The sequence below is a fragment of the Drosophila tropicalis genome, unplaced genomic scaffold (assembly GCF_018151085.1).
Source record: "Drosophila tropicalis isolate 14030-0801.00 unplaced genomic scaffold, ASM1815108v1 contig_715, whole genome shotgun sequence".
NCBI classification, from domain to species: domain Eukaryota; kingdom Metazoa; phylum Arthropoda; class Insecta; order Diptera; family Drosophilidae; genus Drosophila; species Drosophila tropicalis.
In genome coordinates, this window is record NW_027173199.1 from 187790 (window position 1) to 331968 (window position 144179).

General features: G+C 37.3%; 2 protein-coding genes across 2 annotated transcripts; both read right to left on the minus strand.

Annotated features, from left to right (window-relative positions):
- Positions 1 to 6777: 6777 nt before the first annotated feature.
- LOC137579584 (putative uncharacterized protein DDB_G0285119) lies at positions 6778 to 117783 on the minus strand. The gene is made up of 10 exons (XM_068293364.1): positions 117655 to 117783; positions 116726 to 117592; positions 115460 to 115621; positions 106363 to 106398; positions 72058 to 72270; positions 59160 to 59509; positions 7874 to 7949; positions 7407 to 7817; positions 7078 to 7236; positions 6778 to 7028 (listed from the first exon to the last, which is right to left on the minus strand). The coding sequence occupies exons 2-10, from the start codon at positions 117579 to 117581 to the stop codon at positions 6898 to 6900; spliced, it is 2394 nt and encodes a 797-aa protein (XP_068149465.1). The 5' UTR covers positions 117582 to 117592; positions 117655 to 117783; the 3' UTR covers positions 6778 to 6897.
- On the minus strand, positions 98808 to 99278 carry LOC137579585 (large ribosomal subunit protein uL30-like). Its single transcript, XM_068293365.1, has one exon. It carries the CDS (start codon positions 99237 to 99239, stop codon positions 98808 to 98810), a length of 432 nt encoding a protein of 143 aa, XP_068149466.1. The 5' UTR covers positions 99240 to 99278.
- Positions 117784 to 144179: the final 26396 nt, after the last annotated feature.

Consider the following 144179-nt stretch of genomic DNA (forward strand, 5'->3'; position numbering starts at 1 on the left):
CAGTATTGGTGTGTCCAGATTTCACAAAAATGTTCGTGCTAGAGACGGATGCAAGTAACATGGGATTGGGGGCCATACTGGTACAAAACACAGAAGATGGAGAGAGAGAGCTATCATATCTGTCAAGGGAATTAAATCCAGCAGAAAAAAACTATTCGGCAACAGAAAAGGAATGTCTAGCGATAGTATGGGCAATACGCAGGATCCAGGACATAATGGGAAAAATTAAACAACAACTTCAGAAATACCCGGATTACATAGTGGAAAATAGTCAAGTATACAGGAACATTCCACACAGAGCGGGCCAAGAAGAGGTGATATCATGGAAATTTTGTGTGCCAAAAGCACTTCGTAATCAAGTAATGGATGAAAACCATACTTCTACAACAGCAGGGCATACGGGCAACAGGAGAACTATTGCCAGAACTGCAGCGAGATATTACATGGGCCACAATATGTGCCGACTTCGTCGGGCCATTATAGAAGTTACGAGTCTTAAGTACGAGCCTGAGTCATGAATGCGGGTCTGGTCCCTACTCGGGGTGTGGCATTGCCATGATCCTTCGGATACACATGCGAGAAAAATGCAATCTTCTATTAGATACTTTTGTAGCGAAACATAGTCTTACGTCCTCATTTTCTAATCAGAGAACAATCGATGAAATAAAATTTTTTACAACAATTTCATGTGGCTTTTCAGTTACATCTCGTTTATTTGATCCGTTAGGTCTTCTGAGTCCCCTAATTATTAGAGGAAAAATCTTAATGCATATGCTGTGGCTCTATGTGTCTTTTCAGTTACCATTTGATAAGTGTGAAATTCAAGTCCAATATTGTCCATATGGCTGACAATGGCTCTGTAAGTTTCGCTGTCTTTGGGAAAAGTTCGCATCGTTTTCCCTTGGTTGCTTTGAACAATGACTTTGTTCACATCTGCTACTTCCTTAATTACTTCAAATAGGTCATTTATATTGCTGGCCGTGACAACAATTTGCGGTGGTTTTTGAAAGGCCCTTAAGCGGATTACTAGGGCTTGCTGCCTCATTTTGCGACTTCTGGCCACTATTAGTTGCTTCGTCCATGGGGCTGTTTTCAGCGTCGTCTTCTGTATACATCGGGCTCGCACTGTCTTTCTCAGCGCTGTCAATATCTGTGTCAAGAATGGCATATCTGTTAGCGAAGTTTGCTCGTTAACTTGTAGTAGCGGTGGAGACCATAACACGTCCACTCGCCCTCCTCGATTTGGATATTGGAGAAAAAGTTGTATCATAATTTCTTTTAGCCATCGAGCAATTTTCCAACAGCTTTGCTGAGAGTTTCAGCTTTATTACCATTGGGTAAACAATCTTGTCGATCAGTGCTAGTCTCAGTTGTTGTGTTTGTACAGATGGTTTTCGTCTTGATTTGTCTAGCTTCTTGCAACTGTGAGCGGCACTCAGCCCGAATATCAGCTGGAGTTTTTCCTGATATTGATAACATTTTGTTATAATCAATTAGCTTATTTCTAAGTGGAGGGTCATAATCATAGTTGTCTGACATAGTATAATTATATACATTTTGCTCTGTCCGGTAAAACAAACAAAAAAATATATATAAAGAGAAAAAAGAAAAACAAACATACAGAGCAAAAAGAGTTTTATTGCCCTTCTTGTGCGCCCTGTTTAGATTATATAAAATAAGATAACAATAAGACATCATAATATAGAACAAATGAAAATGTAAGTCAAGATTAGTATGTAACCCGATTATAGATATCGTTGGCTCATAAGTAGATCTGATATGGTCAGCAGTTAACAAAGAACTAGTTAATTAAGCTGTTATCAATAAAGACGTTAGCTTTTATCAATAAAGACGTATTTTGCTGACCTAACACTATGTCGACAGCTTTAAGTTACTAGTTTATGTTCCAGCGCCTATTTACGCCTATATACAGATTAAATTAATTCAAGATATACTAAAGTCTTTCATTGAAAATTTTATAGATGCACTCAATACTTAGCAACATATTATCTTAACGACACTGCCTTAGAGCGGTTAGATATTATCAATGACTTAGGTGCTCTTATGCTCATAAATTAACTTTTAATCCTCATATTTCTGCTACAGTTAGTAAAGCTAAGAGTGTTCGTGGGTTTGCAAAACGGTGGTCAATAGAATTTGACGATCCGTACATAAACAAAAGTCTGTTTACTTCGTTAGTCAGTCCTATCGTAAAGTTCGAAATGGCATATGGTCGCCTCAATATGAGACGCACCAAAGCGCTTCGCGGTCTAAATTCAAATGGCAATGTCAATTTTTCATTGTACTCCAGTAGGCTCTTTTTATTCAATCTTCCTCCTTTAATTAATCGTAGAGTAATGCTTGGTGCTACCGTCATACACAAACTTATAATATGTGAAATAGACTGTTCGAATCTATTGAAACAGTTAAACCTATCTGTACTTCGTGTACCAAAAATTGTATTCCTCTATCGTTAAAACACTGTATTTCTAAGTATGCTTTACATGAACTTTTTCGGGTCCTATGCTCTAATAAGAAACTTCTTTATCCCGTAATCAGATCAGAAGCCTCTCTTCCTCGGGTGGGAGGTGGGTAGCTCTCTGCTTGGGCTTGCGCGAAACAGACAATGTCCTGGTGTCGTATGGGCCACTTGTACGTACTTCGCCATGTACGCGTCAACGTCCAGACAATATATCAATCTATCGCATCAATAGTTCATATTCGCAGATTAGTACAGATGCAAAAAAAAAATGCTTCCGCAAAAGCTACAACCAACTCGGAAAAGCATAAACTAAGTACCAACAGGGTGAATGTTTCCACTTGGATTTTTGTCATATCCTAAACGTTTACAACATAATCTTATAGCTAAAGACAGAATTTTTAGATCCGACCAACCCTTGCCCAAACGCACGTTAAGACTAAGGAAATATTACGATCAAGTAAGACAAACAAGGAAACTTGTTGACGAAACAATTTTTAGAAACGACAATTATAATAGGAGCTATGCAGAAGTTTCATTTCAGCATAAGTTGTATAGGGTTGGACTTAAAACAAACAGTAAAAACTAAAGGTCAAGGTATGTTAGAGGTGATACGTTACCTTAGATTGGAAAGAAAAGATATTCTCTCAATCACTCATAAGTAAGACAGCTTGAAGCCGTCAAACAAATCTTTCCCAATGCAAGTTATCATCTCGGACGTACGTCTTTAACAAAACATCATATTGAAATTGACGAAGACAGATCTGATGAACAACGTTTTTACGCGGCGCTTGAAAAATTAGTATACACCGAAATCGATCGTATGATTCAACTAGAAGTTATTAAAATATCTGTAAGCGCCTGGAGTTCTCCTATACAAACGGTGATAAAGCCTATTAAAGTGCGACTGTGCTTAGACGACTCGTGCTTAGTTAAATGCAGTCACAATTAAGGATACTTATCCTTTGCCCAGCATTAATAATAATTTTTCAAGCCAAACTTGATTTCCAAAATCGATTTAAAGGATGCATACTGCCAAATCGAATTAACAGAAGCATATAAACCTCTCGCTGCATTTAAAGTGCCAGAGAGACCGTTATATCAATTCAAAGTCATGCAATTCGGCCATTGCAATGCCACATCTACCGTGAGTCGTCTAATGGATGAGGTCATAGGAATTTGAAACAAACCGGAGGATTCCTTGGAGTTTGCGGTTGGTATTAGTTACGGATCACTCTAGTTTATTGTCTCTAGTTTGTGTCTGGAAGATTAGCTCTATTTATTTATTTTTCGATTGCATCAATTTAAGTCTGTGATGTCGTATAGGAAAGGAAAAGAACATTTCATTTCTGACGCGTTATCAAGATTGCCTATATACAGTAAACTATTGACAAAATACGTAAAACTCTTCATTGGGCTGGCATGGTAAGGGATGTGCGTGACTATATTCGTCAGTGCGACACTTGTAATGAGTCTAAAACTGAACTGGGCATAAAACTTCAGTATACCGCTACATATTCCCCGCGAAGCAACGCAACCGAACACTTAAATTAAATACTTATATCCAGAAAAATACCAAATTTGATCAAAATCGGACAAAAAATAGCCGAGGTTACATATAAACGTTTTTCCATAAGGCCTGAGTTGGCCGTTGGCTGGTGGGGGCGCTAGGGTGCTCGCATGCTTGAGTAAGCGAGATACTAAGATATGCTTGTAAAAAGCTTGTGAAAATGCATTTGTTTAATAAAATCAAAATATTTGCTTTACTGGTGTATGGTATACCTAAGTCGTCGAGACGACTTACCTACTTCATTGTTTTATGTTTTGTATATTTCGTTGGTCCATCTGGTTTCGTGAAGCCATTTCAGATGAACACAATGAGGGCGCGAAATGCTACGCTTTGGAATTTTCGTTTACTTTTAAGTTGTCTTATACAAACTATTATAAATATTAAAATTAGTAAGATAATAAGGAAGCATGACCGGAAGTTTAAACATATCAATTCAATATGATGTTCCTTTAATCGTTACAATGATTCCTATTTTCTCCAATGTTATGATGGGCCCTCAATTTTCTCTCCTAGCTATGCAGCCTGATCTGAGGCTCAAAATTCCTTGTTCTGGTATAGCCCCTATCTCTTGCTGTTCGTTACCGCATTGGACTCTGGCGTTAGTTTTAGGTGGAACCTTGAATAGCCAACTACTGCTGCTTTCTAATTCTACCCAGTAATATCTTGTCTAAACAATAGTTGTGTATATGCAGTTAGCTTTGGTATTTTGTTTAAGAGATGTCAGCTCACAGACATTGACATTTGCACTACTCCATGGCAATTCTCGCAAGGCTGAATCGGACATTAAATGAGACGAGTCTACTTCAAAATAATATATTAAGTACTGGCCATCTATATGGACAATTACCATTTGATTATTGTTTAATCGTACAGGCACTGAAATAACTTTATAGAGAAACGACCGATGTTTACCAAAAAGTGTTTTGGTATTTTTGAATCTATAATTCGTTTTCTGTCAATAAAAATACCCCTTGCCGTGAACTGAGTAAATATATCTTTTGACTCAGTACCTGTCCCTTTACGAATCAAGAGGAAAGGGAGTTGAAACAAACGCCACGTGACACATTAATTCAACACAATTTTTTTGTCCTACACTAATGATGAAAAAAATAGATTTACCCTATTAAGTTTGTTGTTTTCTATTACCTTAATCGCCGAAATTTAAATGCACGTTTATTCATTGAACATTTATTTTTGATAAAGAACTATACTTGGAAAAGAAAAATTATGTTATTCAAATTTATAACAAAAACAAATTTGATTGCAGATTGATTAAAAAATAGATGAACATCAATTGGCTAAGTTATATTTCATTTTTTGGTTTTGATATCACTGAAAAAGTTTTTTGTTTTATTATTTCACTAATTTCCAGTATATCCACCATTATTTCACTATTACCTTTCGCATTCGATTGGGAATACTATTAATGAAAGCTTTAACATTTAACATTTTTAAACTATGTACATTCTTAATAAAAAGTTAGAACTTAATTTTTCAATTATTGAAACAAAATAACTCTGTTAAGAATGAATAATAAAATTTTTCACCCATAGGGTGAAATGGTATATTAAAGTCGCCAAAACGTATGTAACAGGCAGAAAGAAGATTCTCCGACCCTATAAAGTATATGTATATATTCTTGATCAGGATCAACAGCCGAGTCGATCTAGCCATGTCCGTCTGTCCGTCTGTCCGTCCGTCCGTCCGTCCGTCTGTACGAACACGCAGATCTCGGAGGCTATAAGAGCTAGAGCCATCAAATTTGGTATGTATACTCGTGTATTATGTAAATATATAGAGTTAATTGGAATTTTGGCCACGCCCCTTTACGCCCCCAGGAATCACATAAAACTGTTTTTCTTAAAAAGTACAACAGCTACCGACATTAAGTTTGGTATGCAGACTAGCTTAATAGACGCGCAGATATTGGCCATTTAAACAATTTGCCATGCCCACTTCCTCCCACGCAAATTAAACAAAACTAATTTGTTCGAAAACTAACAAAGCTAAAGTCACTAAATTTTGTATGTATACTGGCTTAGTATGCGCGCAGAGTATAGATATTTTTATATTTTGCCACGCCCACTTCCGCCTCCAAAATTTGACCATCGCATTCATTCGCATTCATATCCGTATGAACGTATTTTACTAAGCGGTCCACAAGGCTAGAATTGGCCGTTGGCTAGTGGCGGCGCTAGAGTGATCATGTAAAAAGAACATGCATTTGGTTTTCGAAATTTAAAAAAATTTGTTTCACCTGGTGTATGGTATACCCAAGTCGACAAGTCGACTTACTTACTTCATTCTTTTCTAAAAACCTCTATTCTATCACATTTAGCTTATAATTAGCTGTATTTAATTATATTTTAATTGTTTAATTCATAAAATTAACAACACCATTCAATTATGTTAAAAAAGGTATGGTGGTTATTGTGCCCTGTATTCATAATAAAATGGCAATCCGAAATCATCAAAAGACTATCTGTATATAATATTACCGAATATTTTCCCCAATAAATCAGTACTACGGAAACTTGTGTATTCAACTACTCTTCTGCAATCACTATACCGCTCTTTGCAACGCTCTTAGCGTTGGTAATGTTTCATACATTTAAAAAGGATTTTCAAAATGCATTATAAATAAAATAAAAGATGTTAATTTACTTGTTTACAATTTATAATAGACAATAGTAGACAATATGCCAAAAATGAACCTTCCACAATAAAATTAGCATGTTCGTGAATTTCAATTTATTTTTTATCTGTTTTTTTGTTTTTTTTATAGGTAATCAGTAAAGAGTACATGTAAACAAATCAATAATGTCTAAATATTTATATCTTTCAACAACTAAACAAATTGACGGTTTTTCAAAAACTCAAGCATTCCTTGAACATTAGCGTTAACCACTTGTGGGGATGCCTGTTGTCCATTAAGCATAGTAATACCAGAAACCAACTGTTGTGGTTGATTATTGAACCCTACAAAAAAATTTTTAATTAATAATAAATAATAAATATAGAATTTTACCTTGAGAATTCGGTTGTTGTTGTTGAGCTAAATGTTGCAGAAACATATCTTGTTGGTTTTGTGGGTATGTTTGACCGGATTGTGGAAAAGATGAAAATTGCCTTAAGGAAAGTATGGCTGGATCCATTGCAGTCCAGTCGTTACTGTTATTATTAAAACCTGCTAGTAAATATAAATGTGAATAAAATCAATATTACTAATTTTATTGATCTTAACTAACAAAAGAATGTTTTTTATTTTCATTTTTTGCAGGTTAAAGTTTCTCTTTGAAACGAATGATTTGGAATGAATATGGGAAAACTTATTTTTGGTAGCTTGGCAGCTCTTACCTTTACTGTGAGTCCCTTGGTTCTGCAATTGGTTTTCGCTCATTGTCTGCACTGGATTTTGGTGCATTTGTGTTAAATTTGTATTCCAATTTGATAATAGTGGTATTTGAACCTGTCCAGCTGGAGTCCCGTTATTTCCTACAACAGTGGCAGGCATATTCACGAATGACATTACTTTACTTGTATGTGCTTTTGGACTCCCGTTAAAACCTATTACGTTGGCATTCATGTGATTAAAACCTGGAGGCGGCATTCGAGCACGATGAACATTGTCAATCAACTGTTGATGCGAAATATGTTGATGTTGAGACGTTAAATTAAAATTCCCAACACTTAAGTTCTGCTGTTGTACAACTTCATTCTCCATTAGTTCAGCAAGCCCTTTTTGGGTTTCAATAAATGGATCGAACCCTGAAATATGTTTTGTTTCCTCAATCTTTACTTAATAGGTTAGTTTTAAGACATACCTAAGTCATCGTCAACGGTGGAGTTTTGGGGTAACCGATTTACTTGCGACTGGCTTCTTTGAAATTGCGTTTGAGACTAAAAATGTATTTTAAAAATTATATCAAATTGAGTGAGTGAGGCTCATAGTGAGTAAATATGTATGAGTATTGTATTGTTTCGGTACTCATACGAACTGAGTAAAAATGTATACTGTTAAAAACTAAACTGAGGCAAAAAAAAACTAAATAAGGTGTTTAAGAATAAACATCGTGTTCATCTTTTCATCGTGTTCATTACTTTTGTCACAAACAAAAGCCAATCAGCCACACACGTTGTGGAAAAAACACTTGTAATTCTAAACTAACCCAAAATATCACAACGGCAGGAGGTCATGTGGCCGAAGCCGTGCCGAAGATAATAATAATTTTCAACTCCCGATAACGTGGGATTTGAGTCTCATTAGAATAAGATATTTTAAGAACAATTGTTATCTCCTAGAGCCTAAGACTCCCTTTATAAACTCCATACTTTTGTTAATAAAATCAGTTCATATTTTGAATTCAACGAATGAAGATTGGGTTATTCTTCTCCTCCGGAATCCCTATTCATTTTGGTCCTTCGAGAAAAAGGAACTCTGTAGTTTTCCCCACCAGTGGTAAGAGACTCAGAGGTTCAATCAGCTCCTTAAGAGTTTGAGATCTAATGCAAGTGTAAATGCTTAGACCAGCTAAAGGTAGCAAAATAAATAACTCTTGTTTTCCCCACCAGTGGTAAGAGACAGAGTATAAAATTAAAGCAAAATATTATTGCTTAATAAATAAAAAGTGCGTGCGACCGAGTATATAAAGGCAGTTTGGCTAGTCGAGCAACTGCAATAATTTCGGCGGCGGTAAAAAAAAAAGAACAATATAAAGTTCGCGTGTGGCGTATTCGAAGCCCTAATATCGAAAAAAAAGTTAACTAGTGTATAGGTATATACATATGTACACTATATGTAGTTGCAAGTCGGCAACTACCAACAGCAGCAGAGCAACAAGATAGTTGCAAAGAAGAGGCTGAAAAGGTTCCAGTATAAGAAAATCTGGTGCGATATCCGGCACCGGTACCGCCTGAGCCCATAGGCCCTGGACAACAGCAGCTGAGCAACGACACAGTAAAAAAAAAACAGCGAACTCTACACATTGGCGGACAAGCAGCAGCGAACAGGATCATCAGATAAGAGATAAATTAAAATAAGTAGTCATAAGTACATACATCAAACTACATATATTATTATTATTATTTCGATATCCTAATATACACCATAAAAAATGTTCCCTACCAAAACTGAAAAATTGTTAGCGAAGCAGTACGAGCTGCATAAAAGGGTGAAGAAGATAGAAGAAATAGACGCTAGTAAGTTCACTAGCAAAATTCTTAATGAATGAGTTACAATAACCAAATGATACAGAATGGAGTAACCGAACACCTCTATTTTGTAGATGGAAAATTGAGGAAGGCTTAGATATGATTAATAGATTAATAGCCAAAGGAGAAGCAATCAGGTTGGGCACTGTTGATTCGGAAAACATTAAAGCAGATGCAACGCGACCACCAGTAATGAGAATGCTAAGGTTAGCCAGGAGAAATCGCAAGAAAAGGTTCGTCAGCTGCAGCAATATTTGGACATGGTGAGCAAAGATTTACGTACGATGGACAATAGAACAGGCGAAATGTATGTTAAAAAAATAAAATTCTTGTTCAGGAAGGTACAGATGTGCCAAGCTTATACAGTTGAGTTTATAGGTAATGATACGTTTAAAGAGGTCATAGAAGAATTAGAGTTCGACCTTCGGAATACCTTGGTAGCGTTAGAAGAAAAAATAAAGCATCAGAAAAATTTGTAAGTTGAGAATGTTACCGTGAGAGGCGAACTACCGGTGTTGCCAAAAATACAGGTACCCACATTTTCTGGAGAACCTAGAGAATGGGACCTGTTTGTAGAATTATTTACGGAGTTAATTGAAAAAAGTGAAGATTTAAGTCTTGCTCTTTAGTTCAATTATTTGAAATCCGCGTTAAAGGGCGAAGCAAGGAGCATGGTAGCTCATCTATTGTCAGGTTCAGCTGACAATTATAGTGCCGCTTGGGATCGTTGATTTACCGATGATCAACAATGAATCCGCAAAGAGTGTAAAAGGAGTGATTGACATAATTAATGAGTCAATACACTTAATTAAAATTAAAACAAATTTATCCGATGAAGTTGACATAATATTTGCTCAACTTATACTTCGGAAATTTGATAGAGACGCTCTGCAATTATTCGAGAGCCAGATTAGAAAAACAAGGCAGATACAATTGCTATCTGATGTCATGGAATACTTGGAGCAAAGATATTGCTCGCTAAGTGCCATGAGCAAAGAAGAGAAAAAACCATTAGAAAAAACGTCGGCTGTGGGGTTTAAAGATAGTTGTTCGATCTGCAAAGGCCCCTGGCATAACGCACTTCCGTGCTATAAGTTTAAAGAGCTTACACCTATAGAAAGGCTAGAAATACAATACACTTAATTAAAATTAAAACAAATTTATCCGATGAAGTTGACATAATATTTGCTCAACTTATACTTCGGAAATTTGATAGAGACGCTCTGCAATTATTCGAGAGCCAGATTAGAAAAACAAGGCAGATACAATTGCTATCTGATGTCATGGAATACTTGGAGCAAAGATATTGCTCGCTAAGTGCCATGAGCAAAGAAGAGAAAAAACCATTAGAAAAAACGTCGGCTGTGGGGTTTAAAGATAGTTGTTCGATCTGCAAAGGCCCCTGGCATAACGCACTTCCGTGCTATAAGTTTAAAGAGCTTACACCTATAGAAAGGCTAGAAATAGCCAAAAAAGTACAATTGTGTGCACGATGCTTGAAGCATTCAAGCAACAAGAGATGCAATAATGAAATGGTCTGCTCATTTTGCAGCAGAGGACACCATACGTTACTCCATTATGAAGAAAATCAGGAGAGCGTTAATACCTGTGTAACGGCACAACAAAAATTGTTGGCCACAGCCCTAATACAACTTAAGAAAATAAATGGAGGGTTTCAAATCTGAAGAAGCCGCTCAAATATTGAAATTACGTAAAATTAAACAATATACAGAGATAAGTGGCGTGTCCTTAATAAAAGCCAGAATGGATATGTCAAAATGGCAATCCTACGTACTTGCTGATCCTACCTTTAATAAACCTGGTAGGGTTGACATGATAATAGGGGTAGACTTATATACCCAAATCTTAAAAGGGGGAGTTACAAAGATAAATGGCCTACTAGGTCAAAATACTAAATTTGGTTGGATCGTCTCGGGATGCACCAAATCAAAAATGAATAAATCTGTAGTGGCACCAACAATAGATGTTACAGGTTTTAAAAAGCGTTGGGAGAAGAAAAAAGGTAAATGTGAAAATAAATACAACACAAGTCAAAACAAACTCAACAACGAAACAAAACAAGAAATTACCTTTCGGGCCCCGGCTGGACCTCACCTTAGAGGTAAGATAAAAGCTGAGGTAAAAGAAATAAGTTTATGGCCCCCGGCAGGACCTCAGTTCGGAGGTAAAGTAAAATTTGGGGAAGAAAAAGTATATATCCCAGAGCCAGTACAAAATGAGAATACTCAGATGGCAATGGTTAAATTAAATAATGATTATCTAAGAAATAGTGTCAAAATAAATTCAGGTAACAAATTGTCCGAGGCTGTGTTAAAAAAAGGGACAACACTTAATCCGAATAACCACTCAAAATTCAAATACCAGCAAAAGCCACATTGGTTGAAGCCGAGAGGTAAAAGTAGTTGGTCTTTAAAGTATCCACCATATAAAAAGGCTAGAACTCAGCACAGTAATACACATCAAGAGTGGGTAGATATCCCGAAACAAAAATTGTTAGGCATCGGACATTATTAGTAAACCAATTTGGTAAATCATACAAAATAATAGGAAGTTAGTTTATAAGAAGGATAACATTGATTTGCTCGGGTTAACTTCTCTCATGTAGCTCGTCATGCTTCTTTAACAACAGTTAACTTACTAATAATAATATTAATAATAATAATTTGTTTAAGATAACTTAATAGAAATAAAATCCAAAACGTCACATTTGGCGGCTCTTTGCAGAATGTTTAAGAATAAACATCGTGTTCATCTGAAGCGGCTTCACCAAATCAGATGTACTAAAGAAAACATAATACAACTGTACTTTTGTCACAAACAAGTAATCTAGCATATGACTAGAATTACAATCAGCCACATACGTTGTGGAAAAAACACTTGTAATTCTAAACTAACCCAAAAGATCACAACGGCAGGTCATCTGGCCCAAGATAATAATAATTTTCAACCCCCGATAACGTGGGATTTGAGTCTCATTAGAATAAGATGTTTTAAGAACAATTGTTATCTCCTAGAGCCTAAGATTCCCTATATAAACTCCATACTTTTGTTAATAAAATCAGTTCATATTTTGAATTCAACGAATGAAGATTGGGTTATTCTTCTCCTCCGGAATCCCTATTCATAAGGCAAAAGTGAAAGTGTTATTAAACATATGTACATACATATATGTACATATATAGCTAAGAAATAGTAATATTAGAAATCAATATTATGTCAGTTAGGATTTTCCCTTTTTTTTTTTTTTTTTTTTTTTTTGACGGGCAACGAAAAAAGAAACAAAAACGACTGTATATGTACATATACATATGTATATGTTTCTGTAAAAAATAAGAACTAACGCTTTGTCATTCGAATACATTCGACACCTGGCAAAAAATGAAATAAACTTGATCATTTTATACGCTATACAAGTCTATATACCAAATTTTGGTGGATCTAGCTTTTATTGTCTCTCAAATTTAGTTTTTCATACGGACAGACAGACGGACGGACAAGCATCGATCGACTTGGCAGTTGATGCTGATCAAGAATATATGTATATGCCCCATCCACTATTAATTCGTACGGCAAGCTTTTTTTACCCAAATGCAATGTTTAACTGATGATATTTTCAATACTATAGAAGATAACACATGCAAACCACAACAACGACAACAATAATTTCATTAAATGCTCTGCTGAACTGATAAAAAATTTGACCAGTATTAATTCGTACGATGCTTGAAATATGTGTATGTAATATAATTTTTTAAGAATTAATATTGGGTAACATCGCTTTTTGCCTTTACAACACATTTACAACGCTTTGGCATAGATTTTAATAAATTCTGGCGTTGTTCGGTTGAGATAGAGTCCCACATCTCCTGCAATTTTAAATCAGAGAGGTTGTTTGCGGCTCATTATTTAGATTTCTTTTCATTGTTCCCCATATATTTTCGATTGGGCTTAGGTCCGGACTATTTGATGGCCAATCTAAAACCCCAATTTCCTTATTCTGCAACCATGCTTTAGTTCTTTTGGCAGTATGAGATGATGCTCCATCCTGTTGAAAGGTATATTCATCACAGTCACCCAGTTTTGTTTTTGGTGGCAGCAGACTTTCTTCTAAAATGGTGTTGTTTTTTTCTGCGTTGACCATCCCATCAATAAATTGCAATTGGCATACGCCTTTGGCAGACATACAACCCTAGACCATTACGCTCGCTGGGAACTTAACTGTCCTTTTAAGGCAGTCTTAATGGTATGCTTCACTTTTGTTTCGAATGACTCTCCTTCGCGAATTTCGTTGCCTTTGAGTCCAACTCATCCTTTCCCGACACCATCTTCTTTTGGCGAAGCGTAAGCAATGATTTTTCCTTGGCCTAAGAGTAATTTAAGATATTAAGTTTGTAGCATAGAAAATCCCCATACATGCTTTATAGAACTTGTCTCCAATATTACGCAACTGCTGGCGCGTCCACTCACGCTTAACGCTTTTTCCGATTTTCTCAGACCTTTCTGATGCCAAATTTCTTAAATTTTGGAGACGATCAGCTTTTACAATTGTAGCTAGGGCTCTTTTATCACGATCTGATATTGCTTATTTTCGGCCTCTATTTGCGACTTTATAGTCAATATTGTCATTTTTCTTAAAAAAATTTTTTTTCCTTGAACGGACGATTTAGCCAGATTTAATTGTTTGGCTATTTCACCAAAAGACTTCCCAGATTTATGTACGAATTAATAGTGGTCGGGGCTCGTATATACTTTATGGGGTCGGAAAAGCTGTCTTCTGCCTGATATTTACATTTTGACGTCTTAAATATACCATTTTACCATATGGGTGCATGATATATAAAATATAATAAATATACACCTCGATGCCATAAAACGCATCCGCATTTGCTTTATATTACCATGCAAACGTATGGAGAAGTATGAAAAGTATAACATCCACCAGGTGAAACAAATATTTTTAATTTCGAAGAACAAATGTAAGTTTATAAATCATTTTACTTGTCTCATTATAGCATTTCCTATCTCGCTAAATCTTACAGACACACGTGCACAATAGCGCCGCCACTAGACTACGGCTAACTCCGGCCTTTTGGAGCTCCTAGTAACACACATTTATACGTATATTTCGCGTGTTTCTAGTTGGATTTTTAATAAAATATATTAGATGGTAGATCGGTAGAAATAAATATTACTAACTAGTTTGCCGGACTAGATTTCGTTAGTCAAAAAATTGCGGGCGGCAATCTGTGTTTTTTAAATTATGGAGGCGGAAGTGGGCCCGGCAAAAATTTTAAATAATCATTAGCTGCGCGAATACTAAAAAAAATCTAAGTACCGTATTTGGGGACTTTAGCTTTGTTAGTTTTCGAGAAAATTAATTTTGATTAATTTGCGGCGGCGGAAGTGGGCGTGTCAAAATTGTGTGTCTCTAGCTAGTATAGTCATTGAGAAAATCGGTATTATTTAATTTGAGGGGGCGGAAAGAGACGTGGCAAAAATCTGTATAACAATCAGAAGGCTCCAAAGTGCAATGGTTTGGAAACTTGTTTCTTTGTGTTATATTTAGGAGGCGCTGATAGTGTTAAAATAGGCCACACGGCTGGCAGAATTTAAAGTAATACAACTGAACTTGAACTGTACATTGTACGATAGCAATTTAACTGCCGCCGTGTACAGACGTGTTTTTTAATGCACTCCGCAAAAATTGAGTGTAAAAAAAAGACCGTGTTTGCAAAAATTTGTGTAGGGCTCTCAGACGCCCCAGAGACGCCTATTTACAATCATATTGCTATTAGATTGCTCTAATAGCAATAAATACTAAGTTGCAACAACAAAGTGCGTAATTTTTACAAAAGCCATGTCCACCAATTCGGGCCCAAGCTCTCTCGATCCCCAACAGCAACAGCTACAAGAACTAATTGTACAACAACAACGTGAGCGTCGACTCTCGGTCCAACGCAACAACGCGTACTTTTCGGTGGTGTCGCCGACCCCACTGAATGCTAACGTAAGCAATAACACCGAAAGTGCCAGCCACTCAGCAATCAAAAGCAACTTACCGTGGAGAGAGCAGTGTGCTTCTCCATCAATAACGATAACTGGGTCACCGATTGCACCGACCAGCACCGTCAGCTCGTTGACAGCAACTACTGCAGCGTCTGCCGAAGTATTGACCTGCCTCAAGCCGTCAACGACAAGTCGCCCTGAGTCAGCCACAATAGTAAACCCAACGACTTCTGTCCAAACTGGAATGGATAGATATATTAAAATAACTAAACGGAAGCTAAGCCCGCAAAAGAAAAAAAGTGGCAACACGCCGAAAATAACCAAACCAAATGAACGAGTAGCACCCCTTAGCGGGAATCGTTTTAAAATTCTTGCCGATCAGCAAGATGATCAAGCCGGCGCTGTAGATAAAGTTAAATCGGCTAGACCACCCCCCTTATACATCCGTGGAGCCAACTGCAGCGCCCTGATTTCGAAGCTAGTAGAAACAGTAGGGGCAAATAACTTTGTTGTAACCCCTCTCAATAGGGGTAACATTAAAGAAATTAAATGTCAAACCCAAACTGAGGACAATTTCCGCATCATTGAAAAGTACCTCCGTAATGCTAACATCAACTTCTATACCTACCAACTAAATAGCAGTAAAGGGCTCCAGGTTGTGTTGAAGGGGATTGAGCCATCGGTCCCTACTCAAGAAATAGCAGACGCGTTGGTCGAAAAAGGGTTTGCGGTCAAATCCGTTGTCAACATCATCAACAGGAACAAAGTCGCACAGCCGCTCTTTAAAATCGAGCTCCAACCAGATGCAAAGCGGTCGAAGCCAAATGAAGTGCACCCAATCTACAACCTACAGCTCCTATTGCACAGAAGAATCACCGTAGAGGAGCCCCATAAAAGACACCAACCACCGCAGTGTAAAAACTGCCAGGAATACAACCACACCTCTAACAACTGCAATCTCAGGTCAGTGTGTGTTGGCTGTGGCGAACATCATAAAGATGGCATTTGCACCAAGGACAGAAACAATGTCGCTTTAAGATTATGCAGGAACTGTGGAGGGAACCACACGGCCAACTACAGAGGATGTCCTGTCTTCAAGGATCTTAAATCTCACCTAAACGGGCGCAAACCCCCAGCTGGACCAAAAATCACCGTCAACGCCTCTAAAACTACACCCGAGGTATTCTTCGCCAAGGCTGTTAGATCATCTAACATGCCTGCTACATACAGTCCTAGTGTATCCTTCGCTAGTGTGCTCCGAACTGGACAGACGGAGCCCGCAAAAGAGACCCCGTCACTTCACCATCTACAGAATCCGCAACCTAGCGCACCAGAGCTTGGCCAGCAAACTCCAAGTGGCTTAGAAGCCCTATTGATCTCACTCAATCAAAACATGACCACTTTTATGACGTTCATGCAAAACTGTATGCAAGAACTGATGCGGAATCAAAACCTGCTTATCCAGAAGCTTATCGAGAATAAATAATGGCTTCCCTACGTCTATGTCTTTGGAATGCTAACGGCATCTCCAAGCACAAAAATGAACTGCAACTATTCCTAGACTCAAGTGAAATCGACGTTTTGCTGATTTCGGAAACACATTTAACATCAATAAATAATTTTCAAATACCAAAATATACCTTCTATGCAACAAACCATCCAGACGGAAAAGCTCATGGCGGGACTGGTATCCTAATCAAGAACCGTATAAAACACTCGTTCCTCAACAGATTTGAAACACAGCACCTACAAGCAACTGCTATAACCGTTCAAACCAGCTGCGGCAACACTACATTGGTTGCCCTGTACTGCCCACCACGCTTCTCAATCTCTGAAAAGGAATTTACCGATTTCTTTAACACACTCGGAGATCGCTTCATTGCAGCAGGGGACTATAACGCCAAACATACGCACTGGGGATCTCGCCTGGTAAATCCTAAAGGCAAGCAGTTGTACAACACAATAGTCAACCCTCTCAATAAGATGGATTGCGTCTCACCGGGTAGGCCTACTTATTGGCCCACAGATCCACAGAAAGTGCCTGACTTGATTGATTTCGCAGTAACCAAGAGGATTCCACGTAATCGGATCACTGCGGATACACTGCTAGATTTAAATTCCGATCACTCTCCAGTACTATTCACACTATTAACAAGACCTCAAGTACTTGATCGCCCATATAGGCTTACAAACAACAAAACAAATTGGCTTAAATTTAAAATGTACATGAGTGCCCACATTGACTGTTCGCCGAAACTGGATGCTGTAGAGGACATTGATATGTGCGTCTCTGCACTTGAGTCTATGATGGCAGCTGCAGCAAAAGTATCTACTCCACCTGCCTCTTCTTACACTAAACCTGTTGACAGGCCTACGAACCGGCGGATAGAACAATTAGTAACGGAAAAACGACGTCTAAGAAGAGAATGGCAGATTACTCGCTCACCAGCAGCAAAACTTCGCCTAAGGCATGCTAATCGCAACCTCTCCAAGGCGTTAAGACAAGAGGAAAGCTGGGCTCAAAGAAAATACATAGAAAAGCTCAGCCCAACCAGCACCAGCACTCTGTGGAAAGCCCACCCAACTTTAAGCGCTCCTGCAGAGACAATTTCACCGATAAGGAGTCCAACCGGTGGATGGGCCCGCAGTGACGAAGAGAGGGCATCCGTATTTGCCACACATCTTAAAATGGTTTTCCAGCCAAATCCAACATCAAACTCATCTGTACTTCCCCCTTCGAGCACACTAACGGATAGTGAGTACTCGAAACTCCAATCGGACGAGATCACTGCAGTTATTAAAAACCACATAAAGCCAAAAAAAGCCCCTGGCCATGACCTAATCACACCGAAAATGATCCTGGAACTCCCTATCATTGCCATACAATACATCTGCAAACTGTTCAACGCTATAATAAGAATTGGCTACTTCCCAAGAACATGGAAAAGGTCCACTATCATCATGATTCCTAAAGTGGGAAAGGACAAAACCCAGCCTCTTTCGAAGCTTTTTGAAAAGGTCCTGCAGATCCGACTAAACTCATTTCTGGCATCGGAGAACACAATCCCTTCACACCAGTTCGGCTTCCGCGAAAAAACATGGTACAATTGAACAAGTCAATCGCATAACATCGAAATACGAACAGCATTCGAACTAAAAGAATACTGTGCGGCTGTCTTTCTCGACGTTGCCCAGGCTTTCGATAGAGTTTGGCTGGAGGGTCTGATGTTCAAAATCCGGCAAAAACTGCCACAGTACACCCACAAACTCATGGAATCTTACCTTTACAATAGGCAATTCGCTGTAAGATGTAATGGCTCCGTCTCTGCTGATTTTGAAATCAAAGCTGGTGTACCGCAAGGCAGTGTACTCGGCCCATTGCTCTACCTACTGTACACTGCAGACTTACCAACGAGTTTAGGACTTACAACGTCCACTTTTGCCGATGACACGGCAATCCTCAGCAGATCCAAATGCCCAATACAAGCCTCTGCAAAATTAGAGGAACACCTCAAGGTGGTAGAGGAATGGCTAGCAACCTGGCGTATCCGGGTCAACGAGCAGAAATGCAAACATGTTACATTTACGCGTAACAGAAGAAACTGTCCAGCTCTAATGCTAAACAACGTACCAGTTCCTCAAGCCGAGGATGTCACTTACCTTGGCATCCACCTAGACAGAAGACTAACTTGGCGCAAGCACATCGAGGCAAAAAAGTCACAGCTTAAACTGAAAGCAAGTAGCCTACATTGGATCATCAACCCTCTACGTCTGGAATATAAAGTCCTCCTATACAACTCCGTACTGAAACCCATCTGGACTTACGGAGCCGTACTATGGGGGAAGGCAAGTACCAGCAATGTCGATATTATACAAAGAGCGCAGTCAAAAATTTTAAGATCAATCACGGGGGCCCCGTGGTACATACGGAACGACAACATTCAAAATGATTTAAATATACCTAGCGTAAAATCTGAAATAGGTAGTCAACAACTAAAGTATTCTGCGAAACTGGGTGCACACCCAAATATTCTTGCCAATTCCCTTACGCGAACTAATAATAGAACTCGTCTTAAAAGAAATGACAGACCAACCCAATAACAAGTGATTCGGGCCGCCTGCAATATCCCCAGGATTTATATTAAGTACTAGATTAAGAAAAATATCTCAAACTTGTTGTTAGGCTCTAATTTAAGAGTAGATTCAACAAATATATATTAAACGTTAAAAAAAAAAAAAAAAAAAACTGTACATTGCTGGTGCGACAATATAGCGACTCTATCAGCTCTCGAGATAAACATAAAATTTTGACTCTTTAAGTCTGGAATAGCATAAAAAACGGCTGGAGCAATTAGAAGCAGCAAAAGAGAATGCTTCCTGCGTCCTTGCGACTCTTCCGAGCACGAAAAGGCATACCAGAACGTAATCAAAAGCGTTGATTCCGGTATAACATCAATACCATCAGAAAAGGTGAATCAAATCGTCAGCTCACTTTTCCCGCAAAAACTGGTTGGAAATCGTTACCAAGCTAATGAATAGGAAAGCCCCTGGCCCCGACGGCATTCCAAACAAAGTTACCGGAAGAAACTTTCATCAAAATGGAAAAGGGCAGAATCTGGTTCTACTACCAAAACGTGGCAAGCATCCGGGAAAAGCCTTTTCATACAGGCCTATTTGTCTTCTGGACACAGTAGGGAAAATATTGAAGTCGTTTATAGCAAATAGGCTTAACAAGGCTATTGAGCAAGGAGAAGGACTCTCTTTTAACCAATATGGTTTTAGGAAGGCAAGATCGACGATAGAAGACATACAAAGTCAAAGTATTATGGACAGCTTGGCATATTTTGGCGTTCAGGGAAATCTGCTGCGAATATTGAAAAACTACTTTACGGATAAAGTAAATTGAATTACCCGCCGAATGAAATAATTTTCATTAAAAAAATTAAAATAAACTTTTATTTAAGCAGGTCGATGGATTGGATAATAAGGAATACTCACAACTATGGACATATCAGTGTTCAAAAAACAAAACATCCTATTCAAAAAATTGTATTCCTTATTTGGACAAAAGAAAAAGGAAGACACGGAGCCAAACAAGGATTCCTTCACCATCTATTCCTCTTTCTTCCTCATCTATTCCCACTCCTTCCTTATCTATTCCTTCTTCTACTCTATCAAAAAACTAACAACTTCCTTCTCTGTCGGCTATCAGAACGTCAGAGGCCTTAATACTAAACTTCCTAAACTCTTTGTAGATAGTCTGGCTTTTGATTTTGACCTAATTGCCTTAACTGAGACTTGGTTAAAACCTGACGTTTTTGACGCCACAGTTCTACCCTCTAAATTCAATATTTTTAGATGTGATCGTACTGATCGTAGGGGTGGTGGAGTTCTTATTGCTGTAGATTCCGCCCTATCATCGGGTCTGATAACAATACCTGTCTCAAGTACTATCGAATTTATATGCGTTAAGGTATCTTTTACTCGTTTTTCCATTTTTGTTACCTGTTCTTATTGGTCAGTTTACCACGTACTGCGTGCAGTGCATACACAACAGAAAGGCAAGCAGGAGGATTTTTGCATTTCGTCGATAAATAAGAAGTGCCATTGGAAACGTAACACGTTGATCATTTAGGGTCATTGGATCCAACATCGAAGTCGACATATGTTCTAAGTTGTTAAACATTTAACTGGTTACAATTTTCGGAAATCCCCGTCGTATCATCAGCGATAGAGGTGCAGCATTTATTTCTGAACATTTTAAGGAATTTTGTACAAACCATAAGATTTAACACGTCGTAACAACTCTGTAGTTGCAAGAGGAAACGACACTTGTAATAAGTGAGGACGAGAGAAGGAACGATTGAGACCATGACCATCGAACATCGAACATCGAACATCGAACATTGCGTTATTAATTTTTATTTTATTTAACGAAATTATATTAACAACGCGTCGACTTCGGTATACCATGCACCAGGTGAACAAATATTTAAAATTTCGAACACCAAAGGTGTGTATGTCTATTAAATTCGTTTTACATGCCTTATAGCTTATGCTATCTTGCTCACTCTCGCAGAAACACACGAGCACTCTAGCGCCGCCACTAGCCTACGGCCAGCTCCGCCCTTAAGGACTGCATAGAAAAACTCCTTTGAAACGTGTTTGTTCCATGTTTCTAGTCCGACTTTAATCAAATTTGGTAGGTTTGTAGATATTATTAGGGCTAATTAATGTGCTAAATTTGATTAATTCAGTTTTATTCAAGTCAAAATACCAAATTTGGTGACTCTTGCTTTTATAGTCTTCGAGTTCTAGGCGTTCATACGGACAGACGGACGGGCGGAAAAAGCTAGATCGACTCCGCTGTTGATTCTGATGAAGTATATACTTTTAGGATGGAAATGCTACCTTCTGCCTGTTATATACAATTTGGCGACTTTAATTCACCATTTACCATACGGCTGCATGGTATAACAACTATGGTGCAAACCAAAAAGATCTACTTGGTATTTCTGATTAATTGAATCTGACGATTTAAAAATAAAACTTATTTCAATTAGAATGACATTGTTAATAAAAATTAATACATGCAAATGATATTGTAAAGTTTTATTCAATTATTTGTGATAGAAACTCTTGCACAATATGATCAGCACAATTACCAAAGAAGATTTGTCGATTTGTTCTCATTAATTTTAATATGAACTTATTTTTTTTACAAAAGTACGGAGTTTGCATAGAGAAACGTAGGCTCTAGGGGGGACAAATGTTTAAAGATGATAATCTGAAACTCAAACGCACTTTTTCGGGGGTTGAAAAAATATTATTATTTTAGGTACAGTGTCGGCCGCTTGACATTCTGGTGTTGTCATCTTTTGGGTTAGTTTAAATTATAAATTAATGTTTTTCAACAACAAGTGTAGCTGATTGTAATTCTAGCCATATGTTAGGTAAGTTGTTTGTAACAAAAGAACAGTTGTACTGTATTTTCTTAAGTGCCTTTGGCTCGGTGAAGCCTTTTCAGATGAACGCCATGTTTAATCTTAAACATTCTGCAAAAGACGCCAAATGCGACGTTCTGGACTTTATTTTTATAGTTAGTTGTCTTTGACAAATAATTATTAATGGGATCATTAGTAAGATAACTCTTGTTAAAGAAGCATGACCAGATATACATCTATATTGAAATTATTTTTTAGATATTAATTATCTACAATTTAGATTCTAAATTATCTCCTGACATTTGGGCACGACCGCCCGACAAAAGCTACTCAACACCGTGGGACAAATATACCAACACGGAACCGAAATTTGTTGTAATAAGAAGAATAGATACATAACAACAGCTTCGAAAAAGTGTCACCCTTCATTATTAAAAAAGTCATTGATAACGCGTGCAATGGAGAAGTAGAATCATGTACCAAAACCCGGGATGGAAACCTTTTGGTCAAGACAAAAGGCACAACTCAAGCGCAGCGACTAATTAAAATAACACAGTTTCACGACTTCCCAGTGTGCGCAAGCGAACATAAGTCGTTAAACTCTTCAAGAGGCGTCATCTACTCCAACGACCTGCGGAACGTTGACGAAAATGAAATATTAGAAGAACTGAGTACACAGAAAATAACCTACATATGTACAAAAAATAAAAAAGATAAAAAACGGTGAACTGGTTGAAACCGGACTTGTCATTTTAACATTTGAGACGACAAAACTTCCAACTACAATGATGATTGGATACGAAAGGGTTAAGGTTCGACCTTACATTCCACTACCTCTTAAATGCATGAAATGCTTTAGATTAGGATATACAACAAAAAACTGCCCAGGGAAAAACAACATTGCCAAATCTGCTCCACAGACATGCACAAAGAAGGTGAAGTATGTACCAAGCCTAAATTTATCATCAACTGCAAATATGATATACATAAATGACGAGTTCAACCATAGCCCGTTAGACAGATCTTGTCCAGCGTTCGTAAAACAAAAAGAAATATTGGCAATCAAAATAATAGAAAGAGTCGATCACAAAACGGCTACACGAATTTATGTCACACGCCACCTACATCAACCTACGCCTTACGCAAAGATTGCATCAATGCAGTCAAACATCTCCAATGACAAATCAGCAAACATCAGCCCAACACCACAGAATCAAAATAAAGCCCAACCTCGCCAAGTCAAAAGATACGATGACATAATGGATAGCGACCCAACACCCATTACCGGAACAACACAAGGTACCGAAGAAGACATGGAAGTAGACCCAACATTGAGAAATGACCATCCAAAAAAATCGATTCCGGAATCAGATCGTAAGCTGAGAAGTCACTCAAAACCTAATCCTCTTACCAAACCCCTAAAATCTAAAGACAAATCTGACAAACTAGAAAGTCAACTTTAAAATAAAACTAACCAACTAATAAATTCGTAAAATTTTTATAATTATAAATAACATAATTAGATTTAGAAGTAATGATAATAATAATTCAATGGACTTGCAATGGTTACGTAAATAATTACGACCAACTACAAATAATCATAAAAGCAGTCAGCCCAAAAATTATCTGCCTTCAAGAAACCCACATCCACTCCCAACCTACTATCCCTATCCCACTTAACTTCACAATAATTCATAAAAACTCATCAATGAATTCACATGGAGGAGTAGCTATGCTAATCCACAAATCTCTCCAATACGACTCACTCAGAACAAATAATGATTTCGATGCAGTTGGAATAATCCTTCATTCCAAATATAAAATCCAAATTATAAACACATACATCACACCAAATAAACAACTCAACAAACATGATTTAGAAAATATGCTTGGTAGCCCGAGCATTAGCACCAAAGCTGGGGATCACGAAAAAACAATGTTAAAGGGAATATTGTATTCAAATTTATTTCCCAGTCAAACTTCATTACCCTAAACGACGGCACACCAACTCACTACTCTACACACGGTACGATGACACATGTAGATTTCACTCTGACGACCCCGAATCTGCTACCACATCTTAAGTGGAAAGCAGACACAGACCTCCATGAGAGCGACCACTTCCCCATCTACATAACTATTTTTGACAGTACAAGCTATGAACACCAAGATAGAATTTAGACTTGATCTGGCGGATTGGCTAAAGTTTGCTACGCAAACTGAACTCTTTCACTTAAAGAGGCCAAATAGCAATGAGGTAAACAAAGAAACAGCGAATTTAGTCAAAATAATTAGACAAAGTGCAAATATAAGTATACCACAAATATGTCAAAAATTCAATAAAAGGTTCTCAGTCCCGTGGTGGAGCAAGAAGCTAGAAGAGTTAAAAATTAGCAAAAACAAGGCATGGTGCAAACTTAGGAAAAATATAAACACTGAAAATATAGTAGAGTTCAAAAAGGCTAAAGCACTTTTTAAAAGAGAGTTAAAACAATTAACCCAACATCAAATTAACCCAACATCAACCCCTTTAAAAATTTGGTCAAATATCAACACTTTCTTTTTTTTTTTTTTTTTTTTTTAGCGGACGTTGACGATACTATGCGCAGTACGTTCAAGTGGCCCCTACGACACCAGGACATAGCCTGTTACGCGCAAGCCCAAGCAGATAACTGCCCACCTCCCACCCGACCGACCGAGGGGTGCAGCCGTATAACGCACGGCACGAATCGCGTGGACAAATACACAATAGAAAAAACAGACAAACAAATAATACTATAGCTATCTATTAACTAAATGGGATAGGATAGATGTTTTAAGCATATTAATAGAAAACTCTGAGCTGATTACAGGGAATAGAAGGTTGTAATCAGAGCAGAGGACCCTAAAAGGTTCATGCATAGCATAGTTAGAAGAACAACGACTAAGGGATAAAGGTATCAAAGGATGTCTACTCCGTCTACATGGTACCGACAGATTCACCTGAGCTAATAACTCAGGCGAGTCGATATCACCAATTAGGAGCTTGTGCATAAAAATGACACCAAGCCTAATTCTACGGTTAGTTAGGGACGGAAGGTTAATCAAGAGAAGTCTACTAGAATACGAAGGCAAATTGACATTGCGATCCCAGCTTAAGCCACGAAGAGCAAATAGCAAAAACTGCTTTTGAACGGATTCAAGTCTAATTGTTAATGAATAGTGTGAAAAGCAGAGGGCCAATATGGCTATCTTAAGGTACACCAGAAGTCACAAGAATGGAATTGGAAAACGAAGACTTAAAAAGTACCTTCTGTTTTCTATTTGTTAAATATTCACGAACCCAAGAAAGGAAAAGGGGTGGAAACCCAATGTCGCTCAGCTTAGAAAGTAATAGGGTATGATTAACGGAATCAAAGGCTTTGCTAAAGTCAGTATATATTATATCAGTTTGTTTACCATTTTTGAACCCCTTGATAATTACTGATGTAAATTCTAAAAGGTTAGTGGTTGTAGATCTACGTTTCACAAACCCATGTTGGGATGGCGAAATAATAGAGCTGCAAAAATGTTGCAATTGCGAAGTTATAATTTTCTCAAAAGCTTTCGGAATAGCGGACAATTTTGAGATACCCCTATAGTTAGTGGCTTCGGACTTTTTGCCATTTTTATGCAGAGGAATGATATACGACTTCTTCCAAATAGATGGAAAAGAGGAAGATTCGACAGACAATAGAAACAATTTTAAAATGGGTTTACATAATGCGTTTGCACAGAACCTGAGTACGCATCCAGGAAGACCATCTGGCCCCGGAGAATAAACAGGTTTAACTAATTTAAGTTCGCTAAGAATAGAACTTTCATCAATCACTGGATTGAAAATGCAATTAGCCTTTTTTAAATGATAAGGATACGGACTTGCTCGATATTCCGTTGAGGAATAAGTTGTATTGAAAAAACTCGCAAACATATCGGCAATTGCCTGATCAGTGCTCGCTTTTTTTATTTTGAAAAGACAAAAAAGATGGGTGCACAGAGGTCTTACGTTTAGAATTAACAAAGTTATAAAATTGTTTAGGGTCGGAAGAAAACTGAAGCTTACACCGCTGAAGATAATTCTTATAGCATTGAGTATTAAGCATCATGAATTTTGAACGAGCGACTGTATACAGAGCATAATCTGATGAACGACGTGTTTTTTGAAACTTCTTATAATATCGTGTCTTCACATTTTTCAAATTGGATAACTCACGAGAGAACCAGGGAGGTTTGTTAAGCCGCTCCAGCCTACCAAGAGGCACACAAATATCAAAGAGTGAATTCAGAGTATCATAGAAAAAACGAACAGCTTAGTTCATATCTCTACAATTGTACAGATAAGACCAATCGGTAGTAGCAATGTTTTCATTAAGGCTGGCAAAGTCAGTCTTACGAAAGCACCTAGTTAGAGGTAACTCATTTGAACCAAGTAATGGTGAAAGCAAGGGCAAATCAATTTTTAAATTTAATGTAGGATGAAATTTGTCTTCTGGAAGAACAAATGGTTCGATCCTAGAAACCTCACAATAAGAAGAATCCAATACAAAAATAAGATCTAACGATTTTCTATTAGAATTTAAGACGGGATTGACTTGGGATAAAGAAAAGCCTAGAAGGCCATCAATAAAGTCATGTGACAAAGAGGGCAGCAACGTGGTAGATTCATCTGTTAGTGACCATGCTAAAGCGGGTAAATTAAAATCACCTACAACTATGAGCAAGTCTTGACTGGAAACTAAAGAGGAGACAAACTGAATTGCCTCTAAATGATTTAAATATACCACCATGTCTGACAATGGTGGAATATAGGAACAAGTAATGAAAGCATTAAAAGATTTAAAATTTACTTTAACACCGACAAACTCAATCTCCTGGTTACTAGAAAATTGAATCATTTCAGATGATAAAGCAACATCAACAGCTATCAGAACGCCACCACCTATACGAGAAATCCGGTCACGTCTGAATATAGAAAAGTTTGTGGAAAAAACCGATGCATCAGCAATATCAGGTTTTAGCCACGTCTCTGCAAAAGATAGAATGTTATGTTCAAAAGAAAGACTATCTACATAGAGATTAGAAAGTTTAGATTTCAGCCCTCTAACGTTCTGGTAACCCAGGTTAAGGGACGAAGCTAGTTTTTTGACACACCAGCAGATGCTGATGTGGCAGGAATGGTATTAGTTGTTGTTGTTGGCAAGCGAATCGGTTTCCGATTTTTCTTTTCACAGTATATTCCTTAACTAGTATATGTTTTGGCCAAAAATCTTCTCGACATATAGTGTCGAAGATATTGGCAGAAACACTAATTTTAAAGGACGAAATGTCCCGAGAGTAAGTAAGGTCTAGCCTAGAAACAAATATATGTTTCTTTGGTGGAATGCCAACGAGAGGCCGCGGTCCCGAAGCGTCAGCCGCAGCAGTAACGTTGGACAAGTCACCCACTGCAGCAGTCAACTTGTTTACGGGGCCCTCGATACTTTTAGAACTATCGGCAATTTCCATTGGAATGGGTAATTGCCGGACACATCGGACACTACAATAGGCATCGTTTTTAAGAGATCATTCCCAGGTGATACCGGTAATTCCTTACTAATAGCATTCACAACCGGGCTCTTAAACGAAATCAATTGCTGTACATTAGGAGTGGACGGTGGATGAGACTGGTCGGGGACGATAAGAGACGCTGGCGGGTCTACAGATGCAGAAACACCCCAAGGACTGGTCCTTTTACGTTTCGGAGACTCATTCATAAGCGATAAACTTCTGAACTGAGTCTCCACCGCAGTAAACTCCGCTTGGAGTTTATTAAAACCTGCCCTTAAAGTGTCAAAACTATCTCTAGTCCGCCTCATGAAAAAGCGCATCTCATTCTCAACCTCTCGGCAAGCATCACATCCATATTTTAAGCCACCACCTTTAGCAATAGACTCCTTGATTCCGCCTGTGTAACCTGCACACTTAACGTGAACCGCATTGTCACACAACCAACACAGAATATAATCATGGGAGTCAACCGCATTAGTGGCAACTATGCAATTATTTTTTGAGCAGACAACCATTTCATCAAAAAGTTTAATTTAATTAAAAAAGGAAATACAAAAAATAAAAAATAAAAATTCGAAGGGTTAAAATTCTGTGTATAAGAATATACTGACCAGTTCTGACACAAGGGTTAATGTGCAGAGTAAGCCTTCACAACTAGAGAATAAAAAGAGATGAAAGCACAAAAACAAAAACACGTATCACAGAGTCGCGGGTAGGCAAAAGACGAGAGCGCAAATCAATCAAGAATAGGAAAGAGCGGGAGAGCGCGTCAAATTGAACACATGCAACAACAATTTGTACGCAAGAGCGCGAGAGTTAGTTAAAACGGTAAAAACACAAACGCAAAAGAGATAAGCAAAACAACAACACCGCTAATGCAATTATTGTTGTAAGTTTTGATTTTATTTAAATTTAAACAAAAGCGACAGCAAGAATTCGCGAAATGAAAATAAAATTCGGATGTTGAAATTATTATTAATTAAACCGATAATGAATTCAAGAAATTTGTAAAAGTATTTAATCGCGAGAAAAAAATAAAAATTAATAAGCGCAAAAAAACACGTCCGTCCTCTGCAACGAGTGAAAGTTTTTTTCTGTGGCAGAAAATTGAGAAACGGAATTCACTGTATAACCTCACCAAATGACTCAACAATAAATGTCATAAATAAGACGGACATAGCACAGTTGTTAGAGAATCCTCCGACCACAGTTTCAGCGCCTCGTTTAGGAGCCACAAAACCACAAAAATCGATCATAAACAATTACTCCCTCCTACGAACCTCCCTAAGAAGCGCTCAGCATTGAATCTGAGATTAAACACGTCGAATTCAGGTCAGCATTAAATAGGTTTAAAGGTTTAATAGGTTTAAAGGGTCCAGGGCTCGACCCAATCTCTTACCCTACTCTAAAAAACTTGTCCAGCGAGGTCTCAGACCGGGTAATAAAACTGTATACACAAGATTTTTAATTCTCATATCCCACAAAACTTTAAGAATAGCGTAGTAGTCCCTATCCATAAACCAAATATTCCAAAAACTACAATAAACTCATACCGCCCCATTTCACTAAACCCTTGCATGGCTAAAGTTTTGGACAAAATTGTAGCAAACCGACTATGGTGGCTTGCTACCCATATTAAGCTTCTGGATAGTCGGCAATTAGGCTTTCGATAGGGCATGTCAGTGTCGGAATGTCCAACCCTCTTAGACTACCAGACTACTTCCGCCCTATCCACAAGAAACCATCTCTCAGTCATGAGCCTCGATTTCGAAAAGGCCTATGACAAAATAGGAATCCATACAATCATTGATGAGTTAATTAATTGGGAAATAGGACCTAAAATATTAAACTACGTCAAAATTTTCTGACAAATAGATACATCAAAATTCAAGTAAACAATCAATTTTTGGAAAGTAAACCGTTGAAAATGGTATACCGCGAGATCCCCTTTATCCGTAATTCTCTTTCTCATAGCTTACAACAAACTGTGTCGCACCATCTCAGTACACAAAGGCTTTGACTTCGTTGCATACGCCGACGACTTCACAATAATAAAAAAAATTTAAAATGGCACAATGATGGTAACCATAAACCCCCTTTTCACAGATATTCTAAACTGGTGTGAATATTTGGGAGCAAAACTATCTGTAAATAAATGCAAACACATGCACAGTTGCAGGAAAAAGATATGCAATTTTCAATTAAACTTCCAAACTTACAACCTCAACGCAAGTAATGCCATAAAAATTCTTGGTCTGGTTATAACAAAAAGATACAGATGGTTAGCTAACCAAAAATATAGTTGTGACATTAGATCACTAATAAATACAATTAAAGCTTTGATCATGTCAAAAATAGACTTTTGTTTGTACGGCAATTGCCCCCCTTCCTACAAAATAAAAATTAAATCCATATATCATGAGGCATTGAGGAAAACTTTCGGAGCCTTTCGGTCTACTCCAACTAACAATCTTCTTTATGAAGCCGACCTTATGCCAATCGAGTCGAGATTTTCGCTAGCAACAGCAAAACTGTACAAAACTTTAATGCTCGCATCAAACACATAAACAAAATAAAAAAATCTAAAAAAACACACAGAACACCATCGATTCTGCATAACAATAAGAAGTAGAAAATTATTAAAACCCCCATGATCTCTCAGTAAAGAGTCAGTTAATCTCTCTCTTCACTATACGACTAAGTCATTTACATCCCCCATAATATATCGCAAAATGCTCCTTAGCCTCAAAGAGAGATAAGATAGGTATAAATTTATTTACACGGATGAATAAAAATCAATACAAGGAGTCTCATATAGCATCACAACTGAGTCAGACATAGTTAAAATGGCTTTGCTCCCACCTTACACCTCGATTTACACAGCGGAGGCAGAAGCTATACTGGCTGCCTGTAAATATGCACTAAGAGAAAAACAGCATTTTGCAATTTGTTCAGACTCACTGTCAGCAATACAGGCAGTAACCCAGGTGAACAACCAAAATCCGTACATCTCTCATATACGAGACATTGTAACTCACCAATACCCCAAAATAATTTTAATATGGATACCAGGTCACATTGGCATTCAGGGCAATGAAACAGGGGACAGAGCCACAAAGATAGCTTACAGTGTCCCATATAAAGTTGAGCAAAACATTAACCACAAAGACACAACAAAGTACATAAAGGACATCATCCTTAAAAAATACAAAAGCAAAGTTTGGAGGAATACATCAGACCACTACAAGACGATTAATATGAATCAAACCTCGATAAGAGACTCTAAAATAAAAATAGACAACAACGTTAAACGAACAGACATCACCAAATTCCAAAGAATACTATTCGGACACACAAAACTTACCCACGAATTCATATTCAAACCAGAGGGCCGGGGCTAACTTCGACCGCGTCAAAGTTTGTATACCCTTGCAACTTTTTTGGTAACTCTTTCCTTACCTATTAGCCATCAATGTGGAAGAACGTTTTATCTAAAAAGGCTTATGTTTGCGAAAGAATGGCCTACAATCATAGGAAATAACGAAGATATTGATCAAAGTCACTGTTTTCCACCGATCGTTCCTATGGGAGCTATATGATATAGTCACCCGATCTTTTTCAAATTCGACACAGTCATTAACATATATATTAAATTAAGAAATGTTTAATTTATAAGCAATCGCGTCAAAAGTAACGAAGTAATTTACAAAAGTCACTGTTTTCGACCGATCGTTCCTATGGGAGCTATATGATATAGTCGCCCGATCTTGATCAAATTTGGCACAGTAGTTTATAGGCGTAATAAACTCTCTAATATTAAGTTTCACGGCAATAGCACAAAAAATAACGAAGTTATTGAGAAAAGTCACTGTTCGTCACCGATCCGGCTGAATTATATGGTCGGAGATGCTTTCTTTTATGCGTTGCACACTTCTGACCAAAATTAATATACCCTTTTTGCAAGGGTATAAAAACAACCCTTCCCACAATGTATACATTGCAACAAAAAATTTACAATTCTGCACATACTCACAGAATGCAAGGCATGTTAAATTGGTTAATCACTTGAGCATCAAAGTGCATGGTAAGCATTTCCACTCAATAAGACCGGTCCGTCTGTGCATAAGCAGCGGATCGGATATAAATTGAGTGGAATATAAATTATGACAAAGTGTCACAAAGAGAGTTTAGTTTACACTCTATATATTTATTGGGTATATTTACTACACATCCTTTTTTTGAGTAATAACGTAATATATATACTGGAGACATCTTTAGATAGTTTATAGTTTTGGAATTTTAATTTTCAATTAAAAAAATTTTTTTAAACCAAGTTTCATATCGCGCGTTATGAACAGGGATTAGCCCCCGGATAGTAATGAAATTTAACGACGTGAGACTGTGATTGTGTGAAAAAGTCAGAGGCCGGAAAAAAGAGAGCGCTAGATAAATGTAGTTGTATGTGTGCACTTGATTATGTGCGTATGTTGCTTTATGAAAATGAAATGAAAATTCATCAAATTCTGCATCAAATCAAGCCGATAATGATTCAAGAAAAAGATAGAGAAAATAAAGCAGCGACCAATTTTTTCATGTGTATTCTCTCAACAAAGCGACATATGTAGATCTGCTTGCGTCGAAATGCTGAAAGAAACTAAATCAGGGGTAGGCATCTTTAGGGCACTTTTCTTCAGCGTTTGATCGTACTGTGTCCATGCCGAAGTCAACACGACGAGGACTTGATGGAGTAAAAACAGAAATATTTTGTTGCAGCAGTTCAACGCGAGCGCGTCTATGTTGGATACATGAACAAATTAATTTAGGTGTCGTTTTCTCATTTATTGCTGCAGATCATCGATTGTGCTGGTTTGAACGATTGAGCCATATTTTATTCATTTCTCATTTTTCGAAGTGTAAAGCACACACAAATGTGAATTATTTTCGTACAACGGTTAATCTCTGCAAATAACGGAAGTTTATCTTAATTTTTTCAAAAATGTGAGCTAGTGAGCGAGATCCGATAAGCTGTCGCAACGCTGCCGATTTGTTATGTATGTACATATAATAATTGAATATCCATTATTTATTATTTCTAATTGTCAGCGTTGATGAATATCATGGATCTCATTTGCAATAAAAAATGTGTCTTGTATTTACTTTCAACGTACAAAGTGTAAAAATACATTGCATCGTTCAATTCAATCTTTATACTGTTCGTGCAGGAGGTGTAGCAATACATATATCAAAACCTGAATAATACACAAAGCATTGTAACGCCAAATATTGATGTGTTGAACAATATTTATGACTCCTTCTCCTACGTACAACAGTTGCGGATCTTTGTGCAGCTGAGTGTGTAATGCAAAACAGCATCACAGTAGTCGTTGCAGTCATCTACGTTTCACAAAATAAAAATATTTTAGATATTCAACTATTCATTCACAGAGTTCTAGTAAAATATACTAAAGCAGGCTTTTGAGTTCAAACCCATAAGAAAAAGATGCATGAACTTCCTCTGATATTATCAGGTGATTTGTATATCAAGTTTTGTGATAAAAAATCAGAGCCAATGAAACAGTTTCTTTTTGAAGAATTGAATACCACTATTGATGCAGTTTTTAGATACTTGGACAAAATAGAATCTGAGACACTCATATCTTAGTTTAGTTACCATAAGCCTATTTTTACAATGATTGAAATAAATGATTCGGTTTATATACCAAAAAAAAAAAAATCAGCAATTCTCTATATATCATCATCTTCTCATTACTGACCTCTGTCTGACATAAACAGTACATTTGCGAAAGGAACTTCGTTCCTAACGAGTGTCCGTAGACACACTCTCTTTTTCTTTACCTTTTTTGATCTACTACTATAATTTTTTTCCATGTTTGAGAAAACAAAAAATATTTATTCAATTTCAATTTATTTTACAAGAATGATATACAGAGATTTTAGTTCTAATGTGCAAATCAGATGTCGAGTAATGCCACGATGCATGTATTAGCTCACTTTGCCACATCCGCCCACACAGGAGCACCCTTCCCATTTTCTTAAACTTCATAAGCGGGTGCACAGTACAGTGTAACTTTCAACTTAAAAAGCACTTTTTTCTGAGGCATTAAATATATAGAAGTCTTTATTTCGGTTTATTAAAGTATTTCCGAGAATTTTTATTGTACTGTCTGCAGCAACTTCTGTCGCAGCTATATCAGCTCTCTCCTTAAGAAAACCCAAGTAAAAACCAAAACTGTGCCGAGGGAGTGGATGCTGCTTCAGAGCGTACCTCAAGCGTTTTGGTCACAAGGCATCCGACGAATGCACGTGATGAGGAGCCGGCATTATCGAGGACGCGAGGCACATAGCCTTTCACTGTCCCACTGCTATGATGTACAGAGAAGCCAGATAGAGTCCCGGATCGGCACGCGCATCACTACGGAGAACCTGGTGCCACAGCACCTGGTACCTAAATAAATATCTCCTCGTCTGCAGAATAACGATGTGAATTGGTGACTAATGTCGGAAATTCCCTTTTTTTTCTTCTTCTTCTTTTTGTTAGGTTCCAAAATGGAAAAAAATCAAAAATCATACTGGCAGCCAGAAAACTAAACCATTTAAAAAATGTACGATCGGCTGGGCGTCTTTATCTTTTGCCAATTAAGACGATGACATTTCTACATTTCTACGGTTTGGGGGACAATTTTTTTTTTTTTTTTTTTTTTGGAATGCTTACGTCTTGTGCATTCACGATTACATAGTTCGATCTCTGGAATACCTGAATCTACTACGCGGCGGTACTTTGGCCAGTTTGCGCGTTTGGTATCATTAATAAAGGCGACAGTAGTTGTTGCACTGGCAAATGGTCCGAACCTAGATTGTTTAGAACCACTGAATTAGATAGCAGTCTGGGGCGATTTGTAAGAGAGACGTCCAGTGTTCAAGGACGCTCAGTGGCTGTTGCAGGTATATGTATATGTAACAAAATTATGTGTATCCAACATACCTGTTGACCCAAGTGTTTGCCCTATTATACCCCCAAGATTGATGTCGACAATTAAAATCTCCACCTAGGATGAATGAATCATTTAAGCAAGTTAGAATACGAACGATGCACTGCTCGATTAAGCGAGCTTATCCATGAAGCGTCTGCGCCTACTCCTCCAAACCGTCATGGGTCCACCTCAGCACTTTCACCCACTGACACAGATGTTTTTACGGGAGAATACTTTAAATGGCCTACGTTTCGTAATTTGTTCACGGCCATTTACATCAGCGATTCTCAAATTTCCCACATTGAAAATCTGTACCATCTCCTAGCGAACGTCCCGGATACAAATGATTGTTTTTAAACCGCATGAAACGCATTCAAATAGCGTTTCAAAAATAAGCGCCTTAAGCATTTCAGGATCACCACAATGCCCTTCTGGCATCCATTCGTGCTTTTGACCACTGTGATCTGCCAGCCATTACGGGAGTGGCATGTTTGTATTCTTCTGTTCTATTAAATTGCCGAAAATCATTGTTTTACTGGGGGAACAATCTTTTGGGGATAAGACTGCCATTCCAGATTGGCAAACTATGGAGCATTTAATCACCGAGCGGTTTCGTACGCTATTTTAAATCCCACATCCAAACCTATTTCTATTACCTCAAATGGTCCTAAATATATATCGCCTAGTTTATGGCCTGTTCCATTCTTTAAAAAAACTTGGTCTCCTATGTTTATATTTAAGGAATATGTTTTTTGCCTTGTTTTATTCTTTTATAAAAATATACCAGTTCTTTTATAAGTTGTTTCTAATCTAAACTTTACATCCGTAATCATGGAGTGGATTTATTCTATCTATTCTTTTAAAATGTTTTGGCAAATTGGATTGCTTGCCATACATTAATTCGTATGGACAATAATTATGTGCCATAGATGGTGTAGTGTTGAAAGAAAAAACGAAATTTGTGAGCCATACATCCCAATCTGTCTTGCCAATTGATATGTAAGAAAGAATGTATTTATTGAAAGTTTTAAGACTTCTTTCTATTGTTCCTACGGTCTGGTGATGATGTGCTGTAGACGTTATGTTGTCTATTTTTGAATATTTGCAGAAGTTAATGATTATTGAATTTTTTTATTCCGTTACCATGTTCGAATTAAACGTCTTCATTGGACCGTACTTTAGAATAAAAAATTCGAATTTTGCCGCTCTCCGTACAGAGTTGAAATTAAACATGTAGACTTCATCTCGGATTTACCCGGATCGGACTACCATACCATTTAGCTTCCACACAAATACCAAAGTCACGAACAGTGATTTCAAAAGATCCCTTGCCTTTTGAACCAAATTGGGGTAAAAGGGGGTTGGGGATGGTCAAGAAAAACTGCAACGATTGATCTTGACTACCAAGCGAAGTCCCACATGGACAAGATCCGTAGCCACGAATATGTCCGTGTACTGTGTTCAGAGCTCCTTATGTTTGGTTTTAAATTGTGATGGACAATTTATTAGTTAGTTTTAACACTATGTCGAAATATGCACTGGTGAGCTCTCTATTTGTACTATAAAAGAAATGCATTATTCTTAGTAAGATCAGATACCAATTGTAGCTACATAAGGTGTGCATCGCTGTGTCTTTGGCCCCCATCTCTACCTTTGTAATCTCACTCCGAGGTCCACCCAATTTATGTGTTGGTTGCGACAACCTTTAGTCACTGGTTTATGTGCTAGTGCCTATTTATATATAAATAAATAAACATTTAATAAATTCAAGAAATACTAACGTCTTTCATTGAACATTTTGGGACCCCGACGTGATTTTTTAATAGAAGACTCTGAGCCGATTACAGAGAATAAAAGGTTGTAATCAGAGCAGAAGACCCTAAAAGGTTAATACATGGCATAGTTAGAAGAACAACGGCTAAGTGTTAAAGGTAAAATGGGATGTCTACTCCGTCTACATGGTATCGACAGATTTACCTAAGCTAATCAATAATCAGCCGAGTCAATATCACCAACTAGAAGCTTGTGCAAACAAATAACACCAAGCATAATTCTACGGTTAATTAAGAAAGGAAGCTTAATCAAAAGAAGTCTACTAGAATAGGAAGGCAAATTGACATTGCGATCTCAGCTTAAGCCACGAAGAGCAAAAAGCAAAAACTGCTTTTAAACGGATTCAAGTCTAATCTGGTGCGACTCATATTGAGGTGACCAAATGCAATAGCCATACTCTAAGATAGGACGAACAAGCGAAGTAAAAAGAACTTTAGTTGTGTAGGGGTCGTCAAATTCTTTTGACCATCTTTTAATGAAACCCAGAACACTCATGGCACACACGCGAATGAACAATGACTGATGGAAGATCGTTAATGATAATTCACGAACCCAAGAAAGTAAAAAGAGGTGGAAACCCAATGTCGTTCCGTTAAGAAAGTAATAGAGTATGATTAACAGAATCAAAGGCTTTACTGATGTTAGTGTAAATGACATTAGTTTGTTTAGCATTTTTTAACCCCTTGATAATTAAAGAGGTAAATTCTATTAGGTTAGTGGTAGTAGATCTACGTTTCACAAACCCATGTTGGGGTGGCGAAATAATATAGCTGCAACAATGTTGAAATTGCGAAGTTATAATTTTCTCAAAAACTTTCGGAATAGCGGACAATTTCGAAATACCCCTATAGTTAGAGGCTTCGGACTTTTTGCCATTTTTATGCAGAGGAATGATATACGACTTCGTCCAAATAGATGGAAAAGAGGACGATTCGACAGACAATGAAAACAATTTTAAAATGGGTTCACAAAATGCGTTTGCACAGAACCTGAGTACACTTCCAGGTAGACCATCAGGACCGGGAGAATAAACAGGTTTAACTAGTTTAAGTTCACTTAGAAGAAAACTTTCTTCAATCACTGGATGAAATTAGACTTTTTTAAATGATAAGGATGCGGACTTAGTCGATATTCCATTGAGGAATAAGTTGTTTTGAAAAAACTCGCAAACATATCGGCAATTGCCTGATCAGTGCTCGCTTATTTATTTTGAAAAGACAAAAAAGATGGGTGCACAGATGTCTTACGTTTAGAATTAACAAAATTATAAAATTGTTTAGGGTCAGAAGAAAACTGAAGCTTACACCGCTAAAGATAATTCTTATAGCAGCGACTGTATACAGAGCGTAATCTGATGAACGACGTGTTTTTTGAAACTTCTTATAATATCGAGTCTTCACATTTTTCAAATTGGATAACTCTCGAGAGAACCAGGGAGGTTTCTTAAGCCGCTTCAGCCTACCCAGAGGCACGCAAATATCAAAGAGTGAATTCAGAGTATCATAAAAGAAGGGAACAGCTGAGTTCATATATCTAAAATTGTACAGATAAGACCAATCGGTTGTAGTAATGTCTTCATTAAGGAGTTAATTCATTTGAACCAAGTAATGGTGATAGCGACGGCAGATCAATTTTCAAATTTAATGTAGGATGAAATTTGTCTTCGGGGAGAACAAACGGTTCGATCCTCGAAACATTGCAATAAGAAGAACACAATACAAAAATAAAATCTAACGATTTTCCATTAGAATTTAAGACAGGATTGACTTGGGATAAGGATAAGCCTAGAAGGCCATCAATAAAGTCATGTGACAAAGAGGGCAGCAACGTGGTAGATTCATCTCTTAGTGACCATGCTAAGGTAGGTATAGTAAAATCACCTAAAACTATGAGCATGTCTTGACTGAAAACTAAAGGAGAGACAAACTGAATTGCCTCTAAATGATTTAAATAGGCCACAATGTCTGACGATGGAATATAGGAATATAGGAACAAGTGATAAAAACATAAAAAGATTTAAAATTTACTTTAACACCGACAAACTCAATCTCCTGGGTACTAGAAAATTGAATCATTTCAGATGATAAAGCAGCATCAACAGCTATCAGAACGCCACCACCTATACGAGAAATCCGGTCACGTCTGAATATAGAAAAGTTTGTGGAAAAAACCGATGCATTAGCAATATCAGGTTTTAGCCACGTCTCTGTAAAAGCTATAATGTTATGTTCAAAAGAAAGACTATCTCCATATAGATTAGGAAGTATGGACGGTGCATGAGACCGGGAACGATAAGCGACGCTGGCGGATCAAAAGATAAAGAATCACCCCAAGGACTGGTTCTTTTACGTTTTGGAGACTCATTAAAAAGCGATAAGCTTCTAAACTGAGTCTCTACCACAGTAAACTCCGCTTGGAGTTTGTTAAAACCTGCAATTAATTTGTCAAAACTATCTCTAGTCCGCCTCATGAAATAGCGCATCTTATTCTCGACCTCCCGGCAAGCAACACACTTTTGTTTAATTCGGTGTTAAAGTAAATTTTAAATCTTTTAATGCTTTCATTACTTGTTCCTATATTCCACCATTGTCAGACATGGTGGTATATTTAAATCATTTAGAGGCAATTCAGTTTGTCTCCTCTTTAGTTTCCAGTCAAGACTTGCTCATAGTTGTAGGTGATTTTAATTTACCCGCTTTAGCATGGTCATTAACAGATGAATCTACCACGTTGCTGCCCTCTTTGTCACATGACTTTATTGATGGCCTTCTAGGCTTATCTTTATCCCAAGTCAATCCCGTCTTAAATTCTAATAGAAAATCGTTAGATCTTATTTTTGTATTGGATTCTTCTTATTGTGAGGTTTCTAGGATCGAACCATTTGTTCTTCCAGAAGACAAATTTCATCCATTTAACCATTTAAAAAAGGATAATTGCATTTTCAATCCAGTGATTGATGAAAGTTCTATTCTTAGCGAACTTAAATTAGTTAAACCTGTTTATTCTCCGGGGCCAGATGGTCTTCCTGGATGCGTACTCAGGTTCTGTGCAAACGCATTATGTAAACCCATTTTAAAATTGTTTCTATTGTCTGTCGAATCTTCCTCTTTTCCATCTATTTGGAAGGAGTCGTATATCATTCCTCTGCATAAAAATGGCAAAAAGTCCGAAGCCTCTAACTATAGGGGTATCTCAAAATTGTCCGCTATTCCGAAAGCTTTTGAGAAAATTATAACTTCTCAATTGCAACATTTTTGCAGCTCTATTATTTCGCCATCCCAACATGGGTTTGTGAAACGTAGATCTACAACCACTAACCTTTTAGAATTTACATCAGTAATTATCAAGGGGTTTAAAAATGGTAAACAAACTGATGTAATATATACTGACTTTAGCAAAGCCTTTGATTCCGTTAATCATACCCTATTACTTTCTAAGCTGAGCGACATTGGGTTTCCACCCCTTTTCCTTTCTTGGGTTCGTGAATATTTAACAAATAGAAAACAGAAGGTACTTTTTAAGTCTTCTTTTTCCGCTTCCATTCCTGTGACTTCTGGTGTACCTCAAGGTATTCATCTTGGCCCTCTGCTCTTCACACTATTCATTAACGATCTTCCATCAGTCATTGTTCATTCGCGTGTGCTTATGTATGCTGACGATGTCAAGATTTGTCTTACTCATAATGATACAGATTCATTTAGTCGGCTACAAGCTGATCTTAAAAACTTTCAATCCTGGTGCCAGTTTAATCTACTAAATCTTAACACTACCAAATGTAAGGTAATGACTTTTTTTCCGTAACTCTCCCCAACTGGTCACTTATTTTCTAAACAATAGCCCTTTAGAACGTTTAAATAATATAAATGATTTGGGCGTACTTATGGACCATAAGTTAAATTTTAACACCCACATTTCCACCACGGTCGCAAAGGCCATGAGTGTCCTGGGTTTCATTAAAAGATGGTCAAAAGAATTTGATGACCCCTATACAACTAAAGTTCTTTTTACTTCGCTTGTCCGTCCTATTTTAGAGTATGGATCTTGCATTTGGTCACCTCATTATGAGTCGTACCAGATTAGACTTGAATCCGTTCAAAAGCAGTTTTTGCTATTTGCTCTTCGTGGCTTAAGCTGGGATCGCAATGTCAATTTGCCTTCGTATTCTAGTAGACTTCTCTTGATTAACCTTCCGTCCCTAACTAACCGTAGAATTATGCTTGGTGTCATTTTTATGCACAAGCTCCTAATTGGTGATATCGACTCGCCTGAGTTATTAGCTCAGGTGAATCTGTCGGTACCATGTAGACGGAGTAGACATCCTTTGATACCTTTATCCCTTAGTCGTTGTTCTTCTAACTATGCTTTGCATGAACCTTTTAGGGTCCTCTGCTCTGATTACAACCTTCTATTCCCTGTAATCAGCTCAGAGTTTTCTATTAATATGCTTAAAACATCTATCCTATCCCATTTAGTTAATAGATAGCTATAGTATTATTTGTTTGTCTGTTTTTTCTATTGTGTATTTGTCCACGCGATTCGTGCCGTGCGTTATACGGCTGCACCCCTCGGTCGGTCGGGTGGGAGGTGGACAGTTATCTGCTTGGGCTCGCGCGTAACAGGCTATGTCCTGGTGTCGTAGGGGCCACTTGAACGTACTGCGCATAGTATCGTCAACGTCCGCTAAAGCACAAAAATGTAAAAAATTACCCAAAAATTTATAAAATTAACGTTACTTTTTCAAGATATAAGTCAGAAAATTGAATCTTTAAAAAGGAATATGTAAAAAATGTTGGAGTCTTTGTTAGCGTCGACTGCACTTCTATTTAAGCGAACACAGCTGTATGTGTATAATCTAATATGCAATTAAAATTTTTAATGAAATCTTTACCTGTAATGTCATCACTATGGATTGGAATGCTAGATTAGATGTTAGTTGACTAGATGTTAGTTGTGTGGGATTATATAGTTTTCTGTAGATTATTTTTTGGAAATCTAAAAATATGGAACCTTTCCCAATTTTAGTCAATATGTTAGGTCAATAAGCTTTCTGCTCTCTGACGTGACGGTCGTGTTTTTGCATAGCTCCTGAGTTTTTATTAATATTTATTGTTTTTTCTCAATTTTTAATTGTGCTTAGTTTGTTTACACTTCCGCTGGTGTTGTTCGCTTGACTCCCTTGTGTTTTATTTCCATAATTCGCCAAATTAATCAGTTAAAACAGTTTTTTTCTTTTTCGTGATTAGTGTTTGGTGCATTTACATATTTTTTTTTTCTTTTTCTTTCGTCATTGCTTCTGCAGTTGCTCCCCTCATCGCCCCCATCATACCATCAGTGCTAGTGGCTTTGTTGTTCTCTCTGCTTTGTGCTTGTGCTTAGCTTCTCTCCCGCGTAATCACTTTTGTAAGGCCGCCTCTCAAAGCTCGGCTTATAACTGTTCTTGCACTCTCTGTTGTGCTGTGCACTCTAGCTGTCTCTTTGTTTTATTTGTAATTATTGATTATTTTATCAATAATTATCTTTGTGCTGTGAATTTAATTTTTCTATATATTCTTATATATATATAATTTTTTGCCTTTCTTTCGGCTTTTCAATGGCTTGTTGTCTACCTAATTGCAAACATTCTGATCGTTTTGATGATCAGTACAGAGCAATATCTTGTTGGCTCTGCGATAATCTTATTCACTTAAAATGTGCTGGCCTCAATGGCCGCGACTACGACAAATTTTCTGGTTTGTCTGTTTCTAAGCCTGAGCTTGGCTTAATGCGCTGGACTTGCCCATCTTGTGCTAGCCAGCAGCTTGATTTTAGCCGTATGTATAGGGATCTTCGTTTAAGGTTTCTTTCTTTAAACAAACTGGCCAAACAGCTGTCAAACGAGTGTGACTCTAGCGTTCAATTATTGTCGCAATTCAAATTTGTTCCACCTTCTGAGAAATTGCACAAGAAATGTACCCTTGAGTTGCCTCGTAAGCAGTCGCCAGCTCTCTCTATTACTTCCTCTCCGATTTTACTTTCGCCTACACCATCTTCTTGTCCCTCTTTATGCTCTTCTTTTCAGATTGAAGTACCCATTACAAGCCCTGGTGTACCTCAATCTATCCCTCACGGGAACTCTGATCAATCACAGGATCATGCCGGCTCTCAATCACTTGCGGATCCCAATGCTCCTCCGCCTCCACTAACTGTAGTGCCTCATCGCAAACAATTATTTATTTCTAGGCTTGCTCCAGATACTTCTGAGTCGTCTGTGGCAGCTTACATTGGTAATATTTGCCCTGCTAAGGTTTTAATTCAAAAGTTTAAGTTTTCTAGGCCTCGCGAAATCTCCTCTTTTAAAATTACAGTACCAAATGAGTACTTCTCAGCTATGGTTGACCCTAATTTTTGGCCAGAGGGCCTAGTTGTACACGAGTTTGCGCCCAATAAGCGCTCTCGTCCGTTGCCTGTCCACCTTCCTACTTTATCTTCTGCTTCAAAAAACTAATAACGTCTAGTCTTTGCATTCATTATCAAAATGTAAGAGGACTTCTTACCAAGCTGTCGAACCTTTTCTGTGATAGCCAAACCTTTTCGGCTGACATATTAGCTTTCTCTGAAACTTGGCTTAACTCCTCTGTTTTAGATAATGAAATTCTTTCTAATAATTTTATTTCTTATAGGCTTGATCGTGTTGGTCGTCGTGGCGGTGGAGTACTCATTGCTGTAAACTCGAATCTGTCTTCAAGTGTGGTGCCGATTGATCTCCCCTTAGGTGTTGAGTTTATTTGCGTCGAAGTTACATGTTCTAACTTTAGCCTATATATCTCTTGTTCATATATTCCTCCAGCTTCTGATATCATGATCTACGTGCACCATGCTGATGCTTTACGAACTATTTTTGGTCGTCTTAAAGATCGTGATGTTCTTATAGTTTTAGGTGATTTTAACTTGCCTAATATTTCTTGGCTTGTTGATGATAATCTATCTTTCTTAATTCCTTCATCTCAACATGTTTTTCTTGATAGCCTACTTGAATGTCCACTATATCAGTTGAATTCTTTCCTTAACTGTTCTAAAAGAATCCTTGATCTTGTTTTTGTCTCTGATCCCACTGTTAGTGCTGTATCGCAAACACAGCCACTAGTGAAACCTGAAGATCCTTATCATCCTACCATTGAAGTTACTATTTCTTACAATTCCGTTACTAATTTATTTAAAAACATTTCAAATTCTCGTCGTAGATGTTTTCGTAAAACAAATTTCAATCTTCTTAACAGCCTTATTTTCTCTTTTGATTGGTCGTTTCTATTTGAGTGCTGCGATATAGATTGTGCAGTGAAGTTTTTCTATTCTGCTCTTAATTCTCTAATTGATAAATGCGTTCCTTATGTGAATGTCTCTACCGTCTCCAGCTCGCCAGTCTGGTTCACACGTAGGCTCTCTAATCTTCGCAACATTAAATCGAGATATTTTAAAAGATTTAAAAAAACTGGTTCGCGACTTGACTATGCAAATTATTGTATAGCTAAATCTCAATTTTGTCTTTTAAATACTCAATGCTACAACAATTATCTCGTTCGCTGTAAGGCTGAATTTTATAATAACCCCAAAAGATTTTACAACTTTGTCAATTCCAAAAGACGCTCTAATGTCCTACCTTCCACCTTCAGACTTAACGATCAGTCTGCTAATAATGATTTAGATATTGCAGATCTGTTTGCTAAATTTTTTCAGTCGACATATTCTACTACTGCTTCGGATCCCACACCCTATCCCTTTTCAATCCCACATTTAAATTGTATGTTTTTTCCCAGTATTACTGAAGACTGTATTCTCTCTAGCTTGTCATCTATGAAGTCTTCCTTCGTTCCCGGGCCTGATGATATACCTAGTTGCATCCTTAAAATGTGTTCGATTTCCCTATCTAAGCCTTTAGCTCGGTTATTCTTTATATCGAGTGAGACTTGTAGATTTCCTGATATTTGGAAGGAGTCATTTATTATTCCGCTTTTTAAAAAGGGTTGCAAATCGGATGTTTCCAACTACCGTGGCATTGCCAAACTTTCGGCAATACCTAAACTGTTTGAGAAAATTATTACGTCTTCCCTTCAACATCTATCCAGATCCACTATTTCTCCTTGCCAGCATGGTTTCATGAAAGGTCGTTCGTCGCTTACCAACCTTTTAGAATTGACTACCCTAGTACACCATGGCTTCCGTAAAAAGTGTCAAACTGATGTTATTTATACTGACTTCAGTAAGGCTTTTGATACGGTTGATCATTCTTTGCTTCTCGCGAAACTTAACATCATGGGTTTTTCACCAAAATTATTGGGTTGGTTAAAGTCGTATCTTATTGGCAGAACCCAAAAGGTGTCTTTTCGTTCCTCGATATCTAAAACTGTTCGAGTTACGTCAGGTGTACCCCAAGGCAGTCATCTGGGCCCACTATTATTTACATTGTTTATAAATGATTTGCCTTTGGCCTTGGCTCATTCACGCGTGCTCATGTTTGCGGATGACGTCAAGATTTGTTATTCCTATAATGATCCTTCTTTCCAACAGTACTTGCAATCAGATCTCGATGCGTTCTGTGATTGGTGCCACGTTAATAAATTACACCTTAATGCCTCTAAATGTTCTTTTATGACTTTCAGTCGTTTGTCTCCGCTCCTAGCTCATTACTCTATTAAGTCTGTTCTGTTAGATTGTGTTCCATCATTCAAAGACTTAGGCGTTATGTTTGACCCTAAACTTTCATTTAATGTTCATATTTCTTCAATTGTCAACAGAGCTAGCAGCCTTCTCGGCTTCATTAAACGTTGGGCCAAAGAATTTGATGATCCCTATGTAACAAAGGTTTTATACACTTCGTTAGTTCGCCCTACTCTAGAATATTGCTCGCCAGTGTGGAACCCGCAATATGATGTTCACCAGCGTAGTATTGAATCGGTACAGAAGCAATTCCTTAAGTTTGCGCTACGCGGTCTAAATTGGGACCCGGGTCTTCGCCTACCTTCTTATTCTGACAGACTTCTTCTTATTAATCTTCCTTCACTTTATAACCGTAGGCTTGTTTTTGGCATTCTCTTTCTCCATAAACTAGTCAACGGAGAAGTCATTTCTACGAATTTACTAGATACGCTGTATTTTTGTGTTCCCTCACGTCGGACCAGAAACTTTTTTCCTATTCACCTTAGTAGATGTCTGACTAACTACTCTCTTCACGAACCTCTTCGTGTTCTTTGCCAATCTTTTAACAACCTTTCTCACCTTATCTCTCCTCATCTTTCTGTCGCTTCTCTTCGCGCTATACTTTTTAATCATCTACAGCGAAACCAATGAAAATATTCTGGACTTGGATTGGCTGCAACTCATCCCTGGCCACATTGGCTGTGAATCGGGGCATAGCTGGCACCTTGTGCAAATAAAACACCTCCACCGGGCTGGGGATGTTTAGTTGTATATAAAGCTAAGCTACCTTCTTCATTTAATTACTATCTGTCTTTAGCTTAAGCTTTTTCGTCGACTGCTGTGTTAGTTGACGTAAATAAATAAATAAATAAATAAATAAATAAATAAATAAATAAACACTATCAAAAATATATACATTTTCTTTTAGAATTGAAATGTCTGCACCAGTATCGATTAATTACCGTTTTGATGTTTTTTAAATTTAGAAATATTCCTGAACTAAGTTTGATAAGGAATATTGTTGAATATCTTAAGGTAGTTACCACGGTTACCTCTGTTATCTTTGTTTTCTCTGTTTTCTTTAAAGCACCATGCTTGAATGGCCAGTTGCCGCAGGGGGGCAACTGACAAATTTGTCATTGCATCATTCACGTTGTTAAATGTGACGGCCTAATAATATTTATTTATTTATGTCAACTAACAACAGCAGTCGACAAGCTCTAAGCTCCTTTGCTTAAAGATTAAAAGTAAGCTTAGCCTTTTACGCAACTAAACGTCCCCGACCCGGTGGAGGTGTTTTATTTGCACAAGGTGCCAGCTATGCCACGATTCACAGCCAATGCGGTCAGGGATAATTTGAAAGCAATGCGATGTCCAAAATGTATTCAGGGGTTTCGCTGTAGATTATCAAAAAGGATGGCGCAAAGAGAAGTGGCAGTAAGATGAGCGGAGAAAGGTTGTAAGTAGATTAATGAAAAGAGTAGTTAATCAAACATCTAACAATTTTTTTTTTTTTAACGTTTAATATATATTTGTTGAATCTACTCTTAAATTAGAGCCTAACAACAAGTTTGAGATATTTTTCTTAGTCTAGTACTTAAGGTAAATCCTGGGGATATTGCAGGCGGCCCGAATCACTTGTTATTGGGTTGGTCTGTCATTTCTTTTAAAACGAGTTCTATTATTAGTTCGCGTAAGGGAATTGGCAAGAACATTTGAGTGTACATCCAGTTTTGGTTTTCAGTACGAAGTTGTATAGAAGGACTTTATACTCCAGACGTAGAGGGAACCGAGCATTGATGATCCAATGTAGGCTACTCGCTTTCAGTTTAAGCTGTGACTTTTTTGCTTCGATGTGCTTGCGTCAAGTTAGTCTTTTGTCTAGGTGGATGCCAAGGTAAGTGACATCCACAGCTTGACGAACTGGTACGTTGTTTAGCATTAGAGCTGGACAGTTTCTTCTGTTAAGCGTAAATGTAACATGTTTTCATTTCTGCTCGTTGACCCGGATACGCCAGGTTGCTAGCCATTCCTCTACCACCTTGAGGTGTTCCTCTAATTTTGCAGAGGCTTGTATTGGGCATTTGGATCTGCTGAGGATTGTCGTGTCATCGGCAAAAGTGGACGTTGTAAGTCCTAAACTCTTTGGTAAGTCTGCAGTGTACAGTAGGTAGAGCAATGGGCCGAGTACACTGCCTTGCGGTACACCAGCTTTGATTTCAAAATCAGCCGAGACGGAGCCGTTACATCTTACAGCGAATTTCCTATTGTAAAGATAATTTTCCATGAGTTTGTGGGTGTACTGAGGCAGTTTTTGCCGGATTTTGAACATCAGACCCTCCAGCCAAACTCTATCGAAAGCCTGGGCAACGTCGAGAAAGACAGCCGCACAGTATTCTTTTAGTTCGAATGCTGTTCGTATTTCGGATGTTATGCGATTGACTTGTTCAATTGTACCATGTTTTTTCGCGGAAGCCGAACTGGCCTGAAGGGATTGTGTTCTCCGATGCCAGAAATGAGTTTAGCCGGATCTGCAGGGCCTTTTCAAAAAGCTTCAAAAGACATGGCAGCAAACTAATTGGCCTATAGGATGATGGCTGGGTTTTGTCCTTTCCCACTTTAGGAATCATGATGATAGTGGATCTTTTCCATGTTCCACATTATAGCATTGAACAGTTTGCAGATGTATTGTATGGCAATTATAGGGAGTTCTAGGATCATTTTCGGTGTGATTAGGTCATGGCCAGGGGCTTTTTTTCGGCTTTAAGTGGTTTTTAATAACTGCAGTCATCTCATCCGATTAGAGCTCCGAGTACTCACTATCCGTTAGTGTGCTCGAAAGGGGAAGTACAAATGAGTTTGTTATTGGATTTGGATGGAAAACCATTTTTAAAATGTGTGGCAAATACGGATGCCCTCTCTTCGTCACTGCGGGCCCATCCACCGGTTGGACTCCTTATCTGTGAAATTGTCTCTGTAGGAGCGCTTAAAGTTGGGTGGGTTTTCCACAGATGATGTTTAGTGTTGGTTGGACTGAGCTTTTCTATGTATTTCCTTTGAGCCTAGCTTTTCTCTTGTGTTAACTCCTTGGAGAGGTTGCGATTGGCATGCCTTAGGCAAAGTTTCGGCGAACAGTCAATGTGGGCACTCATGTACATTTTAAGTTTAAGCCAATTTGTTTTGTTGTTTGTAAGCCTATATGGGCGTTCAAGTTCTTGAGGTCTTGTTAATAGTGTGAATAGCACTGGAGAGTGATCGGAGGATAAATCTAGCAGTGTATCCGCAGTGATCCGATTACGCGGAATCCGCTTGCTTATTGCGAAATCAATCAAGTCAGGCACTTTCTGTGGATCTGAGGGCCAATAAGTAGGCCTACCCGGTGAGACGCAATCCATCTTATTGAGAGGGTTGACTATAGTGTTGTACAACTGCTTGCCTTTAGAATTAACCAAGCGAGATCCCCAGTGCGTATGTTTGGCGTTATAGTCCCCTGCTACAATGAAGCGATCTCCGAGTGTTTTAAAGAAATCGGTAAATTCCTTTTCAGAGATTGAAAAGCGTGGTGGGCAATACAGGGCAGCCAATGTAGTGTTGCCGCAGCTGGTTTGGACGGTTATAGCAGTTGCTTGTGTTTCAAATCCGTTGAGAAGCGAGTGTTTTATACAGTTTTTGATTAGGATACCAGTCCCGCCATGAGCATTTCCATCTGGATGGTTTGTTGCGTAGAAGGTATATTTTGGTATTTGAAAACTATTTTTCGATGTTAAATGTGTTTCCGATATCAGCAAAACTTCGATTTTACTTGAGTCTAGGAATAGTTGCAGTTCATTTTTGTGCTTGGAGATGCCGTTAGCATTCCAAAGGCATAGACGTAGGGAAGCCATTATTTATTCTCGATAAGCTTTTGGATAAGCAGGTTTTGATTCCGCATCAGTTCGTGCATACAGTTTTGCATGAACGTCATAAAAATGGTCATGTTTTGATTGAGTGAGATCAATAGGGCCTCTAAACCACTTGGAGTTTGCTGGTCAAGCTCTGGTGCGCTAGGTTGCGGATTCTGTAGATGGTGGAGTGATGGGGTCTCTTTTGCGGGCTCCGTCTGTCCAGTTCGGAGCACACTAGCGAAGGATACACTAGGACTGTATGTAGCAGGCATGTAAGATGATCTAACAGCCTTGGCGAAGAATACCTCCGGTGTAGTTTTAGAGGCGTTGACGGTGACTTTTGGTCCAGCTGGGGGTTTGCGCCCGTTTAGGTGAGATTTAAGATCCTTAAAGACAGGACATCCTCTATAGTTGGCCGTGTGGTTCCCTCCACAGTTACTGCATAGTCTTAGTGCGACATTGTTTCTGTCCTTGGTGCAAATGCCATCTTTATGATGTTCGCCACAGCCAACACACACTGACCTGAGATTGCAGTTGTTAGAGGTGTGGTTTTATTCCTGGCAGTTTTTACACTGCGGTGGTTGGTGTGTCTTATGGGGCTCCTCTATGGTGATTCTTCTGTGCAGTAGGAGCTGTAGGTTGTAGATTGGGTGCACTTCATTTGGCTTCGACCGCTTTGCATCTGGTTGGAACTCGATTTTAAAGAGCGGCTGTGCGACTTTGTTCTTGTTGATGATGTTGACAACGGATTTGACCGCAAACCCTTTTTCGACCAATGCTATTTCTTGACACTTAATTTCTTTAATGTTACCCCTATTGAGAGGGGTTACAACAAAGTTATTTGCCCCTACTGTTTCTACTAGCTTCGAAATCAGGGCGCTGCAGTTGGCTCCACGGATGTATAAAGGGCCGATTTAACTTTATCTACAGCGCCGGCTTGATCATCTTGCAGATCGGCAAGAATTTTAAAACGAATCCCGCTAAGGGGTGCTACTCGTTCATTTGGTTTGGTTATTTTAGGCGTATTGCCACTTTTTTTCTTTAGCGGGCTTAGCTTCCGCTTAGTTATTTTAATATACATATCTATCCATTCCAGTTTGGACAGAAGTCGTTGGGTTTATTCTTGTGGCTGACTCTGGGCGACTTGTCGTTGACGGCTTGAGGCAGGTCAATACTTCGGCAGACGTTGCAGTAGTTGCTGTCAACGAGCTGACGGTGCTGGTCGGGGCAATCGGTGACCCAGTTATCGATATTGATGGAGAAGCACACTGCTCTCTCCACGGTAAGTTGCTGTTGATTGCTGAGTGGCTGGCACTTTCGGTGTTATTGCTTACGTTAGCATTCAGTGGGGTCGGCGACACCACCGAAAAGTACGCGTTGTTGCGTTGGACCGAGAATCGACGCTCACGTTGTTGTTGTACAATTAGTTCTAGTAGCTGTTGCTGGCGGGAATAGAGAGAGCTTGGGATCGAATTGGTGGACATGGCTTTTGTAAAAATTACGCACTTTGTTGTTGCAACTTAGTATTTATTGCTATTAGAGCAATCTAATAGCAATATGATTGTAAATAGGGGTCTCTGAGGCGACTGAGAGCCCTACACAAATTTTTGCAAACGCGGTCTTTTTTTTTTACACTCAATTTTTGCGGAGTGCATTAAAAAACACGTCTGTACACGGCAGCAGTTAATAATTAATTGACATCTATCAAGTTGAATAGGAAAAAAACTTCTGGTCCGACGTGAGGAACACAAACTAGTGACTAGTTTATAGAGAAAGAGAATGCCAAATACTAGCCTACGGTTTTGAAGTGAAGGACGATTAATAAGAAGTCTGTCAGAATAAAAAGGTAGGCGAAGACACTGGTCCTAAATAACTGCGTAACGCGAACTTGAAAAATTGCTTCCAAATCGATTCAGGGTGATATGGTGAACACCATATTGAAAGTTTCACACCGGCGAACAATATTCTAGAGTAGGGCGAATGAATAACAAAGTGTATAAAACTTTTGTTCCGTAGGGGTCATCGAATTCTTTCTTTCGTTTTATGAAGCGAAGAAGACGCTCTATTAAGATTATTAAAGTTATATAAAAATTAAATGAAAGTTTTGTGCCAAAAGTAACGCCTAAGTCTGTGAATGATGGTACACAGTCCAACAGATAAGATTTAATAAAGTAATGAGCTAGGAACGGAAACAAACAACTGAATGTCATAAAAGAGCACATTGAGGCACTAAGTTGTAATTTATTCACAATCAGAGAATGCATCGAGATATGATTGCAAGTACTGTTAGAAAGAAGGATCATTATAGGAACAACAAATTTTGACGTCATCCGCAAACAGGAGCACGAGTGAATGAGCCAATGCCAAGGGCAAATCATTTATAAACTGATGATGATGACTGCCTTGGGGGACACCTGAGGGAACTCGAACAGTTTTAGATATTGAGGAACGAAAAGACACCTTTTGGGTTCTGCCAATAAGATACGATTTTAACCAAGCCAACAATTTAGGGGGAAAACCCATAATGTTAAGTTTCGTAAGAAGCATAGCATAATAAAAGACTCCTTTCAAATATCAGGAAAGCTTTGTAGCTTGATATAAAGAATATCCGAGATAAAGGCTCAGATATGGAAATCGAACATATTTTAAGGATGCAACTAGGTATATTATCAGGCCCTGGTACGAAGGAAGACTTCATAGATGATAAGCTAGAGATAATACAGTCTTCAGTAGTACTAGGAAAAAACATACAATTTAAATGTGAGAAAGGATAGGATGTGGGATCCGAAGCAATAGTAGAATAAGTCGACTGAAAGAATTTAGCAGATCTGCAATATCTGAATCATTATTAGCAGTCTGGTCATTAAGTCTAAAAGTGGAAGGTAGTAAATTAGAGCGTCGTACAGTTGGTCCTCTGCTCAGATAAGTTAAATTAAGAAATGTTTAATTTGAAAGCAATTGCGTTAAAAGTAACGAAGTCACTGTTTTCGACCGATTGTTCCTATGGGAGCTATATGATATAGTCATCCGATCGTGATCAAATTTGGCACAGTAGTTTATAAGCGTAATAATCTCTCTAATATTAAGTTTCACGATAATAGCACAGAAAATAACGAAGTTATTGAGAAAAGTCACTGTTCGTGACTTTGCGGTTTGTATGGGAGCTATATGATATAGTGGTCCGCTGAATCCGAGATATACAACCCCTGCAGTATATACAAGCCTACGTGCAAAATTTCAGCTCTGTAGCTCATACGGTCTAGGAGGAGTTTGCGTTGATCCAGACGGGCGGACGGACGGACGGACGGAAGGACGGACTATTTGAACTCGTCTCCTCGTGCTGATCAAGAGTATTTGTATATACTTTGTATGGTCGGAGATGCTTCGTTCTATGCGTTGCACACTTCTGACCAAAATTAATATACACTTTTTGCAAGGGTATAAAAATCGCAACTTTAAAACTGACTTAATTACTTAAATCGTTATTGAACTAGAAGCGTTTAAAAAATGTACCAAATATTGACATTTTTTGAACTTTGGTGAAATACAACTAACATGTATGTATCACCTAGTATCACTACCGGATTACATGCACTAGGTAGGTGAAATATTTACCTATCAGATGCATATGGTCCCAATATGCGGAGACCTGTGACACCGATGCGTAAGGCATAAAACTAAGGCAATCACACCTAAAAATGCGCTGCAGGTATAAGGAAGAAGAAGAGCGCATGTGTATTGGCCTGTAGCTTCTTTGTATTTAAATGATAACATTGCGTAATGCTGTTTTGCAAATACTACCTGTTTATATATATGCCTTTCTACAATGTTAGATTGCTAATTACCTGCTTTGGAAATACTGACAAGGCAGATAAATGTTATTTAAGTTGATGAATAAGTGGTCCTGGTTGCAGGTTGGTCCTTTAAAGGAACAAGAGAGGTGATGAAATGACATCTTTTATAACAGGTGTTAGTCAAGAGATCATTAAAAGGTTGGCTGTTATCTTGAATGTTATAAATTGCAAGGAAATTGTGAATGGTGAAAAATTTTCCGAATATACTTTAAAGACTGCTCAACTTTTGACTGAATTGTACCCGCAAAAAAAACTTACCCCAACGGTATGTAATCTATGTAATGTAAAAACCAGAGGGCCGGGGCTAACTTCGACCGCGTCAAAGTTTGTATACCCTTGCAACCTTTTGGTAACTCTTTCCTTACCTATTAGCCATCAATGTGGAAGAACGTTTTATCTAAAAAGGCTTATGTTTGCGAAAGAATGTCCTACAATCATAGGAAATAACGTAGATATTGATCATAGTCACTGTTTTCCACCGATCGTTCCTATGGGAGCTATATGATATAGTCACCCGATCTTTATCAAATTCGACACAGTCATTAACAGATATATTAAATTAAGAAACGTTTAATTTAAAAACAATCACGTTAAAAGTAACGAAGTTATTTACAAAAGTCACTGTTTTCGACCGATCGTTCCTATGGGAGCTATATGATATAGTCACCCGATCTTGATCAAATTTGGCACAGTAGTTTATAGGCGTAATAATCTCTCTAATATAAAGTTTCACGATAATAACATAGAAAATAACGAAGTTATTGAGAAAAGTCACTGTTCGTGACTTTGGGATTTGTATGGGAGCTATATGATATAGTGGTCCGATCCGGCTGAATCCGAGATATACAACGCCTGCAGTATATACAAGCCTACGTGGAAAATTTTGAGCTCTGTAGCTCTTACGGTCTAGGAGGAGTTTGCGTTGATCCAGACGGACGGACGGACGGACGGACGGACATGGCTAGTTGAACTCGTCTCGTCGTGCTGATCAAGAATATATATACTTTGTATGGTCGGAGATGCTTCGTTCTATGCGTTGCACACTTCTGACCAAAATTAATATACCCTTTTTGCAAGGGTATAACAAGGACTACAAAAGGTTCAAATATACTAATACATTAAAAACTTCTCGTGTTAGACAAAATGAAGACATTTTTAAAATGCAAGCAGCCTCTTCGGACCCACTATTGCATCATTGAGACACGTGCGATCACGAAGGGATTTGGAAAATAGCAAGTATAGTCCCGAAATGTTGAGTTTATTATATTGATGTAAATATTAAAAATTATTTGAAGAAAATCAGCCAATAATAGCAAATTGTCAAAATAAACCTAAAAATTTTAATTTTTTTCTTTTTGTAATAATTGTAAAAAATCAAATTTAAACATTAAAAAATGTTACATAGTCGATTAAAACAATGACAAATTATATTTGTGATTGAAAAAACCGGGTTTCGCTTCATTTTTAAAGGAAAAACATACTTGGAAATGTTTTCTGACTTGAATATTACAGCACCACGAACACCCAGCACTTTTGACAAACATTTTAAAGCATAAGATATTCTTTATCATATGCTTTTTAAATTTTTAAAATCGCTTTATTGGTTTAGAAGCTATGATTTTTGCAATGTAAAATGCCAAAAGGCCCCATTGTGCGTCGTTTAGAATTAACAAAGTTGTAAAATCTTTTGGGATTCATGATCTAGTTATTATAGCATTGAGTATTTAAGAGACAAAATTGAGATTTCGCAACACAATATTTTGCATAGTTAATTTTCTCGATTTAATGTTACGGAGATTAGAAAGCTTTCGTGTGACCCAGACCGGCGTACTGGAGACGGTAGATACATTCACATAAGTAACGCATTTATCAATTAGAAAATTAGGAGCAGAGTAGAAAAAATTCACTGCAGAATCTATATCACGACACTCAAATAGAAATGACCAATCAAAAGAGGAAATAAGGTTGTTAACCCTCTCATGCCCGATGTTGCATATACGCAACATTGTATTTATAAGCCTATAACTACCGTTATTTTAAATTTTTTGTTTTGAATCTTTCGCTGAAATATAGCTGCATGTGTTGAGTGAGCTTACAGCTGATTGTGCGGCTGTCAGCTGCACACGCGTTCAGTTTGTAGCTATTCTCCCGAGAGCGTAGTGAAAAAATGAGATCTTTAAAAACACGTGGTTTTAAATTAGTGTTTAAAATCATTAAAACAATTACTGCATCGTAAATATAAGTTCAACAACTTGATAAAGAAAGGTAAGTGAGTATTTAAAAAAAAAAAAAACAATGAAAAAACTATTTAGTTTGTTTGTAATAATTTTGTAAATGTAGTGTTGCGTATATGCAACATTGGACTACTGTGGAAATTTTCGAATAATAAAATTTTTTCTGTGAACAGATTCTAAAATGCGCCCAAAAGGTCTAACTCAAGCTGAGATTGTAAAATTTGCCAACTTTGATTGGGATGATTCGGCTGATGAGGAAAATGAAGAAGAAGAAGATCGAAATATGGAGGAAATTATAGAAGTAACTTTGCAAAATTTGGATAACAGAGCTGAAAATGTGGAAGTTAGATTGAGTGACCAACTTATTAGATCCGAAAATGATAGAGAATTGAATGAAAATGAATACGTTGTACAGGAGGTGATGGAACAAATTGATTTGAGGAGTTTGAATTGGAGGAGTACAAAGTTTATGGAAAACAGTTGGTTGTTGTACCGTAGAGACATAACAAATACAGACGGCGAATTGAAGCATATGCCGCTCTTAAATTTCCAATTAAATGTTGCTTCCGAGCTTTTCAACGCAAGTCAAACTATATTTGTCGCCAAAAAGAGAGGTCGTCCATCATCACTCCTTTTGACAAAGAATTCACCCTCATCATCACCAACTCCATTATCACCAGCTCCTTCATCACCAGCTCCGTTATCACCAGCCCCATTATCACCAGCCCCATTATCACCAGCTCCAATATCACCAGCTCATTCTACGGGCTCTGAGTCAAACCCCCCTAAAAGAGCTTATGTTGCAGACCCAGCAAAGTCACTACGACTTGATGGTTATAATCATTGGCTGGAATGGGGAACAAGAGGAAGATGTAGAGTATGCAGATCGGGATTTCCAAGCTGTAAGTGTAGCAAATGTAATGTGCACTTGTGCTCCAATCCCCAAAAAAATTGTTTCGTGTCATATCATACATAAATATTAATAAACGGCATTTGGAAAAAAAAAAACAATTTGACTTTAAATATATAACACAATTGCCCAATGTTGCATATACGCAACATCCTGTAGCTCTTGAACCAGGACACCAAGGACATTCAAATTTTTTTCAGTTGATATTGAGGTCAAGTCTAGCTTATCTGTCAACTCAAAAAAATTTTAGCCACGCCCAATTTAATTCGGGCATGAGAGGGTTAACTGAAATTTGTTTTACAAAAACATCTATGATGAGAAAATGAGATCGAGAAATACAGAACTAATAGTGGGATCCGAGAGAAAAACAAGATCAAGAATTTTTTTAGAAGAGTTAAGTTAAGAATTTAACTGATATGGCAGACATTCAAGTATTGCAATTCTAGAGTTCTTTAGCAAAGTCTGCTGATGATAGAACTTGGTGGTTCTTGAAATAGCTATACAGACAACCTGCTCACTTTTTTGTGTGTTGCCTTTGAAATAATCTTCTGTTGGAAAGTGCGAAGTTTGATTTCTTTTTTTAATGATTTTTTTTTTTTTTTTTTTTTGCAGCTGAGAGTGGTACTAAGCCTTCGACATGGACAAATTATTAGCGAGGAACGAGGTGGCGTACCTATGGATTAATGGTGTAATTTCTTCCTTCTGGCTCATTGATGCATTTTCTAAGCTATTTTCGTTTAAATTCATATCGTTGAATTTATTACATCTATACATGACTGTGCTAAATTTGATATATGGGCAATTCCGAAATCACTCACACGACTTTCGGAAGCAGAATAAAACTTTATTAGTGAAAGAAATCAAAGAAAATCAAATATTTTACAATTAATCACTAATAATTTTTTAAAGTACTTTTAGGGTACTATCAAACGTAATAAAAATTTTGGGCCTCCTGTTTTTATCTGTTGAAAAAAAGCTCCAAAAGAGCGGTAACTCACACGACATCAAATATACATGAGATTATACATCATTGCTAACAACCGCCAAACTCTGCGAACTGTCTGAGAATTTTAAACTTTGTATATTTTTTGCATATATTAGAAATGTTAAGCTTTATTTGTAGACTTAAGATTTTTCCATATTGGCCTCGACCTTTTTTTAAAAATTATTTTTCTGAGTCACTCACACGACATCACTCACACGACATTTTTTCCAGTACAGTTTTCAATGCATTTTCATAGAAAATTTTAGTTAATTTATTAGTATTTTAGCTATTAATACAAACCAAAATAAAAAAGGGATTATTTATGAGTTGATACAGACTAATAAATACTCTATACTCCAAGAAATATATATGTATTAATTTATGTAGGATTTTTGGGAATGGGAAGTTCGGCCCCTTTTTATTTTCCTTTCGGTGTTTTATTCCCTTAGGTTGAAAAAAACCTACTTTCGACTTCAATTGGGTTCTCTCCTTTTTTTCCTGGAATTTCGGGTTAATTGTCTTTGTTTTTCTTTGATTTCGTAAGTTTTAATGGGTCTCTTTTTATTTGTGCACTATACCGCCTTATATTTTCACTTTATTTTATTTATATTTTTTTTTTTTCCATCTAAATTTCAATTAAAAAAACGATAACAATACTTTTACAAATAAATATATATATAAGGGTTTGCACTTATGGTCACTCACAGGACAAACTTTCGTAGTTAATAAAACAAAAAATGATTTGACCAAAATTTTTTTTTTTTTTTTTTAAGATTGTTTAACTAATTTGACGCAAAAAATATCTTTTCATCTATTCTTCTGGAAAAATGTAAATGCTAAGAAAACTTTTACTGTTTTTCGGTCACTCACACGACAAAAAAAGATGACTTGACAAATAAGCGAAATTACGGTAAACTCGTACTCTTACGGCTCTCTTTATATTTTTTACGGTTAGTTCACGTATCTAAGTTTCATTTAAGAGTATAACATTTACGGTAACAGAACCTCTAATGCCGTAAATAATTTAAAGAGTAATCTCTTAAAAATGTAGCAAGTTTACTAAAAACGTAAACTCAACTTTTTTTTACAAATATTTTGTACATTTGAACTTTTTTTTCACTATTACTATTCAAACATGTACATTTGGAACATTTCTTAATAAAATATAATGAAAAAAAAACGTATATTTGGTACTTTATGTTTGGGTCCTGTGGTTGACCTTTTTCCGGAAATGCCCATATATCATAAAGCATGGGAATGATTGGTGGAAAACAGTGACTTTAAAATTAAAAATTTATATAATTGAGTTTAACATAGATATTAATGACTGTGCTAGATTTGATCAAGATCAAGTGACTATATTATATAGCTTCCATTGGAACGATCGGAATAGCTTTTTAAGTATCTGCGCAATACGCATTTGCAGTGCGTTCCGGATATATCGGATATATCGGACTACGCAGCGCATGCCATCGCTGGTCTGACACCAATCGTAGATCTTGCTAACGAGGGCCGTTGGACTGAATGCCTTATCCCGGACCTCCAACAGTGGATAAGCAGAAGTCACGGGCGAGTGACGTTCTACCTGACTCAAATCCTGATCGGCTGGCTATGGCTGCTTCAAATCAAACCTAAGGCGCTTTGGGCATGAGTCTTTCGACGAATGCACGACGAGTTTTCGGAAGTCGTCATCATCGAGCAACGGCGACTAGAGATGCTGAAAAATGCGGTGTAGTTTAAGCCGGCCGCTGCGAAGCAATACCTCGCGGTAGTCCCACAGCATTAGATATTATGCTATATGTATTGTAAAGCGTCTTGTCTGTGCATTAGCATTAGCCATTTGAGTTACAGAAAAAGAGTTTGGAACATGTAAAAATATTGTGACCAAGCACAGCCGAAATAATTTCTTTGATATTTTTTTTTTTTTTTAATTTTAAATTTACTTAATTTGGGAACTAATCGCTTAAGTAAATAATTAAAAATTAAATATTTACTTACCATGGGTTCAAACAGTCCAACCCTCTGTTTTTGCACCTGGAATAAGTTGTTATCACTAAATGAAGAATTCGGTCGACTATTTTCCAAGAATGTAGCATGTCGGTGTGGCTCAGTTACAGTTACATTGCTTGTGTTATGTAACGTTGTATGTCCACTCAGATATTGATGGTGTAACTGCTGTTGGCCTTTATGAAAGTCAAAAAATTTGGTCATATTTCCTCCATATAGGCCCTGTGTCAAACCGCTTTCACCGGCCTGCAAATGTTGATTCAATATTTGTTGCTGCTGCTGCAAAAGCGCATGAGTGTGGGCTCTACCAACATTATTTTCATTAAAATTAGCGACCATATCTGGAAAAAATACCATGTATTTGTAATAAAAATAATTTTTAAATAAAAGAGTAGGAAAACAGAAGATTAGAGAGAATTTGTATATTAAAAAATTGGTTTGCATTAAAAAAAAAGTCATTATACCCGTGCAGAGGGTATTATAAGATTGGGCAGATGTTTGTAACGCACAGAAGGAGACGTTTCCGATCCCATAAAGTACATATATATATTCTTGATCAGCATGAGAATGTTATTTGAGCTACTTATAGCCCGGAGAAAATTAAGTATTGTATCGTGTCTTGCTTTTGGCGGACAAAATAACGCCACCCGTGGCCGAGCGGTTGGTTTACGGTCTGGCGTCCGATCATCAGGCCGCAATTTAATTAGCAGAATCGCAAAGAAAACAGAGATGGTTATTTTCTTTCGTTTATTCAATTCAATTTTCAGTGGTGGCGGAAACTTTTTTTAGTCCTGCTTTTTTCTCTCTCTTTTTCTTTTCTCTTCTTCTCGCTTTTCTTAACTTGGCCGCGCTGGCACAAAAAAAAAACACTATCCCTTTCTGCGGCGCCGTTTTTAGTGTGCCGAGCCGTAGCAAATGGGACCGCTATTTGATGGGTACCGTTTGCCTACTGTCTGAGTTACCCCTCAGGCCGTCTGAGTTACGGTATGAAAATTGTCAGGATCAGACCACTATATCATATAGTTCTAGAAAAAAAATAGATGAAGAAATTGGAGTATCTCTATGAAATTTACTTATATAATAGTTTTGGATATAAAACACCAGACACCGAAATTTCAATCAGATCGGATAAATAAAACACAAGTTACAGTCAATATAGATCGACAGTGCTGCAGCCAGCCTACGACGTTATTGCTTGAAATCCACAGAGCAGCTGAGCACACACAGACGCAACGCTACATTAAGTGTATGTGTATGCAATGTGTGTACAAATACAATTGGTTTCCAAGGGGAAAGGAAAATAAATGAAAATTATATTTTGAAGTGTTTGTCTGGAACAATTTGGAACAAGTAAAAATATTATGGCCAAGAACTGCAATGGTACAACCGAAAGTAGAGTCTTTGATATTTATTCCCTTGCAAAAAGGGTATATTAATTTTGGTCAGAAGTGTGCAACGCATAGAACGAAGTATCTCCGACCATACAAAGTATATATATTCTTGATCAGCACGACGAGACGATTTCAAATAGCCATGTCCGTCCGTCTGGATCAACGCAAACTCCTCCTAGACCGTAAAAGCTGAAATTTTGCACGTAGGCTTGTATATACTGCAGGGGTTGTATATCTCGGATTCAGCCGGATCGGACCACTATATCATATAGCTCCCACACAAACCCCAAAGTCACGAACAGTGACTTTTCTCAATAACTTCGTTAATTTCTGTGCTATTATCGTGAAACTATATAATATTTGAGAGTTTATTACGCATGTAAATGACTGTGCCAAATTTGATCAAGATCGGATGACTATATCATATAGCTCCCATAGGAACGATCGGTCGCAAACAGTGACTTTTGTAAATAACTTCGTTACTTTTAACGCGATTGCTTTCAAATTAAACAATTGTTAGTTTAATATATATGTTAATAACTGTGCCAAATTTGATTAAGATCGGGCGACTATATCATATAGCTTCTATAGGAACGATAGGTCGAAAACAGTGACTTTTGTAAATAACTTCGTTACTTTTAACGCGATTGCTTTCAAATTAAACAGTTGTTAGTTTAATATATCTGTTAATGATTGTGCCAAATTTGATCAAGATCGGATGACTATATCATATAGCTTCCATAGGAACGATCGGTCGCAAACAGTGACTTTTCTAAATAACTTCGTTACTTTTAACGCGATTGCTTTTTTTATTTATTTAGCGGACGTTGACGATACTATGCGCAGTACGTTCAAGTGGCCCCTACGACACCAGGACATAGCCTGTTACGCGCGAGCCCAAGCAGATAACTGCCCACCTCCCACAGACAGATTCACCTGAGCTAATAACTCAGGCGAGTCGATATCACCAATTAGGAGCTTGTGCATAAAAATGACACCAAGCATAATTCTACGGTTAGTTAGGGACGGAAGGTTAATCAAGAGGAGTCTACTAGAATACGAAGGCAAATTGACATTGCGATCCCAGCTTAAGCCACGAAGAGCAAATAGCAAGAACTGCTTTTGAACGGATTCAAGTCTAATCTGGTGCGACTCATATTGAGGTGACCAAATGCAAGATCCATACTCTAAAATAGGACGGACAAGCGAAGTAAAAAGAACTTTAGTTGTATAGGGGTCATCAAATTCTTTTGACCATCTTTTAATGAAACCCAGGACACTCATGGCCTTTGCGACCGTGGTGGAAATGTGGGTGTTAAAATTTAACTTATGGTCCATAAGTACGCCCAAATAATTTATATTATTCAAACGTTCTAAAGGGCTATTGTTTAGAAAATAAGTGACCAGTTGAGGAGAGTTACGGAAAAAAGTCATTACCTTACATTTGGTAGTGTGAAGATTTAGTAGATTAAACTGGCAGCAGGATTGAAACTTTTTAAGATCAGTTTGTAGCCGACTATATGAATCTGTATCTTTATGAGTAAGACAAAGCTTGACATCGTCAGCATACATAAGCACACGCGAATGAACAATGACTGATGGAAGATCGTTAATGAATAGTGTGAAAAGCAGAGGGCCAAGATGACTACCTTGAGGTACACCAGAAGTCACAGGAATGGAAGCGGAAAAAGAAGACTTAAAAAGTACCTTCTGTTTTCTATTTGTTAAATATTCACGAACCCAAGAAAGGAAAAGGGGTGGAAACCCAATGTCGCTCAGCTTAGAAAGTAATAGGGTATGATTAACGGAATCAAAGGCTTTGCTAAAGTCAGTATATATTACATCAGTTTGTTTAGCATTTTTGAACCCCTTGATAATTACTGATGTAAATTCTAAAAGGTTAGTGGTTGTAGATCTACGTTTCACAAACCCATGTTGGGATGGCGAAATAATAGAGCTGCAAAAATGTTGCACTTGCGAAGTTATAATTATCTCAAAAGCTTTCGGAATAGCGGACAATTTTGAGATACCCCTATAGTTAGTGGCTTCGGACTTTTTGCCATTTTTATGCAGAGGAATGATATACGACTCCTCCCAAATAGATGGAAAAGAGGAAGATTCGACAGACAATAGAAACAATTTTAAAATGGGTTTACATAATGCGTTTGCACAGAAGCTGAGTACACATCCAGGAAGACCATCTGGCCCCGGAGAATAAACAGGTTTAACATATTTAAGTTCACTAAGAATAGAACTTTCATCAATCACTGGATTGAAAATGCAATTAGCCTTTTTTAAATGATTTGAGGAATAAGTTGTTTTGAAAAAACTCGCAAACATATCGGCAATTGCCTGATCAGTGCTCGCTTTTTTATTTTGAAAAGACAAAAAACAGATGTCTTACGTTTAGAATTAACAAAATTATAAAATTGTTTAGGGTCAGAAGAAAGCTGAAGCTTACACCGCTAAAGATAATTCTTATAGCATTGTGTATTAAGCATCATGAATTTTGAACGAGCGACTGTATACAGAGCATAATCTGATGAACGACGTGTTTTTTGAAACTTCTTATAATATCGTGTCTTCACATTTTTCAAATTGGATAACTCACGAGAGAACCAGGGAGGTTTGTTAAGCCGCTCCAGCCTACCAAGAGGCACACAAATATCAAAGAGTGAATTCAGAGTATCATAGAAAAAACGAACAGCTGAGTTCATATCTCTACAATTGTACAGATAAGACCAATCGGTAGTAGCAATGTTTTCATTAAGGCTGGCAAAGTCAGTCTTACGAAAGCACCTAGTTAGAGGTAACTTATTTAAACCAAGTAATGGTGAAAGCAAGGGCAAATCAATTTTTAAATTTAATGTAGGATGAAATTTGTCTTCTGGAAGAACAAATGGTTCGATCCTAGAAACCTCACAATAAGAGGAATCCAATATTAGAATTTAAGACAGGATTGACTTGGGATAAAGTTAAGCCTAGAAGGCCATCAATAAAGTCATGTGACAAAGAGGGCAGCAACGTGGTAGATTCATCTGTTAGTGACCATGCTAAAGCGGGTAAATTAAAATCAGCTACAACTATGAGCAAGTCTTGAGTGGAAACTAAGGAGGAGACAAACTGAATTGCCTCTAAATAATTTAAATATAACACCATGTCTGACAATGGTGGAATATAGGAACAAGTAATGAAAGCATTAAAAGATTTAAAATTTACTTTAACACCGACAAACTCAATCTCCTGGGTACTAGAAAATTGAATCATTTCAGATGATAAAGCAGCATCAACAGCTATCAGAACGCCACCACCTATACGAGAAATCCGGTCACGTCTGAATATAGAAAAGTTTGTGGAAAAAACCGATGCATTAGCAATATCAGGTTTTAGCCACGTCTCTGTAAAAGCTAGAATGTTATGTTCAAATTAAACATTTGTTAGTTTAATATATCTCTTAATGACTGTGCCAAATTTGATCAAGATCGGGCGACTATATCATATAGCTCCCATAGGAACGATAGGTGGAAAACAGTGACTATGATCAATATCTTCGTTATTTCCTATGATTGTAGGCCATTCTTTCGCAAACATAAGGCTTTTTAGATAAAACGTTCTTCCACATTGATGGCTAATAGGTAAGCAAAGAGTTACCAAAAAAGTTGCAAGGGTATACAAACTTTGACGCGGTCAAAGTTAGCCACGGCCCTCTGTTTTTTTTTTAAATTATCATTATTTCCTATTTACTAAAAATGTCTCAACTTTGGGCGCCTCTAGCACCCATAAATCTCAACCGATTTCAAATTTTTTGGATTCATTATCTCTGAAGTATTCCCTATCGATTGCATATATTATTTTTGCCAATCGCGATCATAATAAAATCTTAAATTTTTGCAATGCTATCCGAGCAGAGGACCAACTGTGCGACGCTCTAATTTAATACCTTCCACTTTCAGACTTAATGACCAGACTGCTAATAATGATTCAGATATTGCAGATCTGTTTGCTAAATTCTTTCAGTCGACTTATTCTACTATTGCTTCGGATCCCACATCCTATCCTTTCTCACATTTAAATTGTATGTTTTTTCCTAGTATTACTGAAGACTGTATTATTTCTAGCTTATCATCTATGAAGTCTTCCTTCGTACCTGGGCCTGATAATATACCTAGTTGCATCCTTAAAATATGTTCGATTTCCATATCTGAGCCTTTATCTCGGATATTCTTCATATCGAGCTTGTAGCTTTCCTGATATTTGAAAGGAGTCTTTTATTATTCCGCGCTCTGAAAGGTCGTTCGTCGCTTACCAACTTTTAGAATTGACTACCCTTGTACACCATGGCTTCCGTAAAAAGTGTCAAACTGATGTTATTTATACTGGCTTTAGTAAGGCTTTCGATACGGTTGAGAATTCCATGCTTCTTACGAAACTTAACATTATGGGTTTTCCCCCTAAATTGTTCGCTTGGTTAAAATCGTATCTTATTGGCAGAACCCAAAAGGTGTCTTTTCGTTCCTCAATATCTAAAACTGTTCGAGTTCCCTCAGGTGTCCCCCAATACAGTCATCTGGGCCCACTGTTATTTACCTTTGACGCTGACGAAGTTAGCCCCGGCCCTCTGGTTTTTTATTAAAATCTGTTATCGAGAGCTTTTAGCCTTCACTCATTTATTTATAATCATGCAAAAGGGGTATTTTATTTTGGTCAGAAGTGAGCAACACATAAAAGGAAGCATCTTCGACAATATCATAGCTCGCAAATAACAATTTTGCGACGTCTTCAAATAAGACTCTTTGCTGAGTATTAAAAAATACCCGCGAGCACCGTATTGATAATCTCTTTCTTTATCTCACTCGTGCTCGAACAACAATCATTTCGTTTCTTTTTCGTCCCAGTTAGACCGCGAGTATTTGCTTGAGTGAAATGAAGCAAAACGTCTGAAAGCGTGTGATGCTTATTAAATTGCGACGCAATAACATTTCGTTGCATTCTACTGCGTAATTAAATGAGTGTTGCATTTCTTAAATATTTTAATTGCGTTTGTGAATTGAGTGCGGACAGTCAAGAAGAGAGCTAAATAAAAAAGTGTAAAAATTCTTTAAATTTTATTCTGGAAAATTTTATTTGAGATTCGCTGGAGTTAATATCACAAATTCAATACGATATTTGACAACGAAACGTGCGGAAAAATACAATGAGTAAAACAATGCAGAGGACACCAAAGGGAAACAAATTAAAAAAAAAATTACGCTTGGCATAAGCCCCGTAACTTCGCGAAATATAATGAATTTGGTGTCTGCGAAAAAGCGAGCTGTAAAAGATAACTTAAGAGCTCTAACAAAGGGAAAGCTAATGCCCCTTAAGATCGATGTAGCCACTAGAATGAACAGAACAATTTACAATTGATTCGTGCAACTTTATTTGTCTATGCCCAACGGGCAACACAAGGGGTTAAGGGCAGAGGGAGGCGAGCTTCCACCTCGCACCGCTCTCACCACAAAAGAATTCCCACACTATGCTTCAAGCGGAGCCTACTCTCCGCTCTTAGTTAAGTTAGTTTTGAGTTCAATTACACTGTGATAGTCGAAAAAAAGACATGGCAAAATTCGATGGTTTCACCCTATTTCGGGTCCTGCGAATCGAACTGCATCATTAGCTTTTTAAGTTATCACGATGGTTTCATACAAAATTTTTTGCTGAAGTTTTTCATAAAAAGTTGCCATTTTTTCAAAATGGATCTTTTTATACCCTTGCAAAAAGGGTATATTGATTTTGGTCAGGAGTGTGCAACGCATAGAACGAAGCATCTCCGACCATACAAAGTATATATATTCTTGATCAGCACGACGAGACGAGTTCAAATAGCCATGTCCGTCCGTCTGGACATTGTAGGACATTGTAGGACATTTTTTCGCAAACATAAGCCTTTTTAGATAAAACGTTCTTCCACATTGATGGCTAGTAGATAAGGAAAGAGTTACCATAAAATTTGCAAGGGTATACAAACTTTGACGCGGTCGAAGTTAGCCCCGGCCCTCTGGTTTTTATTTGCTTCTAACTTCTAAAATATTTATTATAACCTTGCAGAGGGTATTATAAAATTGGTCAGATGTTTGTAACGCACAGAAGGAGACGTTTCCGACCCCATAAAGTATATATATTCTTGATCAGCATGAGAAGCTAAGTCGATATAGCCATGTCCGTCTGTCCGTCTGTCCGTCGGTGCGTACGCGTTTTACTCAGCCATCTTAAGAGCTATCGGGATGAAATTTTTTTGGGAGCTTTTTTTTACCCGGGTGAGATAAAGTATGAAAATCTTTGGGATCGGACTACTATATCATATAACTCTGGAACAAAAATTTTTGCAAAAATTGGAGTATCCCCATGAAATTTACCAATATAATAGAATTTGATATAAAATCTCAGATCCCAAAATTTGACCCTGATCGGATAAATAGAACACAAGTTACAGTCTATATAAATCGGTTCAATCGCTGCCGGCAGCTCTGCTTGCTGCCTACTACGTCATCATCAAATCAACAGAGCACATGCATACACACACAGACGCAACGCTACATAAACTGTATGTGTATGCGTGCGTTGCTTTGCTTAGGGAATGAGGGAAGAAGAAGAACAAATTGTACATAGTATGAAGAGTAAAATTGTTTTGTTTGTATATTAATGAATTGAGTTGCAGAAAACAAATTTTGAACATGTGAAATTATTATTGTCAAGGACTGCAAGGGTATATAAACTTCGGCATAGCCGAATTTAACTTCTTTGATATTTTTTTTTTAAACTTTCTTCAGCAAAGTTATTTAGAACTTAAAGGGCTATTGAATTTTGCCATGTCTTTTTTTTTTTGAAAAAAACTATCAAACAAATAAAACTATAGCTATCTATGATAATTATCAGAGAGAATAAAACAAGAAGTGAAAATAGAGTTCTTATGCGTGCCATATGAGTCCATTCCTCCGTACCCATACTCACATACATACATATAATTGCTTGCCTTGATTTCAATTATCGAAAAATTACCTTCGCGCATAATTGCTGCATTTAATTCGTTTTTTTCCTCTTCAAAAGTGAGATAATTTGGTCCCAAATTTTTATACATACTGTATGTGTCCAGTATGTAAGGCGCCATATTTGTTCGCCTACTTCAAGATTTTTTTCTCGCAATTTGCAAAATTTTACACATATGCATGTGCTTTAAGTAAATATATATATGCCCAATATACAACCCAAAACACTATTAATTGGTACGGTAAGTTTTTTTTCAAAGTTCGAATTTCAATTGGTTCTATTTATCTCCAATTGCTAATTCAACATACATATTTACATGTTTAAACTTTTTGAAAGGTTATTTTATTATCTTTCATTTGGTATCAAAATATTAATTTGTTTCATATCAGAAAATCGCAAAGTAAAATACGTTCATACGCATATTTTGAATGTTTCTAGTCCGATTTCAAAAATAAAATTTCGTAGTTTGGTAGAAATATATAGGATTAATTGGTCTGCAGAATTTGGTTGCTATAGTCAAAAAATTGCAGCTGGCATTTGATTTTTTCTAAATTATGGAGGCGAAAATGGGCGTGGCAAAATATTAAAGTATACAAATCCTGCGCGCATACTGAAAAAACAGACAAACAAATAAAACTAAAGCTATCTATGAACTAAATAGGAAAGGATAGATGTTTTAAGTATATTAATGGACTCTGAGGAAATTGAAGGTTGTAATCAGAGGCAAGGACCCTAAGAGGTTAATGCATGGCATAGTTAGAAGAACTAAGTGTTAAAGGTAAAATAGGATGTCTACTCCGTCTACATGGTACCGACAGATTTACCTGAGCTAATAACTCAGCCGATTCAATATCACCAACTAGAAGCTTGTGCAAAAAAATAACACCAAGCATAATTCTACGGTTAGTTAAGGAAGGAAGCTTAATCAAAAGAAGTCTACTAGAATAGGAAGGCAAATTGACATTGCGATCTCAGCTTAAGCCACGAAGAGCAAAAAGCAAAAACTGCTTTTGAACGGATTCAAGTCTAATCTGGTGCGACTCATATTGAGGTGACCAAATGCAATATCCATACTCTAAGATAGGACGGACAAGCGAAGTAAAAAGAACTTTATTTGCATAGGGGTCGTCAAATTCTTTTGACCATCTTTTAATGAAACCCAGAACACTCATGGCGCACACGCAAATACACAATGACTGATGTAATTTCGTTAATGATAATTCACGAACCCAAGAAAGTAAAAGAAGTGGAAACCCAATGTCGTTCCGTTAAGAAAGTAATAGAGTATGATTAACAGAATCAAAGGCTTTACTGATGTTAGTGTAAATGACATTAGTTTGTTTAGCATGTTTGAACCCATTGATAATTAAAGAGGTAAATTCTAAAAGGTTAGTGGTTGTAGATCTACGTTTCACAAACCCATGTTGGGATGGCGAAATAATATAGCTGCAAAAATGTTGAAATTGCGAAGTTATAATTTTCTCAAAAGCTTTCGGAATAGCGGACAATTTCGAAATACCACTATAGTTGGGGGCTTCAGACTTTTTGCCATTTTTATGCAAAGGAATGATATACGACTCCTTCCAAATAGATGGAAAAGAGGACGATTCGGGTTTACATAATGCGTTTGCACAGAACCTGAGTACGCATCCAGGAAGACCATCAGGCCCGGGAGAATAAACATGTTTAACTAGTTTAAGTGTACTTAGAAGAGAACTTTCATTAATCACTGGATAAAAGAAGCGAACAGCTGAGTTCATATCTCTACAATTGTACAGATAAGACCAATCGGTAGTAATAATGTTTTCATTAAGGAGTTAATTCATTTGAACCAAGTAATGGTGATAGCGAGGGCAGATCAATTTTAATATCCTTGCAAAGAGGGTATATTAATTTTGGTCAGAAGTGTGCAACGCATAGAACGAAGCATCTCCGACAATACAAAGTATATATATTCTTGATCAGCACGACGAGACGAGTTCAAATAGCCATGTCCGTCCGTCCGTCTGAATCAACGCAAACTCCTCCTAAACCGTTAAAGCTACAGAGCTATTTTGCACGTAGGCTTGTATATACTGCAGGAGTTGTATATCTCGGACTTAGCCAGATCGGACCACTATATCATATAGCTGCCATACAAACGCCAAAGTCACGAACAGTGACTTCTCAATAACTTCGTTATTCTCTGTGCTATTACCGTAAAACTTAATATTAAAAAGTTTATTACGCCTATAAACTACTGTGCCAAATTTTGGATCAAGATCGGGTGACTATATCTTATAGCTCCCATAGGAACAATCGGTCGCAAACAGTGACTTTTCTAAATAACTTCGTTACTTTTAACGCGATTGCTTTCAAATTAAAAATTTCCTAGTTTTATATATCTGTTAATGACTGTGCCGAATTTGATAAAGATCGGGTGACTATATCATATAGCTCCCATAGGAACGATCGGTGGAAAACAGTGACTTTGATCAATATCTTCGTTATTTCCTATGATTGTAGGCCATTCTTTCGCAAACATAAGCCTTTTTAGATAAAACGTTCTTCCACATTGATGGCTAATAGGTAAGGAAAGAGTGACCAAAAAAGTTGCAAGGGTATACAAACATTGACGCGGTCGAAGTTAGTCCCGGACCTCCTATGTTTTGGGTCGTTGGACCCGTGATATGTCCATATTACGAACATATTCCATATGATCCCATCAATCTTATGAATTGGACCGAGTCCAATATAGGAAAAACAACCAAAATCATTCCCCATTGCCTAACCGTTGTTTGTGTGTGCTTTGGGTGGTATGTTCTGTATATTCTGGGCGCCGTACACTGTTTAGAACCTGCACCACCAAACAAGAGTATTTTACGGTCGTTTGCCCGAAAATGTTACCCACTTTGCAGTTGTAAGATAGACCGTTTCTCTACTGTTCTATGAGTCTACGCCGACAAGTGACATCCATTACTGCCAACATTGGATCATGTTTAACTAAATTAGAAAATGCAAGCGGATTGGATCTGCTGTATCAAACAATGTGACAGTCATCTGGAACCAGTTCCAGATAGGGCAGCAGAGACCATCTTTGCGGAACATCCAACTAAAGTTTTCAGTTTTTGCTAGGTTTTACCTTGTTTTTCAAGGTTTTCGATCCACTCCGTCTTCACTGTACAGTAATACGTTACTGTTCTGGATAACATGAAAATTTTACCATTAGTTGACGCAAATAATAGTACAACATTATTATTTTATTAATTACATTTACTACTGACAGATTTCGAAACATTTTATTTGCTTTTTTCGCAACTAGCGAAACACTGCAATTTTGGTGAACAGCCAAATTTGTGGGATTAGCACAAAAATGTAAAAAATGACCCAAAAATTAATAAAATTACGGTACTTTTTCAAGATATAAGTCAGAAAATTAAATCTTTAAAAAGGAATATGTGAAAAATGTTTGAGTCTTTGTTAGCGTCGACTGCACTTCTATTTAAGCGAACACAGCTGTATGTGTATAATCTAATATGCAATTAAAATTTTTAATGAAATCTCTACCTGTAATGTCATCACTATGGATTGGAATGCTAGATTAGATGTTAGTTGACTAGATGTTAGTTGTGTGGGTTGGTTTTCTGTAGATTATTTTTTAGAAATCTAAAAATATGGAACCTTTCCCAATTCCTGATATTTTTGTCGATAGGTTAGGTTAACATTATCGAAAATATCTACATTTTCCTTTAAAATTAAAATGTCTTTTACCATTTTGAACATTCCACCAGAATACCGATCTATGATGGCTAACTTGTCTAACTTTCGAGCCAATTGGTTTGCCATAATCTGGGCTGACTCCGTTGCCAATTCTATTCCAGTGATAGCAGCAGTAAATTGGGGAACGTTCATTGTGTTTGCCCTGTAGGTCTTACTTGCCATCGGGTGAGTATCTCTCTGACGGATTGATTCTCTGATCTCGAAAAGATTCTTTTTTTTAGTTACCTTTATTACAGGGCCGCTAACTCATCTGTCAACAAGGCAATTTTTGTACAAATTTACAAAACTTTTTGAATTGCCTTTTTTTGTCATTTACTTCTAACTTAGTGTCACTTTTCGAATACAATTCCATTGTTCTCAAACAAAAATCTTTAAAGAGGCTTGTCAAACAAATTTAGGAACAACCCTCAAGTAAAAACTTAAACAAAATACGCATGCACAAGTAATTTATGCAGTGTTGCGCCTGTATATGTGAGATCTCATGATTTCGAGCTAGTAGGCTGCAGGCAGAGAGCTCGTATTTCAGTATTAAATTCATAGGGTGTGCGTTGCAATTATTTTTATTCTTTTACAAAGGTATATAAGCAAAATACCTCAAAAATTAATTCACGATAACTTAGTACGAAATATTTCGAGCTATATATTTAATAAATAAGACACATATGATTTGTAGCTAAATGGCTATTAGGGAACGATTAAGATAAGAAGCTTACCTGCGGGCGAGTCAGATCTCTGAGACAAAGGCAAATTATTGATTAAATTATTTCTTTTTTGTAACTCGTGCATACGAATAAATTCTTCCTGTTGTTGCAAAACCTGCTGGTGATGCTGCTGCTGTTGTTGTTGTAGTTGTTGTTGATGTATAAGTTGCTCTTCAACATGTCTATTATTCCGCGTCATAACATTTTTATAGGCCTCCTCCCACTCTGAATTTAAATTTATAAGCAAATAAAATACATCAATAACATAATTTTTATGAATCCTTTTAAAACTAAATAACAATATATTTTTAGCATCGTTGGCCACTCCAAAATTGAAATACAATTTTGAAATAAAGTATTTAAAAAGTCTGTACTTCTTTAGGCAAAATATGCTTTAACAAATAACACGACATTTGACATGTTTCAGGATTTCATGTCGTTTTCATGTATACATTCATGCTAACCATTTTCGGCTATAGACTTCCTAAGAAGCTGTACTGGGAAGGACAGTAGTAGGGTCAAGCCAGACCAACATACAAAATGCATAAAAACTAATTGAATTTATTATTTTAATTGTTAATTGTTTTTATTTTCTTTTCAATGGAAAATATACATTCGGACTATCTTTTAGGTTCTATTAGTTCACACGAATCAATTAATAATGGCGAGCTAAATTTATATACAAATTGCAAGTACCATGGGCAATATTAAGTAATCTTTGATCTTCTCTGACTTCTTTCAGTTAAATGGCGTTTTATAGTGTACTTACCTACTATTAGTTATTTTTTTGTGTTACAACCAAAAAAGTAATTTAAATTAAATCTGATCTGTTTGCTTTTGTAAATATAGTTTATGTTTTCTTATTATATTGTGTACCCAAATTTTTGAGAAAAAAAAAAATCAAACTCCTATTTGGGTTTATCAAAGTTAGCTCTTTCTTTTTAGCGAGTTGAAACTTTTCTTTTTGATGGTATTTTGTAGTTTTTCTTAGGAGCTTTAGCATATTTAGTCGTATTTATATGACTTTAGGGTAGTTTTGGAATATTTTTAATTTCTATCTATTTTTTGTGAGAATAATTCTTCTATTCTGTTATTGATATTTATTGAACTTTTTGCTGTTAAATCAAGAAAAAGGTATGTAGTTACTAATAAAATAAATGTGATTATATTTCGTCCCAAAATTTAATATTAATTTAAGTACTTTTGTTCTCTATACATTTAGCGAAGTTATTCATAAAAGTCACGGTTTTTGGCCGATCGATCCTATGGAAGCTATATGATATAGTCACATGCACTATTCAGTCCCGCACTACCGTCAATACAACAGAAATGGACAAAACAATTCCCGAGGCAGAGGTAATTATCAAAATAACGGTTATAGGAGTAACAATAATGCAGGTGGATATCGTGGTAACTCACGATACAATAACAGAGGAAGAAACAATTCCAACCGAAATAACTGGATATTCAGAAAAAAACTGTGAATGTATACACATTCAACCTTAGCCTTAGTATTTTCATCAAAATCAAATATGAAAATACAGACAACATATGGGCAATTCCGAAACACTCACACGACTTTCGGAAGCAGAATAAAACTCTATATGTGAAAGAAATCAAAGAAAATCAAATTTTTTGCAATTAATCACTAATAATTTTTTGAGTACTTTTAGAGTATTATTAATCGTAATAAAAGTTTTGGGCCTCCTGTTTTTATCTGTTGAGAAAAAAGCTCCAAAAGAGCGGTCACTCACACGACATCAAATATACATGAGATTAGACATCATTGCTAACAATCGCCAAACTCTGCGAATTGTCTGAGAATTTTAAACTTTGAATATTTTTTGCATATACTAGAAATGTTAAGCTTATGATTTATGATTTTTGCATATTGGCCTCGACCTTTTTTAAAAAAATTTTTTTTTGAGTCACTCACACGACATTTTTTCCAGTACAGTTTTAATAAATACTCTATTCATTTAATGTTAGAGAAAGAAAAATTTATTTTCAAATTGTGCTCAAGAAATATATATTAATTTATGTAGGATTTTTGGGAATAGGAAGTTCGGCCCACTTTTATTTTCTTTTCGGTGTTTTATTCCCTTAGGCTAAAAAAAAACCTACTTTCGACTTCAATTGGGTTCTCTGCCTTTATATCCTGTAATTTCGGGTTAATTGTCTTTGTTTTTCTTTGTATTCCATAAGTTTTAATGGGTCTATTTTTATTTTTGCCAAGCTTTCGTAGTTAATAAAACAAAATATGATTTGAGAAACTAATTTTTTTTTTTTTATGATTGTTTAACCGATTTGACGCAAAAAATATATTTTCATCTATTCTTCTGGAAAAATGTAAGTGCTAAGAAGCTTTTACTGCTTTTCGGTCACTCACACGACAAAAAAAGATGACTTGACAAATAAGCGAAATTTCGGTAAACTCGTACTCTTACGGCTCTCTTTACACTTTTTACGGTTAGTTCACGTATCTAAGTTTCATTTAAGAGCAGAACCTTTATGGTAACAGAACCTCTAATGCCGCAAATACTTTAGAAAGTAATCTGTAAAAAAAAAGTAGCAAATTTACTAAAAACACAAACTCAACTTTTCGTACAAATATTTTGTACATTTGGACTTTTTTTCACTATTTCTATCCAAAAATATAAAATTGGAACATTTCTTAATAAAATATAATGAAAAACAGACAGATCTTTGGTACTTTATGTTTAGATCTTGTGGTTGACCTTTTTCCTGAAATGCCCATATTCACTTTCTTGTTTTAATTGCCAATTAGATTTCAGTGAACCAAACGATTCTAGTGAATGTTATATTTAGATAATTTAGATTTAGATTAAACATCCCAATATTACACACCTGTAACAAAAATACCACAATTCTCCCATCAAGATCTGAAGTAATCCGACAAATAAATATCCCAAACGAAAATACAAATATCGTTATCTTTTTTTTTTTTTTTATATATTAAGTTACTTCTGAACAGAAGATTTCTTTGGCCTCGTGGCCGTGTATAACAGGTTAACGCCACAGCGTATTCGTGATGATGAGTTTCGTATTTTGGTTTTAGTTGTAAATGAATTAGCTATTTAGTTTAATTTATATATATGTGGATTAGATTGTTATTAGAGTTCTATGTTGGCAGCCTTAGTAAATTGTGTTATCGATTTGTAGTTGGCGATAGGCTCTTGCGCGAGTAATCGATATATATCGTTGTACTTTGTTAGTGTTGGGAAGTTCATTCGGGTGTTTGTGTATTTTGAACAATTTAAAATAATATGTGAGATATCTTCCGTAATGTTACAGGTGTCGCATAAGTTGTTGTCAACGACTTTCATTTTAAATAGAGTGTTTTTGTCAAATGCGTGACCGCTTAGTATTCTGTTCAGTTGTTTTATCTCCAGTCTATGGTATTGGTCTTTTCTCTGGAACCATGGTTGCAATGACAGTATCCTTTGTTTCGATCTATACAAAATTCATTGTACGCTCTTTCCCATTCCAGTTTTATTTTGTTGTACATATGATTGATAGCATCGTTGATTGTCGAGCTTATGTGCGTGAACACTCCATGGCATTTTTGGCTGCGATATCAGCTAAATCGTTTTCTCTTATGTTTGAGTGACTAGGTATGTGGTGTACTTCGACTGAGATGATATTATAACTATTTTCTATATTTTTAAGGATTCTTTGAGCAATGCAATTATTGTTCTTGGGGTTTCTAATTGTTTGGTTTGCTCCGAGACTGTCAGTTAGGAACGCTACTTTGCAGAGGTGATTCGAATCAGCAAACTCCACTGCTTTTTCCAAAGCTAAGAGTTCCGCAGTCAATGAACCATCTGTGTAAATCAGGTCAAAATTCTTTGAATTTAAGTTCTTAATTTTTTCTTTATACAGGGAGAGTATCATTGTTTCATTTGCATCTCTTTTGTTTTTAAAGGCACCTTTGGAAAAATTTTAACACCAAATAATTTAAATTTTGCAATAAATATCCCAATATTACACACTTGTGCGGCAATACTACAATCCTCCCAGCGAGATCTGAAGTAATCCGGCAAATAAATATTCCAAATGAAAACTCAAATATCGTTATCTTAAATCAAGAGGTCGAAAAAGGAATATTTATTGAAAATTCGATTTCAAGTCCGAATCAAACGTTTGTCCGAATTTTAAACACAACAAAATAAGTAAAAATTTTTAATTTGGAAAACATAAAATTTTAACCATTAAAGAATTATGAAATAGTACAGAATACAGAATGCAAAAACGGAAGCCAAACTTCACACCTATTTTAAAAAACGTACTAGAAGAGCTCTGCACCAAGTATACAGATATATTTGGTTTAGAAAACGTACCAATTACAACAAATAACTTTTACAAACAAGAACTAACATTGAATAACAAACAGCCAGTATACACAAAATTACGGAATACCACAAACTCATAAGGAAGAAGACTTTCACTCGTTGCAGATGACGGACGTGTTTTTTTTGCGCTTATCAAATTTTTTTTTTCTCGCCAAAAACTGTTGTTGTTTTTGTGTATTCTTGCTCTTGTAATTCTTTAGTTGTGAAGGCTTACTCTGCACGTTAACCCTTGTGTCAGAACTAGTCAGTATATTCTTATTAAAAAATACTTTCTATCTGGCAACTCCTACACCCTATATTTGTACAATTACTAATTACTCAAAACTCAAATAGTTTATGGGCCCAGGCCACGCATACAAGAAAAGACAAAAGAGGAATGACCAATATATATCCATGTGAGAAGTTAAGGGGCCGCGAAAACTACGATGTTTGGAAGCGGCAGGCCCAATCAAAGGTTGTTGGAGTGTGGTAAATAACACTTGGACGCTAACGGAATTACCAAAGGGCAAAGTGGCGATACAGTCAAAATGGGTTTTTAAAACAAAACGAGAATCTGGGGAATTTGGGTATTGAATACACGGAGAAAGAGGGTATTGAATACACGGAGACGTTTGCACCAGTCGTGCGATACACTTCCATGCTGTTTGCGTGCTGTTTGCTGCAGCTGCTAAGTATGGGTTGACAATTTATCAACTGGATGCTGTGACAGCTTTTCTTAATGGCGATTTACAAGAAGAAATCTACATGCGTCAATCAGGAAAAGTCTGTCACCTCAATAAATCTCTCTACGGGCTTAAGCAGGCAAGCAGAGTCTGGAGTGAAATGCTGAACAAGGTTCTACTAGGCTTTTGTCTTCAACGTGGCGAAGTGGATCAGTGTGTATACCATTACGTAACTAAATCCACCATGGTATATGTGGCAGTATATGTTGACGATATATTAATTTTCAGCAACAACAAACAAATGGTAGCTAAAATCAAGGGCGAGCTATCGCAGATATTTAACATGAAATATATAGGCGAAGATTCGTCGATTTTGGACATGCGTGTTCGACACAATAAGACCGAAAGCACAATAAAAATTTATCAATCTAATTATATTGCAGGAATTCTAAAAAGATTCAAAAGACACAAAGTCTTTCAGCTGACATGGCACCCAAGTCTGAAGCCGACATTGAAGATTAAAGAAGGTTCCGTACCTAGAGGCCATTGGTTGCCTACTATATGCTGACCAGAACACTCGTCCTGACATAAGTTTTGCTGTCAACATGTTGAGTCGCTTCTCTTCCAATTCAGGAATAGTTCACTGGACCGCCGTTAAACGTGTGATGAGATATCTAAAAGGAACTTTCAACAAAAGCATCACATATCATGCTGCTGGAGATGATTTAAAAGGTTTTTGTAATGCTGATTGGGGCGGAGACCTCAATGGAATTAGATCAACATCAGGATACATTTATGTACAACACAGTGGAGCAATATCGTGGTGTTCCCAACAAATATATGGCAGCAGTATCTGCCATCCAAGAAGCCATATGGTTATTGCGCCTGCAGAAGGAACTTCATCTCATTGATACCAAAAAGATCGTGCTATGTTGTGACAACAAGAGTGCGTTGCATTTTCTCCAAGAACGAAACATATAGATATAAAAGTAAAGTTTATTAGAGAATGGTTGACCAACGGCTCTATCCGAATAGAGTACATTCCTACCGAGGACATGCCGGCAGGTGCACTAACAAAACCAGTCCCAGCTTCTAAAATAGCGTTGTTGGGATTCAGAATGGAGTTAGCCTAATTTCTTAAATAAACAACAGAATTGTCATTATCAAAATTGTCATAATATTATATCTGCCAGATATTCAATTAAGTGGGTATATTGAAAAATACTTTCTATCTGGCAAATCTTACACCCTGTATTTGTACCATTACTAATTACTCATTACTCATTAAATAGTCTTTTATCATCTTGCAAACTGAACACATGTCTTTTAATAATTCATATACACAGATTTTGTTACCTTTACAATTTGTATTTTTTTTTATTATTCCTTTTTTATACCCTTGCAAAAAGGGTATATTAATTTTGGTCAGAAGTGTGCAACGCATAGAACGAAGCATCTCCGACCATACAAAGTATATATATTCTTGATCAGCACGACGAGACGAGTTCAAATAGCCATGTGCGCCCGTCTGGATCAACGCAAACTCCTCCTAGACCGTAAGAGCTACAGAGCAGGGGTTGTATATCTCGGATTCAGCCGGATCGGACCATTATATCATATAGCTCCCAAACAAACTTCGTTATTTTCTGTGCTATTATCGTGAAACTTAATATTATACAGTTTATTACGCCTATAAACTACTGTGCCAAATTTGATCAAGATCGGGTGACTATATCTTATAGCTCCCATAGGAACGATCGGTTGAAAACAGTGACTTTTCTAAATAACTTCGTTACTTTTAACGCGATTGCTTTCAAATTAAAGATTTGTTGGTTCAATATATCTCTTAATGACTGTGCCAAATTTGATCAAGATCGGGAGACTATATCGAAAACAGTGACTTTTGTAAATTACTTCGTTACTTTTTTTTTTTTTTTTTTTTTTTTTTTTTTACGCGCGAGCCCAAGCAGATAACTGCCCACCTCCCCCCCGACCGACCGAGGGGTGCAGCCGTATAACGCACGGCACGAATCGCGTGGACAAATACACAATAGAAAAAACAGACAAACAAATAATACTATAGCTATCTATTAACTAAATGGGATAGGATAGATGTTTTAAGCATATTAATAGAAAACTCTGAGCTGATTACAGGGAATAGAAGGTTGTAATCAGAGCAGAGGACCCTAAAAGGTTCATGCAAAGCATAGTTAGAAGAACAACGACTAAGGGATAAAGGTATCAAAGGATGTCTACTCCGTCTACATGGTACCGACAGATTCACCTGAGCTAATAACTCAGGCGAGTCGATATCACCAATTAGGAGCTTGTGCATAAAAATGACACCAAGCATAATTCTACGGTTAGTTAGGGACGGAAGGTTAATCAAGAGGAGTCTACTAGAATACGAAGGCAAATTGACATTGCGATCCCAGCTTAAGCCACGAAGAGCAAATAGCAAGAACTGCTTTTGAACGGATTCAAGTCTAATCTGGTGCGACTCATATTGAGGTGACCAAATGCAAGATCCATACTCTAAAATAGGACGGACAAGCGAAGTAAAAAGAACTTTAGTTGTATAGGGGTCATCAAATTCTTTTGACCATCTTTTAATGAAACCCAGGACACTCATGGCCTTTGCAACCGTGGTGGAAATGTGGGTGTTAAAATTTAACTTATGGTCCATAAGTACGCCCAAATCATTTATATTATTTAAACGTTCTAAAGGGCTATTGTTTAGAAAATAAGTGACCAGTTGGGGAGAGTTACGGAAAAAAGTCATTACCTTACATTTGGTAGTGTTAAGATTTAGTAGATTAAACTGGCACCAGGATTGAAAGTTTTTAAGATCAGCTTGTAGCCGACTAAATGAATCTGTATCTTTATGAGTAAGACAAATCTTGACATCGTCAGCATACATAAGCACACGCGAATGAACAATGACTAATGGAAGATCGTTAATGAATAGTGTGAAAGGCAGAGGGCCAAGATGACTACCTTGAGGTACACCAGAAGTCACAGGAATGGAAGCGGAAAAAGAAGACTTAAAAAGTACCTTCTGTTTTCTATTTGTTAAATATTCACGAACCCAAGAAAGGAAAAGGGGTGGAAACCCAATGTCGCTCAGCTTAGAAAGTAATAGGGTATGATTAACGGAATCAAAGGCTTTGCTAAAGTCAGTATATATTACATCAGTTTGTTTACCATTTTTAAACCCCTTGATAATTACTGATGTAAATTCTAAAAGGTTAGTGGTTGTAGATCTACGTTTCACAAACCCATGTTGGGATGGCGAAATAATAGAGCTGCAAAAATGTTGCAATTGAGAAGTTATAATTTTCTCAAAAGCTTTCGGAATAGCGGACAATTTTGAGATACCCCTATAGTTAGAGGCTTCGGACTTTTTGCCATTTTTATGCAGAGGAATGATATACGACTCTATCCAAATAGATGGAAAAGAGGAAGATTCGACAGACAATAGAAACAATTTTAAAATGGGTTTACATAATGCGTTTGCACAGAACCTGAGTACGCATCCAGGAAGACCATCTGGCCCCGGAGAATAAACAGGTTTAACTAATTTAAGTTCGCTAAGAATAGAACTTTCATCAATCACTGGATTGAAAATGCAATTAGCCTTTTTTAAATGATAAGGATACGGACTTGCTCGATATTCCGTTGAGGAATAAGTTGTTTTGAAAAAACTCGCAAACATATCGGCTATTGACTGATCAGTGCTTGCTTTTTTATTTTGAAAAGACAAAAAAGATGGGTGCACAGAGGTCTTACGTTTAGAATTAACAAAGTTATAAAATTGTTTAGGGTCAGAAGAAAACTGAAGCTTACACCGCTAAAGATAATTCTTATAGCATTGTGTATTAAGCATCATGAACTTTGAACGAGCGACTGTATACAGAGCATAATCTGATGAACGAGGTGTTTTTTGAAACTTCTTATAATACCGTGTCTTCACATTTTTCAAATTGGATAACTCACGAGAGAACCAGGGAGGTTTGTTAAGCCGCTCCAGCCTACCAAGAGGCACACAAATATCAAAGAGTGAATTCAGAGTATCATAGAAAAAACGAACAGCTAAGTTCATATCTCTACAATTGTACAGATAAGACCAATCGGTAGTAGCAATGTTTTCATTAAGGCTGGCAAAGTCAGTCTTACGAAAGCACTAGTTAGAGGTAACTCATTTGAACCAAGTTATGGTGAAAGCAAGGGCAAATCAATTTTTAAATTTAATGTAGGATGAAATTTGTCTTCTGGAAGAACAAATGGTTCGATCCTAGAAACCTCACAATAAGAAGAATCCAATACAAAAATAAGATCTAACGATTTTCTATTAGAATTTAAGACGGGATTGACTTGGGATAAAGAAAAGCCTAGAAGGCCATCAATAAAGTCATGTGACAAAGAGGGCAGCAACGTGGTAGATTCATCTGTTAGTGACCATGCTAAAGCGGGTAAATTAAAATCACCTACAACTATGAGCAAGTCTTGACTGGAAACTAAGGAGGAGACAAACTGAATTGCCTCTAAATGATTTAAATATACCACCATGTCTGACAATGGTGCAATATAGGAACAAGTAATGAAAGCATTAAAAGATTTAAATTTTACTTTAACACCGACAAACTCAATCTCCTGGGTACTAGAAAATTGAATCATTTCAGATGATAAAGCAGCATCAACAGCTATCAGAACGCCACCACCTATGCGAGAAATCCGGTCACGTCTGAATATAGAAAAGTTTGAGGAAAAAACCGATGCATCAGCAATATCAGGTTTTAGCCAAGCCGCGATTGCTTTTAAATTAAACATTTCTTAATTTAATATATCTGTTAGTGACTGTGCCGAATTTGGAAAAAATCGGGTGACTATATCATATAGCTCCCATAGGAACATTCGGTGGAAAACAGTGACTATGATCAATATCTACGTTATTTCCTATGATTGTAGGACATTCTTTCGCAAACATAAGCCTTTTTAGATAAAACGTTCTTCCACATTAATGGCTAATAGGTAAGGAAAGAGTTACCAAAAAAGTTGCAAGGGTATACAAACTTTGACGCGGTCGAAGTTAGCCCCGGCCCTCTGGTTTAAAATTAATTTAAACTTTTTAATAAAATGGTTGTCGTCTGCTCTAAAAATAATTGCATAGTTGCAACTAATGCGGTTGACTCCCATGATTACATTCTTTGCTGGTTGTGTGACAATGCGGTTCATGTTAAGTGTGCAGGTTGCACATGCAGAGTCAAGGAGTCTATTGCTAAAGATGGTGGCTTAAAATGTGGGTGTGAAGCTTGCCAGGAGGACGAGAATGAGATGAGATGATTAACAAACTCCAAGCGGAGTTTACTGCGGTGGAGACTCAGTTCAGAAGTTTATCGCTTATGAATGAGTCTCCGAAACGTAAAAGGACCAGTCCTTGGGGTGTTTCTGTATCTGTAGATCCGCCAGCGTCTCTTATCGTCCCCGACCGGTCTCATGCACCGTCCACTCCTAATGTACAGCAATTGATATCGTTTAAGAGCCCGGTTGTGAATGCTATTAGTAAGGAATGTGTCCGGGCAATTACCCATTCCAATGGAAATTGCCGATAGTTCTAAAAGTATCGAGGGCCCCGTAAACAAGTTGACTGCTGCAGTGGGTGACTTGTCCAACGTTACTGCTGCGGCTGGCGCTTCGGGACCGCGGCCTGTGGTTGGCATACCACCAAAGAAACATATATTTGTTTCTAGGCTAGACCCTGTTGTTACATCTGATGATGTAATAGCCCATATTCGGAAGAAAGTTAACGTCTCGAATATTGCGGTGGAGAAGTTTAAATTTTCTTACTCTCGGGACATTTCGTCCTTTAAAATTAGTGTTTCTACCAATATCTTCGACACTATATGCCAACAACAACAACTAATACTATTCCTGCCACATCAGCATCTGCTGGTGTGTCAAAAAACTAGCTTCGTCCCTTAACCTGGGTTACCAGAACGTTAGAGGACTAAAATCTAAACTTTCTAATCTCTATGTAGATAGTCTTTCTTTTGAACATAACATTCTAGCTTTTACAGAGACGTGGCTAAAACCTGATATTGCTGGTGCATCGGTTTTTTCTACAAACTCTGGGTTACCAGAACGTTAAAGGACTAAAATTTAAACTTTCTAATCTCTATGTAGATAGTCTTTCTTTTGAACATAACATTCTAGCTTTTACAGAGACGTGGCTAAAACCTGATATTGCTGATGCATCGGTTTTTTCCACAAACTTTTCTATATTCAGACGTGACCGGATTTCTCGCATAGGTGGTGGCGTTCTGATAGCTGTTGATGCTGCTTTATCTTTTTTTTTTTTTTTTTTTTTTTTTAACGTTTAATATATATTTGTTGAATCTACTCTTAAATTAGAGCCTAACAACAAGTTTGAGATATTTTTCTTAATCTAGTACTTAAGATAAATCCTGGGGATATTGCAGGCGGCCCGAATCACTTGTTATTGGGTTGGTCTGTCATTTCTTTTAAGACGAGTTCTATTATTAGTTCGCGTAAGGGAATTGGCAAGAACATTTGGGTGTGCATCCAGTTTCGCAGAATACTTTAGTTGTTGACTACCTATTTCAGATTTTACGCTAGGTATATTTAGATCATTTTGAATGTTGTCGTTCCGTATGTACCACGGGCCCCCGTGATTGATCTTAAAATTTTCGACTGCGCTCTTTGTATAATATCGACATTGCTGGTACTTGCCTTCCCCCATAGTACGGCTCCGTAAGTCCAGATGGGTTTCAGTACGGTGTTGTATAGGAGGACTTTATATTCCAGACGTAGAGGGGACCGAGCATTGATGATCCAATGTAGGCTACTTGCTTTCAGTTTAAGCTGTGACTTTTTTGCTTCGATGTGCTTGCGCCAAGTTAGTCTTCTGTCTAGGTGGATGCCAAGGTAAGTGACATCCTCGGCTTGAGGAACTGGTACGTTGTTTTGCATTAGAGCTGGACAGATTCTTTTGTTAAGCGTAAATGTAACATGTTTGCATTTCTGCTCGTTGACCCGGATACGCCAGGTTGCTAGCCATTCCTCTACCACCTTGAGGTGTTCCTCTAATTTTGCAGAGGCTTGTATTGGGCATTTGGATCTGCTGAGGATTGCCGTGTCATCGGCAAAAGTGGACGTTGTAAGTCCTAAACTCGTTGGTAAGTCTGCAGTGTACAGTAGGTAGAGCAATGGGCCGAGTACACTGCCTTGCGGTACACCAGCTTTGATTTCAAAATCAGCCGAGACGGAGCCATTACATCTTACAGCGAATTGCCTATTGTAAAGGTAAGATTCCATGAGTTTGTGGGTGTACTGTGGCAGTTTTTGCCGGATTTTGAACATCAGACCCTCCAGCCAAACTCTATCGAAAGCCTGGGCAACGTCGAGAAAGACAGCCGCACAGTATTCTTTTAGTTCGAATGCTGTTCGTATTTCGGATGTTATGCGATTGACTTGTTCAATTGTACCATGTTTTTCGCGGAAGCCGAACTGGTGTGAAGGGATTGTGTTCTCCGATGCCAGAAATGAGTTTAGTCGGATCTGCAGGACCTTTTCAAAAAGCTTCGAAAGACATGGCAGCAAACTAATTGGCCTATAGGATGATGGCTGGGTTTTGTCCTTTCCCACTTTAGGAATCATGATGATAGTGGACCTTTTCCATGTTCTTGGGAAGTAGCCAATTCTTATTATAGCGTTGAACAGTTTGCAGATGTATTGTATGGCAATGATAGGGAGTTCCAGGATCATTTTCGGTGTGATTAGGTCATGGCCAGGGGCTTTTTTTGGCTTTATGTGGTTTTTAATAACTGCAGTGATCTCGTCCGATTGGAGTTCCGAGTACTCACTATCCGTTAGTGTGCTCGAAGGGGGAGGTACAGATGAGTTTGATGTTGGATTTGGCTGGAAAACCATTTTAAGATGTGTGGCAAAGACGGATGCCCTCTCTTCGTCGCTGCGGGCCCATCCACCGGTTGGACTCCTTATCGGTGAAATTGTCTCTGCAGGAGCGCTTAAAGTTGGGTGGGCTTTCCACAGAGGATGTTTAGTGCTGGTTGGGCTGAGCTTTTCTATGTATTTTCTTTGAGCCCAGCTTTCCTCTTGTCTTAACGCCTTGGAGAGGTTGCGATTAGCATGCCTTAGGCGAAGTTTTGCTGCTGGTGAGCGAGTAATCTGCCATTCTCTTCTTAGACGTCGTTTTTCCGTTACTAATTGTTCTATCCGCCGGTTCGTAGGCCTGTCAACAGGTTTAGTGTAAGAAGAGGCAGGTGGAGTAGATACTTTTGCTGCAGCTGCCATCATAGACTCAAGTGCAGAGACGCACATATCAATGTCCTCTGCAGCATTCAGTTTCGGCGAACAGTCAATGTGGGCACTCATGTACATTTTAAATTTAAGCCAATTTGTTTTGTTGTTTGTAAGCCTATATGGGCGATCAAGTACTTGAGGTCTTGTTAATAGTGTGAATAGTACTGGAGAGTGATCGGAAGTTAGATCTAGCAGTGTATCCGCAGTGATCCGGTTACGTGGAATCCTCTTGGTTACTGCGAAATCAATCAAGGCACTTTCTGTGGATCTGTGGGCCAATAAGTAGGCCTACCCGGTGAGACGCAATCCATCTTATTGAGAGGGTTGACTATTGTGTTGTACAACTGCTTGCCTTTAGGATTTACCAGGCGAGATCCCCAGTGCGTATGTTTGGCGTTATAGTCCCCTGCTGCAATGAAGCGATCTCCGAGTGTGTTAAAGAAATCGGTAAATTCCTTTTCAGAGATTGAGAAGCGTGGTGGGCAGTACAGGGCAACCAATGTAGTGTTGCCGCAGCTGGTTTGGACGGTTATAGCAGTTGCTTGTAGGTGCTGTGTTTCAAATCTGTTGAGGAACGAGTGTTTTATACGGTTTTTGATTAGGATACCAGCCCCGCCATGAGCTTTTCCGTCTGGATGGTTTGTTGCATAGAAGGTATATTTTGGTATTTGAAAATTATTTTTTGATGTTAAATGTGTTTCCGAAATCAGCAAAACGTCGATTTCACTTGAGTCTAGGAATAGTTGCAGTTCATTTTTGTGCTTGGAGATGCCGTTAGCATTCCAAAGACATAGACGTAGGGAAGCCATTATTTATTCTCGATAAGCAGGTTTTGATTCCGCATCAGTTCTTGCATACAGTTTTGCATGAACGTCATAAAAGTGGTCATGTTTTGATTGAGTGAGATCAATAGGGCTTCTAAGCCACTTGGAATTTGCTGGCCAAGCTCTGGTGCGCTAGGTTGCGGATTCTGTAGATGGTGGAGTGACGGGGTCTCTTTTGCGGGCTCCGTCTGTCCAGTTCGGAGCACACTAGCGAAGGATACACTAGGACTGTATGTAGCAGGCAAGTTAGATGATCTAACAGCCTTGGCAAAGAATACCTCCGGTGTAGTTTTAGAGGCGTTGACGGTGATTTTTGGTCCAGCTGGGGGGTTTGCGCCCGTTTAGGTGAGATTTAAGATCCTTGAAGACAGTTGTAGTTGGCCGTGTGGTTCCCTCCACAGTTACTGCATAATCTTAGTGCGACATTGTTTCTGTCCTTGGTGCAAATGCCATCTTTATGATGTTCGCCACAGCCAACACACACTGACCTGAGATTGCAGTTGTTAGAGGTGTGGTTGTATTCCTGGCAGTTTTTACACTGCGGTGGTTGGTGTCTCTTATGGAGCTCCTCTACGGTGATTCTTCTGTGCAATAGGAGCTGTAGGTTGTAGATTGGGTGCACTTCATTTGGCTTCGACCGCTTTGCATCTGGTTGGAGCTCGATTTTAAAGAGCGTCTGTGCGACTTTGTTCCTGTTGATGATGTTGACAACGGATTTGACCGCAAACCCTTTTTCGACCAACGCGTCTGCTATTTCTTGAGTAGGGACCGATGGCTCAATCCCCTTCAACACAACCTGGAGCCCTTTACTGCTTTTTAGTTGGTAGGTATAGAAGTTGATGTTAGCATTACGGAGGTACTTTTCAATGATGCGGAAATTGTCCTCAGTTTGGGTTTGACATTTAATTTCTTTAATGTTACCCCTATTGAGAGGGGTTACAACAAAGTTATTTGCCCCTACTGTTTCTACTAGCTTCGAAATCAGGGCGCTGCAGTTGGCTCCACGGATGTATAAGGGGGGTGGTCTAGCCGATTTAACTTTATCTACAGCGCCGGCTTGATCATCTTGCTGATCGGCAAGAATTTTAAAACGATTCCCGCTAAGGGGTGCCACTCGTTCATTTGGTTTGGTTATTTTCGGCGTGTTGCCACTTTTTTTCTTTTGCGGGCTTAGCTTCCGCTTAGTTATTTTAATATATCTATCCATTCCAGTTTGGACAGAAGTCGTTGGGTTTACTATTGTGGCTGACTCAGGGCGACTTGTCGTTGACGGCTTGAGGCAGGTCAATACTTCGGCAGACGCTGCAGTAGTTGCTGTCAACGAGCTGACGGTGCTGGTCGGTGCAATCGGTGACCCAGTTATCGTTATTGATGGAGAAGCACACTGCTCTCTCCACGGTAAGTTGCTTTTGATTGCTGAGTGGCTGGCACTTTCGGTGTTATTGCTTACGCTAGCATTCAGTGGGGTCGGCGACACCACCGAAAAGTACGCGTTGTTGCGTTGGACCGAGAGTCGACGCTCACGTTGTTGTTGTAGAATTAGTTCTTGTAGCTGTTGCTGTTGGGGATCGAGAGAGCTTGGGCCCGAATTGGTGGACATGTCTTTTGTAAAGATTACGCACTTTGTTGTTGCAACTTAGTATTTATTGCTATTAGCAATTGCTATTTTAGCAATCTAATAACAATATGATTGTAAATAGGCGTCTCTGGGGCGACTGAGAGCCCTACACAAATTTTTGCAAACGCGGTCTTTTTTTACACTCAATTTTTGCGGAGTGCATTAAGAAACACGTCTTTACACGGCGGCAGTTATCATCTGAAATGATTCTATTTTCTAGTACCCAGGAGATTGAGTTTGTCGGTGTCAAAGTAAATTTTAAATCTTTTAATGCTTTCATTACTTGTTCCAATATTCCGCCATTGTCAGACATGGTGGTATATTTAAATCATTTAGAGGCAATTCAGTTTGTCTCCTCTTTAGTTTCCAGTCAAGACTTGCTCATAGTTGTAGGTGATTTTAATTTACCCGCTTTAGCATGGTCACTAACAGATGAATCTACCACGTTGCTGCCCTCTTTGTCACATGACTTTATTGATGTCCTTCTAGGCTTGTCTTTATCCCAAGTCAATCCTGTCTTAAATTGTAATGGAAAATCGTTAGATCTTATTTTTGTAATTGATTCTTTTTTGTTTGTTCTGCCCGAAGACAAATTTCATTCTACATTAAATTTACAAATTGATCTGCCCTTTCTATCACCATTACTTGATTCAAATTAGTTACCTTTAACTAGGTGCTTTCATAAGACTGACTTTGCCTGAAAGCCTTACTGAAAATATTACTACTATCGATTGGTCTTATCTGTACAATTGTAGAGATAGGAATTTAGCTTTTCGCTTCTTTTATGATACTCTGAATTCACTTTTTGATATTTGTGTGCCTCTTGGTAGGCAGGAGCGGCTTAATAAACCTCCCTGGTTCTCTCGAGAGTTATCCAATTTGAAAAATGTGAAGACTCGATATTATAAGAAGTTTCAAAAAACACGTCATTCATCAGATTATGCTCTGTATACAGTCGCTCGTTCAAAATTCATGATGCTTAATACACCATGATATAAGAATTAGCTTCAGCGGTGTAAGCTTTAGTTTTCTTCTGACATAAACAATTTTATAATTTTGTTAATTCTAAACGTAAGAAATCTGTGCACCCATCTTTTTTGTCTTTTCAATATAAAAAGCGAGCACTGATCAGGCAATTGCCGATATGTTTGCGAGTTTTTTCAAAACAACTTATTCCTCAACGGAATATTGAGCAAGTTCGTATCCTTATAAAAAAGGCTAATTGCATTTTTCAATCCAGTGATTGATGAAAGTTCTCTTCTTAGCGAACTTAAACTATTTATACCTGTTTATTCTTGGGGGCCCGATGGTCTATCTGGATGTGTACTCAGATTCTGTGCAAACGCATTATGTAAACACATTTTAAAATTGTTTTTATTGTCTGTCGAATCTTCCACTTTTCCATCTATTTGGATAGAGTCGTATATCATTCCTCTGCATAAAAATGGCAAAGTCCGAAGCCTCTAACTATAGGAGTATTTTAAAATTGTCCGCTATTCCGAAAGCTTTTGAAAATATTATAACTTCGCAATTGCAACATTTTTGCAGCTCTAGTAATAATTACAAAACCTAATGATTTATAAAAAGAGCACTAGCTGCAAGGGCCTTCGATTCGTTAATTTGTTCTCATATTTTTACACGTGTTTCTGTGATGAAATTGTATATTTTAAGGATATGGTCTACAGAAGGATTATTTAAAAGGTTGGGGGGAGTTGGCGAAAATATTTATACAGTCGGTATAATCTGGTATCCCAATGACAAATGAAGCACATGTTATTCGTATAACCCGCTTGCAAGCCAGTGAGTAGAGCAACATCTTTTAGGTCAGTACATATCTTCCATTGCTGTTTTCTATACTGAACACAATACAAAATTAGTTTCATTGAATCTATAAACAATCGCCATTCCTTAAGTTTGTACGTGCAATTCATATGTTCCATTAACCCAACGATATTATTGCAGTATGCAAATGTATTATTGCCGTTTATTTCGAAAAAGTCCAAAAGTCTCTTCCTATACCCGTACACTTTTACATCCTTAGACAAAATGTTAACAGATCGTATATGATGTGCTAAAGAGTTCGCTTGCCTTTGTGACAATTTTAGTTGTCTTACCATCGTATATAATAGAGCTTGTGATATCTAGAGATGTTGACAAGTTTTATCGATTTGGGATGGATCATACGTTGAAAGTAACTCTTTAGGTTCGGTGACAAATGTTGGCGAATTATACCTTTCTGTTGGGCTTTGACATCTTTGTAATTGTAATATACTCCGAATAAGGTACTGTGCAGATTGAACACTTTTATAGAGCATAGAACTCTTCTTTAGTTTTGCGAGTTATCTGTATGATTGTGAATCTATCTAAATCATTGGAATGCCGAAACCCATTTTTTGGCGCAACCTTTTTGACCAATTTTGCAAATTGTTATTGCATTGTGGGATCGTAAATTTTCCACAGACGTAGCAAAATCCGGCAAAACTTGTAGGACACTTGTTCCAAAGTCAAAATTACGATTAACATCTATGCTTACACGATCAGTAGAGGTAATTTTTGCTCTCATAAGTACCCACCGATATCAGTAGAATAGCGGTAAAAGGCTTACGTAGTTAAAGCTCATGGGAAATAAATATTTCTAATATCAAGGGCGTAACAGGTATTTAAGTTTGTAAGGGGTAACATTTTTTTTCTCTTAACATAACTTTTATAATGCATTATCAAGTAAAGTAAGTACTGGAGTACTTAAAGTATATTGATTTAAATGCACGCCTCCCTTTCCCCGTGCTCAATCCAGGCTCAATCTGGATTGAGCCCTTGACAACTACTATTGTTGTCAAACAATTTATATGCAGTTATTATACCGACGGTATAAATATTTTTCAAAAACTAAAGAACTACAGTTAGTTTAATTTTGCTAATATATCTATAAAAAATTCAATTTGATTATGTGGTTATATTATAAATCGTAAATTAGATAGGTCTGGTGTCTCTTTTGCTGTCATTGAGCAAAATAAGTTCTCATATACGACAAATTTTCTGGTTTGTCTGTTTCTAAGCCTGAGCTTGGCTTAATGCGCTGGACTTGCCCATCTTGTGCTAGCCAGCAGCTTGATTTTAGCCGTATGTATAGGGATCTTCGTTTAAGGTTTCTTTCTTTAAACAAACTGGCCAAACAGCTGTCAAACGAGTGTGACTCTAGCGTTCAATTATTGTCGCAATTCAAATTTGTTCCACCTTCTGAGAAATTGCACAAGAAATGTACCCTTGAGTTGCCTCGTAAGCAGTCGCCAGCTCTCTCTATTACTTCCTCTCCGATTTTACTTTCGCCTACACCATCTTCTTGTCCCTCTTTATGCTCTTCTTTTCAGATTGAAGTACCCATTACAAGCCCTGGTGTACCTCAATCTATCCCTCACGGGAACTCTGATCAATCACAGGATCAAGCCGGCTCTCAATCACTTGCGGATCCCAATGCTCCTCCGCCTCCACTAACTGTAGTGCCTCATCGCAAACAATTATTTATTTCTAGGCTTGCTCCAGATACTTCTGAGTCGTCTGTGGCAGCTTACATTGGTAATATTTGCCCTGCTAAGGTTTTAATTCAAAAGTTTAAGTTTTCTAGGCCTCGCATGAAATCTCCTCTTTTAAAATTACAGTACCAAATGAGTACTTCTCAGCTATGGTTGACCCTAATTTTTGGCCAGAGGGCCTAGTTGTACACGAGTTTGCGCCCAATAAGCGCTCTCGTCCGTTGCCTGTCCACCTTCCTAATTTATCTTCTGCTTCAAAAAACTTATAACTTTAGTCGTTGCATTTATTATCAAAATGTAAGAGGACTACTTACCAAGCTCTCGAAACTGTTCTGTGATAGCCAAACCTTTTCGGCTGACAGGTCTAAACGACCAGCGAAAATTAAAAATTGTTTTTTTGTAAGATGATTCAACAGCGTGAAAATAATAGATTATAGGGAAAATTTAGAAGAAATAGGGATACTATTGTTAGCTATTTTAATATTGGTAACCACAAATCTGGCTTTGAAGTTATATGCAATGCATAATAAGGTAATTAAGAAAAGATACCAGAGTACATTCCATTTCTAAACTTATTCATTATCAGAGGTGAAAGCAATCTAAAGTATAAAGAAATCAAATACTGGATTGTGCATAATAGAAATTTTGAATTAAGGATAGCCAACTTGATAGAAAGGTCAATGATGAGGATGACACAGTCGTTTAATACGTGTAAAAAACTCACCAATACATATTCAATTTCATGATAATAGCTCAGAAAATAACGATGATCCGGACGGATCAAGTTAGTCGTCGTGCTGATCATAATATTCTCTGAATGTTACCCTATACATTTTCAATGGGTTACCAATCCGGCAACTAAGCTGGCTTTGGATATATGTACATATCCACCACCAAACAAGACTGTGGGAAGATTCATATGGAGTTTTGTCAAAGTACAAAAGTGCTTTTACATGCTTCGAAGTCAAAAATAAGACTTTCCTTCGACTTCGCGATACTAGCTTTTCTTCTAAGAGCCTTACCGACATGGTTAGATCTGATTGAATCTGCTGTATATAACAATGTGCCTTGTTTCCCAAGGTTTTGGGTTCACTCCGTCTTCTCAGCACTGCAATCCGTTACTAAAAAAACTCTGGTCGTTCAATGGCTGAAATTGCAGAATTAATGAATTGCTCAAAAAAAAAAAAAATTGTTTTCGGCTATTCATTAAAATATAAACAAGAAAATCAAGGTCGAAAACGTGGCACAACATCAAAATTTGACGAGGTCATCTTGCGAGAAGCGAAAAAAAACCCCATTCCTTTCATCGGAAAAGCTCAAAAACAAGCTAGATGCATCAATAACGAGTAGAACTATCAGTACAAGATTGGTTTCATTTGGGTTAAAGGCATATAGTGCTAAAAAAGTACCGTGCTTGAGCAAACAAAATATAAAACAAAAATTACCTTTAACGCCTTTAAAACTACACCGCAGGTATTCTTCGCCAAGGCTGTTAGATCATCTAAGATTGGTTTCATTTGGGTTAAAGGCATATAGTGCTAAAAAAGTACCGTGCTTGAGCAAACAAAATATAAAACGGAGAATAGATTTACCTACTCAACATGTGCTTCGGTCCAATTGGATCTGATTGCAAGGTGTCTGAAAGACCGCCACAAAACACTGCTTATGATCCAAAACATACTGTAAAGACCGTTAAGCACGGAGGTAGAAACATTGTGCTTTGGGGATGCTTTTCTTTCTCAGGTGTCGGTCCGTTATTTTGGATTAAGGATAAAATGTGTGCCATCGACTACGTAAATATCCTTACCAATACTATGCTTCCTAATGCCGAAGAAGAAATGCCTTTAAAATGGGAATATCAGCAGGATAACGATCCCAAACACTCGTCCAAACTGGCAAAAAAGTGGTTCAAAGACAATAAAGTTAATGTTTTGGAGTGGCCGTCTCAGTCCCCGGACTTAAACCCAATAGAACACCTTTGGGGAATATTAAAGAAGAGGATTGCTGGTTATAAACCAAAAAAAAGCAAGGTTTATGGGAAAAGGTCCAGGATGAATGGTATTCTATAGACCCAGCAATCTGTGCTAAGTTAGTTTATTCCATGGGGGAGTTCGATTTTGGATGCTAGTGAAGCAACACGTATCACTTGGCTCCTGGTGTTAAAAGTGCACTTAATTATTGTTTTGACAATCCCCGTTAATATTCTTTCCTGAAAGTGAATATAAACATAAATCACAGACTGCAGAAGGTTTCGATTAATACAATGAGCGTTGTGCTCGAAATAATAATAAAAAAAGATCAGCCCACCACAATGGCAAAGACTCACAAAAACAACTATTACGCTATTCTGGACACTGCAGACGGAGAATGCAACGAAAGTGTAATAAATAAATTCGAAAATCAAGTGTTTGTAAACAAGCTTAAAAAAGAAAGAGAAGCAATAACACAAAATAATACAACAAATTCAACAACAACACACGCTACTCCAACAGTGAGCAATAATAATAGTGAAACACATTAATAATACAATATCCAAAAATAAAAACAAAGATATTTCTCCAATAAATATTTTTGATATAGATGCAAATAAAATAGTCAGTTTAATAAGAGATGGCCTTAAAATCTCGCTGTTGAAAATCAAAGAATTTAAAAATAAACTGTCCGTTTTTCTCTTTAACCTAGCTGATTACACAAAAGTTATAGGTCACCTAGAAAAGGCCAAAGCTCAGTTCTTTACCTGCACACCTAAGTGCGTTAAAACAAGAACTTTCCTATTGAAAGGATTTGGTGGCAATACAGACCCACAAATAATTCTGCCCGAATTAAAAACATTTGAAAAAGAAACATTGAAAATCTTAAAAGTAACCGCATTTAAAATCAAAAAAATTGACGAAAACTCCGTGCTACCAATATTTATGGTACAAATAAGCCCGGAAAATAACATCAAGGAACTGAAAGCCGTAGATAATATACTTCAGACCGGAAGACCGGATATCCCCCAATGCAGGAACTGCCAAGGCTTTTATCATAGCGCTGCCAATTGTCACCTCTTGTCCATATGCGTGAAATGTGAAAAAATCATGAAGGTGCCTGCTCGATAACCTCGAAAAATCCAGATGAAAAAGAAAAACTCTTCTGTGTCTTATGCAAAAAGCATGGTCACCCAGCATCCTATAAAGGTTGCGGGCGGTACAGGGAGCTGAAAAGCAAAATTCAAACTAAATTCGATCAGCAAGATGATCAAGCTGGCGATGTAGATAAAGTTAAATCGGCTAGACCACGCCCTTTATACATCCGTGGAGCAAACTGCAGCGCCCTGAGTTCGAAGCTAGTAGAAACAGTAGGGGCGAATAACTTTGTTGTAACCCCTCTCAATAGGGGTAACATTAAAGAAATTAAGTGTCAAGAAATAGCATTGGTCGAAAAAGGGTTTGCGGTCAAATCCGTTGTCAACATCATCAACAAGAACAAAGTCGCACAGCCGCTCTTTAAAATCGAGCTCCAACCAGATGCAAAGCGGTCGAAGCCAAATGAAGTGCACCCAATCTACAACCTACAGCTCCTACTGCACAGAAGAATCACCATAGAGGAGCCCCATAAGACACACCAACCACCGCAGTGTAAAAACTGCCAGGAATAAAACCACACCTCTAACAACTGCAATCTCAGGTCAGTGTGTGTTGGCTGTGGCGAACATCATAAAGATGGCATTTGCACCAAGGACAGAAACAACGTCGCACTAAGACTATGCAGTAACTGTGGAAGGAACCACACGGCCAACTACAGAGAATGTCCTGTCTTCAAGGATCTTAAATCACACCTAAACGGGCGCAAACCCCCAGCTGGACCAAAAATGACCTTTAACGCCTCTAAAACTACACCGCAGGTATTCTTCGCCAAAGCTGTTAGATCATCTAACATGCCTGCTACAACCAGCCCTAGTGTATCCTTCGCTTGTGTGCTCCGAACTGGACGGACGGAGCCCGCGAAAGAGACCCCGTCACTCCACCATCTACAGAATCCGCAACCTAGCGCACCAGAACTTGGCCAGCAAATTCCAAATGGCTTAGAGGCCCTATTGATCTCACTGAATCAAAACATGACCACTTTTATGACGTTCATGCAAAACTGTATGCAGGAACTGATGCGGAATCAAAACCTGCTTATCCAGAAGCTTATCGAGAATAAATAATGGCTTCCCTACGTCTATGTCTTTGGAATGCTAAGGGCATCTCCAAGCACAAAAATGAACTGCAACTATTCCTAGACTCAAGTGAAATCGACGTTTTGCTGATTTCGGAAACACATTTAACATCAAAAAATAATTTTCAAATACCAAAATATACCTTCTATGCAACAAACCATTCAGACGGAAAAGCTCATGGCGGGACTGGTATCCTAATCAAAAACCGTATAAAACACTCGTTCCTCAACAGATTTGAAACACAAGCAACTGCTATAACCGTCCAAACCATAACCTTGTATTTCCCACCATGCTTCTCAATCTCTGAAAAGGAATTTACCGATTTCTTTAAAACACTCGGAGATCGCTTCATTGCAGCAGGGGAGTATAACGAAACATACGCACTGGGGTCTCGTCTGGTTAATCCTAAAGGCAAGCAGTTGTACAACACAATAGTCAACCCTCTCAATAAGATGGATTGCGTCTCACCGGGTAGGCCTACTTATTGGCCCTCAGATCCACAGAAAGTGCCTGACTTGATTGATTTCGCAATAAGCAAGCGGATTCCGCGTAATCGGATCACTGCGGATACACTGCTAGATTTATCCTCCGATCACTCTCCAGTGCTATTCACACTATTAACAAGACCTCAAGTACTTGAACGCCCATATAGGCTTACAAACAACAAAACAAATTAGCTTTAATTTAAAATGTACATGAGTGCCCACATTGACTATTCGCCGAAACTGGATGCTGCAGAGGACATTGATATGTGCGTCTCTGCACTTGAGTCTATGATGGCAGCTGCAGCAAGAGTATCTACTCCACCTGCCTATTCTTACACTAAACCTGTTGACAGGCCTACGAACCGGCGGATAGCACAATTAGTAATGGAAAAACGACGTCTAAGAAGAGAATGGCAGATTACTCGATCACCAGCAGCAAAACTTTGCCTAAGGCATGCCAATCGCAACCTCTCCAAGGAGTTAACACAAGAGAAAAGCTAGGCTCAAAGGAAATACATAGAAAAGCTCAGTCCAACCAACACTAAACATCATCTGTGGAAAACCCACCCAACTTTAAGCGCTCCTACAGAGACAATTTCACAGATAAGGAGTCCAACCGGTGGATGGGCCCGCAGTGACGAAGAGAGGGCATCCGTATTTGACACACATTTTAAAATGGTTTTCCAGCCATTTCCATGGAACATGGAAAAGATCCACTATCATCATGATTCCTAAAGTGGGAAAGGACAAAACCCAGCCATCATCCTATAGGCCAATTAGTTTGCTGCCATGTCTTTTGAAGCTTTTTGAAAAGGCCCTGCAGATCCGGCTAAGCTCATTTCTGGCATCGGAGAACACAATCCCTTCACGCCAGTTCGGCTTCCGCGAAAAACATGGTACAATTGAACAAGTCAATCGCATAACATCCGAAATACGAACAGCATTCGAACTAAAAGAATACTGTGCGGCTGTCTTTCTCGACGTTGCCCAGGCTTTCGATAGAGTTTGGCTGGAGGGTCTGATGTTCAAAATCCGGCAAAAACTGCCTCAGTACACCCATAAACTCATGGAAAATTATCTTTACAATAGGAAATTCGCTGTAAGATGTATCGGCTGATTTTGAAATCAAAGCTGGTGTACCGCAAGGCAGTGTACTCGGCCCATTGCTCTACCAACTGTACACTGCAGACTTACCAAAGAGTTTAGGACTTACAACGTCCACTTTTGCCGATGACACGGCAGTCCTTGGCAGATCCAAATGCCCAATACAAGCCTCTGCAAAATTAGAGGAACACCTCAAGGTGGTAGAGGAATGGATAGCAACTTGGCGTGTCCGGGTCAACGAGCAGAAACGCAAACATGTCACATTTACGCTTAACAGAAGAAACGTACAACGTACCAATTCCTCAAGCCGTAGATGTCACTAACCTTGGCATCCACCTAGACAGAAGACTAACTTGGCGCAAGCACATCGAAGAAAAAAAGTCACAGCTTAAACTGAAAGCGAGTAGCTTACATTGGATCATCAATGCTCGGTCCCCTCTACGTCTGGAGTATAAGGTCCTCCTATACAACTTCGTACTGAAACCCATCTGGACTTACGGTGCCGTTCTATGATGAAATGCAAGTACACACCCTAATTTTCTTGCCATTTCCCTTACGCGAACTAATAATAGAACTCGTATTAAAAGAAATGACAAACCCAATAATAAGTGATTAGGGCCGCCTGCAATATCCCCAGGATTTATTTTAAGTACTAGATTAAGAAAAATATCTCTAACTTGTTGTTAGGCTCTAATTTAAGAGGAGATTCAACAAATATATATTAAACGTTAAAAAAACAAGACAAATTAAGTTTTTTGGAAATTTCGATTATTACCCATGTCTAGTAATAAGCAAATGATTATTATCGCTGCCTATTACCCATCGGGTAATAATAATGAATAATTTAAATACGAGGTGAACAAAGTGTTTAAAGCACTTATTATAACATACTGGCTGGCGACCTTAATAGCAAGCATATAAACTGGGGCAATAGTTCTTATCAAAAAGGCAATGCATTATTCACATGGTCAAATGAAAACAATTCTTCTACAATTCTTTAATTTAGACAACCCGACTACCATTTCATCTACTTCAAATGAGTAGATTATGATAGCGACCATTAAGCAGTCCAGTTTACCATTTCAAACAGGGAGTGCACGTCCCTACACAATATATGTGAATTCCCCAAAACAACGTATTGGAATTTCCGGCAAAATGATTGGTTAAAGTTTAAAATGACTCAAAGTACTTTACTGCGACAAGAGATAAAGACACCTAACGATAGAAATCTATCTAACGACGAAATCGGCATTCACCTAACAAAACTTAATAATATCATAAATGCAGCCATTGAGAAAAATGTACCCAAAGCAACGTGCAATGCATTGAAAAGGCTACAATGAAACCCCATTATTCAAAAACTGCTATTAGAAAAGAGCAAAATATTAACTATGATTAAAAAGAGCAATAGATTAGAAATATATCTTTCTGAGTTAGATTTACAACTATTTAAAACAAAATTAAAACTGTTTAAAAAATTACAAGAGTGGATAAAATCCAAGATTAACTCTGAAATTGAAAACAAAATTAAACATATAACCCCCAAAGACCCATTTAAATTTTCTAAGGTTAAGCACAACTTTCTAAAAAAAAAAGAACTCAACCAGCATCATTAGTGTTCATCCAGCCCGCGCTAGCATTTGTAGCATGTTGACGGTGGCCTTGTTCAGCTTGATGAAAACACCATTGTTGATCTGGCGCAGGCGGAACAATTGCAAAACCTTACGCACCTTGGGGGCAACTTTGTTGATACCACGGATACGCACGACAAAAGCCAATTTAGCCTCGGCTGGCACGTAGAATTTATTATGCTTCTTGGCCAAGCGACGCAACTTAATTTCACGTTGATCTGCCTTAATGTACTCGTTTTGGTACTTCTCGGCACGGACCAGATTCTCCTTCTTGCGCAGGGCAATGACAGCAGCACGCTTCAGACGACGTTTCGTTTCAGCGGCACGTTTGCTGACTACTTTCTTGCCGAACTTCAATTTAGATTCTGGAACAGCGGGCACCTTTTTAGCTGCTGGCTTCTTTGCAACCGGGGCTGGCATCTTTTACTTGACACTCGCACATTGGTAAAAGAAAGGGAAATACAACAATACATACAATTCGCTATTCCATGTGATGGAATACTAGGAATCGATTTCATAAGGAAATACAACTGTCAATTAGATTTCAATCCGTCCGAAGACTGGTTAATAATTAGACCAAACAACCTAAAATATCCAATATATGTACCAATATCGTACAGTTCTGGTAACAATTCAATAGTATTGCCAGCAAGATCCCAATTTGTCCGAAAAATCGAAATAAGTTCACAAGAAGACAGTGTATTGATCCCAAATCAGGAAATTCAAAATGGTATTTATTTAGCAAATACCATAACTAACCCCCAAAACGCAGTCATACGATTGCTAAACACTACAAACATAGACCAAATAGTAAACATATCAAGTTTGAAATATGAACCGCTTTCCGGCTACGAAATAATAGAAACAAATAAAGAACAGCGTGAAAACGCAGTACTAACTACGTTATCAAAAAATTTTCCCCACAGTTTCACAGCCAACTTACGAAGTTGTGCAAGAAATATAGTGATGTATTCGGACTAGAAACCGAATCAATAACAACAAATAACTTTTATAAACAAAAATTAAGACTGGTGGACGATGAACCAATATATATCAAAAATTATAGAAATCCTCATAGTCAGAAAGACGAAATCCAAAAACATGTCCAAAAACTTATAAAAGACGAAATAGTCGAGCCCTCTGTATCACCTTACAATAGCCCACTTTTATTAGTACCGAAAAAATCATTACCAAATTCCGAAAATAAAAAATGGCGATTAGTAATTGACTATCGTCAAATTAATAAAAAATTGTTGTCCGATAAATTTTGATGACATTTTAGATCAACTAGGTAGAGCAAAGTATTTTTCATGCCTCGACCTAATGTCAGGTTTTCATCAAATTGAACTCGAAGAAGAGTCACGAGACATAACATCCTTTTCCACATGTAATCGCTCATATCGCTTCACGCGATTACCATTCGGCTTAAAAATAGCGCCAAATTCGTTCCAGAGAATGATGACTATAGCATTCACTGGCCTTGAACCTTCACAAGCTTTCCTTTACATGGATGACTTAATAGTCATAGGTTGTTCCGAAAAACATATGCTCAATAATCTAACAGATGTTTTTGAGAAGTGTAGGCAACACAACCTAAAGTTACATCCTGAAAAATGTTCATTCTTTATGCATGAAGTCACCTTTTTGGGACATAAATGCACAGATAAAGGAATCTTGCCTGATGACACAAAGTATGATGTCATTTAAAATTATCCAGTCCCACATGATGCGGACAGCGCTAGAAGATTCATTGCATTTTGCAATTATTATCGAAGATTTATACAAAATTTCGCCGAATATTCTCGTCAAATAACAAGATTATGTAAGAAAAATGTTAAATTCGAATGGACTAGTGATTGGCAAAATGTGTTCGAGCATTTAAAATCAGCATTAATGAACCCAACTCTGTTACAGTACCCAGATTTTAGCAAAGAATTTTGCATAATCACAGACGCAAGTAAATATGCATGTGGAGCAGTCCTCACTCAAAACAAAAATTGACTACAGCTTCCAGTAGCATACGCGTCTAGATCTTTCACCAAAGGTGAGAGTAATAAGAGTACAACTGAACAAGAGTTACCTGCAATTCACTGGGCAATCACGCATTTCAGACCATACATCTATGGTAGACATTTTACTGTTAAAACAAATCACAGAGCATTAACTTATTTGTTTTCAATGGCAAACCCAAGTTCCAAGCTAACCAGAATGCGACTTGAATTAGAGGAATATAATTTTACGGTAGAATATCTAAAGGGAAAAGATAATTTCGTAGCCAACGCGCTATCGAGAATAACTATACAGGACTTACAAAATATACTAACCAGTAACAAAATTCTGAGAGTCACTATAAGAAATCAAAGTAAACAGTCAAATTCCTGCGCAGGAAAAGAAAAAGAAAATAATATAAAAGAGTTGCAAAAGCAATCTCTTAATGCTTCTAAGCCCAATGTGTATGACGTCATTGTAAACGACGAAGTACAAAAAGTAGTGACCTTGCGAATAACCGATTCTTTAACCACGTTCAAACATGGCAGGAAAGTTATAGCAAGAATTGACATTTGCGATATGTATACCAATGGAATTCTCAACTTAGGTCAATTTTTTCAAAGGCTCGAAAAGGAAGCCGGTATACTCAACATAAGTCAAGTCAAAGTGGCACCGAGCGAAAAGATCTTTGAAACTATCTAAATAGAATCTTTTAAAAATATGGGCAATAAAATTTTACAATCATTAAGAGTAGCGCTACTCAAGCCGGTGACCCTATTATCAAATAAAGATAAAGAAAAAGAAGCAATACTGTTTACGTTCCACGATGACCCCATACAAGGAGGTCATACTGGAATATTAAGAACTATGGCCAAAATAAAAAGGCATTACTATTGGAGGAATATGACACAAGATATATCTCAATATATAAAAAAATGTAATAAGTGTCAACAAGCAAAAATAACAAAGCACACAAAAACTCCATTAATCATAACTGAAACGCCGCAACTGGCTTTCGACAGGGTAATTGTGGATACGATCGGTCCACTCCCAAAATCAGAACAAGGAAATGAATACGCAGTAACCTTAATCTGCGATCTAACTAAATACCTTGTAATAATACCAATAAGAGACAAAAGTGCAAAAGCAGTAGCGAAAGCTATCTTTGAAGATTTCATTCGCGGTACGGTCCAATGAAGACGTTCATTTCGGACATGGGGACAGAATATAGAAACTCAATAATTGAAGATTTATGCAAAAACTTGCAAATTAAAAAGATAACTTCAACTGCACATCATCACCAAACTGTACGCACTGTGGAGCGAAGCCACCGAACACTCAATGAATATTTACGATCATACATTTCAGTTGACAAAACTGACTGGGATGTATGGATACGGTACTTCGCATATTGTTTTAATACAACACCCTCTATGGCACATGATTATTGTCTATATGAGTTGGTATTTAGTAAAACTGCGAAGTTACCCAAACATTTTAATAGTGCTGATAATATAAATCCACTATATAACATATAAGATTATGCTAAGGAATCAAAATTTAGATTAGAACAGGCTTATAAAAGAGCCAGAATTATGTTAGAACAGCATAAGGCAAAGAATAAGGAAATATATGATAGAAAGGTAAAAGATATCGAATTAGAAATAGGAGGTAAAGTTTTATTACGTAATGATACGGGTCATAAGTTAGAACCTAAGTATTTAGGCCCATACATTATAGAAGAAATAAAAGATAGGGATAACATTTTAATTAAGGCTACAAAGAATAAGAAACAATTAGTGCATAAAGATAGGTTAAAAATTTTTATCAATTAATATATACATATGAACAAAATAATAATAAAACAAAACAAAATTTTTATCTGCATTTAATGACACTATACATATATACAAAATATATATCATCAAACATTCAAATTGAAACTAAAAAAAAAAAAAAAAAAAAAAAAAAAAGAATTTTTTTTTACCAATAATACATAAATAAATTCCCATTAGAAAATAACTCCATATAATTCCGTTATTTTTCTAAAGAGGGGGGATGTAGCATGTTCTAGAATAACAACATTACAATGTATACAAATATATCGTATCAATTAGTAAGAATATTTATGTGCGCAACATTCAAGTACATTTGCCTCTTAAGCAACATAACCACCCATGAGTGCATGGTGCTGGACAATTGCTGCGTCGGCAAATATAACACGCGCGGCCACTCAGGCCCAATATGCAATATGATACATCCTCACTCTCTCGCTGCGGCGACATATATACATACATGCTCTTATGTAAACATTATACATTTATACATTCATACATTTATACATAAACATGTTTATACATAAGCATACCGCTCCTCTGCCTGCATTGCCAGTAGCGCAGCTACGCGGTTTTAGCTATAGAGAACAATTGTAATAGAATTAAGAATTATTCAATAAACCATACTCAAACTGAAAAGACCTGCTTGTGTCTTTCTTTTGCAAACTCAAAATATTACATCTTGAATGATACAACAGCGGACGTATTACACATTATCCAGGAAGCTGGCCTGGTTCTCAATAATCTCAAACTAGATGCCCACCAAAACAATTACCTCATCACAAATGAAAAAGGGATAGGACACGTCATCGGTTGTCACTTTCAATCCGTTCACTCTGCAAAACAGATTGATACGAACATTGAAGTGCACCGAATCGTCGATCCGGCGTACAGAGTTTTTAGAAATAAAAACTTCTTATGTAAATGCCAAATTGACGTTAATTTCTTTTAGTTGTGAGGAACATAATTGTAACAATAACGTCCCACACAACAAACAAGTAATTAACAAGAAGCAACGCACTGAAAATATACGCAAAGACAAGGATTCATGGTGCCCAGCAACATGCTGCTAAAGATCACTCTTCGCAACATGTTGCTACAATTAAAACAAGCAACATTACAATACGACACAACATGTTCGATCGGGCCACATACGACCAACAGCGAATTTCGTCACACCGGGAAGATGCGTGGGAGGCAGAGAGCGAAAGAACCAAACGGCTGGAGAGCATACGCGCAGGAGAGAGGGCTGCTGTGCTTCAATCACAGCAGGACATGGGCCGATGCGTGAGATTAAGAGAAATTATGCATGAATAGAGGCACAGCACACATACACTATGCGTGTGCAGATTGAGCGCGGGTACCGATGGATGAGACGAGCGCGCTCTATGGTGCTGGACGGCGGAGCTTATTTTGGGAGAGGCAAACGGCAAGCAGAGAAACAAAAAAGGCCCAAGTGAGGGCTATGCATGTCGAACAGGGGGTTGTGCATATCAAGTCAAACGAATATCGTCGATCAAGTTCGATGGGCAAAGCAGGGTATGTGCAAGCCGAAGAAGGGGGGAATTGAGTCTTGAGGAATGACGTAGACGAACGAATTTAGTTAATTTTGACTTGAATTAACTAAAACGAAACAAACGAAAATCAATATATTATTCGGATGAAATAAAATATCAATACATAGAAGAAGAGCAACAATTCCCAAAAGTTGAGAGAACGAGCGAAATAGAGAGGGACATCTGAAAAAGCAGCGTCGCCTAGCATCCAGAGAGGACGTGAATTGGAGAGAAAAGGATGGAAGCCCGCATAGCAACGGAGGCGCTATATGGGCAGAGCAGAGAAACAAGGACAAGAATCCAATGGGCGCACAGCAGCCAGAAAGTGGATGCGGCTGCGCCAAGGACTTGTACCGGACTTTCACCACACATGGCAACAGCGTAGAGGCCCAGGATGGCTATATAAGGCGAGCAGCGAGTCAGGACATCATCAAGTCGTCGAGTCAAGATCAAAGTATCAAGTCATCGAGTCCTGATCAGCAAGAAGCGAAGCAATAAATCTCTTTTGGTCTTACGAGTAACCTTAAGAGTATTTGGCGCCTAGCAATCTACCAGCACAAGCAAATCATCAAGTTATAAGGCCTTACGAGTGGCCTTATAGACTCCACAAGCAGCAACGAATCTGAATATAAAACAAATAATTACTCAGCTTGTATAACCAGCAACCCAAATCAGTGTAAAATAATATATAAATGTTCCACCAAACCCAAAGTATACGAATAAACACCAACCTACATTTATACATATAAATCAGTGTGTCATAATTTCACCGGGGCACAAAATAAAATTTGTTGTGCCGAACCTCGCCCTAAAGATTGAAATTACCCTGAAGGACGAAAAAAGATCGATACACATTAAAAAAAGCGGATCGAACGGATTCTTATTTTATTGAGGCTAACGAGCTTGATATTATCTTTGGTAATCTGCGCGGTAAATTATCTTCAGGTTTAGACGGGATATTGTCCTAAAAAATTTGTGAAAAGAACTCAAACTTGAGTTTTATACATTATTTAATAAAACAACTCATATTTCTCAAATCAATGGAAAGGAAAAGGCGGATATAGGGGCTAGATGTCTTCCCAACATTTGTAGCCCGTTCAATTCTAACCAGAGGGCAGGGGCTAACTTTGACCGCGACAAAGTTTGTATACCCTTGCAACTTTTTTGGTAACTTTTTCCTTACCTATTAGCCATCAATGTGGAAGAACGTTTTATCTAAAAAGGCTTATGTTTGCGAAAGAATGGCCCACAATCATAGGAAATAACGAAGATATTGATCATAGTCACTGTTTTCCACCGATCGTTCCTATGGGAGCTATATGATATAGTCGCCCGATTTTGATTAAATTTGGCACTAACAAATGTTGAATTTGAAAGCAATCGCGTTAAAAGTAACGAAGTTATTTACAAAAGTCACTGTTTGCGACCGATCGTTCCTATGGGAGCTATATGATATAGTCACCCGATCTTTATTGATATAGTCGCCCGATTTTGATTAAATTTGGCACTAACAAATGTTGAATTTGAAAGCAATCGCGTTAAAAGTAACGAAGTTATTTACAAAAGTCACTGTTTGCGACCGATCGTTCCTATGGGAGCTATATGATATAGTCACCCGATCTTTATTGAATTCGGCACAGTCATTAACAGATATATTAAACTAACAAATGTTCAATTTGAAAGCAATCGCGTTAAAAGTAACGAAGTTATTTACAAAAGTCACTGTTTTCGACCGATCGTTCCTATGGGAGCTATATGATACAGTCACCCGATCTTGATCAAATTTGACACTGTAGTTTATAGGCGTAATAATCTCTCTAATATTAAGTTTCATAATAGCGCAGAAAATAACGAAGTTATTGAGAAAAGTCACTGTTCGTGGCTTTGGGGTTTGTATGGGAGCTATATGATATAGTGGTCCGATCCGGCTGAATCCGAGATATACAACGCCTGCAGTATATACAAGCCTATGTGCAAAATTTCAGCTCTGTAGCTCTTACGGTTTAGGAGGAGTTTGCGTTGATCCAGACGGACGGACGGACGGTCCCTTTTTGCAAGGGTATAAAAATAACATTCTACTGAAGATTATAAATATTTGTTTTTGCAAGCGACAGAAAATGCAGACACCTGGACGCTGTACAGATATTAATATTAATTGCTTACCGTTTGTATTTGAAGCTTTTTGATATCCATCAATACCTGAAATAGATTTTTGTTGATAAATATACAAAACAAAGTGATTTGTGAAATCAAATATTAACAGTTTTTCCAAATTTGATTCTATCTATAAAAGTGTTTCTAAGGAATATTTGGATTTTTGATTTGAATTTTTTTAAATCGGTTAACAATTATGGGTGCTAGAGGTGCCCAAAGTTAAGACATTTTCAGTAAGTACGAATAAATAATATTAGGAAAATTCGGAACTTTAAAACTGAATATTGGCGATTTAAACAATCGATCTTGAAAATTGTTTTATCTGAAAAGTATGTTCTTTATTAGAAGTCTGATACATACATTATAACAGAGTCGGTCCTAGTGCATTACTTCAAAAATGCATTGATCATTTCATTGGCATTGAAAAAACATTGCTAATGCAATTTTTACGAGCCCCGACTACTATTAATTCGTACGGAAAATTTTTTTTACCCATATGCATGGACAACTCAACATAGTTTTGTGCATTATTTTATGCTTTATAAAACACATTAATTTCCTTTCAATAAACGGGAATTCCGTCCATATAAAACATATACAAATTTCTAAACACATGGACTTGTTTTGGGGCGCGCAAATCGCGAATTTAATAGCGCTCGGGTTTATTTAAATTAAACATTTTTGGTTACTAAAAACAATATTTTTCCACACAGGTCAAACTGAGAGTACAAACTTTGTATTTGTTGGCAAACTGTAAACAAGCAGCTTTATGCCAAGGCAGAAGCTCTGGTGCTTTATGCCAAGGCAGAAGCTCCGGTTTCATGAATTTTTTTCAATATAAAGTATTAGATGATCACTGCACACGTATCGTGGATATCGATAGAGAAAAATTACTATCTATTTGGTATGCGCCGATATTTTATGTGATCGCTAGATTTCATATTCAGTTGTCACTGAATGTTGGGCTATCAAATTGGGGGTTTCTTTCATAATTTTCCCGGTCTTTTCGTAACTTTTCACTGTGTTTTTATTTTCGTCAAAATGTTCTGCAATTTTGCTAATTAAGATCTCCACATCACACAGTGCCACAAATCTTCCACGCTCTCCATCGGATAAGAGTACGAATCTTGGCGTTTTTTTAATGAAAAATATCAAAGAAGCTAACATCGGCTATGCCGAAGCTTATATACTCTTGCAGTCCTTGGCAATAATATTTTTACATTTTGAAATTTGTTTCCCTGCAACTCAATTCATCAATACACAAACAAAACAATTTTACTCTTTTTATTACAATTTGTTCTTCTTCTTTCCTCATTCCCTAAGCAGAGCAACGCACGCATACACATACAGTTCATGTAGAGTTGCGTCTGTATGTGTATGCATGTGCTCTGTTGATGACGTGTGATGTAGTAGACAGCAAGCAGTGCTGCCGGCAGAGCTGGGAGCAGAGCAGCGATTATTATATTTACTGTAACTTGTGTTATATTTATCCGATCCGATTCAAATTTTGGGATCTGGGGTTTTATATCTAATATTATACATATGCGATTATTATATTTACTGTAACTTGTGTTATATTTATCCGATCCGATTCAAATTTTGGGATCTGGGGTTTTGTATCTAATATTATACATATGTGAATTTCAAACCGATACTCCAATTTTTATGAAAATGTTTGTTCTGGAGCTACATATATGATATAGTAGTCCGATCCAAGCCAAAAGCACAGAAAAAAATTTCAGCCCGATATCTCTTAAGGTGGCTGAGTAAAACGCGTACGCACGGACGGACAGACGGACATGGCTATATCGACTCAGCTTTTCATGCTGATCAAGAATTTATATACTTTATGGGGTCTGCAAGGGTATAAAAATAGCTACGAATAGCAACAAATATAATAAAACCTAAAAATCAATTCTTTTTTGTTAATTTAGAAGATTTAAACAAATTTGTTATTTAAAGTACCAATTTCATGTGCTTATCTAACCAGAAATGACAGCAAAGCAGTCTGCCCGTTGTCTGTTGTTATATAATAGGGAATATAATGATCTTTCAAAAAATCATTCATGCCGTACGAATTAATAGTGGTCGGGGCTTGTATTCCATGCACCCATAAGGTATAATAAAGTCGCCAAAATGTATGTAACAGGCAGAAGAAAGCTTTTTCGACACCATAAAGTATACACAGGACTAAACTTTTTGATCACGCAACTAAACTAAATTGTTAATACGAGTTAAAACATAAAATTTAAAGGTTATTTCGATAATTTTTAAAATCAGATTAAAAGTATATGTACATATATGTTTCAGATACTGTATAACATATTTTTTTAAAGATATTTCGCTATATTTCGAAAATACACAACACATGCCAAAAAAGCACCTGATCAATTGCGTGACTCTAACTAAAATTAAACTTTGAAAAATATTTTTTGTAATATTACTAAGGTGTAGTTGTGTGATCAAAAAGTTAGGTCACTGTATTAGAAAATGAATACCAGTTTGGACTAGAAAAATTTTTAGCAATGAGCTAGATAATAAAACAAAGAGAATTTTGAGCTGTTTATAAAAATAGCAGTGATAATGAAGAATTAAAATCTGTAGATTCCAAAATATTAGAAACTTCAAATCCTGAACTTGCTTTTGGTTCTTAGGACGACTAAGGCAACTAAGAAGGCCCTGGCGTTACGGTCGTTGGACCGGTGATATGTCCAAATTATGCACATGTTACACATAATATTGGAAAGCATAACCTTCTTCATGATGTTAATGCAGACATTTCGATCCATACTCCCAACCTTATGAACTGGACCAAGTCCAACATAAAGTTTTTGGGCGAAGTACATACTGTTTAGACACTGCACTACCAAACAAGGCTATTTTGCGGTCGTCTGCCCGAAAACCCATTACCCACTTTAAAATTGGAAGATTCATATGGAGTTTTGTCAAAATACGAACGTGCTTTTATATGCTTCGAAGTCAAGACTGGAACAATAGATATATCATTCTATGAGTCTACGCCGACAAAATACATCCCTTATTGTTTATTTATGTATTTGTTATTTATTTATTTTACGTCAACTAATACAGCAGTCGACAAAAAAGCTTCAAGCTTAAAAGTAAAAAGTAAACTTAGCCTTATACGAAACTAAACGTCCCCGACCGGGTGGAGGTGTACCATACACCTGGTGAAACAAATATTTCAAATTTCGAAGACCAAATGTATTGTTTTTACATGTCTTATACTATGTGCTATCTCGCTCACTCTACAAACACACGAGCACTCTAGCGCCGCACAGTGGGGCCTTCTGGCATTTAGCATTGCAAAAATCATAGCGTTTAAACCAATAAATCGATTTCAAAAATTTAAAAAGCATATGATAAAGAATACCTTAGGCTTCAAAATGAATGTTTGTCAAAAGTGCTGGGTGTTCGTGGTGCTGAAATATTCAAGGTCAAAGTCAGAAAATATTTCCAAGTATGTTTTTCCTTTAAAAATGGATCGAAACCCGATTTTTTTCAATCACAAATGGAATTTTTCATTGTTTTAGACGACTATGTAACATTTTTTAATGTTTTAATTTGATTTTTTAACATAATTACAAAAAGAAAAAAAAATTTTTTTGTAATTTTTTTTTAGGTTAATTTTGAAAATTTGCTATTGATTTCTGATTTTCTTCAAAATAATTTTCAATATTTACATCAGTATCTAATAAACTCAACATTTCGGGACTATAGTTGCTATTTTCCAAATCCTTTCGTGATCGCACGTGTCTCAGTGATGCAATAAGTGGGTCCGAAGAGGCTGCTAGCATGTTAAAAAGGTCTTCATTTTGTCTAACACGATAAGTTTTTAATGTATTAGTGTATCTGAACCTTTTGTAGTCCTTGTTTTTACATTCCTGTGCTTCTTCGGATAGCTCTCCAAGTGGTAAACACTGATATTCTATTAAATCCTTTCCGTGAGCCAAAATCCTATGTACCGTTGGGGTAAGTTTTTTTTGCGGATACAATTCAGTCAAAAGATGAGCAGTCTTTGAAGTATATTCGGCAAATTTTTCACCATTTACCATTTCCTTGCAATTTATAACATTTAAGATAACAGCCAACCGTTTAATGATCTCTTGACTAACCCCTGTTATAAAAGATGTCACTTCATCGTTTTCAAAAAATCTCCTTGAAAGATTTCCATCATTCGTGTTTCGGTATTACCCTTTTTGTATTAATTAGGTAAACAACTTAATATTTACATCCAATTAGGTAAACGGAAATAAAAACGACCAACCCACAAATAGGACAAACTTTTCATCAACTTAAATAACAAGTCTTGTCAATAATAAGTCTTGTCATTTTTTCCAAAGCAGGTAATTAGCAATTTATCATTGTAGAAAGGCATATATGTAAGGTAGTATTTGCAAAACAGCATTACGCAATGTTATCATTTAAATACAAAGAAGCTACAGGCCAATACGCATGCGCTCTTCTTCTTCCTTAAACCTGCAGCGCATTTTTTAGGCGAGGTTGCCTTAGTTTTATGGCTTACGCATCGCTGTCGCAGGTCTCCGCATATTGGGACTATATACATCTGATAGGTAAATATTTCACCTACCTAGTGTATGTAGTCCGGTATTGATACTCGTTGAGTCTTGCTAGTTTTATTCCATCAAAGTTCAAAAAATGCCAATATTTAGTACATTTTTTAAACGCTTCTAGTTCAATAACTATTTAAGTAATTATTAAAATTTATGAAACATGCTATTAATAAAGAACATACTTTTCAGATAAAACCAAAAAATCCAAGATCGATTGTTGAAATCGCCCAATATTCAGTTTTAAAGTTGCGATTTTTTTTAAAAATTATCATTTTTTCCTTTTCACTAAAAATGTCTCAACTTTGGGCGCCTCTAGCACCCATAAATCTCAACCGATTTAAAAAATTTTTCGGATTCATAATCTCTGAAGTATTTCCTATCGATTGCATATATAATTTTTGCCAAACGCGATCATGAAAAAACGTATTTTTGCAACGCTATCCGAGCAGAGGCCCAACTGTGCGCCGCTACTAGCCAACGTGCAATTCTGGCCTTGTGGATCGCGTAGTAAAATACGTTCATACGCATATTTTACATGTTTCTAGTCCGATTTCAATCAAATTTGGTAGTTTGGTAGAAATAGAAAGGATAAATTAGTCTGCCGAATTTAAATGCGATAGTCAAAAAACTAAAGGAGGAAATCGTTTTTTTCTAAATTATGGAGGCGGAAGTGGGCGTGGCAAAATGTGAAAATATCTAAATTCTCCGCGCATACTATGCCAGTATACATACTAAATTTGGTGACTTTAACTTTGTTAGTTTTTGATAAAATCAGTTTTGTTTAATTTTCGGCGCGTCTATTAAGCTAGTCTACATACTAAATTTGATGTCGGTAGCTATCATAGTTTTTAAGGAAATCACTTTTATGTAAATTCCGGGGGCGGAAGGGGGCGTGGCAAAAAGTTTAAACAATTAGTTTCTGCGCGCTAACTAACCGAGCATATAAAACAAATTTGATGTCTCTAGCTATTATACTTTTTAAGAAAAACAGTTTTGTGTGATTCCTGGGGGCGTAAGGGGGCGTGGCAAAAAGTTTGAACAGTTAATTTCTGCGCACTAACTAATCGGGTATACAAACTAAATTTGATGTCTCTAGCTGTCATACTTTTTAAGAAAAACTGTTTTATGTGATTCCTGGGGGCGTGGCCGAAATTCCAATTAACTCTGAACATGTGCATACTACACGAGTATACATAACAAATTTGGTGGCTCTAGCTCTTATAGTCTCCGAGATCTGCGTGTTCATACGGACGGACGGACGGACGGACAGACGGACATGGCTAGATCGACTCGGCTGTTGATCCTGATCAAGAATATATATACTTTATAGGGTCGGAGAAGCTTCCTTCTGCCTGTTACATACATTTTGGCGACTTTAATATACCATTTCACCCTATGGGTGTATGGTATAAAAACTTCTGGTCCGAAGTGAGGAACACAAACTAGTGACTAGTTTATAGAGAAAGAGAATGCCAAATACGAGCCTACGGTTTTGATGTGAAGGACGATTAATAAGAAGTCTGTCAGAATAAAAAGGTAGGCGAAGACACTGGTCCTAAATAACTGCGTAACGCGAACATGAAAAATTGCTTCCAAATCGATTCAGGGTGATATGGTGAACACCATATTGAAAGTTTCACACCGGCGAACAATATTCTAGAGTAGGGCGAATGAATAACAAAGTGTATAAAACTTTTGTTCCGTAGGGGTCATCGAATTCTTTCTTTCGTTTTATGAAGCGAAGAAGACGCTCTATTAAGAATTAAAATTATATAAAAATTAAATGAAAGTTTTGTGCCAAAAGTAACGCCTAAGTCTTTGAATGATGGTACACAATCCAACAGATAAGATTTAATAGAGTAATGAGCTAGGAACGGAAACAAACGGAATGTCATAAAAGAGCACATTGTTGTAATTTATTCACAAACAGAGAATGCATCGAGATATGATTGCAAGTACTGTTAGAAAGAAGGATCATTATAGGAACAACAAATTTTGACGTCATCCGCAAACAGGAGCACGCGTGAATGAGCCAATGCCAAGGGCAAATCATTTATAAACAAGGTAAATAACAGTTTTAGATATTGAGGAACGAAAAGACACCTTTTGGGTTCTGCCAAAAAGATACGATTTTAACCAAGCCAACAATTTAGGGGGAAAACCCATAATGTTAAGTTTCGTAAGAAGCATAGAATTCTCAACCGTATCGAAAGCCTTACTAAAGCCAGTATAAATAACATTAGTTTATACTTTTTACGGAAGCCATGGTGTACAAGGGTATTCAATTCTAAAAGTTGGTAAGCGACAATGAGAAATAGTGGATCTCGATAGGTGTTGAAGAGAAGACGTTATAATTTTCTCAAACAGCTTAGATATTTCAGAAAGTTTGGCAACGCCGCGGTAGTTAGAAAAATCCGATTTGTTGCCCTTTTTAAAAAGCGGAATAATAAAAGACTCCTTCCAAATATCAGGAAAGCTACAAGTTTCACTCGATATAAAGAATAACCGAGATAAAGGCTTAGATAGGGAAATCGAACACATTTTAAGGATGCAACTAGGTATATTATCAGGCCCCGGAAGGAAGACTTCATAGATGACAAGCTAGAGATAATACAGTCCTCAGTAATACTAGGAAAACACATACAATTTAAATGTGAGAAAGGATAGGATGTTGGATCCGAAGCAATAGTACAATAAGTCGACTGAAAGAATTTAGCAAACAGATCTGCAATATCTGAATCATTATTAGCAGTCTGGTCAAAAAGTTTGAAAGTGGAAGGTAGTAAATTAAAGCGTCGTTTAGAATTAACAAAGTTGCAAAATCTTTCTTTTAGAATTCAACCTAACAGCGCACGAAATAATTATTGTAGCATTAAGTATTCAAAAGACAAAATTGAGATTTCGATACACAATTATTTGCATAGTCAGGTCGCGAACCAGTTTTTTTAAACTTTTTAAAATATCTCAATTTAATGTTACGAAGATTAGAACCAGACTGCTCTGGAGAAGGTAGAGACATTCACATAAGAAACGCATTTATCAAGTAGAGAATTAAGAGCAGAGTAGAAAAATGGCACTGCACAATCTATTTCGCAGCACTCAAATAGAAATCACAAATCAAAAGAGGAAATAAGGTTGTTAGGAATATTGAAATTTGTTTTACGAAAACATTAACGAGTAAGTGAGATATTATTAAATTAATTAGTAACGGAATTGTAAGAAATAATAACTTCAATGGAAGGGTGATAAGGATCTTCAGTCTTCACGAGAGGCTGTGTTTGAGATACTAACAGTGGGATCCGAGACATAACAAGATCATGGATTCTTTTAGAAGAATTAAGTAAAGAATTCAATTGATATAGCGGACATTCATGTAGGATATCAAGAAAAACATGTTGAGATGAAGAAATTAGGAAAGATAGACTGTCATCAACCAGCCAAGAAATATTAGACAAGTTAAAATCATCTAAAACTATATTTAACAATCGCGATCTTTAAGACGACCAAAAATAGTTCGTAAAGCATCAGCATGGTGCACGTAGATCATGATATCAGAAGCTGGAGGAATATATGAACAAGAGATATATAGGCTAAAGTTAGAACATGTAACTTCGACGCAAATAAACTCAACACCTAAGGGGAGATCAATCGGCACCACACTTGAACACAGATTCGAGTTAACAGCAATGAGTTCTCCACCGCCACGACGACCAATACGATCAAGCCTATAAGAAATAAAATTATTAGGAAGAATTTCGTTATCCAAAACAGAAAAGTTAAGCAAAGTTTCAGAAGCTAATATGTCAGCCGAAAAGGTTTGGCTATCACAGAACAGTTTCGAGAGCTTGGTGAGAAGTCCTCTTACATTTTGATAATGAATTCAAAGACTAGACGTTATTAGTTTTTTTAAGCAGAAGATGAATTAGGAAGGTGGACAGGCAACGGACGGGAACGCCTAACATAAAAATTTTACCATTGGTTGACTCATATAATAGTACATTATTAACTAATTAATTACATATACTACTGGAAGATATGTTGACTTTCCTTTTTTACTTTTTTTCGCACCTAAACGAATCACTGCTATTTTTGTGAACAACCAAAAACGACCCAAAAATTAGTCAAGTTAACGGAACCTGTTTTATCTGTGCCTTATATCATTTTACAAAACTGCACAAACTGCACTGCTATTTTTGTGGACACAGATGTATGTATTTAAAAATTTGGTGGGTTTAGCTCTAACAGTCTCCGAGATCTAAGAATACTATTACATAAGAATACTATTACATACATGACGGTTAAATACATTTTGGCGACTTTTAAATACCATTTCAATCTATGGGTGCATTTAATAAAAAAAAGTAAAATAAAGCAAAAAAGTAAAAACGTTGTTGATTCTTATTTATTGACCTTAAACCGGAAAATAAAAGGCTTTCATTGTTCCTTATGTCTTACTCATTCGATAAAGTATAGACCTTAAATGTCAAAACTTAAACTTATTTTAATTGTCTTACCATTTAGCAAATCGGGCAATCGGGAAGATATGGCGCTATTGATTTGCAATTGACGTTGTTCCGACTCAAGTTTTTTGTTAAATATAAACGATTGATGGAATGTTGGTGTCGATGAAAAGTAACTATTAGTATCATCTAAAAGGTTAAGTTTAGAGACCACATCTGAAACCAAATATTAAAAATATTATATAGTTCATAAATCGTTATATTGTAAAGCGTTCATATCTATTATTTTTAATTTGTAATAGAAAACATCAGAGAAACTAATATCAAGTTAACTGAATTCTGTTTTACTTATTGAACTACTTAACTCAAATCAACCCATGGACGACCGCTACACAACTAAAGTTCTTTTTACTTCGCTTGTCCGTCCTTTTTTAGAGTATGGATCTTGCATTTGGTCACCTTAATATGAGTCGCACCAGATTAAATCGCACAGCTATTTGCTCTTCGTGGCTTAAGCTGGGATCGCAATGTCAATTTGCCTTCGTATTCTAGTAGACTCCTCTTGATTAACCTTCCGTCCCTAACTTATTTTTATACACAAGCTCCTAATTGGTGATATCGACTCGCCTGAGTTATTAGCTCAGGTAAATCTGTCGGTACCATGTAGACGGAGTAGACATAATTTGATACCTTTATCCCTTAGTCGTTGTTTTTCTAACTATGCCATGCTGAACCTTTTAGGGTACTCTGCTCTGATTTCAACCTTCAATTCCCTGTATTCGGCTCAGAGTTTTCTATTAATATACCTAAAATCACATTTTGTTAATAGATAGCTATAGTATTATTTGTTTGTCTGTTTTTTGTAGTATCGTCAACGTCCGCTAATTGTTAAGCTGACTTACTGACTAACTTACCAACTTTGTTAGGTCTCTGATGAGTTCTTCTGTATTAAGGTTATCGAAAGTTTTCAACAACTGAAGCTTCTCCTACTTTATATACACGTTGACTTCACTTCAATTTTATCACCTTCTTATCTATAGCATCTATTACAAAAATTTATTAAAATAATTATAATTGCAGAATAGGAAAAACTGAAGTCGAGGGACTCAGTGAGTTACTGAGATACTAATTAAACAAGTGACTTAGTCAGAAAGTGTATAGTGTACATTTTCACTCATTGCTAAAAGAAGTCGTTAAATTTTTATTCACTTACTCACAAGCGACCCCAAGCTAATTCAACATCGTCTTAAATATTAAAATAAACAAAATTTATTCTAATACAACTAAAGAATCAACCTCTACTCTACTATGTACACCAACCTGAAATTTCTTTTGTTTTGTCATCGACTGGTAGTTTCGTGACACACTGGCTTTGGTCTTCAGTTATGCAAATATTTTCAAAGTTCTTGGTAGCAGAAAAGCAGTTTTTTCTTATAATATTCATATCTTCAGTCTGGCTTGAATCATTTTGTTCCAATTTTATATTTTCGGAAGGATTTGTTGTATGGCAACCAGAAGTCATAACATTCGGCTGGCATTTCTCATAATCGTCAGATGTACTGACACTGCTTACTGACGCTCGATCTACACTTTTGTCGCTGCTAGATCTGCTTAACGATCGTGTTGCGTTGGATTCAGAAATGTTATTTTTTTTATGTGAATTTGTTTCGTTATTGCACTTCGAGCTGTGTCTTACGGTTTGATCCGCATACTGTTCTACCCGCTTTGCATTCAGCATTAGTTGTTGCTCTGTTGATGATCCCGGTGTGGAGCTTTTATCCTTATTTTGGTCCGCTTTTTGCTGGTTCGTAGAATTATTTATGTCAGTGTTGATTTCAGATACAGTACTAGACATATTTCTATCTCTCTTCTGTCTATCTGGCAAAAAGTTTTCTTTGTTTGATGTATTTGAAGTATTGGAGTTTTGGCTTTTGTTTTTAGCTTTACTTTTATCGTTTCGAGTTTTGTCATTCCGACACTTGTCTTTCTTATTTTTGCCATTTGTGTTTAATTGCCCAGTGCCTGTTGCAACTGAATCCTTGACACTGATTGGAGAAAGAGATAAACTGGGCCATGCTTCCTTTTGATGCGTATTTGTCAAATTAGTTGTGTTATTTGCAGCAGACGACGACGATGCTGAAGATGCTGTTGATGATGAAGACTGTGACGATGACATTGCTACCGAGGCTAATAAATAATCACAGTTACTATGAAAAGAATTTTGTTTTTATAAAAACAAAGTTATTTACCATTTGATTTTATGGCGCCACTGTGAGCGCTGCCTGAGGCAAGAGTTGATACGTTTGTTGTAAGCCCCGAAGAGGCAATTAGAGCATCATGTAAGCGCTTCTCATATTCCTGATGCTTGCCCTGATGCATTTCCTTTAAATATATTTAAATATTTATATCATTTTACATTAAAAAATATCAAACAAGCTAACATCGGCTATGCCGAAGTTAATAACCCTTGCAGTCGTTGGCATATTTTTAAATGTTTTAAACTCCCAAAGCCTTCAAGCTTTTACTCTATCCCTTTTATTTTCGCTATACACGCTCTTTTCCTTTCCCCTTGCAAACCAATTGTATTTGTTCACGCATAAACATACAGTTTATATGCGTGTGCTCTGCTAATTCGAGCAATGGCATAGCAGCGCCGCCAGCAGCGTTTGAACAGAGCCTATTTAATTGACAGTAACTTGTGTTCTATTTATTCGATCTGATTGAAATTTCGGGTTCTGGTGTTTTATATAAAAAATATATAAAATTATATATACTACTTGAAAACGATAGAGTATTATTAAAATAAAGTTGTCCAACACGAAATATAACAATTACCCCTCTACTTCCCAAATTTTTGTTTAAAAAAAAAATTATTTTTGCACTGGTTACGGGTAAAAAAAAAAGAATAAATTCCTAGTGATCGCAGATAAACAAGTAGTGGTAGCGAAGTATAAAAGTTGTCAAAAATCATTATGTGGTTTTTGAATTTAGGCACTATACTGGACAGTCGAATTACTATGTTTGAAGACGCACAAAGATCTGGGGTTCCCGGGAGAATAACATTATCACCTGCACCACCATATACTTCAAAGCTATAGCAAAAACCAGCCGAATCGCATAGAACGAATAGTTTTATACCCCATTTGTGGGGCTTATCTGGCATGTACTGTCGAAGAAATGACTTCATTTTTGTTGCGCACATCTGTTCGTCTACATATAGATGCTGGGGCATTGGTACTGATTGAAATTTTTAATTGAAATGCTTTATAAGAGGGCGGACTTTGTATAACTGATTAAAGTCATCTGAACCTTTGTATGGAATAGTGCTATTGTCATTAAAATGAAGGTTGCTTCGGATTTCATCAAAACGATTTCTTGACATTGTGTCTTGGATAATTTTAAGCGCATACTCGCTCCAATATGCTTGGATAGATACTTGGATATTTCACTATCCATATATCCTGACATCTAAATTAGAATACCAATCAATTTACGCAATTCCAAGTTGTTTGTTGTGAAGGAGGTCCTAATGTTTTTTTGAGAAGCGTAAAGGTTAGTTTGGTAAACAATGTGCGATAGAATTTCATCATTTACGAAATATTCAAAGCATTTGGATGGAGTGTCCAGGATCAGAAATTTCTTCTTATAGGGTTCACAAATTTTGATCGACGATTTATCCAGAACAAGATTTTTTTGACCCCATAGTATCTTTTTAAATGCTTCTGATCTCGGATCAATGGCCAAAGCAGATCCTACGAAAGCGCCAGATTGATTTGTGGTGTTATTAAAGGACTTATTGGCAGATCGACGACTTCCTCTTGGTGATCTATGAAGTTCACTATGCGATTCACCTTGAATAAGAGAAAGCGGATCGCGCTTCCGTTTCGGGGTCGAAGAAGCACTTGATGAAGTATTTAAAGATGATGGTGACAACATTGAAGCTGTGCTGTTACCAAAGCAAATCTGTAATGCAAGTGCTGATTCTGACATATCAAGAACATCGTTAATTGAGACATTAATATCATTTCCAAAACTGCCGTAACTAAAAGAATCGTCTAAGTTTTCTTCTTCGTTATCCGTTTCACCATTAAAGTCGAGCATATCTAAGGCTACTTTTATTTAATCGTCGGAAAGCGATAACAGTTTAAGCTGTGATTTGCGGATATTTATGTTTTGATTAACCGTTTTCATTAGAATTGCTCGTATTTCAAACTTACATTATCGAATTTTTTTCCACTAGGTGTCCCAAAACTTTTATCTCAAGTAAAAAGCTTATGGACACTTTTTCTTATGAGTTTAATCACTTTTTTATTAGTTAACTTATGCAAAAAGTTGCTAGTAATTTTTAAATTGAGATATGGGAGTAAATTATATTTTTTTTTATTTTTGAAATTGACTCTTCGCACCAAATAATTATTTTCTGTGATTTTCAATAAATTCGGCAATTGAATGCTTCTAGCAGCTGTCTTTCCTGAAATGGTAAACTGCGAAAGCTTCAAAATAAATATTTGGGATTCCCGTAAATACATGAAATAAAAATAACTACAAATACAGGTTTAAAAATTAGATTGTGCGACCAATGAAGTTAGCCCGCAGGCGGTCTTGGGAAGTAGAGGGTTAAGAAAATACACCAACACTAAGACAACACAACATCCCGCCACTCCATCCACACACACCACTAAATTTCCCACTCCAATCACCCACATAACTTGACCCCCCTTTAGTCTAGAAAACAGCGGATGTTTACTGCAACCGAGACTAAACAAATGTCAACAAAAAAATCTTCCAAACGTGAGAACGCTTAGTAAGCAAAAATCAATAAGCCAATCAAGATCCAGATCCCTTGTCACCAGATCAAAAGCTCCCAATACTAATATCAAAAGCTTTTTAACCGAACTTTAATCATATCTGTATGAATAATCATAAGTTAGTTCTTAAGACGCTTTGTTTCAATAAAGATCGTTTTTGAGTCTCACCAATCCATATTTTTTTTAATTAATGAAAGAAAACGAAATAATTTAGTGCGTGCAAAACTTAGTGTATAAGCGACCATTACGGATATCGAATCTAAGGTTGCGTAATAAGCAAAACTTTTTTGTATCATTAAATAAATAATTGTGCGAAACTTGTGTCAAGCCACCGCTACAGATATCAAATCTAAGGTTGGCCCGTGATCAAGACTTTTTGTGCTAAAAACAAGTAAGGGAGCTGTAAGAAACTAAAGCCCAAAGCCCTCGAAAAACTTTTTTTTCGTTTTATCCGCAAAAGAACCTTTCGTGCAGTCAAAAGCGCGACATCGAATATTGAAGTTCTAAATTTATTCTAATCCAAGATGACACTGGAACTATCAGAAACACATCTGAACCAGGCACTTACCATGCTTAGACAGTTGCCCAATTTCGATGGTAACGCTTTGACCCTGAGCACGTTGATACGGAGAGTTGACTACATTCTACAATTCTATGATGTACGGCACTATAGAGATGCGCTGGAGAAGCACAGCGGACATCACAACTAGCGCACGCCAACAATTCGAGCGAGTTGCGGGCCGCCCTCATTAGCGAATATAAGGTTCAAACGCCTTATGAAGAGCTACTACGACGGCTATACCATACTTCCTTCGGAGGAAACCTTCGTAAGTTTATTGAAGATTTAGAACATAAGTCTTTTATTATAATTAATAAGTTAGAGTTAGAAGGCGATGCCGCCAATACCATTTTATACACAAATGCCACGAATAACACAGTCAAAGAAGTCCTTATAAAAAGATTACCAGACAAGCTTTATATGACATTAGCGAAGTTTGATATTTCAACAGTGTCTAATTTGAAACAAGTAGCCCAGAGAGAGGGTCAATATGAAAACAGCTCCACAGAGAAACCCAAAACTAACAATCAAAGTAATTCAGGAAATTCGAATTACAAATCAAACCAAAACAATTCAGGCCAGAACTATTATAAGCAAAACCACCAATACAATAATTCAAATCATACCAATTCCCAAAATAACCAACAGCTTCGCGAAGAATTTCAACAAAATCTTAATCAGGGCAGACAAGAAAATCCCCTTAATTATCAGATTCAGAATCAACCTCAGAATCAAAGCCCTGTGGTAAATCAAAATTTTCATCAATCAGCCTCGGATCAGATAGCTCAGACAGAACAGTTGGATCAAATAGATCAACCAAATACCTCCAATCAAATCCCTATGTCCAACCATTGCCCCAACCATCAAAAATTTTATTGCCATAAATTTTCATCAACATATGACATACTATTAGGTAGAAAATATCTCAAAGCATGTCAGGCCGTTATTAATTACGAAGAAAGTAGTGTATCATTATCAAATCACAAATTCTATTTCAAATACACCAATAAAGAAGAAAAAAGAAGAATCAATACCTTATCCTCCCCCAGAGTTCGAATATGAAGCATTCGCACATGAAATAAATAACGGTATCGAGGAAAGAAACGAATTTAGACTTGATCATTTAAATTCAGAAGAAATAGAAATGTTAAAGAAAATAATGCATGAATTTAGCGATATCCAGTATAGGAAAGGTGAAAATTTGACCTTTACCAGTACAATAAAACACAACATCAGAACTAAACACGAAGATCCAATTTACAAACACCCATACAAATACCCACAAATCTTTGACGAAGAAGTCAATAAACAAATTAATGAAATGATAGAAAAGGGAATCATTCGGAAATCGAAATCGCCCTATTGTTCACCAATCTGGATAGTACCTAAAAAAGAGGACGCATCCAAGGAACAAAAGTTCCGCCTAGTAATCGACTATCGTAGTCTAAATGAGATTACTGTCGATGACAATTTCCCAATACCAGTAATGGATGAATTATTAGACAATATTGGAAAATGTCAATATTTTACAACCATTGACCTCGCCAAGGGATTCCATCAAATCCTAAATCAATCGAAAAAACCGCATTTTCGACTAAACATGGTCATTACGCGTACACACGAATGCCATTTGGGCTAAAAAATGCACCAGCAACATTCCAAAGATGTATGAACAATTTATTAGAAGATTTAATCTATAAAGATTGTTTAGTCTACTTAGACGATATTATTGTTTATTCCACCTCATTAGAAGAACATTTGGCATAACTAAAAAAGGTCTTTGCTAAATTGCGCAATGCTAATCTAAACAGAATTTTTAGGTCACGTCATAACTACAGAAGGAATCAAACCAAACCCAGACAAAGTCAAAGCTATTCTAAAATTTCCAATCCCAAAAACTCCAAAAGAAATAAAATCATTCTTAGGCTTATGCGGATTCTTCCGTAAATTCATTCCAAATTTTGCACACATTGCAAAGCCTTTAACCCTTGGATTAAAGAAAGGAGCTAGGATTAACATAAACGACCCACATTATATTTCATCCTTTGAAAAATTAAAATGCCTCCTTATGAACGATCCCATACTTGCATATCCCGATTTTAAAAAACCATATTTTCTAACCGCTGATGCTAGCAATATAGCTTTAGGTGCTTTCCTCTCACAAGACCATAGACCTATTTCTTATGGTAGTAGAACACTAAACCAACATGAACTTAATTATTCAGCCATAGAAAAGGAATTACTATCTATCGTATGGGCAACCAAATATTTTAGGCCATACCTCTTCGGTAGACATTTTGAAATCCTTAGTGATCATAAACCCCTCGTCTGGTTGGACATTATCAAAGAACCTAACATGAAATTACAGAGATGGAAAACAAAATTGAACGAATTTGATTACAAAATAAAATACTTACCAGGAAAAGAGAATTATGTGGCAGACGCCCTTTCCAGAGTAAAAATAGATGAAAATCTTTTAGGTGAAGAAATAAGTAGTTCTAGAGCTACAGTACATAGTGCTCAAGAAGATAACGAAAACCTAATAGCCATTTCAGAAAAACCCCTGAATTTCTACAATCGTCAAATAGAATTCAATAAATGCAACGAAAATAAAGTCAACGTTACTCACTATTTTCACAAAACGAAGATAGAAATATCATATGTAGAAATGACCAATCAGTTTGCTAAAGAAATTATTAAGGAATATTTATGCTCAAAAAATAACGCACTTTATATTCATCTGGGCCCACTATTATTTACATTGTTTATTTACATTGTTTATAAATGATTTGCCTTTGGCCTTGGCTCATTCACGCGTGCTCATGTTTGCGGATGACGTCAAGATTTGTTATTCCTATAATGATCCTTCTTTCCAACAGTACTTGCAATCAGATCTCTAGCTCTTAATAAATTACACCTTAATGCCTCTAAATGTTCTTTTATGACTTTCAGTCGTTTGTCTCCGCTCCTAGCTTATTACTCTATTAAGTCTGTTCTGTTAGATTGTGTTCCATCATTCAAAGACTTAGGCGTTATGTTTGACCCTAAACTTTCATTTAATGTTCATATTTCTTCAACAGAGCTAGCAGCCTTCTCGGCTTCATTAAACGTTGGGCCAAAGAATTTGATGATCCCTATGTAACAAAGGTTTTATACACTTCGTTAGTTCGCCCTACTCTAGAATATTGCTCGTCAGTGTGGAACCCGCAATATGATGTTCACCAGCGTAGTATTGAATCGGTACAGAAGCAATTCCTTAAGTTTGCGCTACGCGGTCTAAATTGGGACCCGGGTCTTCGCCTACCTTCTTATTCTGACAGACTTCTTCTTATTAATCTTCCTTCACTTTATAACCGTAGGCTTGTTTTTGGCATTCTCTTTCTCCATAAACTAGTCAACGGCGAAGTCATTTCTACGAATTTACTAGATACGCTGTATTTTTGTGTTCCCTCACGTTGGACCAGAAACTTTTTTCCTATTCACCTTAGTAGATGTCTGACTAACTACTCTCTTCACGAACCTCTTCGTGTTCTTTGCCAATCTTTTAACAACCTTTCTCACCTTATCTCTCCTCATCTTTCTGTCACTTCTCTTCGCGCTATACTTTTTAATCATCTACAGCGAAACCAATGAAAATATTCTGGACTTGGATTGGCTGCAACTCATCCCTGGCCACATTGGCTGTGAATCGGGGCATAGCTGGCACCTTGTGCAAATAAAACACCTCCACCGGGCTGGGGATGTTTAGTTGTATATAAAGCTAAGCTACCTTCTTCATTTAATTACTATCTGTCTTTAGCTTAAGCTTTTTCGTCGACTGCTGTGTTAGTTGACGTAAATAAATAAATAAATAAATAAATAAATAAATAAATAAAAAAACGACAAAGATTTTTAAATACTTCAAGAAGCTTATCTTGAAATAATTAGCCCAGACAGCCAAACAAACACATTGAGAACCACTTACAAATTAAAAGACATTCCCACTTATGCAGAATTCAAAGAAATTATTCTTAAAAACCATAAATCATTACTTCATCCAGGTATCACTAAAACTTAAAACTGGTTCAAAGAAAAATACTATTATCCAGACTATCAAAAATTAATTCAAAATTTCTTTAATGAATGCCATATTTGCAATTTATCAAAATCAGAAAACCGATATACTAAATAATCTTTTGAAACCACCCCAGAGATATTTTTTTTTTTTTTTTTAACGTTTAATATATATTTGTTGAATCTACTCTTAAATTAGAGCCTAACAACAAGTTTGAGATATTTTTCTTAATCTAGTACTTAATATAAATCCTGGGGATATTGCAGGCGGCCCGAATCACTTGTTATTGGGTTGGTCTGTCATTTCTTTTAAGACGAGTTCTATTATTAGTTCGCGTAAGGGAATTGGCAAGAACATTTGGGTGTGCATCCAGTTTCGCAGAATACTTTAGTTGTTGACCACCTATTTCAGATTTTACGCTAGGTATATTTAAATCATTTTGAATGTTGTCGTTCCGTATGTACCACGGGGCCCCCGTGATTGATCTTAAAATTTTTGACTGCGCTCTTTGTATAATATCGACATTGCTGGTACTTGCCTTCCCCCATAGTACGGCTCCGTAAGTCCAGATGGGTTTCAGTACGGAGTTGTATAGGAGGACTTTATATTCCAGACGTAGAGGGGACCGAGCATTGATGATCCAATGTAGGCTACTTGCTTTCAGTTTAAGCTGTGACTTTTTTGCCTCGATGTGCTTGCGCCAAGTTAGTCTTCTGTCTAGGTGGATGCCAAGGTAAGTGACATCCTCGGCTTGAGGAACTGGTACGTTGTTTAGCATTAGAGCTGGACAGTTTCTTCTGTTAAGCGTAAATGTAACATGTTTGCATTTCTGCTCGTTGACCCGGATACGCCAGGTTGCTAGCCATTCCTCTACCACCTTGAGGTGTTCCTCTAATTTTGCAGAGGCTTGTATTGGGCATTTGGATCTGCTGAGGATTGCCGTGTCATCGGCAAAAGTGGACGTTGTAAGTCCTAAACTCGTTGGTAAGTCTGCAGTGTACAGTAGGTAGAGCAATGGGCCGAGTACACTGCCTTGCGGTACACCAGCTTTGATTTTAAAATCAGCAGAGACGGAGCCATTACATCTTACAGCGAATTGCCTATTGTAAAGGTAAGATTCCATGAGTTTGTGGGTGTACTGTGGCAGTTTTTGCCGGATTTTGAACATCAGACCCTCCAGCCAAACTCTATCGAAAGCCTGGGCAACGTCGAGAAAGACAGCCGCACAGTATTCTTTTAGTTCGAATGCTGTTCGTATTTCGGATGTTATGCGATTGACTTGTTCAATTGTACCATGTTTTTCGCGGAAGCCGAACTGGTGTGAAGGGATTGTGTTCTCCGATGCCAGAAATGAGTTTAGTCGGATCTGCAGGACCTTTTCAAAAAGCTTCGAAAGACATGGCAGCAAACTAATTGGCCTATAGGATGATGGCTGGGTTTTGTCCTTTCCCACTTTAGGAATCATGATGATAGTGGACCTTTTCCATGTTCTTGGGAAGTAGCCAATTCTTATTATAGCGTTGAACAGTTTGCAGATGTATTGTATGGCAATGATAGGGAGTTCCAGGATCATTTTCGGTGTGATTAGGTCATGGCCAGGGGCTTTTTTTGGCTTTATGTGGTTTTTAATAACTGCAGTGATCTCGTCCGATTGGAGTTCCGAGTACTCACTATCCTTTAGTGTGCTCGAAGGGGGAAGTACAGATTAGTTTGATGTTGGATTTGGCTGGAAAACCATTTTAAGATGTGTGGCAAATACGGATGCCCTCTCTTCGTCACTGCGGGCCCATCCACCGGTTGGACTCCTTATCGGTGAAATTGTCTCTGCAGGAGCGCTTAAAGTTGGGTGGGCTTTCCACAGAGGATGTTTAGTGCTGGTTGGGCTGAGCTTTTCTATGTATTTTCTTTGAGCCCAGCTTTCCTCTTGTCTTAACGCCTTGGAGAGGTTGCGATTAGCATGCCTTAGGCGAAGTTTTGCTGCTGGTGAGCGAGTAATCTGCCATTCTCTTCTTAGACGTCGTTTTTCCGTTACTAATTGTTCTATCCGCCGGTTCGTAGGCCTGTCAACAGGTTTAGTGTAAGAAGAGGCAGGTGGAGTAGATACTTTTGCTGCAGCTGCCATCATAGACTCAAGTGCAGAGATGCACATATCAATGTCCTCTGCAGCATCCAGTTTCGGCGAACAGTCAATGTGGGCACTCATGTACATTTTAAATTTAAGCCAATTTGTTTTGTTGTTTGTAAGCCTATATGGGCGATCACGTACTTGAGGTCTTGTTAATAGTGTGAATAATACTGGAGAGTGATCGGAATTTAAATCTAGCAGTGTATCCGCAGTGATCCGATTACGTGGAATCCTCTTGGTTACTGCGAAATCAATCAAGTCAGGCACTTTCTGTGGATCTGTGGGCCAATAAGTAGGCCTACCCGGTGAGACGCAATCCATCTTATTGAGAGGGTTGACTATTGTGTTGTACAACTGCTTGCCTTTAGGATTTACCAGGCGAGATCCCCAGTGCGTATGTTTGGCGTTATAGTCCCCTGCTGCAATGAAGCGATCTCCGAGTGTGTTAAAGAAATCGGTAAATTCCTTTTCAGAGATTGAGAAGCGTGGTGGGCAGTACAGGGCAACCAATGTAGTGTTGCCGCAGCTGGTTTGAACGGTTATAGCAGTTGCTTGTAGGTGCTGTGTTTCAAATCTGTTGAGGAACGAGTGTTTTATACGGTTTTTGATTAGGATACCAGTCCCGCCATGAGCTTTTCTGTCTGGATGGTTTGTTGCATAGAAGGTATATTTTGGTATTTGAAAATTATTTTTTGATGTTAAATGTGTTTCCGAAATCAGCTAAACGTCGATTTCACTTGAGTCTAGGAATAGTTGCAGTTCATTTTTGTGCTTGGAGATGCCGTTAGCATTCCAAAGACATAGACGTAGGGAAGCCATTATTTATTCTCGATAAGCTTCTGGATAAGCAGGTTTTGATTCCGCATCAGTTCTTGCATACAGTTTTGCATGAACGTCATAAAAGTGGTCATGTTTTGATTGAGTGAGATCAATAGGGCTTCTAAGCCACTTGGAGTTTGCTGGCCAAGCTCTGGTGCGCTAGGTTGCGGATTCTGTAGATGGTGGAGTGACGAGGCTTTTGCGGGCTCCGTCTGTCCAGTTCGGAGCACACTAGCGAAGGATACACTAGGACTGTATGTAGCAGGCATGTTAGATGATCTAACAGCCTTGGCGAAGAATACCTCGGGTGTAGTTTTAGAGGCGTTGACGGTGATTTTTGGTCCAGCTGGGGGTTTGCGCCCGTTTAGGTGAGATTTAAGATCCTTGAAGACAGGACATCCTCTGTAGTTGGCCGTGTGGTTCCCTCCACAGTTACTGCATAATCTTAAAGCGACATTGTTTCTGTCCTTGGTGCAAATGCCATCTTTATGATGTTCGCCACAGCCAACACACACTGACCTGAGATTGCAGTTGTTAGAGGTGTGGTTGTATTCCTGGCAGTTTTTACACTGCGGTGGTTGGTGTCTCTTATGGGGCTCCTCTACGGTGATTCTTCTGTGCAATAGGAGCTGTAGGTTGTAGATTGTGTGCACTTCATTTGGCTTCGACCGCTTTGCATCTGGTTGGAGCTCGATTTTAAAGAGCGGCTGTGCGACTTTGTTCCTGTTGATGATGTTGACAACGGATTTGACCGCAAACCCTTTTTCGACCAACGCGTCTGCTATTTCTTGAGTAGGGACCGATGGCTCAATCCCCTTCAACACAACCTGGAGCCCTTTACTGCTTTTTAGTTGGTAGGTATAGAAGTTGATGTTAGCATTACGGAGGTACTTTTCAATGATGCGGAAATTGTCCTCAGTTTGGGTTTGACATTTAATTTCTTTAATGTTACCCCTATTGAGAGGGGTTACAACAAAGTTATTTGCCCCTACTGTTTCTACTAGCTTCGAAATCAGGGCGCTGCAGTTGGCTCCACGGATGTATAAGGGGGGTGGTCTAGCCGATTTAACTTTATCTACAGCGCCGGCTTGATCATCTTGCTGATCGGCAAGAATTTTAAAACGATTCCCGCTAAGGGGTGCCACTCGTTCATTTGGTTTGGTTATTTTCGGCGTGTTGCCACTTTTTTTCTTTTGCGGGCTTAGCTTCCGCTTAGTTATTTTAATATATCTATCCATTCCAGTTTGGACAGAAGTCGTTGGGTTTACTATTGTGGCTGACTCAGGGCGACTTGTCGTTGACGGCTTGAGGCAGGTCAATACTTCGGCAGACGCTGCAGTAGTTGCTGTCAACGAGCTGACGGTGCTGGTCGGTGCAATCGGTGACCCAGTTATCGTTATTGATGGAGAAGCACACTGCTCTCTCCACGGTAAGTTGCTTTTGATTGCTGAGTGGCTGGCACTTTCGGTGTTATTGCTTGCATTTAATCGACATCAACAATTTTTATCTTGTATAGATATTTATTCAAAGTACGCGACTTTAGTCGAAGTTAAAAGTCGAGATTGGCTTGAAACAAAAAGGGCAATCACAAAAATCTTTAACGATATGGGTAAACCCTTAGAAATCAAAGCAGAAATCAGCTTTCATTTGCATAGCACTTCAAAATTGGCTACAATCAGAAAACGTTAATATAAGTATAACAACGAGCAAAAATGGTGTTTCAGACGTGGAAAGATTCCATAGGACTGTAAACGAAAAGCTAAGAGTTATCTGCATTAGCAGAATCTAGTATAGAAGACAAACAAACTAAATTTGAAACTATCCTTTACACATATAACCATAAAACTAAACATCTAACGACAAACAGAACACCAGCGGATATCTTTATTTACGCAGGCACACCTCTTTATAATACACAAGCTAACAAAGCAAAACGAATTGATAAATTAAACGAAAATAGGTACGATTTTGAAATAAATACACAGTATAAACAAGCCCCTTTAGTTAGATCGAAAACGACAACACCATTTAAGAAAACAGGTGAAATTACCCAAGTTGACGACAAACATTATATTGAAACAAACCGAGGTAGACAAACAACACACTACAAATCGAAATTCAAAAAGAAAAAGAAAACTCATCAAAGTAAATATTCTAATTAATTTCAGAGATACCAACATTAGTATTTCTACTCTTATCAATGGTACACTCGACGCATAATCAAAGCATTGAAATTAATCCCATAAAGGCACCTAATGGATATCTTGTATTCAAAACAGGAACCATGGATTTACCCTCAGATTTCGAATATCATTATTTAACTGTAAATTTAACCAACATACAAACCACTTACAACAACTTGGTTGAGCAGTCAGAACCATATAAGAACATAGTCCACATTCAGTATTTAGTCGAAAAATTAAATCGCGAAATGAACGGCATAAAAATAATAAAAAGAAATAAGCGAGGACTTATTAACATAATAGGCACAGCACATAAATATCTTTTCGGCACTTTAGACCAATACGATAAAGAAGAACTTGAACAAAAAATTGATAATCTATCAGCAAATAGCGCCCAAAATAATGAACTTAATCATATCATTGAAGCAGTCAACAAAAATATAGAACTCCTAAATAATCTTACTATTCAACAGGATGCAGACAAAAAATTAAATATACTAATGTTCAACTTAGAGCATAGAGCAAAATACATAGAAGACATAGAGTTAGGAATGCAGTTGACAAGACTAGGAATATTTAATCCAAAACTTTTAAACCATCAAGAAATATTTAACATAAATACAGAAAAATTTTTAAACATAAATACATAAAAACATCTACTTGGTTAAAATCAGACACAAATGAAATATTAATAATTTCGCATATACCTAGACAAATATCTAAAACATCGCTATTTAAAATTATATCCTATCCAGATGATAATAATAACACTTTAACAGAAAACATTCAAGAAACTTACTATATTCAAAATAATAAAATTTATGCAAAATCAACCAAAAAGCAAGAAATAAATGAGTGTATAGTTGGCATTATTACACAAAAACCAGCAGAATGCAAATACACAAAGATGTTCAAAACCAATTCAATTAGTTATGTAGAACCCAATATTATCGTAACTTGGAACTTGCCCAAAACAAATTTAAAACAAAATTGTAACCAAAATAAAATATTCATAGAAGGAAATAATATAAAAAAAATATACGACTGTGCTATGCAGTTAAATAAAATATATCAATAGTAAATACATTACAAGATTATACCCAAAATATTTATGTAACCAACAATGTAACAAAACTAGAACCAATCTCTTATATCCAAGCTAAACAAATCATTTCCGAAAAAACTGCGTATAACAAAATATTTATCATCATAACTACCACAACATTTATATTTACACTAATAAGTTTAACCCTATATCTTATCTATAAATTTAAGTCAATATCAAAAAAAAAAATAATTATTACACAAATTAAGAATGAAACTTTTGTACAATCAAGTGACTCAGCTTTTGACAATCCCGTTTTACAAGAATTGTCCCCATCCCAAGAAATTTCACTTGCAACACAGCAAGAACTTCCAACTCTATACCCTGTATTTCCCGCCTGAACACAGGCTATTTTCTACGTGTTGGGGGAGTAATATATCCGCCACTCCATCCACTCACACCACTAAATTTCCCACTCCAATCACCCACATAACTTGATCCCCCCTTTAGTATAGAAAACAGCGGATGTTTACTGCAACCGAGACTAAACAAAAATCCTATAAACAAATGTCCCAAAAAAATCTTCCAAGAACGCTTAGTAAACAAAAATCAATAAGCCAATCAAAATCCAGATCCTTTGTCACCAGATCAAAAGCTCCCAATACTAATATCAAAAGCTTTTTAACCGAACTTTAATCATATCTGTATAAAAAATCATAAGTTAGTTCTTAAGACGCTTTGTTTCAATAAAGATCGTTTTTGAGTCTCACCAATCCACATTTTTTTTAATTAATGAAAGAATTGGATTTATAACTATATATATAAATCCTATTAATGCGAATGTGACGATAAGTAAAAAAAAATTGAATTGAAAATCGGAAGCACATAGAGTGTTGCTGATAGATCAAAAACAAAAAAGTTAAAGATTTTAAATGTGTATATAAGATTTAGAGCGAAGGCACATATAATTTTTCGAAAGCTTAGGTTTCACAAGAAGCATTAATGACAATTGTTCATCAAAAGGAACCTTCAGGTTATTGAGTCACTGATTTTTATGAATTTTGGGTCTACATATGTTGTATTATGGGCACTATTCTATATTTTCCTAATAAGTTATCGGCATAGCGAGTAGAGGTCCTAAACTTTACGAAACCCTCGTTCAACCCACGATCGAAACTAGTTAGTTTTTAATTTTCAATTATTTTTTTCAAAAGCAAAATTATGATTTTTAATCAGATAAACTTTTATTGCCAACAAAAATTAACATTTGAAAAACTCTCTCTCGTTTGATAACTTTGATGCGATCTTTGCATATTTGACAACTGGAAATGCACAAATGCTTTTCATTAATAAGGAAAGTTTATATACCCTTGCAAGTTTTTTGTTACTCTTTTCATATCTATAGCAATCAAGCCTAATGTTTGCACAAAGAACGGCTGACAATCTTAACATAGCAAATAGCGAAGTTATTGATCAAAGTCACTGTTTACCCATCGTTTCTATGGCAGCTATATGATAGAGTCACCCGATCTTGATTAAATTTGGCAGAGTCGCTTATAAGTGTAATAAGCTTACTAATTTCACGACAATAGCTCGGCAAATAACGAAGTTATTAAGAAAAGTCACTGTTCGTGAATTAGCCGTTTGTATGGGAGCTATATGATATAGTGGTCCGATCCGGCTGAATCCGAAATATACAACCCCTGCAGTATAGCGGACGTTGACGATACTATGCGCAGTACGTTCATGTGGCCCCTACGACACCAGGACAAAGACTGTTACGCGCGAGCCCAAGCAGATAACTGCCCACCTCCCACCCGACCGACCGAGGGGTGCAGCCGTATATCGCACGGCACGAATCGCGTGGACAAATACACAATAGAAAAAGCAGACAAACAAATAATACTATAGCTATCTATTAACTAAATGTGATAGGATAGATGTTTTAAGTATATTAGTAGAAAACTCTGAGCCGATTACCGGGAATAGAAGGTTGTAATCAGAGCAGAGGACCCTAAAAGGTTCATGTATGGCATAATTAGAAGAACAACGACTAAGGGCATCAAAATATCAAAGGATGTCTACTCCGTCTACATGGTACCGACAGATTAACCTGAGCTAATAACTCAGGCGAGTCGATATCACCAATTAGAGGCTTGTGGCTAAAAATAACACCAAGCAGTCAGTTAGGGAAGGAAGGTTAATCAAGAGAAGTCTACTAGAATATGAAGGCAAATTGACATTGCGATTCCAGCTTAAGCCACGAAGAGCAAATAGCAAGAACTGCTTTTGAACGGATTCAAGTCTAATCTGGTGCGACTCATATTGAGGTGACCAAATGCAAGATCCATACTCTAAAATAGGACGGACAAGCGAAGTATATACATTATATTTCCTATATGCTAATAAAGCTATGGGTGTTCTTGGGTTTGTAAAACGATGGTCAAAAGGATTTGAAGGATCTTAATATCTTAGTATCATAGATCGCAAACAACAATTGAGTGTTGTTTCTTTACGCTCTATGTCTGAAAATATATATTTTATATATTTATATTTAGGTAGTGCCTTGTACTCTTTTTTTTGCAGACAAAGCATACAAAATAAAACAAAATTAATACAAAGATTTGGCAAGTTAGAAAGGAAAAGTGAACACGCGACAGAAAAATTATAACACGATAACGAAAGAACATAAGATAAACAAAATAAATAAACTAAACTTAAAAGGAGTGACAGACATTGTTGCGTTGACAGTGCGGAGCTATCTACTTTTTTTGAGCTACTATAGAGTCCATCAGAGGACCACTCAATTCGGGTCTCTGGGCGATTTTCTGAAACTTGTTCTCTTGATATTTCTGATAAATGGAACGGAGTTTGGCCTGCGGAGCAGAACGTGCCAATTTGGCAATCAGTCGAGCAATTAGCCGCAAATATGCGGCCGTATAGCGTGAATAATGGACCAATGTGGGGGTCCAGTGTTCGTCATTTAGCCCCACTCTGGAATGATAATTGCCATTCAACAAATTGAGCGCCAAGAACAAAGATCCAGCGGCAATCTCAGAGAGCTTATAGCTAGCCATTCGTAATCGACCATGGATAATTCCACGAAACATAAGCGAAGAAACTCAACAAATTTGCTTTCATACTTAATGAAGTAATGGGTATACCATACACCAGCTGAAACAAATATTTCAAATTTCGAAAACCAAATGTATGTCTTTTAAATTGGTTTTACATGCGAAAACCAAATGTATGTCTTTTAAATTGGTTTTACATGCTACAAACTATGTGCTATCTCGCTCACTCTACAAACACATGAGCACTCTAGCGCCGCCACTAGCCAACGGCCAATTCTGGCCTTGTGGACCGCTAAGTAAAATACGTTCATTCTCATATTTTGCATTTTTCTAGTCCGATTTCAATAAAATTTGGTAGTTTGGTCGAAATATATAAGATTAATTGGTCTGCAGAATTTGGTTGCGATAGTCAAAAAACTACAGTAGGAAATCTGTTTTTTCTAAATTATGGAGGCGAAAGTGGGCGTGGCAAAATATGAAAATATATATACTCTCGCATACTAAGCCAGTATACGTAGTAAATTTGGTGACTTTGGCTTTGTTAGTTTTTGATAAAATCAGTTTTGTTTAATTTGCGGGGGCGGAAGTGGTCGTGGCAAAATTTTTAAATAGCCAATATCTGCGCGTCTATTAAGCTAGTTTACATACCAAATTTAATGTCGGTAGCTGTCATAGTTTTAAAGAAAATCAGTTTTATGTAAATTCCGGGGGCGGAAGGGGGCATGGCAAAAAATTTGAACAATTAGGTTCTGCGCGCTAAACGAGTATATAAACCAAACTTGATTTCTCTAGCTGTTATACTTTTAAAGAAATATAGTTTTATGTGATTCCTGGGGGCGTAAGGGGGCGTGGACAAAATTCTGATCAAGAATATATGTATATACTTTAAAGGGTCGGAGAAGCTTCCTTCTGCCTATTACATACTTTTTGGCGACTATTAAAGTCACCCTATGGGTGTATGGTATACAAAGCGACTGATTTCTTTTTAGTTTTAATTTTTGCTTAGCCGTTGTTGTTGAGTAATAAAATGGTCGCTCGCGACTGGATACTCAGTAAGCAAGTAAATAACTGAAAAAGTGAATTTAAATTTCGTCATTATTGATGACTTCGTATACGTTGGGCCTAGAAGCATTTTGAAGTTTTTGCCTTGGCAAAAGTTCTTCTCTTCTTCTCTGCCACAAAATTATCCTTACCTCTCAAATACTCTACTGTAAAGTCGTACTCTTCCGATTCTAGCCGCATGCGTGTTAGTTTTGAACTCGGGTTGACCATGGAGAATAAATATGTTAATGGTCTATGGTCTGTGCGCACTGTGAAATGTTTTCCATATATATATGGTCGAAAATACAGTGGTGGCGAAATTTTTTTATGAAACATCTATAGTAATTGCAAAATGCAACGAAACTTCTAGCACTATCTGCATCATGTGGGACTGGATAATTCTTAATGACATCTACCAAATTTTTAATCATATGTTGTTCAGAACAAACAATAACGATTTAATCATCCATATAGAGGAAAGCTTGGCTAGGCTCAAGCCCTGAGAATGCTATTGTCATCATTCTCTTCGGTGCCATTTTTAGACCGAAGGGTAATCCTGTGAAACGATATGAGTTATTGCTCGTTGAAAAAGACGTTATATCTCTTGATTTTTCTTCTAGTTTAATTTGATGAAAACCTGACATTAAGTCAAGGCAAGAAAAATATTTTGCTAAAAAAAATTTTTCTTCAATTTATGAATTACAGATTCTTTTCTTATATCTTTGGTATTTTGAACTATATCGTAGTTCGAAAGTTATTCAAATTTTATATTGTTAAAGCCTACTATTTGGCATTTATCTAGGGTATTTAAGAATCGGACAAAAGTATTTTGGGCTGTTGCAATAGTGTTTGCAACATAAACGCCCGGTTTAATTTCCTGATTCGGAATTAAAATGTTATCATCTGCTGAAGATAGTTCTATTTTGCGTACCACTTGGGATCTTGCTGGTAGAAGTGTTGAGTTATTCCCAGAATTGAATGTTATTGGAACATAAATTGTTTACTTTAATTTTCGTGGTCTAAGTATAAACCAATCTTCTGAATTGCTGTAATCTAATTTGCAATTAAAAGTTTTTATGAAATCTAATCCTATTATTCCATCGCATGGGATTGCGAAATCTGAATGAAGCAGATGAAATTCGTATGGAATATTATATTTATCCGTCTGCAATTCTATTGAGACTAGACCTTTGGAGTTTATTACTCCTTCTCCTATGCCTCGAATGTCTACAGAATGTCTACATCAGAATTTTCTTTTATTATTGAAATGTCTGTACCGGTATCAATTAAGAATGTTATTTTCTTATTTGTTTTAACATTCTTAATGACACGAAATTATTAAGACTCAGGTTAATAGAATAGACTTTATTTTTTAATTTTGAGCATTTGGAGGAGCTTGTCCGTTTCCCTGGTCGCTTTGGGTAATTCAGACATTTCTGTTGCTGTTACCATTCTGTTGTTTATTTGTGTTTTGTCTATTATTATTGTGTCCACCTCCACGGCCGCCTCTTCGGTAGCGTGAATAATTTCGGCCTCGTTGGGCTCTGTGGGCATCGTTATTGCTCCAATTCGAGCTGTTATTGTTCCAATTCGAGTTGTTTCTCTAGCTACCATTATTGTTATAGCGGCGTCTACCGCGGTCATTATGCTGGGCATAAAAAATGGTATTATTTTGGAAACTTTCTGTGGAGCCCGACTCTACTGAAAGAGTGATAAATCTAGTGATGGCTTCGTTAGCTGAATCAAAGGTTCCTGATTCTATTAATATCTGGACTCTTTGACTTTTGGTATGACTTACCATAGCATTTACTGCCACTTTGGTAGTGTATTTTATTGCTTGTTCAGTTGGAAGACCATCCGAAATATATGCGCCTTTAAGGGCGTCGGTCAATTCAGTAATATCCTTTATGTATGAAACACAGTTATTGGGGTGTCTTTGCAGATTTTTAATTTTTGCTGTTAAAAGATCCACTGATTCACCCTTGAAGATTGTTCATAGTTTTCGTATTACTTCATCAATCGTTGTTTCAGAACTTAGGGTATTACCCGCTTGAGCTTTTAATTTTGATTCTATGATTTCGATGGCTACTGCTTCGTGCGTTTGTTTTATGGTGTTAAGCACGCGAAGCGCTCCAAGGAAACCCGGTAGATTTTGAATATCACCATCGAAGTATGGTAGCAGCCTGGTGGCTGTGTTTATGAATTCTACCACTGTTTGTGTCATTTTGTTGTTTTCTTTTGGAACTGTTGGTTCGCTAAGTTTGTCTTCCAGTACTATTGAAGTTACCAAATCAGATGTTTGTTTATATTCAATATTGTGTCTGTTTAGCGCAGTTATTGCTTTTTGTTTGCAATCACTGTAGAACGCATTTGCGGCTGTTTTTTGCCATGTCTTTAGTTTGCTATAGTTTTCAGTTAATACTGCTCTAATAGCTTGAAGATTCTCGGTTATTAGTTTCGTGTGTTTGGTTACTGTCTCTTGGGATATTTCTATATTCTGCGAGAGGCACTTACAAGATTTAGTTGATTCTTGTGCGTGTATTCTAGCTTTTCCTATTATATCATTCCAAGTAACCATAGTTTGTTAAAAAAAAATCCACCTTTTGTTTTAATTCCCAGAGGAGTAGTCTCTATGGGTTGGTCGAATAGTTCGTGTACCCAGGTGGGTAGAATTCTATTTTTCAAAGCCAGATTTATAGCTACTAAGATTAATTTCTATTTCTATTTTGGATTCTTGAGAACCCATTTTACTTTTAAAAAAAAATTTGTCGTTTATACCTGTTTTTAATTTAACTAAATTTTTGAAAATGTTTATGGTTTTACTATTCTACATATATCTATTATTTCTACATCTGAGTCTGTTAAATCTATTGGTTCTGTACTCGATTCTGATATGTTTATCAGTGCGATTGAGTCCTTGAAAAGTTCGTGGACCCATCCGGGCACGTCTTTTCTTAAAGGAGTCTTAGCTAACAATCTACTATAAGCTACTTTTATGGATTTTTCCATAAGATCTATAATATTTTTTTTAAATTTGTAGTTGCGGGCTATCCAATACCTTATTTCCTTGTATTTGTGATTTGTTTCACCTGATTGTATCAGGAAATCAATGAAAGGTAAATATTTTTGTAGCTTTTTTGTTTCTATTTTATCCATATTCTACACTAACATGTTAGGCCTATTAATATGGATGTATTTATTTTCTTAAATCGAGTTTGTGCACATGTATTTTTAGACCTTATCTAGGTCATTAGCTTGGCTTATGGCTCTTTTAGTTACACATTTATTGTGTAATAGGTAGGCTTTATGTAAAACATATGTGCACATTATTACAACAATTATTAATAACAATATGTTCGTTAATCTCATGTCAGTATTTGATGATTCGATTACATTCGCAGTGGAGTCCACTGATTTTGTTTCTATTAACCCCATTGTTAAGAGATATATCATCAAATTTACTTATGGTATTATCGAACATAAGGAGTTTATTTTTAAATAATGTAAAAAAAAAAATTTATTTTTTTATAATTCTAATAATGACCTCACCGACTAATGGTCCTATATAAGACAATTTTAATTTAATAATATGACTATAACAAATACGGGAAAAAATAGGGAACAAAAGCCCATAAAGACAGCCCAAAACCTTTTGTTTAGAAATTACTTAAAAAAAATTCTTTTTATAAGCATTTCAAGCTTTGGTCTTATTTTCTTGAATACGAATATTATTTGAAATAAAAAAAAAAAAAATTGTTATGGATTCATGCATATTTAAGGATTTGTTGTTATTTAAAAAAATTTTTTTGAGAACAAAAGAAAAGAAAGAAAAAGTTTATCTCAACTGTGTCTTGCACAGCGAGCCAGAGACGTGGAAAAATTTTAGAGCATGTGGTTGGCTCACGATTCGAGTATACATGTAATTTGTTGTTTAGAAATTACTCTAAAAAAAAATTCTCCAACCACATTGTTAGTAATAGCCTAGCAGAAAGTTAGTAGTTAGTTAGTTGCACTTTCGTGCTTCAACTTGCTATTAAGCTTATAATTAGAATTATTAAATTAAATGCAAGTTAAGGCTTGCGCATTTCTGCATTTCAGCTTTTAGGATGTCAATACGCTCTATGCAGCGTTGTCGGTCTTCCTCCGTCTTCAGAGTGGCCAGTAAGTCTACTTCCAGCCTCTTCTGCTGTAGTAGCTTACGTACTTGGCCTCCTCTTTTGGTCTTCTTTGGCTTTGTAGATTTTGTGTTGCGGGCCCGGTACTCAGCTATTGTGAGTGGGCGCGGTCCATCATTGGGATACAGCTCTAATGCTTCTTCTAGCGTCGGTGCATCCCTTTGCTCGATAGGATTCCGCAAAGGGAATATCTTCACTGTTGTTCATTCGTATTTCTTGTTGGTTTTGTTTTCCTTTTATTTTTGATGTCGTTGTTGTTTTTGTATTATCGACTTGGAAAAAAAATTATTTCCTTTTTTTTTGTGTTTTATATCATAATTTGTTTGCTTTCTTGTTTTGCTGAATAATATTTACATAGTCAAATAGGAAACGATTTTTTTTTGTTGTTGGTTAGCAGCTTCAAGCTTCTCTCCAATGCAGAATAATTATAGCAAGTATTTTTATACTTGTATTTGTATATACACTAGGCGGCATAAATATTTTGACGAAGAAAAAGTTGCGCATTTTGTTGTTTAACTTTTAAATTTCTTTATAGAAAATGATTATTTAATTTTCCGTATTGTGTATGGTTAATACAAACTTAAAAATAGGAAAACAAAATTTTTTTGAAACAAACTTAACAAAATTATAATTCATTTAATATTTTAGAGTATGGCATAAGTATTTTGACAAGCTCTGTCATACTTAAAAAACATATTTTAGGATTAACAAAATTAATTTAACTAGCTTATATTTAGTAAAATGTATAACCTCCTTTAGCTTCAATTACTTTTTGGAGGCGTCGCGGCACAGAATCCACTAAATTTTGAAGGATTTCTGGAGATATCTCTTCCCATAAGGAAGAGAGCTCAGAAATCGTTTCTTCTCTGGTTTTGTTTAACGCTTCTGTTCTCTTGCGCTTCAAAAGAGACCAGACGTTTTCTATAATATTTAGATCTGGACTTTGGGGGGGCCAGTTTAGCGTTGGAACATCCAGATCCTTCAAAAAGTTGGTTATCATCTGGGCTTTATGGCATGGAGCGTTGTCCTGCTGGAGAATAAACGACTGCCCGATGAGCCGATCTCCGGAAGGAAAGGCATTTTCATTGAGGGTGGTCAGGTTTGGTTCGCTTATATGCAAATGCTAACCTTTTTAACTTGTTAACCTTCGAAATGAAAGACACGTCCTTGGCTACAAATGTTCCGAACTCTCCTTCTTTCAAGCGCCGTCTGACTGTCCTCTCGCTGATTGACTTATTGGCTGTCAAATTCAGCAAATCGGCTGCTTTTTGAGGCTTCAGCAATACGTTTTTTTTAAATTCCCGTAGTAGGACTCGGTCATCAGTCAGGGTAGTTTTCCGTTTTGCGCCTGTTCTTTTTAAATTTTTCAACGAGTTATAATTTTTGTCCTTGTTTATTTGGTATTGCACCGTTTGTCGAGACACCTGGTACTCTTTGGCAATGTCTACTATTTTTTTTCCGGCGTGAAACTTAGCCACCATTGCCGATCTAACCTCCAAACTTAATTCAGCCGTTTTACCTATAGTTTACAATATGCCTTTCTAAATTTTTATTTTTTCAGTATCTTAAATATTTATTAAATTTTAATTCATACGACTTTTGGTTCAAACGCGCTCAAAACTGAAATCACATGTGCAAAATGATTTCGTCAAAATACTTATGCCACGCAGAAATTTGATGTTCGCTTGCATTCTTATAAGCAGAAAGAGAATGCAAAAGCTAAAGAACTTAAAATTTGGCATGCACATAGCTGTAGATTCTTTGTTTTGACATTCATTTTCGCAACGTTATTTAACGGTAATACGCATAGGCAGCTTCAAGAGGCACAAAACGATTTCGTCAAAATTTTTATGCCGCCTAGTGTATATATATAATTCCATTAGAGAATATTTTCTCCTTGCAGAGTCCTGTCACGGTCGCCATGGATAATAAATTGAGTAGTCGAACACGTCAGTGTCGATTTGTGGTAATATTCCAATTGATTTTTATTCAGAAAAATTCTTTTGCTTAGCCTATGTTTACATATATATTCTTATGCTGCGACTTATGCGACAGCTACAAAAAAAATGGAGAGTGTCAGTACATATATACATACTGTTGGAGCGCATGCATCAAAGTGCTTGGTCAGCGGTCACACGCTGGCCTGGATCTAGCTCATGTTACGCTTGTGCATACAGTGCTTATGTGAATATATACATATATGTTCATGCTTAGTTGTATATTTATGTTTTTTTTTTTTATTCATTTATTAAGAAATAGAAATAGAAATATGTACAAGAAGAAAAAGAAAATTTGGAAAAAAAGGTTTGCGAGGGGAAGTAGCTCGTGTGGTACTGCCAGCGAGGGTATTGCTTCACACAAGCGTCCTTCCACCCGCTTCCTGTTCTCAGGTTCGACTCAGCTGCTCCACTCTGCGGAGCTCGGTCATGGCGATGGCCGCGAACTTGTTGAATGCCTCCCAGTTTTCCCTGCGACGAATAATCATTGGGACCAAGTTGGATACTGTAATTTGCTCCCCGAGTTCCGCCTCGAGGTGTTCTCGCTCGATGTAGAAGCGTCCGCATCTAAAGAGGACGTGTTCAGCCGTCTCGTCTTCTCCGTTGGCGCACCATGCGCACTCTGGGCTTGTTGCGTGTCTGAACCGGTGTAGGTAGCTACGGAAGCAGCCGTGGCCGCTCAGAAGTTGCGTCGAGAAGAAATTTACTTCTCCATGGGCCATGGCCAACCAGTCTTTTAGACTTGGGATTAGCCGATAAGTCCATCTGCCTTTTTGCGACACATCCCACAGAGATTGCCACCTTGCAATGCTTATTTCGCGCGCTTGTACCCGTAGCAATTCTTTATCGCTTGGCCTTAAGTTTGGCTCTTTTAGTGCCCAAAAGAGTCTCTTTGATTCATTGGCCAGGATTCCGACTGGGATTGCGCTTGCTAGTACCATGGCTGCGATACCTGAGATCGTACGGAAACCGCAGCAGACACTTAGTGCGCTGATTCTATATATTGAGTCCAATTCTCTGGCGTATGCTTTTGTGGACATTGCTTCTGCCCAAACAGGTGATTACCCCATGCCACAGCGTTTTACGACTCTGGCTTGGTCCTCTCGTGTTGGGCATTAATCGTGATAAGGCAGAGCAAGTTATTTTAGCCTTTTTGGCCGTTGCTGTGAGGTGATCTTTGAAATTTAGCCTTGTATCAATAAGTACCCCAATGTACTTTATTGCCTTTTTTGTATGCTTGCTGTCTCCACTTTTTTTCTACTGCTTATAAGAACAGCTTCTGTTTTATTTTCGGCCAGGAGAAGGCCCGTTGTAGCCAGCCATTGTTGCACTCGAGCGATCCCGTTCGAGCATATTGTCTCTGCTTCACTCAAGTTCTTTGCCACACATATTACGGCTACGTCATCAGCAAAACCTATAATTTCTACCCCAGCAGGTAATTCCAAGTTTAGGACGTCGTTATACATGGCATTCCAAAGCAAGGGTCCCAGAACCGAGCCCTGTGGGACGCCTCCAGTAATGTTATATGTTTTTTCTCCTTCAAGTGTGTCTGCGTAGAGGCTTCTATTGGAGAAGTAGCTACTTATTACCTTCCATAGATATTGTGGTATGCCGAAATTTCGCAGGGCATCTAGTATGCAAGGCCACCTTGCCGAATTAAATGCATTTTTAACATCCAAAGTGGCTATGATGCAATATTTCTTTGCACTTCCTTTCCATCGGTCACCGGCTATTGCATTACGTTCTAAGCTCACCACTTTTTGGATTGCGTCGATAGTAGATCGCCCCTTTCGGAACCCAAATTGATTGTCTGACAGTGCGCTGGTAGAATGCAGTGCCTCATTTAGTCTATCCGCTAGGATTCTTTCGAGCACTTTGCCTGTCGTGTCGAGAAGGCATATAGGTCTGTACGCCAGGGATTCGCCCGCTTGCTTTCTTGGCTTTGGTAGCAGCACAAGCTTTTGCCTCTTGTAGAGATCTGGGAAGACTCCGTCGCTGATGCTTTTGTTGAATACAGCCGCGAATATTTCCGGGTGTTGGAACGCCGCAAGTTTTACAGCTTCGTTGGGAATGCAATCGAGGCCTGGGGACGACCTGACTCTGATTCGCGCAACAGCTGCCAGTATCTCCTGTACACCTATTGGAGGTATAGCTTCCACATCCATTGGTGCAGCGGGACTATTGTTGTGTGGCTGGGGGGGGAAAAGTTCTCCTACTATGTGGTCCATGTCAGCGACAGAGTGGGGCTCTGTTCTTTGGTGAGTTTTTAACCTCTTCATTACGATTTTGTACGGTCTGCCCCATACATCGTTTTCCGCTTCTACAAGAAGATCGTTAAAGCATCTCTTTTTACTACGGCGAATAGCCAGTTTAAGGTCCTTGCGCTTCTGCTCAAACTCTGAGCGGAGAATTTCTGAATCATCGCTGACTCGATTCCGTTGGTGTGTTCTTCTGGCTATATGACATTGCTTGCGAAGGTTGGCGATCTCATCATTCCACCAGTATGTTGGTATGTGTTCCCTTGGGCAGGTATTTTTCCGCGGCATGCGTTACGCAGCCATTCGAGTAGTCCTCTTGCCGACGAGGCGGTGTGAACATTTTGTTCTAATGTGCTGGTGAAGCTTTGCATGTCCATACGTTTTGTGTTGTACCGTTGTGGTCTCGCTGTCGGTCTGTCGTATCTACGCCGGCCCTCAATAGTGCAGAGAATTGCCTTGTGATCGCTGGCCATGTAGACTTCGCTCACTTCCCACCGTGCGTAAGGGCATAGTACATTGCTTACAAGAGTAAGGTCAATCGTCGAGCCGATATTGCACCGTTGGAATGTGTATTCCTCGCCTGTGTTTAGAAGTGCCAGATCGAGTGTGGCAAAAGTTTCTAGTAGTGTTTGGCCT

What these genes read in the sequence shown, in the direction of transcription:
- LOC137579585 (XM_068293365.1), bottom strand. Translation starts at nt 99,239, where the DNA reads ATGCCAGCCCCGGTTGCAAAGAAGCCAGCAGCTAAAAAGGTGCCCGCT.
- LOC137579584 (XM_068293364.1), bottom strand. Translation starts at nt 117,581, where the DNA reads ATGTCATCGTCACAGTCTTCATCATCAACAGCATCTTCAGCATCGTCG. An exon ending in ATTGCCCGATTTGCTAAATG is followed by an intron (nt 106,399 to 115,459) that starts GTAAGACAATTA and finishes AATCTATTTCAG; the next exon opens with GTATTGATGGATATCAAAAA. An exon ending in CACCGTTGACGATGACTTAG is followed by an intron (nt 7,818 to 7,873) that starts GTATGTCTTAAA and finishes AACATATTTCAG; the next exon opens with GGTTCGATCCATTTATTGAA.